The 142198-nt window shown below is 43.5% G+C and overlaps 6 protein-coding genes, 3 long non-coding RNA genes and 4 pseudogenes across 13 annotated transcripts in view; 7 read left to right on the top strand and 6 right to left on the bottom strand.

Annotated features, from left to right (window-relative positions):
- Positions 1-9578: 9578 nt before the first annotated feature.
- Positions 9579-14777, top strand: POU5F1 (POU class 5 homeobox 1). Its single transcript, XM_039851233.1, has 5 exons — positions 9579-10216; positions 12880-12994; positions 13298-13428; positions 13755-13913; positions 14101-14777. The coding sequence occupies exons 1-5, from the start codon at positions 9800-9802 to the stop codon at positions 14365-14367; spliced, it is 1089 nt and encodes a 362-aa protein (XP_039707167.1). The 5' UTR covers positions 9579-9799; the 3' UTR covers positions 14368-14777.
- Positions 14778-15842: 1065 nt separating this feature from the next.
- On the bottom strand, positions 15843-19041 carry TCF19 (transcription factor 19). The gene is made up of 3 exons (XM_039851235.1): positions 18070-19041; positions 16814-17369; positions 15843-16545 (listed from the first exon to the last, which is right to left on the bottom strand). Exons 1-3 carry the CDS (start codon positions 18200-18202, stop codon positions 16434-16436), a joined length of 801 nt encoding a protein of 266 aa, XP_039707169.1. The 5' UTR covers positions 18203-19041; the 3' UTR covers positions 15843-16433.
- Positions 19042-19482: 441 nt separating this feature from the next.
- CCHCR1 (coiled-coil alpha-helical rod protein 1) lies at positions 19483-32084 on the top strand. 5 transcript variants are annotated; one of them, XM_039851230.1, is made up of 18 exons: positions 19483-19625; positions 20591-20723; positions 20802-21015; positions 22280-22583; positions 24564-24727; positions 24832-24967; positions 25138-25248; positions 25434-25583; positions 26104-26214; positions 26319-26425; positions 28553-28665; positions 28841-28886; positions 29016-29152; positions 29281-29469; positions 29551-29652; positions 31089-31240; positions 31350-31518; positions 31769-32084. In XM_039851230.1, the coding sequence occupies exons 2-18, from the start codon at positions 20708-20710 to the stop codon at positions 31879-31881; spliced, it is 2334 nt and encodes a 777-aa protein (XP_039707164.1). In that variant the 5' UTR covers positions 19483-19625; positions 20591-20707; the 3' UTR covers positions 31882-32084. The 5 variants fall into 5 exon arrangements, with proteins under 5 accessions (XP_039707164.1, XP_039707166.1, XP_039707163.1 ...); XM_039851232.1 differs by having other exon boundaries at positions 19513-19625; positions 20657-20723; XM_039851229.1 differs by lacking the exon at positions 19483-19625 and adding an exon at positions 19816-20363 and having other exon boundaries at positions 20657-20723; positions 31392-31518.
- Positions 32085-32209: 125 nt separating this feature from the next.
- PSORS1C2 (psoriasis susceptibility 1 candidate 2) lies at positions 32210-35297 on the top strand. The gene is made up of 3 exons (XM_039851236.1): positions 32210-33610; positions 33880-33981; positions 34645-35297. The coding sequence occupies exons 1-3, from the start codon at positions 33580-33582 to the stop codon at positions 34998-35000; spliced, it is 489 nt and encodes a 162-aa protein (XP_039707170.1). The 5' UTR covers positions 32210-33579; the 3' UTR covers positions 35001-35297.
- An 11877-nt stretch (positions 35298-47174) lies between these two features.
- LOC120593385 (uncharacterized) lies at positions 47175-69569 on the bottom strand. The gene is made up of 3 exons (XR_005650350.1): positions 69326-69569; positions 53391-53505; positions 47175-48757 (listed from the first exon to the last, which is right to left on the bottom strand). It is a non-coding gene; the product is annotated as an uncharacterized LOC120593385 (long non-coding RNA).
- CDSN (corneodesmosin) lies at positions 48656-52293 on the top strand. The gene is made up of 3 exons (XM_039851196.1): positions 48656-48740; positions 50752-50917; positions 51009-52293. The coding sequence occupies exons 1-3, from the start codon at positions 48656-48658 to the stop codon at positions 52291-52293; spliced, it is 1536 nt and encodes a 511-aa protein (XP_039707130.1).
- On the top strand, positions 55611-57115 carry CUNH6orf15 (chromosome unknown C6orf15 homolog). Its single transcript, XM_039851194.1, has 2 exons — positions 55611-55898; positions 56129-57115. Exons 1-2 carry the CDS (start codon positions 55814-55816, stop codon positions 56968-56970), a joined length of 927 nt encoding a protein of 308 aa, XP_039707128.1. The 5' UTR covers positions 55611-55813; the 3' UTR covers positions 56971-57115.
- Positions 67812-99671, top strand: LOC120593386 (uncharacterized). Its single transcript, XR_005650351.1, has 3 exons — positions 67812-68141; positions 98236-98421; positions 99570-99671. It is a non-coding gene; the product is annotated as an uncharacterized LOC120593386 (long non-coding RNA).
- LOC120593413 (uncharacterized) lies at positions 74235-74351 on the bottom strand (annotated as a pseudogene).
- A 6501-nt stretch (positions 99672-106172) lies between the features above and the next one.
- On the top strand, positions 106173-107832 carry LOC120593373 (thymidylate synthase-like; annotated as a pseudogene).
- A 186-nt stretch (positions 107833-108018) lies between these two features.
- LOC120593420 (uncharacterized) lies at positions 108019-108137 on the bottom strand (annotated as a pseudogene).
- Positions 108138-121199: 13062 nt separating this feature from the next.
- Positions 121200-121318, bottom strand: LOC120593416 (uncharacterized; annotated as a pseudogene).
- A 16955-nt stretch (positions 121319-138273) lies between these two features.
- LOC120593388 (uncharacterized) overlaps positions 138274-142198 on the bottom strand; it is a 6865-nt gene continuing 2940 nt past the window's right edge. Inside the window, exon 2 of the long non-coding RNA XR_005650352.1 lies at positions 138274-141177. This is a non-coding gene — a long non-coding RNA (uncharacterized LOC120593388). The remainder of the gene's footprint in view (positions 141178-142198) is intronic.

Below are 142198 nucleotides of genomic sequence, written 5' to 3'. Positions count from 1 at the left end.
CCTAAAACAAAATGACAAAAAAAAAAAACAAAACACAACCATAATTAGGAGTAAAGCGACTATCAGGCAAATAGAAGCAGAGGAGTGCAACCCTTAATAAGAACAGGACTTAAACAATAAGAAGAGAATTACTATAGCAAGATAGTAATAAACATTCAGCATACACAGGGACAACACAATGAATTAAAAGGAGATGATGCAAAGATTCACATTCGCGAAAGGGAATGGAGATAAGGCACATGCAGAAAAATGGATGACTGTATATATATAACTATCCTTTTCATATTTGTAAAGTTAACCACATACCAAAGATTCAGAACTGAAGTATGTAATATAAAACAAGAAGAAACAGAGGCAAAATCCACAAAAGCCAACCAAAATAAAGAAAACAGAAACACAAGGACAAGGAAGCAATGGAAACACTGAGCTACCATAAAGCAAAAGACAAAATGGCCATTAGAAGACCTCATATATCAATAATCACCCTAAATGTTTATGGACTGAACTCACTAAAAAAAAAGGCACAGAGTTGCAGAATGGATCTAAAAACAAAACCCAACCATATGCTGCCTCCAGGAGACACATCTCAGTTCCAAAGACAAATATAAACTCAAAGTGAAAGGGTGGAAAGTGATATTTCAAGTAAATGACATTCAGAGAAAAGCAGGAGTAGTGGTACTAATATCAGATGAAATAGACTTCAAAATCAAAAAGGTAAAGAAAGATACTGAGAGACACTATAATGTTAAAGGGAATCATGCATTGAGAGACAAAACTTATTAATATCTATGCACCTAATCAAGGAGCCCCGAAATATGTAAAGGAATTACTAACAGAACTAAAGGGAGAAACAGACCAAACATATCATAGTATGAGACCTAAATACCCCACTGTTGGATATGGACAGATCATCCAAACAGAAAATTGATAAGGAAATAACATCCTTAAATGACACATTAGACCAACTGGACATAATTGACATTTGCAGAGCCTTCCATCCCAAAACACTTGTTTATAAATTCTTCCCTAGTGCACATGGAACATTCACAAGGACTATCCACATACTGAGACAAAGAGGTAGCCTCAGCAAATATAAGAGGTTTGAAATCATACCAACCATATTCGCTGATAATAATACTTTGAAACTAGAGATTGACTGTAAAAAGAAAGAAGGAAGAACCACAAATACATGGAGATTAAACAACATACTACTGAAGAATAACTGAGTCAGAGAAGAAATAAAGAGAGAGATCGAGAAATACATAGAAACTAATGATAATGAGAGTACAACATATCAAAACTTTTGGGACACAGCAAAAGCGGTCATAGGAGGAAAGTTCATATCATTACAAGTCTATCTCCAAAACCAAGAAGAAGCCCAAATAAACAATCTAATGCTTCATCTTAAAAAAACTAGAAAAGGAAGAACAAATGAAGCCTAAAGTCAGCAGAAGGGAAGAAATCATCAAAATTAGAGCAGAAATAAATGATATTGAAAACAAACAAACAAACAAACAAATGAAAACAATAGAAAATATAAATGCAACAAAGAGCTGGTTCTTTGAGAAGGTTAATAAAATTGACACCCCATGGCTAGACTTACTAAAGAAAAAAGAGAAAGGACACAAATAAACAAAATCAAGGATGAAAGAAGGGAAATTACTACAGACACCACAGAAATACAAAGGATCATACAAGAATACTCTGAAAAAGTATATAACACCAAATTTAATAACCTAGAAGAAATAGACCAGTACTTAGAAAAATATAACCTTCCCTGATTGAATCAAGAAAAACTGGAAAATCTATATAGACCAATCAGCAGTATGGATATTGAAACAATCATCAAAAGCCTACCAAAAAGTAAAAGTCCAGGACCAGATGGCTTCACCAGTGAATTCTACCAAATAATCCAAAAAGATTTAATACATATTCTCCTCAGACTTTCCCAAAGAATTGAAGAGAAGACAATACTTTCCAATTCATTTTATGAGGCCAATATTATCCTGAGACCAAAACTCGGTAAAGGTAACACACACACAAAAGAAAACTATAGACCAATAGCTCTCATTAATACAGATTCAAAAATCCTAAATAAGATACTATCAAACAATATATAACATATTAAAAAAATTATACCCCACGATCAAGTGAGCTTCATCCCAGAGGCACGGGGATGGTTCAACATATGCAAATCGATTAATGTGATACACCACATAAACGAATTAAAAAATAAGAATCATATGATCATATCAATAGATGCAGAAAAAGCCTTCAACAAGATACAGCACCCATTTATGATCAAAACACTTAACAAAATTGGTATAGAAGGAAAGTATCTTAACATAATGAAGGCCATCTATGACAAACCCTCAGCCAATATTATACTTAATAGTGATAAACTAAAAACCTTCTCTCTATGATCAGGAACAAGACAAGGCTGTCCACTATAAACACTGTTATTTAATATAACATTGGAGGTCCTAGCAAGTGCAGTCAGACAAGAGAAAGATATAAAAGTCATCCAAATAGAAACGAAGAAGTCGAACTGTCACTATTCGCGGATGACATGATTTTCTATGTAGAAAACCCTAAAGACACCAGAAGAACACTACTAGAAACAATAAGCAAATAAAGTAAAGTTTCTGGATACAAAATCAACATTCAAAAATCCATAGTGTTCCTATACTCTAATAACAAAGTGTCAGAAAAAGAAGTGGAAAAAATAATTCCTCTTGCAATTGCAACAAAAAGAATAAAATATCTAGGAATAAATCTAACAAAATATGTGAAGGACCTATATGATGAAAACTACAAGACCCTATTAAGAGAAATCAAAGAAGATACAAAGAAATGGAAAGATATTCTGTGTTCTGGGATTGGAAGAATCAACATAGTTAAAATGACCATATTACCTAAAGCATTACACTGATTTAATGTAATCTCCGTCAAAATCCCATCGGCATTTCTTAAAGAAATAGAATAAAAAATCATCAGATTTGTATGGAAGCACTAAAGATCCCAAATTGCCAAAGCCATCCTGAGAAAAAAGAATGAGCCTGGAGGTATCACTCTGCCTAACTTCAAATTATACTACAAAGTGACAGTAAACAAAACGGCATGACATTGGCAGCAAAACAGACACACGGACCAGTGGAACAGAATTGAGAGTTCATAAGTATACCCATGTTTATGTGGGCAAATATTTTTTGACAAAGGAGCCAAAAACATACAGTGGAAAAAAGAAAGCCTCTTCAGTAAATCGTGATGGGAAAACTGGAAAGCCGCCTGAAAAGAATGAAACTAGACTGTTGTCTATCACCACATACAAAAATTAACTCGAAATGGATTAAGGATCTAAATATAAGATCAGAAACCATAAATTGCATAGAAGAAAACACAGGAACTAAACTCAAGGATCTTGGATTTAAACAGGATTTTATGAATTTGACCTCAAAGGCAAGGGAAGTAAAAGCAAAAATAAATGATTGGGACTACATCAAATAAGCTTTTGCACAGCAAAAGAAACTGTCAACAAAGTAAAGAGACAACCATCCGAATGGGAGACGATGTTTGTGAGTAACGCCTCCGATAGGGCCTAATATCCAAAATATACAAAGAATTCATACAGCTCAATAACAACAAAAAATAAATGATCCAATCAAAAAATGGGCAGAGGACCTGAACAGACACTTCTCCCTAAAGGACATACAAATGGCCAACAAATATATGAAAAGATGCTCAGCATCACTAGCTATTAGGAAATGCAAATCAAAACCACAATGAAATATCATCTCACCCCTGTTAGAATAGCTATAATCAACAGGACAAGTAATAACAAATGTTGGAGAGGATGTGGAGGAAAAATAAGCCTTATACACTGCTGGTGGGACTGCAAATTGGTACAGGCACTATGGAAAACAATATAGAGGTTCCTCAAAAAACTAAGAATTGATCTACCATATGATCCAGCAATCTACTTGGGTATTTACTCCAAAGACTTGAAAATATATATTCAAAATATATTTGCATACCGATGTTCATAGCAGCATCATTCACAGTGGCCAGCATATGGATGCAACCAAAGTGTCCTACGATAGATGATTGAATAAAGAAGCTGTGGTACAAATATACAATAGAATATTACTCAGTTGTAAGAGAGATTTGCCATTTGCAACAATATGGATGGACCTTGAGATAATCATGCTAAGAGAGATAAGCAAGACAGAAAAAGTTGAAAACCAGATGATATCGCTTATATATGGGATTTAAACCTAAAACCAACAAACAAACTGGACAAACAAACAGAGGCACATGGACATTGACAATAGACTAATGTTTACTAGAGGGGAGGGGAAAGGGGGGAGGTAGTTGGGGTAAAAGCAGTCAAATATGTGGTTATAGAAAGAAATCTAAGAGCAGTGAACACACAATGTAATATATATGCCCACTGTTGAATTGCATACTTGAAACTCGCTGGATTTCAAGTAACCAATGTCACCATATTAAAAAAAAAAAAAAAAAAAAGTATACAGGGTAAATTCTTAAGGATAGACCATATGTTGGAGCACAAAACTAGCCACAAAAGATTTTAAAAGCTTGAAATCATACCACGACAATATGAAACTGGAAATTAACTACAAGAATAAAGCTGGAAAAACCACAAACTTTTGGAGATTAAACAACATGCTACTGGACAACTATGGGGTCAAAGAAGAAATAAAAGAAGAGATCACAAGTTACATAGAGACAAATGAAATTGAAAACGTGACTTGACAAAATTTTGGGATGCAGCAAAAGCGATACTAAGAGAAAAGTTAATAGTTTTACAGGCTTCTCTCAAGAAACAAACAAAATCGCAAATAAACAATCTAACATTACACCTTAAATAAATAGAAGAAGAGAACAAATGAAGCCCAAAGTCAGTAGAAGAAATAAAATAATAAAAATCAGAAAAAATAAATAAAATAGAGAACAGAAAGACAATAGAAAACTTAATGAAAAAAAGAGCTGGTTCTTTGTTCTTTTCAGATAAACAAAATTAACAAACCTCTGTCTATATTCACTAAGGAGAAAAGAGAGAAGGCTCAAATAAATAAAATTAGAACTGCTCAAAATTTTAGAGCTGGAAGTAACCTTAAAGATCATTTGGTGTCCCTCTCTCTAGGAGGCTGAGGCCGCAGAGTGGAGGTTTGGAGAGAAACAGGGAACGCGAAAGAGAAGGGAGTGTTAGTATTTCTATTCCTCTCTAGCTTTGGCCTGGGTTGGCTCCTTTCCAACACACACACATACACACACGCACACAGACACACGCACACCTGGTTTTCATGAGAAATTTTACCTCTTGAAGTATGTTTCTTATAAGCTTCTAAGCACTGAAAACCAAATCAAAACTGGTTTTGCAATCTACTCATATGTATCTTGAACAAACGTGAGGGGAAAACCTGTCAGATTTCCCAAGAAGGCTGCTTGGAGGTAGGAGATGGGGAAGGGGGCGTGCAGGAATGCCTGTGCCAGCATCTCACTGAGTCCCTCCTCTCCCATCCCTCCAACACCAATTTCTCTTTACAGGTGTGCAGAGAAAATTCATGTCAAGTTAGCGGTGAGGGCAGGTAGGATGGTGTATGGGAATGGGGCAGCAATTTTATGTCTGGGCTGGAAGGAAATTTAGAGTTCATTTAGTCCAGTTCCTCTTAGGCGAGGAAACTGAGGCACAGAGGGGAGGTATGCCAGCTGAAGAGTGAGAGGCAGAGCTAGAATCCTGCTCTACAGACCCTTGATTTATTCCCAACTGCTTCTCCCCTTCTCCTTGCCTCCCCACCCTCACCTCTTTCCTCTGTCTCCTCACAGACTACAACCTGAGAGCTGACTTCACTGTTTGTGGTAGAATGTCTTGATTGGGGAAAAGAAGACTTCAGTTTGCAGGCCTCAACTGTTAAGAAGAAGGGGACTGGTTTACAATGAGCAGTGGAATATTTGTAAATTAAGATAAAGGTAGATAATCACCAAAAGTGGGCAAAGCCTTGTTGACCAAAATTAAATTTAGACTATAATAAGGAGTAAAAAAAAAAGCATTTATTTGAGAAAAAGAGCTGCAGCTATGAGACACATATTTAGACAACAACCTAAATTGTGCTCTACCAAGACAAAGGGGAGGTCACCTTTTGTAGAGAATTTTCCTGCCCACAGTTCCCATTTTGGTCTATTTTCTGTAAATGAGTTTTCCAAACTGGACAGTTCCAATTGGTCTAAATCATGCAGTTTTGATTGGTCAGTGTAGCTGCAAATGAGGATATAATTCATGCAGTTCTGATTGGAGAGGGCATGTCTCAGTCCATTGGTCAAAAGATGAAACAAGGGTTTCCCTACAGTGGTGTGGAAGCTGAGTTCTGTCTGTGGTTATTTTTGGTACACAGAATACATGAAAAGCCTCTGTCAGCAGATGGCCGCTGGGCTCTTAATATTCATAAAATTTGGGCCCTCAGTTGACCATGAGGAGTCCATTACAGAGGATAAATTTCTTCTTGGGGTTCACATCACATGAATTTTCTTCAGGTTCACAGCCTGAACCCTTCTTTCTTCAGTCCTCCATTCTTTCCCTTTCTTCTACTTTAAGATTGACAGAACTCAGATATCAAAATAAGTGGTTTACTACCCTGGACTAGAGCAAGTCTTTGTTAGTCCCCATATGAGCCTTTCAGCTGGTTTTCCCAACCAAACAATACCCCCCTGCTCCAGCGAGGGGATGGCTGGGCTGACAGCAGCAAGGCTACTATTAAACCTCTTTGCAGCCATGCAGCCAGCCACACCAAGAGAGTGGTGACCTCAGCTGTTCTCCCTGATATCTGGGCAGACCTATGCAACCAGTATGTACTTGTATTTGTCTCTGCGAAGGGCCTTGATACATCACTATAATAAAGTATAGGCGGAGGGTTTGTGAGCTCAGTCCTATGTTGGGTTTTGGGATTTGAGGTTTTTTAGTGATCCTCTAAGACCAAAAGAGTAGAGGAGAGCCCGCTCCCAGTCTCCTCCAAGCCAAGCAACATTAGGCCAGGACAGCAGGAGCCCACCGGGCAGAAGTGAAGCCACCTATCCAGCAGGCCTAACAGAAGGGTGGGGAGGGGAAAGGGAGCACATCTCAGCCTAGGTCAGCCCAGAGCATCCTTGGAGCGCCAACTAGGACTCCAGACAAATTTAACTTGCCATTAAGGTCTGGGTCATGAGCCAGCCCAGGACCCAGAGACCCGCCCCTCCTCTGGCTCTCTCTTATGAATGGGCCTCTTCCCAGGCCAGAAACATACCTCCTAGAGCAACTGCAGATTGTAATCTAAAAAATAAGAGGGTAGTGTTGAGTGGGGAAACTGGGGAAGGTGTTTGAGGAGCCACTGGGAAGACGGGCAGCAGAAGCTCTCTGGAATGGCATGGAGAGAGGGCTTTCTGGGAGCCCAGAGGGTGGTGAGCTGAGGAGCCTTGGTGTGGAGGATTTCAGTCCTTGCCCTGCCCCTCCCCCTCCTCAGGGAGGCTGACTCCTTGGCAGACAGCAGATAGATGCATGACAAAGGTGCCGTGATGGCTCTATCTGGGGGGTTGGGGAGATGGCTGGGGAGGAGCCCCTCCTGTTCCAAAGCAGTTTCCCCACCCCCACCAGGCCCCTTAATCTATCTACCTTTGAGTAGTTAGTGGCTTAGAGGTGAATACAGCCCCAGCCCCACTTCCCTGAAGCTCTTCCAACAGACTTTAGGAAAGTATTGAAATGCATGAATACAGTTAGTTGTCCAAAAAGTGCATACAGATGGACACAGCAACCGGGGCTGTGAGATAGAGACTCAAAGAAAAAAAAAACAGGCTCAAAAGCCTCATCGATGTCAAATTATAATGTACACCTGAAAATTATATAACTATTAACCAATGTTACCCCGATACACTTAATAAAAAAAAAAGCCTCATCAGCACAGAGGCGAAGACAGCTGGCCAATCAGGAGGGCCCCCACCGGGACACCCAGCTCCTCAGAAGGCAGACACTGAGCCACTGACCCCAGGAACAACTCTGGACAGGGCCGAGAGGAAGAGATGCCTTGAGTTGGCAGAGGTCAGTGCCCAGGCTTAGGATTCTGGCCTTCCAAGCTACAGGAAGCTCCCCACCTAATTCACCCCGGGGCCTCCATTTAGGGCAAGTTTTGTGAGCAGACAGACAAACACCATCCCTCCCTCGCAGACAGGCACTCTGAAGACTATTCTCTTGCAAACAGCATCAAGAACAAGGCCAGCAGTGTGAGCCCTCAGGACACTCAGGACAGGCCTCAAAAAGTAGACCCTGACGGAAAGCTTAGGGCAGGCTTCCTGCATCCCCTCAAATCTTCACCTTTGAATCTTTCCATCAGCCCACCCCACTCAAACAAAGTGCATCCCAGAGCCTTAAGGGCTGGGGGATGGGGTGGTTGTGAGGCTGGATGCCTGAGTACTCCAGAGGAAGAGGGGCAGGATACCTAGGTCCCAACGGGGTGGGGCTCCGTCTGAGGCTCAGAGGCTCAGTCTTTGAGGAGGATTTAAGGTTGGTTCCTGGAGCTCTTTTAGCCACTCTGAGGGGGATTCTATGTGAGGGGATCGGGACTAGGGGGTTGGGGGTCAGGAAGCTGTCCCCGGGGGAGCCATCCAGGCCCATTCAAGGGTTGAGCACTTGTTTAAAGTTTGAGCTGCCCCCTCTGGGGACCTGGATTGTCCAGCCAAGGCCGTTGTCCGGCCTCCTTCCCCCAGTCCCTCCCAAGCCTCTTTGAACCTGAAGTCAGATATTTTTTCTTCCCCCCTCCCTCCTTGGTTTTCCCCACCCAGGGCCTAGGGCTGGAGGCTTGGGCCGGGGCGGTGGGGGAGGGAGAATAGTCAACTAAGTACTAAATATTCCGGTTCCTGAATGGGGGCAGCTAGGAACCTGACATGTGAGTCCCATAGTGGGGACCCCGAGGCGGGGGGGAGGGGGGGTGTCTGATCCATCTGTTCAGACAAAAGTTGGGGGACTTGGGCCCAGTCAGGTCAGAGCCTGGCCCCTAGAAGAGAAGTGTGTGTATGTGTGAGTGTGTGTCGGCGGGGTGGTCAATCCCTGAGTCTGGTAGGTAAGTGGACTCTGGAGCGGAAGCCTTGAGATATGGGAGGCCTTGTCTGGCAATTTGACCCTGGAAATGGGGTAAAAATTTATCAGTTTGGGCAGATGGGCACCAGGCATTCGCAGCTTTGGGGTAACGGAATCTGGCCAGTAATCTGGATGAATGCCTGGGTTCCTGGATTGGGGGCCGGGGAAGACAGCAGGGGTGGTAATGGGAATTTGAGGGTAGCCATTCCTAGCAGTAGCTGGCACAAACACAATAAATGTTTGAGGAGCTGAGAGGGTGCCGAAGTCTTTGGAGATGCGTCAAAAATCTGGGCTCCTGAAGAACCTGGAGGTTTCAAGGGGTTCCAGACAGCTCCGAGGTGTGCAGAGCCCGAGGGAGGGCCCGGCAGCCCGGCTGAGAGTTGGAAGAGAAGGTCTGCGTGGGGTCCTGCACCGAGGGCCTTGGGGATGGGGCCTGGAGAGGCGCAAAATTGGGGCTCCCTGGCATTCACCTTCCACGAACACCACCGCCACCAGCAGGCAAACACACTTCGCCTCAGTTTCTCCCGCCCCCATCGTCCTCTCCTCCCCCCATCCAGGGGGCGGGGCCAGAGGTCAAGGCTAGTGGGTGGGATTGGGGAGGGAGAGAGGTGTTGAGCAGTGCCTTGGCGAGCCCTCCTTTTACCAGGCCCCCGGCTTGGGGTGCCGTGCTTCCCCATGGCGGGACACCTGGCTTCCGACTTTGCCTTTTCGCCCCCACCAGGCGGTGGAGGCGATGGGCCAGGAGGGCCGGAGCCGGGCTGGGTTGACCCTCGGACCTGGCTGAGCTTCCAGGGCCCTCCCGGCGGATCAGGAATCGGGCCAGGGCTTGGCCCCAGTGCCGAGGTGTGGGGGATTCCCCCGTGTCCCCCGCCATATGAGTTCTGCGGGGGAATGGCCTACTGTGGACCTCAAGTTGGAGTGGGGCTGCTGCCCCCAGGCAGCCTGGAGACCCCTCAGCCCGAGAGCGAGGCGGGAGCCGGAGTGGAGAGCAACTCTAAGGGGACCTCGCCTGAGCCCTGCGCTGCCCCGCCTGGGGCCGTGAAGCTGGACAAGGAGAAGTTGGAGCAAAACCCTGAGGAGGAGGCGAGTGAGGTGCAGTGGGGCTGGGGAAGTGGCCGGGCGGCCAGAGAGGGGAAGTGGTGGCCTGCAGCTGCCTAGGCCTGAAACCCTAGAGCGGAGTGGGCATGGAGGGGTGTGTGGCCACCGCAAGCTCCTGAGAGGGAGAGCAAGAGCACGGTGGGAAGTGGAGACCAGAATTCCGGGAGAACCGCAAGGGGTGGCCTCGGGGAGTCAGAAGCAACCCAGGCAGGCCTTGCCTCCCACCCCAGCCTGCCCTTGTCAAGTAGGTCCCTTCCATTTCCTAGGCTTGACCAGAGTCGGGTCACTCAATTTATTACCAGTCCGCAGCAGACCCAGCTTGGGGTTTGAGCCTCTTCTCCCACCCTGAGCCCTTCTTTATAATTTGATCTTTATCAGACCCAAGATCTAGGCCTTAAGCGTGGCTTGAGGGTAAAAACAGTGCTTATCCTGGGGTTATTGTTCCTGAAATTCGAGGGTGTGACTGGTTGCTGATTGAAGCTCCTGTTTAGGCTGTATGTAAACGTGTAGAGTGGGTTTACCTCCCGTCCAAGTTTAGGTCTTGTCTTCCCTTGACCTCTGCCTCTGAGCCAGTGAGTCACCATTATGCAGAGTGCACACCCTGGTACCCTCTTGTTAGGGAGTCGGAAGTACCAAGTTCAGCTGTAATTCCATGAGTTGTGAACAAGGAGAAAAACGTGGAAGAATTCATTTCCAGGCCATTCCCCATATGTAGGGTTTGCTGAGGAATTGAAGACTTCCATGTCCAGCCCTGCTGGGGACTATTAAGGATGTATCTTCCAGGCCACAGAAGAGACAAGTGTAAGCAATTAGAGATCAAGTACTAAGCCTTTAGGCCTCACAGAAGGAAGGAGGTGTGAGTGGTTTCAGCCGACCTAGTAGACCTAGACTCTTTGCAGGAGGCGACTGCTGAGCCTTGAATAATAATGGCTGCCAATTGTGGTCCATTTCCTAAGTGCCTGGCTGTGTGTGCTCAGTTTCTACATCATTATCTCATTAACTGTCACAAAATCTTATGGTGAGGTATTCTTAGCCTATTTCATGGGTCTTAACTGTTAAATGATAAAGCTAAGATTTGAACTGGGGTTTACCTTATTTCAAATCCCCAAAATAGAATTTGGAAAAACTGTGATGGGACAGCTGAGGACATTTATAGATTTGAAACATTGGCTGAGCAGAAGTTGGGAATGGAAGTTAGCCTATTTGAATTTCATGTGATTGGGCACCCTTGAAATACTTTAAGCCTTCGAGGACCTCACAAGGGACTAGCTACTCTTCTGGTTCCCTTGGCCACTGGCCTTCACTGAAATGCCCCAGGGCTCAGTCCATCAACCTCTGCTCTGTCCACCTTTCCTTCCTCTCATCCACCCTCAAGGCTCAAGTACTTTGGAGACTTGACTGCCTCATTTTCTGTCTTCTGCTGAGATGTCTTCCTGATCATCCATCCATCACGCAGTAAGTAGCTCAAGGCCCAGACCAGTCATCCTCATTCTTGCTCATCTTTATCCACACCTTTAGAAACACTGCTATCTTAACGTTGGAAATACACCCTAAATCAATACTTAACTATCACCCTGGTCCCAGTTACTACCATCTATTCCTGGATAACTGCAGTTGCCTCCCTAGCTATACCCTCATTTCCTCCTTAGTCTGTTTGTCACCTTGTCAACTGGAATGAACACTTGAAATGTGAGAGTCCAATCGTTTCACTCACTGCAGCATCTACAGGAACTGCCCTGCTTGCCCGTCTCATCTCAGCTTCTCTCCTCTTCCATTGCCTCTGTCCATTCGCCCAGCTCCTTACTGCTACCAGGCCTGCCCACCTCAGGGTCTTTTCACTTGCCTCTTTTCCTTTGCTCAAACTTCACTTTCTTCATTTTATTTAAGATTGTCAACTTCCCCATAATATCCTATCCTGCTGTACTCTGTAATTCTCTACCCTGTTTGAGCTTTCTCATGGCACTTCTAACTTACTGGATAATAATCTGTCTCTCCACTTTAGGATGGAAACTCCATGAGGCCAGGGCTTCTTGTCTACTTCGTATAGCTGCTGGCTTATAGAAGGTGTACAATAAATTTGTTGAATTAATCAGAATACTTCTATATTGCAAACAGATTGGGAAAATAAGGGATAATCAGATTTATAAAAAATTGAGCACCAACTGTATACAAAGCTCTTTATGTATACAAAGCTCTTATGACACCTATAACTTTTTGTCGTGTGTTTGCGTACATGCATGCCGTGTCATAGTCTGTGGGACCCTAGAAACAAGCTGGGAGAATATACTGAAATGAGAAGCAGAGAGACATGGTGCTCTTTATTTCTCTAGGGCTAATATCCTAGTCAGAAAGCTTTTGTATTAAATGAGCTAATAGGTAGGAGCTCCCTTCCTAACCTGACAGGTGTTCTCATCGAGGCCAGGGCCTGTCTTTCTAGTTAGCGTGTGTGGTGCTCTGCAGCTACTGGATGTGTTGCTTTCTGGTGTGAATGACATTTGTAGATAGTTGTCGCTAGATGTTAGGTAGGTAGCCTGGATGCAGAGATACTCCCACTGACCACTCCTTGGGCCCAGGTGAGACGGGGAGAGGGGTGGTCGACATTTGGTGTGTTTGTGTTCTTTCTTACATGTCCTCTGCTTTTTTAAATGCTGTCCCAGGACATGAAAGCTCTACAGAAGGACCTCGAGCAATTTGCCAAGCTCCTGAAGCAGAAGAGGATCACTCTGGGATATACCCAGGCCGATGTGGGGCTCACCCTCGGGGTTCTCTTTGGTGGGTGCCTCTCAGCATGTTCTAACCCACAGAAACCAAAGGATCACATCTCCCCTGGAAGGAAAATTCCTGAACTTGGACCTTTCCTCCCTACCGAGGGAGTGAGAAGAGGGTGTTTCAGGGGCAGGCTCTACTTTCACCCATGAATTGGGTAGAGAGAGAGGGAGAAAAATAACTTGGGCCTTGAACTTCCTGTGGGAAGAAGTGGGATCCTGGTGTGGGACTTTGTGAGGGCAGGAAGAGGTGGCAATGCCTAGGTTTTGGGCCTGCTGCCTCACGATGCTACTCTTTCAACCTCCTCAGGGAAGGTGTTCAGCCAAACGACCATCTGCCGCTTTGAGGCTCTGCAGCTCAGTTTGAAGAACATGTGTAAGCTGCGGCCCCTGCTGCAGAAGTGGGTGGAGGAAGCTGACAACAACGAGAATCTACAGGAGGTGAGGGTGGGTGGGTGCACAGGGACCTCCTATGACTCAGCCTAACTTCCATGGCTTCCACCCTGGCTGACAGCTCTCCTTGCAGCAGTAGTTCTCAATGGATGGAGGGTAATTCCTCAGTGCTGCCGGGACAAGGTTCAGGCCACCGGTCTAAACCTACCCTTGCAGAATTCTTTTTTTTTTTTAATACCATCAGGCTCTGGTAACACATCGATTCTCAATGCCTTTTAGCAATTTGCTCACGTGACTGACCTATGATGCTATTGCTCAGCGGGCTTGAAACTTGCCCTCCCACCTCCCTTGTCACCCCTTCCTCACCTGACCAGATATGCAAAGCGGAGACCCTGGTGCAGGCCCGGAAGAGAAAGCGAACAAGCATCGAAAACCGCGTGCGGGGCAACCTGGAGAGCATGTTCCTGCAGTGCCCGAAGCCCACCTTGCAGCAGATCGGCCACATCGCCCAACAGCTTGGGCTTGAGAAGGATGTGAGTGCCTGACCCTGTGTGCTCCATGTCCTCCTCCCCAGTCCTCATCCTGCTCGTACTAGCTCTGGCTCCTGCCCTTCAACCAGTCTGGATCTGTTGATTTTGGGCCAAATGACTAAGCAAAGCCAGACCCACCTGGAATTTATGAGCGAATGTCACTCTTTTCCCTTGTGTTCTCCACTCTCAGGTGGTCCGAGTATGGTTCTGCAACCGTCGCCAGAAGGGCAAACGATCAAGCAGTGACTATTCTCAACGAGAGGATTTTGAGGCTTCTGGGCCTCCTTTCTCAGGGGGACCAGTATCCTTTCCTCTGGCACCAGGGCCCCATTTTGGTACCCCAGGCTACGCGGGCCCTCACTTCACTACGCTGTACTCCTCGGTCCCATTCCCTGAGGGTGAAACCTTTCCCTCTGTGTCTGTCACCTCTCTGGGCTCTCCCATGCATTCAAACTGAAGTGCCTGCCCTTCCCAGAAAAGGGGAGAGCTAGGGAGAGAGGAGCCTGAGGATTGTACCACGGCTTTGGGATTAAGTTCTTCATCGCTAAAGAATTGGGAACACAAAGGGTGTGGGGGCAGGGAGTTTGGGGAAACTGGTTGGAGGGAAGCTCAATGATGCTCTTGATTTTAATGCCCACATCACTCATCACTTTGATCTTAAATAAAGAAGCCTGGGACACAGTAGGTGGATACTTTTGTCTTTGGTTTATCCTCTTCTATTTACTGAAGAAGACATGGGGATACTCAATAGTAGATATTAACAACTGTCAGACCCAAAATCACCCTGAAGCCAAAGTGCTTAACCTGCTTAGAGTCACACAATGCAGAGGAAGAGCTGGGACTAGAACCTAAGTTTATTTGTGGAGGCCCTTAAAGATGTGAGCTAGTTCTTAGGAGTTCATGACATGGGATCCTGAGGAATTTGAGCTGAATGCCTTATTTTCACCTACAGATCTGCTTACTGTGTAGCTCATTCCCTACTAGGAGCTGGCTTTTTGCTTTCCCCACCCTACCCTGGAAGTCCAGTGGTGTTATGCTAAGAAATGAAGTCTTTACTTATTTCTTCTGCATATCACCCCAGCCAGAAACTCTACCCTTGTGCTTTCTTGAAACCAGGGTCCATTTGGTCTCCCTTTAAGGTTTCTGCCTACTCTGTGTGAGTGACTCAACAGACCCTTCACACTTGTCCTGGATCTGATGCTACCACATTGGCGTCCTTGCTCTAGAGCTGTTTCCTCAATGTGGAAAAACTTGGGTTGGTAAATTTAGATAGGAGTAGAAAGAGGGGATGGATTTCTAGGTTGCAATAGACTGTGAAGATGAGGCTTTCCTAATAAGAACTACAGAAACGCTGCTTTGACAGTATCTTGGATTGGTATGAGGCTCACAGAAAACAACCAATGGGTTAGGTTGATCCACACTGGACCAGGTCAGCATCTGCTTTAGCTGGTTTACCAGGCTTTCTCTTCCCTGGCAGTACAGGCACGCCTTGTTTTATTGCACTTCACAGGTATTGCATTGTTTTACAAATGGGAGGCAAGACCTTCCACCAGTAAAAAGATTACAGCTCACTTTATTGAGGTGATCTGGAACTGAACTGCAACATCTGAGGTATGCCTGTACCGGTGAAATTTGTAAAAGTTCTGCCAGCTACATGATACTGACCAAATCTCAATTACCTTATTTTAATGGCAGTAGATCTGTTTTCTTTAAACTAGAAACCTTAATTACCTGGATTCCTTTTTTCCCATTTCCCACATCCAGCTCATCCTATATATTTGCACTTTTTCAGTGAACAGGTTTGTTTTTCTCTGCCTTTTTCACTCACCTCCCCTTCCCCTAAGGATTCACAATTTCCAAACATTTCTATATCCATTCTCCCAAGAATTGGAAAGCGAAGAATATTGGACCCACAAAAAGAATAACTAGCAGTGAATGAAGCTGCTTGTACTTTATTTGAAAATGAAAGCGAACCTCTGAAAAGCCATGATACAAATATGGTCAGTGGTGGGACATCCACAATGTAAGGAAGTCTGGGGACTGTGCTCTAGGTTTGCCCAAGAATGCCTTAGGTGATACCATCCAAGAACCTCAAGAACTCACTCGTTCAGGTCCGGAGCTTACATCTTCCCAGGCATGGTCTCTGCAATTGATGAGTGCTCTCATCACAGACATTCTAGTGTCCTTAACAGCTAACAGTGGGAATTTTCAGTTCATTGGCAACTTCCTGAAGGCAGCATTATCTTTAGCAGGAAACCATCTCTTCTGTTACCTTGGCCATGAGGACCTGAATCCATAGCAATGGACTGTAGTCATTCCCTCCTGAGCAGGCAAGGGGGTTATTTCTTAGGGCTCACTGGCATTCCACTGTGTCCACTCATAGCTTGGAGGTGCCACTCATCCCTTGGTGGAGGGCCTTAGGTCTGGATGCCCACATGACACCTTGCACACTGGAAGTCAGCCTCCCTAGCAGCCTGGATGCTGCAGACAACACAGGCCACATGGAACCAGACGTTACAACCATCACGCTGTCTCTTCTTGGGGAAGGCAGCAACAAGAGGCTGCACAGGGCTCCCTGCCCCCAACTGCACGGGGGTTGCTCACTGTGTACTTCAGAGGATGCCCATGATGGTTTCTGAAGAAAGCGACACAAAAACCAGGGTCACTGGAAACCTGTAAGAGAAGGCTAGAACTCCCCTGGATGACAACATGGAGGACCTAGATACTCACTAAACTAATGGTAAACCTGGTTAATAGAGTTAACCCAGGTCTTGCCATTCCAATATCTGTGCTCTGTCCACCTCTCCTCTCCAACCCCTGAGTAGAGGGCCACCTCCCAACCCAAGGCTCTAAAAAGGAATCAAAAAGCAGTGAAATGTTGAGACAAGGATCTCTCCACTTACCCACTAGGTGTCAGTGGGGTTTTCTCTACACGGAGTTTCTTCCTGGGCTCTCTCTGGACTGGTGAGCTCTCAGGAGCCTCTCTCTCATCATCCAATTCTGCCAACACTCGGTGAGCCGATTTCCTCCTATTTCTTGGGGGTGGGGCAGAAGGCGTGGTGTCCACCTCCTCAGGGGGAGTGGGAGCAGGCAGGCTCTGTGGCCCACCCCTAGTCCGGGAGAAGGTGAGAGGCTGAGGCTGGAGCTTGCTGAGGCTGCCAATGGAGTTGAGGATCAACGTGGCTTTTGGAGCAGGGGACAGGGTGCTGAGGGGGCGCTGTGGAGCCCCCTTGGGGGGCAGCATGGGCCAGAAACCAGCCCTGGTTCCCTCTTCTCCCCTAGACCGTGGGATGGTAATGGCAGCAAAATCTTGAGGTTTGACATGGACTTGCTGAAACATGAAGTAAAACTCTGAGGGGCTGCTTCCTGGGGGCCCTTCAGGGCCAAAGGTCAGAAGGTCATCATCACTCAACTCCAGCCTGTGACCCCTTGGGAGTCGAACATTATTGACCAAAGTACCTGTTGATGGTGGAGCACCAGACAGATAACAGAGAATGACAAAGTTAACCTCTTTGTGCCTCATTTTCCTTGTCTAAAATGGGGATGTTAATGCTCATTTACATTCAATGCATTTAAAACAGCGCCTGGTTCAGTAGTCAGCATTAAAGGAATATTGGCTACTATAGTTATTTAATCCTCACAACACTCTCCAAACAGACCTTACAAAGTCTCCCATTTTACTAAGTCCCAGAAAAAGTGAACTGACAGGCCTGAGGTTTCACCTGGTGCCAGTGGCAAAACTCAGATGTGAGCCCAGGCCTTCTGAGGCTGGCTGTGACCTCCAACTCAGGGAGTAAGACACATGCCCATATCACTGAAACATAATTCAACATCCTAAATGCCCTAAGACAGGAACAAAGTACCTCAGCAAATCTGGAAACTGAGATGAATCTGAGCTTGGCTCCTAAATGGCCCCAGAACATCACTGTGATATTTCCCTGATGATGCCCCAGGCCCTGGATCTACATCCCATCCCCATATGAGCTAAACCAGGACCATTAAGAGTCAGCCCTGCAGAGAGCTTCTGAAACTGCAAACTTTGGGTGGGAAGACAAGAGGTCTGGAGTACAACCGTCCATCTAATCTGATAGTTTGTGGGGCAGGCAGGGTTCCTGAGGAGCCCCTTAATCATTCCAACCTAGAACTGTCCACTGCTCACCTTGGTTGCTATGGTCCTCCAGGCTTACCCTCCAGTCATCACCCCGGAGCTCAAGGTGAAGCTCTGCGTGGACTCCAGAGATTAGGCCAGGCTCCTGTTGGGGCCGCGGGGCCACATCACATAGGTCAGCCATGAGGCCCAAGGATAGATATAGCCAGCCCCGCTTGGGAGATGGACTGTGTAGAGGTCACCGCCCCTGCTGCATCCTGTGCACAGCAGCTGAGAGCAGGGCAGCATGGGCACTGACCCCTCTGCACCACCTCTTCCACTTCAGGAATCCATCACCTTTCCCACTCCTGAGCCAAGCACCGTGGCTTAAGTTCTCTTTTCGTCTGATGCAAACTTGAGCTATGCTTTGTGCAATTTTGACTTCGAGCACACTTCCTGAGCCGTGTAAATTCAGAGTGCAAGGATCCTAGGCATGCGAGGCAAAACTGGCCATCAAGCAGCTTTGAACTGAAAAATTCTGGGAAGATCACAGTACAGTGCAAAAACGAACATGGCCTATGGAATCTTAGATGAAATGGATCCTCAGCCTGCAAAATACTCAGGGATCCTTCAGTATGTGCAAGGCAATATACATTAGGCAGCTTCTGGAGAAGTGCAAACTGTAGCTGTGTGTATTGGGGGGGGGTCTTACTTTTGTGCAATACTAACTTGTCACACCTCAATATAATTTGGAAAAAAAGAAGCTTCTTCCTGTCAGACCTGCTTATCCACATAGAGTAGGCAGACCTCCTGCTCTTCCGCGCCTTGCTCTTCTGGCCAGTCTCTCGCTCGTAGTTAGCTTGAACCCCAGTGGGAAGTGACTCCACTGTCACCCTCCAAAAAGGCAGTGCAAACAGGCCCCCCTGAGTTCTCCAACAAAGCAGATCTAAATTCCAGCTTCTCCGGGGGGGATAAAACCAGAAAAAAAGACCTCCCCTAGATCCTGCAAACCTAGCCTTTTCCCTCCCCGCCCCAGCCCAGTTTCAGATCTACCGCGCGGTGCAGTCTCGGAGTGGTCTCCTCTCGCGGTAGTGCCAGCCTGTGCGGCGTCCCGGGACCCCTCGGGATGGGCCTGGCCTGATGCTCCCGTGGTTATTTGACAGCTAAGAAGTCGGACCAGGAGAGGCGCGGCCTCCGCGCACGTAGAGCGCCGACCCCGCCCCCGGAATGCCGAGGGCTGAATTTCGCGCCAGAGAGCCCAAACCCCTCCGTACCGTTCCTGATTGGCCAGCTCCTTGTGTCCTTTTCCTTTCCGTTGGGCAGGGCGCTGTCAGGACCCCAGATGTCCCGCCTACCACTTTTTCTGATTAGTCCACAAGTTTTCCCGGGTTCCCGGAGTTGGGAGGAGCCGCCAGGGCGCGGAGTTGCCCCGACTCCGTAATTGAGACTGGCTTTAGACACTACTGCGCCTGCGTGCACCTCTTCCCCGCCTTTTTCCTGGGTGAAACCCAGTTTTAGAGTGACCCGCCAATGGGCCCGCTCTGCGCAGGCGTGGTCAGGGGCGTAGGCCGGCCCGGGAGCGAGGTGTAGGGGGTGTGGCCTAAGGGCAAAGGGGGTTCTCGCGCAAGGTGAGGGGATATTCGGGAAGAGTCGGTTGGGGGCGGGAAAGGGTTTAGAGGGTTCGAGGGTGGTTCAGGGTTCATAGGAAGAGGGGTTCAGGGACCTTGTAAAAAAGGAGTAGCAGATGAGGGTGGTCGAACAGCCCAGAGCTCAGGGTCTAGCAGGGTGAGGACGCTCTGGTGTCGGGGGAGGGGAGGATCAGGGGAGGCTGTTGAGAGTGAGAGTGAGGGAGCAGAGTAATCCCTTCAGTATATAAGCAGATTAGGATATAGGGAGGGAGGGGGATAGGAATCCCAGATTGCAGGAAAAGTACATGAATTTGGGTGGGAGACCTTGAAGAGTCCTCTCTATTCTCTGGGACTCTGGTGGAGAGGAATGTGGGTAACAGGAATGGAAGCTAAGGGGATAGTAGAGAAACTGAGAGAAAGTTGCTGGAAGGGTTTGGGTGAGATGTCAGGAAGCTGGCTTTTCTGTCAAGGGATCTAGGCTGCCTGGATTCCCAAGGGCCTTGAGGAGGCATCCTGCCCTACATGTGGCCGCATTCATCAGGGGCCAGTCCTTGGGCCAACACTTTAACAGGGAAGGACCCGGGAGTCCTGTCTTGGTGGCGTCTGGATGGGCTTCCCCAAGGCCTTGCTGAGCCATGGAGAGAACTCTGGAGATTGGGCTCCCCGCCCCTGCACTGCACATCTCTTTTCTCACCTCCGACCTGGAATGACAGAGACTGTAGGAACTTAAAGAGGACGGTAAAGGCACTGTCCAGACCCTAAAAGTTTGAGTAAAGCCTAAGAGCTCCCTCTCAGCCTTCTCAAATTCTCACCATCTCATGGTTATTTGCCGTAGTTCAATCAGGAACCAGGTTGGGTCAAACAAGTGATGTTCGGATATTCCTACTTCTTTTAGGAAGTAGGAAAAGAACTTAGGGTCCGGTGGACCTGGCTGTTATTTAAGGATTATGACTTTGTTATTTTAGGGGCTTTCTCTTTGGAAAGTGGCTTGAAAATTGAATTGGAGTGCCCTTGTTTCTCCTATTGTCCAGGGGAACATAGATGGCTGGACACAGAATCTAGAGACTTCAAATAATGTGGAGATGTTTCGACCTTCAGGTCAGTGGGACCAGGCACAGGGACTGGTGATTGTCTCTCCCTGAGAAACTGACCATTTTTGTACTTGCGATTCCTCAGGTGCCTCTGGGCTCATTCCTCCATCCCACTTCCAAGCTCGGCCCCTTCCAACCGTGCCAAGAATGGCTCCCACCTGGGTCTCAGACATTCCTCTGGTCCAAACCCTGGCCCATCAAGATGTCTCAGAGAGGCGGCCAGACAACCAGAGATCTCAAGCGATCATGTGGGAACAGGATCTTTCTGGCAACGGACAGGAGCCAGGGTGGAGAGGCAGGTAGGCGTTCACTGTCACTGTTTTCTCAGGCTTGCTTGTCAGTGACCTCTTTACTGAAATAGGTTCCTTGCCCTATTTCAGACCTTAGTTCCATAATTTGTTCATTTTTCCATGAACAATTATTGGTGCATACAATGCACAAATAATAATAAGGCAGTGTGCTAGACACTAGGGATAGAGATAACAAAAATGAATTGGAGAGATCCTGATATCAAGGAGTTTAAAATCCTAAGGGAAGAGACAGATTGACCAACAGCTGATCATAATAAGCATGGTATTAAGGCAAGATGAAGAAATTCAGACTAGGACTGTGTACTATGCTTGTCTGGATTCGTTCTGACAGAGTACATGCTGTTGGAGCTGGCTGTGCTATTTGTTGATGTGTTGTCTGTAAAAACTTTTATTCTTAATGTCTCGTGTGTCTTCCCAAATGTTCTGTATTGTCATTTTGCCATTGTGCTCTCAAGTGGGATTGGAAATGGATCTACCTTGCACCCCATCAAAGAGGAAGGAGCATGATGACGAAGGAGGAGCACTGGAGTGGGTGTGAGGAGATGGAGATTCTCTTCTTAGTTAGGCTACCTGCTAAGGGTCCTTTCGCCAGTCACTTAATTTCTCTAGGCTACAGTTCACTGCTTTAAAAAAATTCTGTGGTTCTAGGCCTCAGTGAGGGAGCTGTGCCAACAACTGTTATAAGCTGCTTTAAACTTATTTTGATGCCAATAGACTGTTCTCTAAAGGTCAGGACTATGTAATTTATTGATGTGCTGCCCTCTCACTACTCATACAGTATACCTAACACTCAATAAATGCTTTTAACCAACACCTGGCCTCGCCATATTGATAATGGAAGCCATGAGCTCTCTTTCTCTATATCTCCCTCAAACTTTTCCTTGCCCTTGAATCAGAATTCAGAAGTCTCTGCATGTACTTCCAACCTCTTCAATTCAATGTGTGGCCTTATGATGTGCGCATTTGATGTTTAAGACATCTACCTATACATGTAGCTCTCTCTAGACAACCATGTCCCTCCCATGATCTCAGCTAGCTTTTAGGTCCCATGAGCCCAGACACTGGACCCAATAGGCTTAGTAGGGCCTCAATGAATGATGATGGTGATGGAAATGCAGAGATCTCATGGTCCAACTTTGTCTCCCCATCTCCCTACCTGGGAGCAGAGGGATCTCTTCTGTCTGCACATATGCCCATGGTCACCATCCCAGCCCCAGAGACAAGCCCCCCCTTTGCTAACCTGTCTTTGAAGGTCCATGGAGCTGCAGGGGTCACAGGCCCTGAGCCAGCAGGCTGAGTTGATCTCTCGGCAGCTGCAAGAGCTGCGGCGGCTTGAGGAGGAGGTCCGGGCCCTGAGGGAGACCTCGCTGCAGCAGAAGATGAGGCTGGAGGCCCAGGCCATGGAGCTGGAGGCCCTGGCACGGGCGGAGAAGGCCGGCCGAACTGAGGCTGAGGGCCTGCGTGCCGCCTTGGCCGGGGCCGAGGTTGTCCGGAAGAACTTGGAAGAGGGGAGCCAGCGGGAGCTGGAGGAGGTTCAGAGACTGCACCAGGAGCAGGTGAATCGGGGCATGGGAAGGGCTTAGCTTCACAGTGGGTGAAGCAGAGAGCAGGTATCGAAGAAAAGGCCCCATGAGCAGCGGAGTGATGAGAAGATGTTTGGTGAAGGTGAAAAAACAGATGACCTGGAAAGAGGGAGACCTTGGGTGTTTTGGTCTTATTCAGATTGCAGTCATTCCCAGGATTCGGGTGACCACCTACCACCTGAAGCCCTTTTCTCCTTTCCAGTAGGAAGTAGTTTGTCTTCCTACTTTAGTTCAGGTACCCAATTCATCTGGGAGCGCTGGGGGTGGGGGGTGACAGGAGGATGGTAGGAATGGGGTCCTAAGATGGACTGGGAAGGGGAGATTGTTCAGTCGGTAAGCATTTATCAGTCTGCCATCCCTGAGACAAGGGTGAGCACATCAGCCTGAGTTCCTGGCCCTTGTGAGTGAAGCTGATAACCTTTTTGGGGGACACACACGTTTATGCTTAATTTAATCTTAATTAGTTAGTTGCAATTGGGAGAAGTGCCATGAAGGATAAGGGAGCCCTAACCTGGTAGGGGTGTTAAGGAAGGCCACCCTAATCAGTCAACATGTTAAGAAAAGGTACCATAAAGATATTGGAAGAAAACCTGAGTGAATTCATTTGTAACCTTGGAATGGGGAAGATCTTTACATATGAATCAAAATCCAGAGCCATTAAAGAAAAGATTGGTACATTGACTTTATAATACTAAACTTAGGAATGACAAAGTAAAAGTAAAATTAAAGGACAGATGATAAACTAAGGAAAAATATTTGCAGCTTGTATCACAGGAGGAGGCTAATATCCCTAGTATATAATGTGTGTCTGGAAATTGATAAGGGAAAGACGACAATCCAGTCAGAAAATGGACAAAAGAGATCGTTCAAAGAAAAATATAAATGGCCTTAAGATTCATGAAAGATTCTTAAAGATAAATAGACATTTGTGCTGAATAGAGGTTGGCTGGTGAGGAGGCAATAGGAGTTGGTGTGACACCGGGCAGCAGGTGCGACAGGAGGAGGCCGGAGGGGCTTGAGTGTAGGAGATGAGAGGGGGCTCTGGATGGTGGTGCGGCAAGGCCTCAGGGCCCATTCAGAACTTCATCTTAAGAGCAACGAGCAACTAGTCAAAGGTTTTAAACAGGAAAATGACATGATGAGATTGGCATTTTATGTCTCAAAAGACCAGTTTTGTGATATATGTCCAAAAAGATCACTCTGACTATGGTATAGAAATAGGGCCAAAAAGGGCAGACCAGAAATGAGGGCAGTGATTTCTCTCCATCACCATCTATTCCATGACTCCTTCAGAGTCCCTGACACCGTTATCACTGTCGAGGTACAGTGAGAAAAAGACAAGATTCCCACCTTTCTGGAGCTTCCTTTCAAATGAGATGTGCAGACAGTAAGATCATCTCAGATAATAATCAGTGCTGGAAGGACAGAGCATGGTGGGTAAGGATTGGAGGGTCCAGGGAGGCCTTCCTGAGGAGGTGACCTGTATCCACCCCGCCCCTTCCCCTGCCTCCTACCTGAATCTGAGGAGCTGGGGAATTGGGAGAGCAATAGGAGATGGGCTCAGAGAAGGGGGCAGAAGCCAAGGTACAGCAGGCTTCACAAGCTGAGGGAAGAAGCTGGGTTCTGCTGAGAATTCCACTGCAGGTTTTTAAAGACTGGTCAGAAAATAGTTGCTGTTGTCCAGGCCAGATATGAGGGTAGCTTACCTCAGGTTGGTGATTGTGGAGGTGAAGAGAAGTGAAGATAAGATTTGCGGGGAGATCTGACCGGAACTGTTGATGAATTGGAGAGTGATGGGGGAGTAAGGCCCCAGGGACTGTCTCCATTTGCCATTCACAGTTGGGTTGTCTAAAGTCCCAGAAAGTGGGAGGAGACAAGGGCAAAGCAGTGAGATTTGGAAAGCCCAGATGTGGGAGTGACCCGGCCCCTGCTGAGCCCTGTCTCTCTCTGCAGCTCTCCTCCTTGACACAGGCTCACCAGGAGGCTCTTTCCAGTTTGTCCAATAAAGCTGAGGGTTTGGAGAAGTCTCTGAATAGTCTGGAAACCAGGAGGGCAGGGGAAGCCAAAGAGCTGGCTGTGGCCCAGAGGGAGGTTGAGTTGCTGCAGAAGCAGCTGAGGTACGTGGGGAGTGGGGGGCCCATGGGGAGCCCAGCAGTTGGTGGGTGGGGTGGATCTCTGGATTGCCCTGCTAATGGCTACCCTATTCCCACCCTAAACCTAGCAAAACCCAAGAAGAGTTAGAGGTTCAGGTGACCTTGGCTGAGAATCTAAAGAGATATGTGGGGGAACAAGTACCTCCCGAGGTCCATAGCCAGACGTGGGAGTTGGAGCAACAGGAGCTTCTAGAAACTGTGCAGGTGAGAAAGTGCAGGGTACATCTTTATGGGAGTTGGAGGTGGGGTGGGAGGGCTCAAGGCTCAGGTCCTGGGAGAGAAGAGCCCCCTGGAGAAGAGCACAGTCCCCAGTAGAGAAGGCAGTGCTGTTGAGGGTTCAGACAAGCCACTCTCCCTCCCTTTCCCCCTGGCAGCACTTGCAGGAGGACCGGGACGGCTTGCACACGACAGCAGAGCTGCTGCAGGTGCGCGTGCAGAGCCTCACACACATCCTCTCCATGCAGGAGGAGGAGCTGGCCAGGAAGGTAGGCCCCTGTGGGTGGAGGGGTTGGCATGCTGCCAGACCCTGCTGAGATTTCCCCGCCTCCACCCCCCTGCAACACCTCTTTTTGTTGTGTCTCCTGTTGCTTGGGCAGGACAGAGAAAAACCAAGATGCTACCCCCTTCCTCTGTCCCCCAGAAGCCCACACTGTCATCCTCCTCTCTGCAGGTTCAACCTTCAGATTCCCTGGAGCCTGAGTTCACCAGGAAGTGCCAGTCCCTGCTGAAATGCTGGCGGGAGAAGGTGTTTGCCCTCATGGTGCAGTTAAAGGCCCAGGAGCTAGAGCACAGAGCATGTGTGGAGCAGCTGAAGGGACAGGTCATTTGTCCCTCTTGCCATATTCTTTCCCCCAACTTGCTCCTTACGTAAGGGATTGCATTCAACAAATATTACTGAATGGCTACCACATGCTGGGAACACAGCCCTGAACAAGGACAAGTACCTGCTCTCAGGAGCTTAGGTTCTGGAGCAGATAGACCCACAACAGGCAATCAGACAATTAGATAATGTCAGGTAATCATGTGTGCTGTGAAGAAAAAGGTGGACTAGATGATCATGTGACTGAGAAAGACTGGCGGGGGATCAGCCTTAGGATGGTCAGGGACGGCCTTTCTGAGGAGGTGGCATGTCCAGGGCCTTGTGTGGGTCACAGGGAGTTTCCTCAGGGTCTGGGCACATCGAGCAGGCTTCTGGAAGGAAACCTTGGGCTTCATTTTCAGGAACCCAAGCTGCTTGTTTCCCTGCCTGGTGTTCTTTAGAGACCTCTGCATCTGCCCCTTCATTCCCAGTGCGCCCCGTACAACTTTAGTGCACTGCCCTGCCTCCTCTCTTCTCCCAGGTGGCAGAGCTCCAGGAAAGAACTGCCACCCAGAGCCAGGAGCAGGCTATCCTGCAGCGCTCCCTGGAGGACAAAGCCGCAGAGGTAGAGGTGGAGCGGATGGGCGCCAAGGTCAGTGTCTGAGACAGGCAGAGGTTAAGGGAAGACTGAGAAACCCCAGGTCTGTGGGTCAGGGCCCCAGGGAAGGAACTTTTTTCTTTATGGCATCCTTCCAGGCCCTGCAGTTGGAGCTGAGCCGTGCCCAGGAGGGTGGGCGCCGGCGGCAGCAGCAGACAGCCATGGCTGAGGAGCAGCTGAAGCTTGTGGCCAATGCTGTCAGCAGGTATCTGGATGAGGGTGGGGTGGAATAGTATTTCTGCTTCCTCAGCCTCCTAGACACCTTGGAGTTTAAGAGCCTCGGGCAAGAGGGGCTGGAAAGCTGGCCACTGGAGGATGCAGAACTAGAGGCATTTAGCACTGTAAGAGTTCCTGTGTTTGTTTTTCCTGGGGCACCTCCCTCCAGGTCACACCGGGGCCACTTGTTATGATTCCCACTGCATGTTTGGCTGGAGGTTTGGCTGAAGGTGAGGCAGTGCTTACTGCCATGGTTTGGTCCAGTAACAGCTTGAGCTAAATAGAGCATCTGGGAATATCCCCACCTTCAGTTGTTCGAAGAAGGGGAGTGGAGATACTTGGTCTTTTCTTTCTCTCTTTAAAATTTTACAGACATGCCTGGTTAGTCAGAAAAAAAATCGTCTATTTTAAAACTGTACACTTTACTGGCTTACAGATATTTCATCTAAAACATAAGAGTTTCTTTCTTAATCAATTGCAAGCCTGTGTTTCTCATACTATCTTCCTAGGTGTTTCCTTCCCAACTCCTTATATAACCTTTAGAAAGACCTGTAAAGAGAAACACAAGCTTCTTTGTGTTGGGAATCATCCCTCCTCAGCCTTGGACATTGGGGTACCTGGTCTATGAAGAGCTTTTAGCACAGTGCTGGGCTTGTCACCTGCTCTCTATAAAATGTTTACTATTACACGAGGTTCTTCTTGATGGATCAGATAACAATTTGGGGGTTAACAAAATTGTGACACAGGACAGATTCTTGCCCATCTTCTTCTGTTGGATTTGTACCTTGGGGACTAATTTAACTTTAAAAAATGATGAAAGATTGCAAACACATGTGGAATTAGAGAGGCTGGTTATGATAACCACTGCCGAACTTCAATCCATTGCACATGACCCTACCTCCAAGAGAACAGAAGGATAGCTGTGGAGAGGGTTTTACGTTGGTCACAGGACCTCACTGAAATGGTTCTTGCTAATGAATTATTGCCAAAAAGTCCACAAGGCATGAGACAACGCAAGCTTGATCTATTGCCAGGTTTGTTAGTCTCTAGATGGCTTGGAGACCTTATCAGAAAATGACTTTAATAAGAGCCACAGAAGGTGTTGGAAGCAACCATCCAAATAATTTTCAGGTAAAAGCGGTCTCTGCCTTGCTGCTGGGACGCAACCTCCAGCCTTTGTCATCTGCTTGTTTCGTACAGACTTGGACTCCCCAGGGAAGTTCGAGCCTGGCCCCTAGATGCTGCCTCGGCCCTCCCCCGGGGGCCTGTTCAGCCTTCTCAGCTTTTGTGAACCACATTGGTCCTGTTTGGGGCACAGCCAGCCGATAAAGCACATGCACCTGGCCTTCATTGTCAGAAGGGATAACTTTGATCTCTGATGCATAATAGCAATCAAAAAACAGGTTGTGAGAAAAAAGCTTCGAAGCTTGCTTGAAAAAATACACAGTTATTTAATGCCATCTTTGGGTAAGGGCCCTTTAGAAAACTGATGGAAGCTATGGGCTTTGTTCCTTAGAAAAATGCTCATGAGTTCACACACCCTGAACATTGCACATGTGCCAGATTCTCAAAACCTGGAGAGGCATCCAGGGGCCTACAGGTGGAAAAGTCTAAATCAGCTAGAGATTAGCCAGCCTATGGACACTCGTTTTAGCCCCCGTAGAATCGTTTTTACTCAACCCTTTACTGCTTTATGGCATCTGGGTCCAGATAAGGTATGGCCCCACGAACCTCATTATTGTTTCTACTGCAGGGCTGTTATTGAAGACACTGAGTGCCAGGGCCCAGATGAGAAGCTTACCGTAGGTTTTGGGACCAGGAATAGCTGTGCTTTTCTTAAGAGCAACTGGGTCATTTTATCTGGCAATCACTAAAGGGCTTAAGCCCTCAGGTTTTCTTTTTTTATTGGCCTAGGAGCCCAGGCACAACTGGCAGAGCATAGAGTTGGGGTGCCTATCCTTGGCTTCAGCTTCTCTTTTCCCAGCTCTGATTTGCCTTGCCTGTTTTCCCCATGTTCACAGCAGTACAGGATAGAGGGAGTTGTCCTTAAAGGCACATCAAGTCCTTTTGGGAATGAGGTGGGGTTGAAGGGTCATTGACCTTGTACCTTCTCCAGCTTTCAGACCTGGCTCCAGAGCACCATGGCTGAGGTGGAGCGGGCTGCAGCCCGGCTGCCCAGCCTCAGCAGCCGAGCTAGCTATGCCGTCCGCAAGGTCCACACCATTCGGGGTGGGTAGTGCGACTGTCAGATGTGCCCTGCCCCTGCCCTGCAAGCTCTCTCATCCTGTATCCCTCCTCCCGCCTTCTCACCAGTTCATGCATCTCTTTTTCTTTTACTACCCCATCTCCCCTTTCTTCCAACCCACACTCGTCAATCCTTTCCTCTCTGCCTTTTCCCACCCAGGTCTGATGGCTCGAAAACTGACCCTTGCTCAGCTGCGCCAGGAGAGGTGAAGTTTGGGGCACAGGGATGGTGGTGGGGCTGCTGGGACCCAAAACAGTAGGACTGAGGCGGGATGGGGCTTGGGGGACAGGCAGCTGGGGAATTTCCCTGACTCTATTTCTCTTCCCTGTCTCAGCTGCCCCCCACCCCCACCAACCATGGATGTGAACCTTGAGTTGGAGCAGCTGCGGGAAGAACGGAATCGCCTGGATGCAGAATTGCAGCTGAGTGCCCGCCTCATCCAGCAGGAGGTGGGCCGCGCCCGGGAACAAGGTACACCTGGTCCTGGGGTCACTGAGCTGGTGCAGGGGCCAGAGTCAGGTGCATTGAGATAGCCAAGAAGAGGGAAGAGCTGGAGTCTAGAGCATGGAGAGGCCCGCGTGAGCACTACCCCTTCCTAGGGGAGGCGGAGCGGCAACAGCTGAGTGAGGTCACCCAGCAGCTGGAGCAGGAGCTACAGCGAACCCAGGAGTCCCTGGCCAGTGTGGGGCTGCAGCTGGAAGCGGCTCGCCAGGGTCAGCAGGAGAGCACAGAGGAGGCTGCCAGTCTGCGGCAGGAGCTGACCCAGCAGCAGGAGATCTATGGGCAAGGTGTGCAGCATACCTGTGGAGGGTGGGGAGGGACCACAAACCAAGGCTCCCCAACACACCCCATCTGTACCTTCACTCCAGCTCTGCAAGAGAAGGTGGCCGAAGTGGAAACCCGGCTGCGTGAACAGCTCTTGGAAACAGAAAAGAGACTAAATGAGGCTCGGAGGGAGCACGCCAAGGCCGGTGAGGTTTGCCGGGGGTAGACGTGGGCTTCTAGGGAGGAGAAAGTGTGGAGACATAAGATTATTTTGAAAACTTTTTGTAAAGCTTTCTTTGAAGTATGCAGGTAATGAAATTATCAGGGAATGGCACAGTTGAATTCTCAGGTAGTGAACATACCCATGTAGCCAACACCCAGATCAAGGTGATGCAGGACGGGACTGATCCCCCCCAAGAGGGGATTCAAGTCCTGTACTGACTTATATATTGACTGCGTGCAGGAAAGAATTCAAGCACTCATCAGAGTTAGAGACGAAAGGAAAGTTTATTAAAGAAGGAATAACGTTTCATAGAGCGTGGTCGCCTCTCAGAGACAATGAGAGGGACAGAGAATGAGAGAGACCCCAAGTGTTTGGGGAGTTCAATTTATTTGTCATTCTTAGTTTCTATGAATTACAATTTAAAGACTTTGTTTACCTGTTTTTCTTTCGTGATATGGGTATGCAGCGTTGAAAGGTATGGGTATGCAATGTTAAAGGTGTAGGTATGCAAAGTTAAAGGCAAGCTAGCAATTTGTTCTATAGGTTCCCTATGATCAGGCCTTTGGGAATGAATGGTTGGGTTTGTGTAGGATACGACTTTCTTAAAGACTTTGTTTTCCTTTCATGGTCTGGGTAAATGGTTTGTTAGCAATCCCAATAGGAATCTTTCTTTGTTCTGTAAGATTCCCATGGTCTGGCAGCACATTGCAGGCTCTGAATACAACTAACTTGATTTAATATTTAGTTCTCATGCCTCTTCCCTATATTAAAGTGACCAGCCCAAGAGCCCGCTGAGCCTTTCCCAGTCACTCCCTCCACAAAGGCAACCAACATCTGACGTCTCCCACCAATGATTATTCCCATCTTTTTACTAGGAAAAATTTTAAACACCTAGACAAGTTAAAAGAATCATACGATGGATACTCATGTCTTCTCAAACTCAGTGAAGCACTTATTAACCTTTTGCCATGTTTGCTGTCTATTTCTGTATACACACACACTGATACATGCATTTTGGGAGAATTATTTAAATTACAAACATGATTGTTGATCTGCATCTCCTATAAAGAGGAAAGTTTCCTGTATAATGTCAATACTATTGTCACACTTTAAGAAAATGGACATTAATTGTACACAATAGAGTATCCATCCAGTCTGTATCCAGATTTTCCCTAAGAGACTCCAGGAAGGTTTGGGTGTGGGGAACGTATTTTGGATGCACAGATTCATAGGCTCCTAGAATATCAGCCATCTCTCCCATGGTACAGAAGAGACAGAGTCACAGAGTATAAGTGGCTTCCCTGAGTCACAGAGCTGGGGACCCAGCGTTCTTGCCCATCATTCCAACCCTGTTTTCATAGTGCCTTGCTGCCTCTGGGCTGCTCCACACCTGTCCCCTCTGTCCTGGCTTCTCCACAGTGGTCTCCCTGCACCAGATCCAGCGCAAAGCCACCCGGGAAAAGGAGCGGAACCAGGAGCTAAGGCGCCTACAGGATGAGGCCCAGAAGGAAGAGGGGTTGCGGCTGACCCAGCGCCTGCAGGAGCTAGAGAGGGACAAGAACCTCATGCTTGTAGGGGAAGGCAGAGAAGGGCCTTTGGGCTGATGGGGGAGTAGAGGTGTGGAAGGAGGAGTGGGAGGCTCTGCCTGGGCTAGGTGGCGTTTAACCCTCTCCTTCCCAGGCCACCTTGCAGCAGGAGGGTCTCCTCTTCCGTTACAAGCAGCAGCGACTGTTGGCAGTTCTTCCTTCCCTCCTGGATAAGGGGAAATCTGTTGAGTCCAGCCCCAGGCCTTCAGGGTCTTCAGCACCTTTACCTCCAGCAGCAGCACTCTCCAGGGAGTCCATAAAAGGTAATGGTCTGAGTAGGAAGGAGCAGAAGAAGGGTGGGGTGTGGGCTTCAGGAACCTCTGTCCCAGACACTCTTGAGTGCATGAGCATTGTTCTCTGTGACCCTTGGAGGCCCTCAGCCTCTTTTATCCATGCCAGCCTTGCACCAGAGAACCTCCTCCCTCATAACCCTCCCATCCTATGACAGCCCTGTTCCTCTGCAGGACAGCCTTCTCTTGTCTGGCTCCTATCCATTGGGGTCTTTTTTCCCAGGATCCCTCTCTGTCCTGCTCGATGACCTGCAGGGTCTGAGTGAGGCCATTTCCAAAGAGGAAGCTATTTCTCAAGGAGACAATCCAAACTCTCCTGCTCCCACCTGCCATTGAGCAGCTGGGAGCTTGGAGCAGCCGGGAGCTTGGAGCAGCCGGGAGCTCAAGGGGGACCCAGGAGGGCCAGGAAGATTGTGGAGAAGTGGGGTGGGGTTTGGGGATACCAGCCCAGCCCTCTTCCTCATCCACGTGCCCTGGGAGACACTATCCACCAAGATGTCTGTGAATTCTGTGGTTTAATAAAGATGGTGACAGTAGGAGCTATTGTTTAAACATGTTGTCTCTGGGAATACAAGGGACTTTTCCTTGCAGCCGCCTCTCCAGGAAATGCGAGCAGTCCCACACACAGCTCTTTCTCTAGATGGTATTTTTGTCAAAACCCCTTTCCTAGGCTGCTTGGGGGAGTTTTTTGAGAAGCTCCAGGTTTTCTTTATTCTCTACTTCTGTTTTAAAACTCTTTTGGAAAATGATTAATGCCGGGAGTGAGGAAGATAAAACATTCACTCATTCAAAAGGAATCTCAGAGCCAGGCAGTGTCCTAGATCCAGGGCCACAGTGGGGGCTTGACGGGCAGGTCCTTGCTACTAGGTGCTTACATTCTAGTGGGAGACTAAGACGTTGGACAAGTACTAGAATGAACAAACGAGCATTTCAAACATGTGCCATGAAGAGAGTAAACAAGAACGGTGTGATAGAAACTGACTCTTTGGGCCATGGCATCATCAGATGAGGGGACAGGAAAGGCCTCTCTGAGGAGGGGTGATTGTGCTGAGACCTAAGTAGAGTGGAGCAAGCTGTGCAACCACTGGAAGAGGTGTTCCTTGCAGGGGTGGGCAAGGGCAGAGGCCAGGAGGGGGAGTGAGGGCAGGTGCTGGGGAGTGGTGTGCGATGGCAAGACAGGACTTATTCTGAGTCAGTAGAAAGCTCTCAGAGTACTTTTCAAACAGGGAAGTAGCCACACAATTCGATTTGCATTTTTAAGAGACATGTTGGCTGGCTATGGAGGACTGGATGTTGGTGTGGGGCTGGATGAAGAGACCGATTAAGGGGGTATGGGGGAGGCTGGGAGAGATGGTGCTCCAGTATGGGGCGTGGACTGGTTTGGCTGCTTCTAGGTGAGCCACAGAGGGACAGTGGTGTCCCTTACTGCTGGTGAGAGACCAGGTGGGGAACGACTTGGGGAGGAAGTGAGTTCTGTTTTGGACATTACTTCTGAGAGGTTCATTAGACCTGCAGACAGAGGAGTCCTTTTTAAGGGAATGTTCTAGCAGAATCCCTGAGAGAGACAAGATTGAGACTGAGACCTAAAAGATGAAGGGAGGAAGAAGGTGGACAGTACAGAGTTGGAGCCAAGGACCAGGAGAGGGAGCCAGAGGGGCAGGAGGAAGAATCCAGAGGGAGGAGGGATAGGCTGGGATGACTGTGGAGCTGAGGCAGCCTCTTTCTGAGCCTCTTGGCCATGACTGATGGAACCAGTTCTGAGGTGGGGAGAAGGAATCAGGATGTTCTCATATTTCCTTACCTGTAGTCACCCCAAGTGATTCCTAGATGAAATTCCTCGGATGTCACTGTTTGGGAGGTCCCCTGTATGCTTGAAGAAGGCACATACTGGAGAGGCCAGTGGAAGTTCTGAGCCCCAAGGGGGAGGGCTCAAAGAGACCAACTCCCCCTGCTTCCCAAGTGTCCTGCCCCCAGCCCTGTAATTACCCCCATGCCTGATTGCTCCCATTCCTTGGCTTCCAGTGGCTTCAAGGAATGAAAAGCGGAAGTTCATGTGATTATGGAGGTGTGCATTGATTGCTGCAGGGTGTGTATGAGGACAAGGGTGGGGTGACCAAAGTCTAGGTCATTGACAGAGCCAGGTTGGCCGCGTCCTGAGCTGGGGGACTAAAATAAGGGACGCCAACCTCAGAGGTTACACATCAGACATGGCCTTCCAAACAGGTTAGGCTAGTTAAGTTCTGATGGGATTCCTTGTGTCACTGGGCTGGCCCCTCCCCAGAGATTGGCCTCCTCCTTTCCTTCCTCCCCTATAAAGCTTCTTGGGGTTCCCAGGCACCCAGACTCAGGCCACACCTAACTTTGGGGGCCAGGAGACATCCATTATGCTCAACTGGAAGCTACTGGGGATCCTGGTCCTTTGCCTGTATGACAGAGGTGAGCTGGGAGTAGAGGTCAGGAGTACAATTTTGGGTAATGGGGATGGTCAGGATGAGACGAGAGTGACCACTAAGAAGGAATGGGATGAATTGGATGCATAGAGATAGAGGAGATTCTGGGAATTCACAAGAGGTCGGGAAGACACATGTAGCTCTGAATAAATGTTTTGCTGGTTGGGGTGTAGCTCACTGTGGAATTCAGATGTGCTGAGCTGAGACCCATGTTGAGAGTGGTGGTCATTGTAGAGATGGGGGCTGGGTGCCGCATGAGGCCAAGGTGTAGACCATTTGGGGGCTGCAGATCAGCATAGGGGCCATGCCGGCAGGTGCCGCATGAGGCCAAGGTGTAGACCATTTGGGGGCTGCAGATCAGCATAGGGGCCATGCCGGCAGGGCGTCCCAACCAGGGTTGGATAGACCTTATTTGGGGTGGTCTGTCAATTTAAAGCTCAAGTTAATCGTTCAGGACAGGTTTTATGTCATTTTAAGATCACTTCGGTAGTGATCTTGTGTAGAGAGCTCTTTGAGAGTTACTTCTAAGGTCTGTTTGTGGGATCAGCTCAGGCAGATCCCAGACAGGCTGTGCCTCCTGGGTCTGTAGCTGGGCGGTGGCTGGATCTGGCCCTTACCACCTCTTACCTTTCTCCTTCCTTCTCTATAGGTATCTCAGGCAGTGGAGACCACCCCCTTCCCCCACCCACAGATGCCAGAGAGGGGGAGGGCTCCCCAACATTGCCTCAGGGTCCCCCAATCCCTGGTGAACCCTGGCCTGGGGCACCTCCTCTCTTTGAGGACCCTCCACCTCCAGGCCCCATTCGTCCCTGGAGAGACCTGCCTGAATCTGGAGTCTGGCCTCCTGAGCCTCCTAGAACTGATCCCCCTCAACCTCCCCGGCCTGACGATCCCTGGCCAGCAGGACCCCAGCCTCCGGAAAACCCCTGGCCACCTGCCCCCGAGGTGGACCATGGGCCTCAGGAGGAGCCTGACCTAGATCCCCCCCAGGGAGAGCACAGATAACCATATCTCCCAGAGGCATCTGGGTCTCCAGGCAGAGTGCACCCAAGCCCATCTCTACCTTCTGATTACTCTTGAATTCGTCCCGGTTTAGCCTAACTTCTTAATTTCCTTCCTCATTCCAGTCCTCTCCCCTCTACTTGCCTCCCACCTTCTCTTCCCTACCTTGTACTCCTGGGGCCCCAGCTGGCTGCCCTGTGGTCTCTGCTGCCTCCTGGTGGCGAACGGCTGGGAATTATCAGAAGACCGTGATGGTTCTTCCATGAAATGGAAAAATAAAAATCATGTTTTCCTAATTTTGAAGTTAGGCTGTTTCTTTGCCAATTATTAGATCTTTGAATATTCAGATGCCTTCCTCACAGCCACACACCTACAGAGACCTGGAAGTAATTGAGCTCCTGGCTTGCCCATATGCATCAAGATGTGGAGCTCAGCCACAGGGGGTTGGAAATGTAACTGTTAGAGTTATAAGGATGTTTAGACCCATGTTTTTCACATTCTGGGACCCCTATTTTGAAGAATGAGAAGCCAAGTTAAGTCATTAATTTATAGTGTGCACACCCCTGGCAAAACATGGAAATGTTCCCAGGGGCGTGTGCGCAGGACCAAGTTTTAAGGGGACCAGTTTCTATTAATATATGTGCCTCTTCCTAAAATGAGTCTGCCTGACAGCTGTGTCCTACTCCACGCCCGCCTCCAGCAATAAGCCACCCTTCTCCCACTGGGCAGATGAAGGTGAGCTCTCTCGCCCACCCAAACCCCGACCAGGGTGCTCTTCCTGGAGCCATCAAACGAAAGTCAATGGGAAATAGAAATAGCCCTTTCCATCTCATTGAGAGATACCTTTTTAATAAAAGTTTTCTTTTTAATCATTGTCAGTATTTGAAGTTTTGATCGATTGTGTCTTGTAATGATTGTTATTATAAACCCACTGAAGAATAACTGTTTTTGAACACTTAGAGTCTTATGGTCACAGAAAATAAATTTAAATTTATGTACATATTTTTGTTACAGAGATATACAATAAAAGACTTTCCAAAAATACAATAAAATACAAAAAAAAGATACAATGAAAAAAGTTTTTTATTGAGATAAAACTGTAGGGTAAGTGGAATGGAAAAAGGAAGTAAAAAAATGAAGTAAATTTGCTAACTGGTTTAAGGGCTTGGTCACTTATTAAAAGGGTGTTAGGAAAGTGCTACGGTATATTCCATTTGCTACATTTAAAAGAGTGATGTGACATTCGATATGTAATTACAATTCCCTGGAGAGTATACCCTTTGCAATATTTATGGTTAAAAATGTTAGCTGTTGACTTAAAAATGTGTGAGGGGTACATAGTTTTTCAACCGTCTTTGAGGGAGTATTTGAGCAGGAAAGTTCAAAAGGCAGGAGCCCAGAGATCCCTGTGGCCTAATGTCAACCGAGTGGCTGGCCAGGGTGGGGGTTGAAGAAGGGATAAAAGAAATTGAAGGTTTGTAACTTTAAAATTCCTTCCTAGGTCTCATTTTGTTTACGTGGTAACTTCCATCAAAACCTAGGTGACCAGTTTGGGGGGGAAAAGCCCGAAATTTAGAGTTTAGAAATAATCTTAGAACACAAGAATAGGCCCCAAAGTGGTAGTTCACCATTCATTCATTCATTCATTCATTTATTCATTCATTATCGTATACCCTTAATATGTCCATCAATGCCTGGTGCCATGGGAGAATGTAAAGAATAAAATCATACAGTTCCCACTTTCAGGAAGCTGAAGATTAAGCCCAGAGACAGGATTTACATGCAAAGGTAAATAACAATGACACATAGTAAAAGATGCATGTAACTAAATGATTGCATGAGGAAGCACCAGAGTAGCCTCTGCAGTCAACGCCATGAGTTCCGAAGAGAGTCAAGGGAGCTGTTAATAGTCAGGGAAGGCTCCCAGGAGGAGAACTCAGCGGGAAGGGCAGCCTGCGAGGCTGGAGCACCGGCCAGGATGCGGCGGAGTCGGACCTGGCCTCACAAGGCAGCTCTCAGGCACAGAGGCTTCAGGGGGAGGGAATGTTCAGTCACCTCCTGACCAGCCCCGCCTTCGTGTGCCTCGGCTATCACCGGCCTCTGCTCTGAGTGTGTGTGCTGTTTCCACCTGCCTGGAATGGCCTTCCTTTCCCCAACCAGTCGTATTTCTCTTCGGCGACGCCTGTCCACGCGCCGCTCCCCATCCCTGCCCCGCGTCGCCGCGACGTTCCGAGTGCAGCTGTGCGTGGAACTGATTCATTCCTGGCTGTCCTTCCCTCCTAGGCCTCAGCCTCTTGGGGGCAGGGACTGTTCTGCATATTTCTTTTCCGACTCCACCATTTTGGTGCTTGCTGAGTCCCATGTACCGTCACTCCCCGCAGCTCGCCTCTGCCGGCTGCTGGCACTTTACCAGGTGCAGGGAGTACTGGAAGTGCCTGGAAATGTGTCTCCCCTACACGCCCCTCATGCCCTCGCCCCCACCCCAACCCTAAATGGTCTGACAAATATGGGGGTATCAATACCTTAGTTCTCTGAGCCCAGGTTTCCCCCTATGAGACTTTACTTGGTCTCCTTCCCTTTTAGGTCTACCTCTGCCACACTTTCCTCACTTTTTGATAATCCCTTTTACTTGAATCTTTGTCCCAGAATCTTCTTCTGGTGAATTCAATCTAAGGCAAAATATTGTTTGCTACAATAAGACACAGAATATAGGTCACTACAAACTATTGCAGCTACTTTTTACTAAGCATGTGCTGTCTGGTCCCTGTTGTCAAATTTTCTACAGCTTAAATTCTCACTTTAATTCTGCACAATAGCCCTATAGTTATCACCATTTTGGAGAAGAAACAGAGGCCAAGAGAGGTATAGTCATGCAAGGTCACCCAGGGATTTGAACTCAGGTCTGTCCTATGTCAATGTCTCTAATTTTAACCACTGCATTTTCCCATCTCTTTATTCATCTGTGCAACCCTGACACAAAATACAGTGCCTAGGCCTTCATGGACATGTTGTATTACTCAGGGTTCTCCAGAGAAACAGAACTAATAAAATATAACAATGGAGATTCGTTATAGGAATCAGCTCTTAAGATTATGGAGCCTGAGAAGTCTCCCAGTCTGCTGTCTGCCATCTGCAAGCTGAAGACCCAGAAAAGCCAGTGCGGTAATTCAGTCTGAATCTGAAGGCCTGAGAACCAGGGGAGCAAATGGTATAGGTCCCAGTCCATGTGGAAAGGCCGGGAGTGTTGAAGTCCATGCGTAGAAGATGGATGTCCCAGCTCAGAGAGCAAATTTGCTCTTCCTCCATCATCCCATTCTATTCAACCCTCAAAGATTAGATGAGGCTCATCAGCATTGGTGAGGGTGGATCTTCTTTACCCAGTCTAACAATTCAAATGCTAATCTCTTCCAGAAACACTCTTACGGACACACCCAGAAACAATGTTTTACCAGCTCTCTGGGTATCCCTTAGCCCAGTCAAGTTGACACAGAAAATTAACAGTCATGTATGTGATGAACGGCTGAGTTTATTAACGAATGGTGAGTTTGGGCAGCAGAGAGTAGATTGAAATGGTTAGAGTAAAGGGTTTGTAACCTGGAGAAGATAGAGATATTGTTAGACAGGTAAGGTTGGGGGGAAATTAAGGGAGGTCTAGGTACCAGGCTCAGGAGCAAATACCTGAAAGTCTTTCTCTTCTGGTAGAACTGTGCCCAGCGGTGGGGAGGAACACATACGGATCTGTGTATACTGTGGCGAGGAAATGTGGAATGGAAAGTGTCAGCGTAAGAAACGTAAATTTTTATGAGTTCATTTGAGCCGAACATGACATATGCTGGGAACAAGATCTCGAATGCTCCTGAGAATAACAGTTTGCAGTTTCTTTTATGCATTTGGAACTAAGGAGGGAACATAAATGTTAGGTTTGCCGAAGGAGGAACGCACAAGGCCAAAGAGGTTGAGCAAGGTTTATTGTAGTAGAGTGACAGACCGGCTGAGCCCCGACTACAAGGGTACCTGAAACTTATATGGGGCTTGAGGCAGGCCTTTTGGTGGGAATATTTTGGGCGGGTAAATTGGCTGAGAAGGGAGGAAAGCTCAGTGAAGTGGGAGGTAAGCATGTAGCGTTGCCAACCCGGATGCAAGGTCCAGTTCCTACACAATGATAAGGGAGAAGTTAGGTTTCCACAGTATGGGGGTAGGGATAGGGCCCTCTTGGACCTAAGAGTAAGGAAGATTATATGAATGTGGCAGAAAGCAAGGCAGTATTGGGTTAGAGATTAGTTAAGATTATGTTCTCTCAAGGGTAGTTTCACCTTCAAGCGGTATTATTTCTGGCATTTCAAAAGTGTGCTTACCTAGATGTACAAGGGCTTGCTTAAAAACCTGTCACTAAAGAAGTTATAGGCCTGGGGCATGACTACCCACCATGACCTGCCCACTTAGGAATTTATGATTTATTACAGTGCCCCTTTTTTGTCCACAAAGGAAAAAAGGAAGTCTGGACCCCTCAAAATGACCCACAGCAACCTCCCAAGCCAGTGACATGGAGTTCATTGGGAATAGAAAGAGAGAAAAAAAATCTTAAAGGAACTGAGTCCCTGATGTGGCCCAGGAAAGGATTTAGGGCTCTTACTATGATACTTAATTTCCACAGTGTTATGTTGGTTTCCATGTCTTTCTCCCCCTTGTAAAGTATGAGCTTCTTGAGGGCAGGACTGAACCCTATCTGTCTTTGTATGCCTTACTTCTCTCCTTGTGCCTGGCCCAGAAACTTTTCAGTAGAGCAAATTACTAGCCCCATTTCACAGATGAGGAAACTACTGCTGAGAGAGGTCATCACCTGTCCAAGACATAACACAAGTGCCAAAGTCAAGACTGGGTGATGAACTGCTTAGCTCCAAACCAATTCTTCCCATTTTGACACAGCAGGCGAGTGAGTGGGAAAGAGAAGGGGGACGCATGAGGTAATTGGAGATTTTAATACATATTAATAGGCAGCAGATTGGCACCCAGAGACATGCTGGGGAGGAGACTGAGTGAGACTGGGTGGCATGGAGTATTAACACAGGGGAACCCATTGTGCCAACTTATCCATTCAGATTAGACAATGCTGATTCTTCCCCATCTGCCTTGGCTGACCTCACCGAGGAGTGAATGCAGTAGGGACACAGTTGCATCTTATGTCAACATGGAGTCATAGAATTAAATAATAGAATAGGATCACAGATTCAGAGAACAATAACTCAGTACCTTGGACATGTCAGGTAGTCAAATGCTTAGCTCATGAAAGAAAAGAAACTTGAATGAGTATCATGGTGTAACATAATTATGGAAGAAGAGTTACCATAACCGCACAATAACTTCACTTCTTTAGCATTCATTTTGCTTTAATCCAAGCTATCTTTGTTTAGCCTTATAAAACTAAAACTCATCTGCATTCTTTCCACCAGATCCTCGTACATATACTGTATGTCCACTCCTTTTAACCATTAAGCCCTTGGGACATTAGATTCTGGTCAGCACCAAACTCACTTAAGAATAAAGCTTCAGGTCTATCAACCATGACCAAGACACAATAACCAAACCTCAAACTAGAAAAAGGTCTTAGTCAAACAAAGATAACCCCTTGTCCTCAGTTATGTTTCAACTCCAGACTCATGAAAGAGGAATGGCCACACAGACTGCATTCCCTGGAAACTGAACAGAAATGCCATGACCGACATCAGGACCTGAAGCCATGATCAATTGCTCCCTGCCTTAGCCTCGACCAGTCAGTAGAGCCCCCAGCCCCAATTTCCATAGTAACCATGATTAATGATTTTTTCTTTATATAACTTGGATTTTTTCTTTATATAATCAGGAAGCCAGGTTTTTGAGAGCAATAGCTCACCTGTGTCTCCAGGTTTGGCACCAACTTCTTAAATAAACCTTTACTTTCTTTGATGCAGACTCCTGCTTGCATCTTATTTTGGTTTGAGTGCATGCAGGCAAGTGGACCCTTTTAAGTCCACAGTAACATTACCTTGAGAAAGCATCAGGCACAGCTGTCAGCCTCTGGGCAGTGAACAATGTTTTTGGACTAGACAGAAGTGATGATTGTCTGCTGTTTTAAGATCTCCAGGCAGGGAAACTCCAAACCACTCCTGTGTCCATCCATTTGCCCATATGACAGTCATTTATTAAGCATCTACCATGTGGGGTGCTAGGCAAAGGTGACAGTCCCAGGTGGCAGTTTCAGTCCTCCCTGCCCTCAAGGAGCTCTGTGTCTAGGGAGGAAACAAACATGTAAATCATGGCAATAAAATGTGATAAAAGTTGAATTAGTGAGGGACACACCCAGAGGTAGGAGCCAAGGAGGGAAGTCCTAACTCCTCTGCCAATTGCATATTGCAAATTCATTTGACCAAAGACTTGCTTTGGTATAAACCTAATCTCTCTTACTTTAAATTTCCTCCCTCTAATCTTTAAGTGTCTACCAGGTGCCTGGCACTGGCTCAGAAAACTTGTTGAATTAAACCAAATCCACCTCCTAAGTTTTCTTCCTCCTAATATTGTTAAGTATATCATCCCTTAGCTCTCTCTCCCTTTTGCAACGTAATCTCAACTCCTATGATGGGAGCAGACAGGATAGCATAATGATGAGAGCATCAAACTGTGATCCAAGTCTTGTCCCTACTCTGCTATGTTTTTCTCTATATAACATTGGGATGTGACTTTAGGGGATTTCTTTAAATCATCTCTAAATTCGCACGCAAAGCTGAGAGCCTGAGTTTCTCATGTGTTCCATGCTCTACCACCAGAGGGCGGCCTAAGGGACTCCTTAGGGTGTCTCTCCTTGCTCTTTGCCTCTAACATGCTCCTTCAGGCTCTTCCAATGCTCTTTAGTCACCAAGGTGACCGCTCTAAGGTGAGTCAGGCACTGGAGGAGAGGTGAGGCAAGCTCCAGGGCCCTCAGGAAAATTTAGGCACAGGCTGCTTGGCCAAATGGTCCACACATTGGTTATTTATTCTTTCTCTTGTTGTTTATTGCGTTCCTTCCACGAGCCACGCCATACTCTAGGGCTGTGGATACAGCACTGAGTCACAGAGAGGAGGGCACACCCTCACGGGGCTTACCTCCTAGTGGGGGAAGTGACGACAAAAAGATGCATACGGGATGTATGTAATATGATGCCATGTCCTGATGAGTGTTATGAAGAAAAATAAGTCAGGAGAAGGAAATAGAGAGTGATGGTCCATGGGAGGTGGGGGAGCGGTGCAATTTTAAATAGGAAAGTTGCTCTGTGATGACAGGCAACAAGAACCGAATAAAATGAGGGAGTAAGCCAGGCCATGGGACTATCCAGGGCGAAGAGGAAACCAGCTTGGTACAGGGTATAGAGGAGGGCATCAGGATTCCAGGCAAAGCCCCACTGGGAGTAGACATTGTCCTAACCCCTTGAACTGGTGTCTGCAGTTGCAAAGGACAGATAATAATTTTTGTCTCCCAGGGTTATTGAGAGACTCAAGATAAGTCCCACATGTACAGATGTTTGTGATGAGCTGATTGTGACACACTGACAGAGTCAGTTTCACTCTCAGGTTCTAGTCCTGGGGTCCAAGAGAACAGAGGTGTGGGATGCCAGCCTCTCCAATAGGATTCTGTGTTTTCTGGTCACCTCTGTGTCAAAGACACATTGGGGAATAGAAGGTCCCGGCCAGTGAGGAGCTCAGCCAGAGGGCTCAGACAGGCCAGAAAGAAAGAAGATGAGCCCATGGCAATCCCCTCCCCAGAAGTTCTGAGGGCCACATCCGGCTGAGGAGGCCCTCCTGGTACAGGTCCTTCCAGCCTCCCTTGAGAGAACATCCAGACTGTGTCTGGCCTCCCTCTCTCCTTCTCCTGCTCAGTCCTCGTCCTCTGGATTGGGGAGGAAGCCAGGTCCCTAATTCTGGGTGACCAATAACAATAAAAAGCATTAATAGCCCCATGGAAAGAATGACTAATAGTTGAGCATAACGAGCAGACAATGAGCGCTGGTTTCTCTGGCACTCTGTCCACAGAACAGAGAAGAGGAAAAATATTATTGTTACTCTGAGAGCTAATCATGGCCTCTATATTCACCTCCTCACAAGACAAGAGGGCTGATGGCCAAATCAGATGTGACTTAAACAGAGCAATGCAGTCTTAGGCCCAGGGAGCATGACTATCACTCAGCTGACTCCCTGTTGCTTACAAGGGAGAATAAAGGAGCAAATGGCCTGGTGGGCAGAGGCCCCACCCTTCAAATTCTTTCTCTTTAGGATTTACTGCCTGAAGATGCCCCTGGTTCTGATCCCAGTTCTTACTCCCAAGTCCCATCTGCAGTGCCCCGGGACCTTTGGAGGCTGCCAGCAGGGCTACTAAGAGAGTGAGGACCGGACATGGGAAGAGCACAAATGGAGGCTAACCAGGCCAAGCTCTAGGAGGTCTGTCCTAGAGGAGAGACCGACCGATGGACCAGGGAGCTGAGTGGAGAAGAAGGGAGGGTAGAGCTGAGTACAGACCACACCACCAAATATTTTTTGAGAGAGGGGGACGAGATATGGATTGCTTCCCAGAGTAGTGATTCTCTGCTAAGGGTAACACATTATGCGGGGGTGGGATTCCCTAACAGAATCGCCCAAGGTCCTTAAAGTACGCAGCACTGCCAACCCCACCCCCAGCACTAGGGGGAAAATTGCCCCATTAACTGCTTGTTAATGGAAGTGTGCTGCATCCCTCAGATCATCCCATGGAGATCATCTTGTGGAGAGAAGAGTGGCTCAGGGGAGATAGTCGCCCATGAGCAATGAGGGCAGGATAGACAGACCCACAAGAGAGCACGGGTGAGTGGCTCTGTGTCAGAGCCAAGTTCATCTGCCTGTTGCCCCTACCCAGCTAGACTGAGAGCTCCTGGAGGCCAGGCCTTGGCCATCAGTGTATCCCACCCGACACCTACAGTGGGCTTTGCATGCAGTAAGTGAGGTTGGGAGGAAAAGAGGACATGGAAACCAGAGAGGAAGATGTGCTCCAGGATAATGCAGACAGGGGAAGGGTGGCCTGGGCACATTCATTCATTCTTTTGTTCCAAAAAACTACCAAGTGCCTCCTGTGGCTAAGTGCTTGGAATTCAGTGAACGGCCATACATTTTGTCAACTAACATGGACCCCCCCACCCCCCACTCCCCCAGTTCAGGGCCAATGGTTTCTGTCACATTTTGAGGTCATGTGGGGGCTCTGTCAATAATGTGCTACAAGAGTCTATTTGAGAAGAGAGGGCAAAGGAGTCAGGCCAGACAGGGAGTGGATCCTGCCCTTGATCATCTGCATAAGGAAGAAACCACAGAGGCAGGTAGAGAGGGAGAGACTAAAATGGATGAGTTTAGCCCATTTATATGAGTTTAGCCCACGCCTGGGCTAAAGAGGGTCCACCCAGCATACAAATTCGTCCTCTCCTTCTGTGTTCTTGGTCATGAGAGGGACCAGGTGGAGAGTGCAGATGACTTAGGCCACCCATCCCCACTACAGGAAAAACAGCTCAGAGGGCAGACCCTCCTGGGAGTGGGTCAGGAGCATCAGCTTCCCATGTGAGGGAGGGAACAGTGATTGTAGGAGAGATGAGTCAGAAGGAGAGGAAAATGCGTTCATCTGCGCAGAGCAGAGAGAGGTGCACAGGAGGGAGGAGCCCACAGGTCCTGAAGCCCAGAGTGGCTCTGGTGGCCTCTCCACCTCTCCCCACCACAAATAAGCTCCTCTTTCAGACGTGTTCTCTTCCTACTTTTGTCACTCCTTTTTTTCTCTCTCAAGCCTACACCTTAGGTCTACCAAGGACCCTTGTATGGAATTTCCGGAATTTCTAGAATTTCTGTCCTGATTTTTAGGCCCATGGACGAAATGCAGAGGAGAAAGCTTGAGTGGGAGGGACAGCATGTGCTGTTGACTTTCTCACTTAGGACTTCTTAATTTTCAAGACTTTGATGACAAATGAGGAATTTTGCACACATTTTTAAGGGTTTGAAAAACCTTTGAAGTCTGTCCATGGACCACTGCCATTAATCATGGCGTGGTGTCAGCTGTGAAGAGGAGTGGAACCTGCGTGGGCTCTGGAGTCCAATAGGCTCGGGTTTGAGTCCTTTCCAAACTCTTTTGCTCGTTATCAGTTTGTTCAAGCAAATAATTTAAACTCAGTTTTCTCATCTATGAAATAGGGAAGAAAAACACTTACCCTGTAGGGTCATAAAGGTTAAACCACAGAGCAGAACACCTGTGGAGTACCTGGGTGATATCTGGCCCTCAGTGGGCAATCAGGAAGTGGTAGTTCTATCCTCGTAAGCGTCTCTCTGGCCATCCTTTTCTCCCATTCAGAGCCCTCAGTTCCCTGGGCAGTACTCTGTTTCCCCTCTAGCCTGGTGTTCAGACCACCTACAGTGCTGGCCCTAACAGCCATTCCATTACTCCACCCACCGTTTCTCTGTGTGTGTGCTTCCCAAGCCAACCCTAACCAGGTGCTCCTCCTAAAAACACTTTCAGTGCCACCAGGGTCCTGAGTCTCAGCTGCCTGTTCCCTGTTTTTTTCATTTTTCAAGGCCCAGGGAAAGTCCTGCTACCTCCTGGAAGCCAGAAGCCTGGCCTTCTCTCCATATCAGCCTTCTCTCCATGCTGTGTGCTCCCAGTTGGACTGCAGCTCCTCGAGAGACAATTCATCTTCTTCCTTGCTGCAACTTCCAAAGCAGGACCGTGCACGCTGATCCAGTGCTTAGTGCTGGATGCTGGATGCAGTACAGCAGTCTGGATGGCGTGGAGTGGACTTGCCTTGCCTTCTTCATGAATAAGGGCAGGGACCCTGATATCTTGCCTATGGAAAGCACATGCTTTAAGTTTGTTTTTTTCTGTCAGGGGTGGATACCCCTGCCACCCACACTCTCTCACCAGTTGATGGATTGGGACAGGCACTTGCTGGTGGGGTGATGTGTACTCTGTCACTGGGAAATGCAGCAGACTCCCCCATACCACCTGCAGTCCTTGGCTAACTGGTGAGCAGCCAGAAGGTGGTCTGGCCTGGGTGGGCACTCAGGCAGTGTCCCTGCTCTGCCTTCCTGGGCCCCATTAGCTTCAGATTTTAGCTGTCTGAGCTGAGAGAGGGTTAATGATGAGCATCATGGACACAGCAGAGTAAAAAACATGGAGCAGGTGGTTGGATGGAGTGGAAAGAGGTAGACAGAGTGGACAAGAGGACAGCAGTTGGGGGTGGGAGGTGGGAATGTGGCTGCACACCAGGTTGCTTGGGTGGCTGGAAATCTGACCAGCAGCCCAGAGAGACCCACAAAGTGTGCCTCCACCAGTGCTGGCTGTCCTGGCCAAGGTCTGACGGAACTGGGAGGAATGGGAGGAAGAAAACAAGGTGAACTTTGCCACCTCTGTGCTAGAAAGGAACAGGCCCCACTGTTCCTTCCCATCTCTCTACCCACAAGGCTCCTCGCTCCTCTCTTCTCTCAGCCACTCCCCTTCCTGCTCCCAGCACCCCCTCCCTCCTACTCTCCTCTACCTGGAGATAAGCCAGTGGGGTCTGAGAGTCTAGGAAGGGATGTGGCCAGGAGGGGCACCGAGGAAGGGGCAAATTAGTTTTTAATAGCACACCTATGTGCACAGTGTGTCTGCTGCTCTGAAGGGGGCAGGTGGGGCAGAGGAGACTTGACTAGGTCAGCTGGTCTGGATACTGTGGACAAAGAACCTGGGGCTGTAGGATGAGCCCAATCTACTTGCTTTCCCCCAGTGGAGGACACAGACAGGACGCTGCAGCTCCACTTGCGGAATGCTTGCACCAGGAGCGCTGCGCCCCTCGTCTCATTTAATTTTTCTGATAATTTCCCATTTGATCGTCACAAAAACCCACAAGGTGTGATTTGAAATATCCCCATTTGACAGGTGAGGACATTGATAGTCTGAAAAGTTTAATGAGCTGCCCAAAGCTGGGAGGTTAGCTGTGACTTGAACCAGGTCCTCTGATTCTAAAGCCAGTGTTCCCTGCCCCACCCCGCATTCTGCATCAACCCTCTTCAATGGGTACTGTTCTATCACTTCCTCTCGCCATAGCTCCCAAGGCCCCTTTTCCTTTCCACTCCTATTTTGAGTGATCGCAAAAAGTCAAGGGCTAGACTAGATGGTAGTTGCTAGTAGCATGTGGTTATTCACATTTAAATTTAATAAAATTAAATATTTAGTTTCTCTGGTTGGTTATACAAGCCCCATTCCAAATACTTAGTAGCCACATGTGGCTAGTGGCTACCTAGCACAGACAGAGAACATTTCCATCATCGCAAAAAGTCCCACGGGCAGTACTGGGTTGAAGTGAGAGGCAGGCAGGGATGGGGAGAATGGGAGAGACCAGGCTAGGGCTCCAGGGGAGCCTCATGAGGTGACTTCGGAGTATGGAAATGAGAGTCTGGGTGAGGGTAGCAGGGCGAAGTCTGGGTGGGCGTGGGGGAGCAGGAGAGAGCAGCTTGACCTGAGTCCCAGGCACCTCCCTCCGATACTGATACTCCCAGCAATACCAGTGAGTAATTAGTTGGCTGGGGTGGGGCCAGGGCCAAAACAGGAGGGAGGGGAATGCGAAGGAGAAGGAACCTCCCCCTCTTAGCAGATCCTAGGCTCTGGTCCTCCAGTCCTGCCTTTTATCCTTCAGAGACCCTGGACTCTAGGCCCTCCTTCACTCTCCCCAGATACAAGCTAGGTGCTTCCTGTTTGCTCATCCAGGTGCAAGAGCTAACTAATGGGCGGCAGGGCCACCACCTCCCCAATTATCCTTATTATGCTCTGGCTCACCCACTGGAGTCAGGATCACCATCTGGGGGGAAGGGCTGTGAGTGGCTTGTGAGTAACAGAAGCCCAGCTGTGACAGTGGTCCCCAGCCCAAGCCTCTCCCCAGGCTGAGGCTCTGGCACCCAGCCCCTAAAGGGCCCCAGAAGGGAGAAGTCAAGGAGCTGTGTTTTGGAAGGCAGAGTCTTGGTTTCTGAGCAGAAATAGCTCACTCATTGATGGAACACTTGATAGGTGTGTGGCAGGCATGGTACTTGGGCAGTGACAACAGGGGCCACAGGGCGTGGGGTGCAGATCTTTACATATGGAAGAGAATGATGGATCCCAAGGGAAGCTGCACATTCATGGATGGGAACCTGGCAGGGTTAACCAGGTGTTGGGGGTGGGGAGCCAGAACTGGTACTCAGGTGCGGAGGGCAAAGTCGAAATGCCAGTATCTGTCTGCAAGTGGAGGGAGCATGAGGAGTTGGACAGGCTAATGCAGGGAAGGCAAGAGAGTGAAGGAACCAGGTGTCTGGGCCCATGGTGAGAGTGGCCGCCTCAGAGTGGGTGGCCACCATCGGGGCAGAATGCCTGGTTCGGGTTAGGCAACAAAGAGCCAGGGGCAGGCCAGTCAGGGCCTGGAGCCACGGGTGCCCAGCACTGCAGCCACCTCTGCTGCTGAGTAGGCAGATGCCTCTACTGATTACTTCAGTTCCTCCCAGCCACACCAACCTCCCCCTGGGCACCTGCCCTCCGCCTCTCCTCCCCTCCCCACAGTGACTCCTGCCCAGAGAATGTCCAGCCCTGCCATAAAGACCCAGGTGTCCACCACCTGCCCTCAGTCAGAAGGCCGCAGTCCAAGATGGGCTCCTCGAGGGCACCCCGAATGGGGCATGTGGGAGGGCGAAGGATGATGGCACTGCTGCTGGCTGGTCTCCTCCTGCCAGGTAGGAGGCTGGTGGGCCTGGGAGGAGGGAGGGCAGGAGAGGTGGGAGAAAAGGGATGTGAATACTAGGTCAGGGAAGGCTGGAGGGATTGGGGCTGGGAGGGAAGCCACTGTGCTATAGAGTCCAGGAGAGGATCCAGTAAGGGGGTGGGAGTGGGGGGCTCTGGAATCTGACATTGGTGTCTGCGGGCTGCTCCTTAACTGCTTTGTCACCCAGGCAAGTTACTTAAACTCTCTGAGCCTCAGTTTCTGACACTTTAAAATAAGGTTAAGAATAACACCTAACTCCAGTCTCTCTATGTCTCAAATAATGTATGTGACAGTGCTTTGGAAATTCTAGAAGGTTATATAAAAGTTGGTTGTTGTTATTTGAGTTCTAGAAGATGAAGACTGAATATTTAATAGCCATAATAACTACTATTTATAGAGCCCTTTTTATGTGCCAGACACTGTTCTCGTACGTTAAATACATTAGCACATTTGATCATTAGAACTGTAAGAGGGATTTGCTAGTCTCACTCTGCCCATGAAGATGCTGAGGCTCGAAGAGGTAGGAAACTGGTCAGGAGCACCAATCCAGAAGCAGTAAAGCCGGATCCAAACCCCAGGCTGGGCTGTTGACTGGATATTCACAGCAACTTTGCCCATGGCCCTGAGAGGGTAGAGCAGGCTGCGTGGTGTTGGGGAGCAGAGGAGGAGAGCGAGGCACAGGACAATTAGTGCAGGAAGGCAGGGTGTGGGAAGAGTTGGGGTGTGGGGGGCGCAGAGAATTTCTTTTTGTCGGGGGACATCACAAATTGTGGACAGCTGGTTGTGGGTGGAAGGTTCAAGGAGGAGTGGCAGTAATAAATCATGTCTAATGCTTTGTTTTTTCAAAGCCCCTTCCACATAATCAATCACATTTAGTGCGCACAGTAATGCCGTGAGGAAGAAAGACCATGGCCTCTTTGAATGTATAAACTAAAGCTCAGAGAGGTTTCATAGCTTGTAGTATGCGGCTCTGTCTATGCCACTTAGGACCAGAAGGAGTTGAGGGGGCAGTGGAGGAGGAATGAAGGTAGGTGAGCCGGGGGTTAGGAGTTAGGCTAAGGTTAGGCTAAGGAAAGAGGTAGTTCTGCATCCAGGGGGGATATACGAGCAGGAGCAACGTGGCGGAGGTGTGGTGGGGTGGGCAGACAGGTGCTCGCATGATGGCTGGGCAGAGAGAGAGAAAGCTGATCATGGTCATGAGCCTTGCATAAGCATTTCATTCTGGTGTCCTTGGGCTGGGCCAGGAGAGAAGGGTGGATCAGGGTGCGGTGACCCATCATGCTGTACCAGCAGGTTCTGAAGCAACAGTGTGTGCCCCCACATTCTAGCCCTAACCTAGCTTTCCTGCATGGACAGCACTGAGATGGGAACAGAATTTCCATCCTTCACCCAGGCCTGACCTCTCACGAGGAAGCTGGTGACTGAATCATAGTCCTCAAGTGTCTTGTCCTCTACTTCAGTCCCTCTGCCACTGGCTTTCTCTTTCCTCAGTGTCTCTTTTGCTATTTGTCTTTCCTTTCTCAGTCCCTGATTGTTTTCTATTGTGTCTTCTCTGTCATTTGGCCCTACGGTCTCACATGAGGTTTCTTCCTTGGGGATCTATTTCCCACCTCTCAGAGTATCAGTCTCCCCCCTCGCTGTCTTTTTGAGGTCATTCTTATAGACCATTTATCCTGCCTCTCTCCCTCCCTCTTGTCTTTCTTCCAGACCTCTCACTTTGAAGTCTCATTTTCTTTTCTGGTATATGTTTGCCGGCTCCTGCCCCGCACTCGCCACCTCTTCCCAAAACAACGAACTACCCTTATTCTGCCATCTCACTTTCCTTTAGAGACAACAACCAGTCTCCCTCCCTTTTCCACCTCCAACTCTCTCTGAGCTCCTCTCAGGAGAAACCAGAGTGGCAGGTAACTGAGATGGGTCCGAAAGGTGAGGGAGAAAGCCAAGTCTCTCGGGTTCTTACTAACCATGACTTTCCTCCCCAGGGACCTTGGCAAAGAGCATCGGGACCTTCTCAGACCCTTGTAAGGACCCCACACGTATCACCTCCCCCAATGACCCCTGTCTCGTGGGGAAGGGTGACTCCAGTAGCTTCAGTAGCCACAGTGGCTCCAGCAGTTCCAGCAGTTCCGTTTCCAGTTCCAGTAACCAGCTTGTCCTGGCTCAGAGTGGTGGCTCCGGCAGTGGCTCCAGCAGACAGCTCCAGTAGTGGCTCCAGTGGTGGCTCCAGTAGTGGCTCCAGTGGTGGCTCCAGCAGTGGCTCCAGCAGCGGCTCCAGCGGATCCAGTGTTGCCCAGGGTGGTTCCTCGGGATCTTTGTTATTTAAACCAGGAACCGGGTATTCCCAGATCAGCCACTCTTCTGGGTCTGGCTCTGGTCTGCTCAGTGCATCCAGCTCCTCCCAGTCGGGCAGCAGCTCCCACTCGGGGTCCGGCCCAGCTCTACCAACCAATGATGGTTCTTCCCGCTTCGTAATAAGCTCTTCGCAGTCTGGAGGAGGCTCAAGCTCTTCTGTCTCCCAAACTTCCTGGATGTCCAGCAGTGGTGGCCAAAGGGTCAACTCTAACTTACATCCCTGTAGTTCTGACATCCCCGACTCTCCTTGCAGTGGGGGGCCTATCGTCTCACACTCTGGTTCCTACATCTCCAACTCTCACTCTGTGTCAGGGGGTCAAAGGCCAGTGGTGGTGGTGGTGGAGCAGCATGGCTCTGGTGGCCCCGGAGTGGTTCAAGGTGCCCCCTGTAACAATGGTGGCCTTTCAGGCAAGCCCTGCCCCCCCATCACCTCTGTAGACAAATCCTATGGTGGCTATGAGGTAGTGGGTGGCTCCTCGGACAGTTATCTAGTTCCAGGCATGACCTACAGTGGGGGCAAAATCTACCCTGTGGGATACTTCACCAAAGATAACCCTGTCAAAGGCTCTCCAGGGGTGCCCTCGTTTGCAGCTGGGCCCCCCATCTCTGAGGGCAAATACTTCTCCAGCAATCCCATCATCCCCAGCCACAGCTCTTCCAGTTCCAACATCTACCAGTCGGGAGCTTCTTCAGCCATCGTGTTCCAGCCAGTGGGCTCTGGTGGGGTTCAGCTCTGTGGAGTTGGCTCTAAGGGGCCCTGTTCCCACTCTGGTTCTGGCATCCACAGCAGTTCTAGTGTTTCTAGCAGCTCTGGTTCATCCTACCATCCCTGTGGCAGTGTTTCCCAAGGGCCCTGCTCCCCACCAGGCACTGGCTCTTTCAGCGGCAGCTCCAGCTCTCAATCAAGCGGCAAAATCATTCTTCAGCCCTGTGGCAGCAAGTCCAGCTCTTCTGGTCACCCTTGCATTTCTGTGTCTTCCTCAACGTTGAGTGGAGGTCCTGATGGCTCTCCACACCCTGATCCCTCAGCTGGTGCCAAGCCCTGTGGCAGTTCTGGAAAGATGCCCTGCCGCTCCATCCGGGACATCCTGGCTGGAGTGAAGCCTCTGGGGCCCCAGTTGGCTGACCCTGAAGTTTTCCTACCCCACGGAGAGTTACTTGACAGTCCATAAGTCAGCTTAATGTGCATGTGCTAGTAAACACACACACACACACACACACACACACACACACACACACACACACACACACCTCCTAGTTGGGAGAAGTCCAGGATGCCAGACTCCTCCCTTCCAAGAGAGCTGCTCTACTTCCTCCATTGCCCAGTGTGGCAGACTCTCCTTTATCACATCTTCTTTCTTCATCTCTCCAAATTGCGGGCTCCAAATCCCTTTTCTCATTCTCTCCGACTGCTTAGATTCCCATCCTACTGTAGCACCCTCCCTGCCAGACAACCACTCCCTAAAGTTTCCTCTGCCATTTCTTTGAGATAGTATAGCCCATTGGATAACCCTTCCCATTCAAATTCTTGACTGGGAAACCCCTGAAATGTCCCAGAGATGCTCTGATGCTTGGACAAGTCATCCTCTTCTCTATTTTGTTGACATATAAAGAACAATCTAAACCGTTATCTGAAAACAATAACCACTTTTCGCTCTGCCATCTGGTCAAGCAACATGATATGCCAGTGGATTCTCACACTCCCCACTCCATACCCATCGTCCACTATGGAGCTCACCACACATTCTGTGAGTTCCCAACACTCTTCCTGGCTTCTCAAGGTCTCCATCTCTGTCCCCCTTCCTGGATGCCACTTCCCTCAATGCTCAGATGCTTCTCTGTGTGAGGGAGATGCCAGGGCATCCGAGGAAACTGGAGCAGACATCTCAATAAACTGTGTGAACTAGTGGTTGACTTTTTGCCTTCTTAGAGTCCTAAGTCTCCTCTTAGGACCTGGATGGTGCTCCCCTATGCCTCTAGAGGTCCCATGTCCCCCATTTTCATTCATAAGTTAGTTGGCCCAGTATTTTTCCTATACCTTACAGCTCCTCCCACAAAGAAAGAAAACTAAAACTGAAAGAAAGAAATAAATATTTGTTGAACTGAAAGTAGAGGTAGCCTAATCTCCCAGATCCCTTCTCCCACTCCTCTCTCTCATTGTTCCAGGAAATGCATTCTCTCTCCCCTCCCCATTCACCTGGATCCTCCCTATTCCCTATAGAGTCCTAATTATTTTCTCTCCCTCCCCACCCAAACTCTTTCTCCTCACCTTCTAGATGCCATCCTCTCTGGGAGTCCTGAGTTTTGATTTCCTGGGTTTCTGGGACACCTGGACCTGATTCCTGGTGACCAAGTAGGAGCTCAGGCGGGGATTGTTCTGGGAACTGGGGGTGGAGAAAGTAAAAGATAGCGAGGATGAGAGCCAAGCATTGTGACTCACCGGCCTACATAAAAATGTCCCAGGCAATGGAAGAACAGAGCCAATAGTGTCTCTTCCTCCTCTGCATTCTGCTGCCTCTGCTGCAGTTCTAGAGTGAGAGCTGTGGGAGGTGAGAGAATAGAGAACTAGAGTGCAGAAGGGGAGGTGGCCTCTATGGGAGAAAAAGAGAGAAAGTGAAGAGGGTGGTTAGGACCATATGACTACGTCCTGGAGACAGGCCAGGGAGACACTGAGGTCCAGGAAATTCTTACATCCCAAGGAGGGGAAAGTGGGCATGCTTATTGCTACAGGAAGGGCCTCACCTCAAAGCACAGGCCACCTCTTAGAACCTCTGCTTGGCTGCAAAAGAATTCACCCTATCCTAAAATTGAAACCATTTCTTCCTATTGGGAGAGTGTCAGCTGGTCCCAAATTTAGGACTACTGTTGAAATTCCAAGTCCCGAACTAGCATAAATGCGTTACATTGCTCAGAAATGATCTGGGACAGCTGACCCAATCTGCATGGTTGACTGAAGTTGGAGGAAGGCTCTAGAACGGTCTTGTTTCTGTCATCACTGTTCTGTCACCCTTAGTCTGGCATCTGGCCCCTGGACTGCAGCCAATGACAGGAATCAAGGCCTTCGGAGGCTGCAGGAGGGGTACAGCCTCTGAAGTGGGGATTTCTCTAGTCTCTGGTGTGGTCCAGGTCAAAAGGTTTTGCAAAACTGGTGGATATCGCCCCAAAAGGCTGTTGCCCTCTACCCACTGGTCAGTTCTGGAGAGGAGCTCTTCATTCTTCCAGTAGCTAGCCAGCAGGAGCTGGGATGAGGACAGAATCGTAAAATTTAACAGCTGCTATTTAGACTTCATGAAACCAGGGAAGCCTAGTCTGGGTGTGTCCTGGAGGCATCAGAGAACGAAGGGATTTAAACACTTTTTGTTGTAAAAATTTCAAGTGTACTTAAGAGTGGACAAATAGTTAATGAATACTTATGCTCCCGTCACCTAGTCTTAACAATGATCAACTCACGGTCATTTGACAACAGCATTCAAATGCCCTCTACTATTAGTTAAAAACAACTGCTGGCTTGCACTTCTCTCTCTGTCTCTGTCTCTCTGTCTCTCCCTGTCTCTCTCTGTCTCTCTCTCTCGCTCTCTCTCTCACTCTCTCTCTCGCTCTCTCTCTCTCTGTATTTCTTATATTCCATGGACGGATCAGACCATCTGTGGTAGGAAGAATGATGCCCCGCCCCCAACGTTGTTCACATCCTAATCCCTGGAAACTGTAAATATATTAGGTAACCTAGCAAAGGGAAATTAAGGTCGCAGCTGGAATTAAGATTGTTAGTCAACTGACCTTAAAATAAACAGATTATCCTGGATTATTTGGGTGGATCCAATGTAATCATAAGGATCTTTAAAAGTGGAAGAGGAAGAGGAAGAGGAGATGAGAGTGATGCAATGTGAGAAGATCCTGCTGCTTCTGTCTTTGAACATGGAGAAAAAGACCATGAGCGAAGGATCTCACATGGCTTCTAGGAACTGGAAAACGTGAGCAAATGGATTCTCTCCTAGAGCCTCCAGAAAGGAACCTAACCCTGCTGACGCCTTGATTTAAACATGGTGAGACCTATGCCAGAATTCCAATCTTCAGAATTATAAGATAATACATTTGTGTTCTTGTAAGTCACTAAGTTTGCGGTTATTTGGTACAGCAGCAATGGGAAGTCACTACACCACCATCTCTTAAGGATGGTGACGAAGTCTGTTTCTATAAATACAGGTCTCATCTAAGACAACCCCTCAAATGGGAGCCACTTCTGTACCCCAAAACCTTCTGCGGGTTGGAGTCAAGACAAAGGAGCTATATGGATGCATGAGAAAGGGTTGCTGGGAGAGAATGATCTGGATCCTAGAGAGAAAAAGAGATCCAAGTGTATTGTGAGAAGGCAATGAAGAGATTGGGAAACGAAGGGTAAAGGTCGCATGTGCTTGGTGCAGCGAGCCGGGTAAGAATAGGGCTGGCAACTAGTGATGAGCTCTGAGCCAGGGCACCTGGGTCAGGAAGGGGTGGGGAGCTTGAGGAAAGGAGCCAGGGCGGGAACACTCAGCTTCCCTGGGATATTCAAATGACACCTGTTGCCACAGACCACATCAGGAATGAGGATGGAATGTAGAGATTTATTGTCTCCACAACCACTGACCCAGCCTGTTTCTGCTGTCCCCGCCCCACTAACAGGATAAAAGGCTGGCTGTCTTGAGGCCAAGGGAGATGCTAGAGCTGAGTAAGATGGAGGGCTGTGTGGTGGGGAGCTGGGCTCCTCTGGGCTTGCTCCTGGTCTGCCTTCATCTTTCAGGTATAGAGGCTGTGCTGGCCCTTGGGCAGGAGGGAACTGGGGGTCCTGGGGAACTGGAATTAAGGGAAGGGGTAAAAGCAGAACAGCGCACCCTTAGGTTCCTAGGGGAAGAAAGAGTGGGTTTTGGAGACGTAAAAGGACTCAAAGCAAAGGGAATCAGGAAATCAGTGAAGGAGGGCTTTCCTTAAGTCCTCTTTGCCTGGAGTATCCTTCTCTTCCCTTTCCCTAAGGCCTCTTTGCCCGGAGCATCGGTGTAGTGGAAAAGAAAATTCCCCAAGACTTGAGGACCAACTTGCCTCTTCTTCGACAACCTTCCTTGACTGGCCTCTCCAACTCCAAACATCCTCAGTCCAAACCAGACTCTAGGGCTAATGATTTAGCAAGGGTTCTTCTGAAGCCCAATGCTTCTCCATCAGACGGCTCTCAACCAGCAGGAGGTTCTGGGGTTCAGAGATGGCCCCCTTCTTGGGGGCTGCCCTCCATGGATTCCTGGCCCTCTGAAGATCCTTGGCAGATGGTGGCTGCTGCGATGGAGGATCAGATGGAAGAAGTGCCGCCCGAAGAACTGTCTTTGCCTTCTAGTGTTGTTGCCCTCCCCCTGGGAGGTGGGTCCTCCGCACATTCTGCAGGCCCCTCGCCTGAGGCTTCACTCCTCCACCAGGATGCTGAGTCTAGGCAGCTACCCCGTTCCAATGTGCAGAGAGCCCAAGGAGAAATCATTGCCCAAAACCCACATTGGTCTCTCATCAAGAGGATTCAACAGCCACTTCTGCCAGGTCACCCCTGGGGGACCTTGAGTCCCAGCGTGTCCTGGGGAGGTGGAGGTCCTGGAACTGGATGGGGAACAAGGCCTATGCCACACCCTGTGGGAATCTGGGGTATCAATAATCAATACCCAAGTTCTAGCTGGGGGAATGTTAATCGGTATCCAGATTCCAGCTGGGGGAATATCCATCTACATCCAGGCATTAATAATCAGTTTCCTCTCCGAGTTCTCTATCCTCCTGGCTCTTCTTGGAACATGCCAGCTGACTTCCCCAATCCTCAAAACCCTGGGTCGCAGTGGGGTTAGGAGAATGACAGAAGGGGAAACCCCAAATTGGAAGTGAAAGAAGGGAGTCCTGCTCCTACTCCTTGCAGTGTGAGCTAAATCAAGATTTAATCAGCATAGTTTGTAGCACCACCTCCCCTACTACCCCATAATGATTGCCAATAAACACAAGCAGTTATTGAATCTGCTCCTTCGCAATGTCTTTTCTTCTGGGTACAAACTGAAGCAAGTTTTGTCCATCCCCATTTTCTAGCCGTCTCCAAGTCTCTCTAAAGACCTTCAGATGCTCTCTTGTTGTCCCTATCCTTAGCAAAATATCAAACCCCAGGCATTTGGTGGTGGAGCCTCATGATCTCACCTGGCCAGGTGGGAGAGCTGGTTCCAGAATTGTCCTAAAATCTGACAAAGAAAAGAGGGGCAAGAGGATTAACTGAGATGGCACATGTCAGCACCGAGCTGACCGAGAAGGGAAAGTTTCGGTGGTGAGACCCCCAGTTGGAAGAATGCATGAGGGGCTGACATGAGAATGAAATGGCAGGCATCGCCTTTATTGCAGAGAGCACACTTCTATTGTGGGGGACCGCATGGGCTCCACATATATCAGAGTACAATAGTGGCATTCCGCCACACGTGTTATGTAATAAGCTGAATGTTTACATATGTTCGGTACAGGAGCCCTACTACATTAATGTAACATTCTAAATCTGGGGTCCTATCCCTAGCTATGAGCCTGGATTGTGATTGGGACCCGCCAGGCCTGGGGCCCACAGCACCTGTGGCAGGATTGAAGGATGAGATCCAGGAAGTTGGTACCGGGGCCAAGAGGAGGACGAGTACCCTTTGATTCACAGAGAAACAGAGAGTCAGAGAAAATCATTTTGTCTATGTTTATCTTTTCTTCCCCAGGAAGTCAATCTTCTTGGAAGCCAAGGGTGTGCTGATCTCCTCCCTTCCATGCATCACTTGGCACATTGTGCCCCAAAGAACCACACACTTTGAACATTTGCTAAATAAATAGCAAACCTTAATAAAGGAAGAAAGTAAAGGGAAAAGGAAAGGGAGAGAAAAACCTTGAGCCAACAATACCACCTATGGCTGCATTTGATGTTTTTATTCCCCAGTGATGGCACTTCTTTTGGTCACTCTATTTCTCTACCCTCCCTTTGATTTTCCCAGGAACCTGGCATTTTTGTACAGATGCTGGAGTGAGGTGGAGGAGGGGAGTCATTCTAAGAAGGCATAGAGGGAAGTTAGCCAGCTGGGGATGATGGGGTTTCCAGAGGGCATATGTCTTTTCCTGCGTCGTGTGTGTATTTCACTGGTCCAGATGTATGTACCCTCTGTACAGCCTGGGGATCTCCCCTGGTCCTGGGAATTGGAAAGGTTGTTGGGGAGGAGGTGGAAGGAAGATAAACACCAGAACTGGAGAGATGCGGAGCTACTTGCCTGAGCGGGAGGTGGGTGTTCTCAGAGAAAATTCCCCTGCCCCAGTGTCTGCCATCATACTCCATCCTGCACCAAGAATTCCTCCTCGGGACACTTTCCTATCAACAACCACTCCTGCTTCTCTACCACCTCAACCTCCTCCCCCAATTTCTTCCCATCTTAGACTCAGGGTTTCTCCCTGTCCTGGTTCTGTGGTTTTGCCTTCAACACCTGTCTCTTCTCTCAGGCTTGTGGTCTCATTTCTCTCTATCCCTCTTTCTGGTTGCCCCAATCCCCAGTACAACAAGGACAGGGACTTTGTTTTGTTCACTGCTGCACCCTCAAAACCATGGACACTGTCTGGACCAAGATCGGCACTCAGCAAACAGAGCGAAGCCCCACCCCCACCACCTCTCTCAGGTTCCTCTGCTTTCTCTCTTCTTTCACCTTATTCGCAAGCCACAGGGCTGCACCACAGACTCTAATCTGTACTTTTGTGTGACCTTCCCACAGCCTAACTGACATTTTTTTACGAACAGCCCAGAGCCCTTCTCAGCTCATAAAATGCTCTGTACATTCCATCATTTAACCCTCACTACCATCCCTGAGGAAGGCGTTTAAGATAAAGAAACTGAGGCTCAAAGGGATCGAGCAATTTACACAAAGTTACATAGCTAACAAGTGACAGAGTCAATGACTCAAATCTAATTTTTGTCATTATCTGTCCAGGGAGGGTTCTAGTACAATTCGCAATTAACAAAAACTCATCTGACTTTTATTGAGTACCACTATGTGCCAGACTCTGGATGAGGTGCTTGCACACACACCCTTGCAGCTAATCCCCACAACAAACACATTAGATGGATACTGCTGGGCCCACCGTACATGTGGAGATACTGGGGCCCAGAGAGGGCAGCGAGCTAAGGCTTGCACAGAGGTAACACTGAGCTGAAGGAGTCTGTGCTGATGGAGGGTCCCAGAGTAGCTGTGGTCAGCCCTGTCAGAGGCCTGTGCCTTAAGGTAGGTTGTTAAAAATATATTCCTGATGGATTAGTAACCTGTGACATAATAGAGGTCCTAAGGTTTGTGGTGCAAGTGGTGGCTGGTGTATTGAGTTTTTTGTATTTGTTAGTGGTTAATTGGTGGGAGTGGTGGCTGGAGTCACAGGAGTCATGTCTCCTCTCCTAGGAGAGAGGGAAGGAGCTGCAGCAGAAAGAGCACTCGTCTAGCAGCCAGAATACAGAGGTTCCCCTTCTGTGTGCTCATGCAGCCTTCTCTGCTGTGTCAATTTAGGCGAGTCATTTACCTCTGTGAACCTTAGTTTTCTTATCTGTCATATGGGATGAAAGTAGTGTCCAGTCTCTCTCACAGGGTAGTCAGGAAATTTGATTAAGATAATGATAAAGTGCATTAGAGACTGAAAAACTCCGAGCAATTATAACAGATTGATTATAATGCAGTACGTTGTCCCTGAGGCAGTGCTGATGGGACCACACAAAACAAAAGTTCTCAGCCCCACAGCAGGAAGCTGGTCTGTTGGGGTGGCCGTAGTCAATGGTTGAAGTTGGTGTGATGCTTCCCACTGGAACTCACACTCAAGAGAATTATTCCAAGATCAAGAAGGAAGAGCTGGCTTCTCATTTAAGTATTTTATTCCTCAAACTGTGTTTGCTCAGATGTTTTTCTCTTACACACTCTTGGATGATAATAATAATAGCTTCCTTTATCATATATTCACCATGAGCAAAATGTGTTACAAGGTTATTTCAATTCTCACAACAGTTCTAGGATGTACTCATTCTTATTATTTTCATTTTATAGGTGAAGAAACTGAGGCTCAGCAAGGTTAGGTAACTTGCCCAAAGTCACACAGGCAGTAAGAGGTGGAGCTTGGCTCTGGTACCATTTGGAAACTGCAAGCATGGTGGGCAAACTGCCCAGAGCAGGTGAAGGTGAGATTCTTCAGCCCTGACAGCTTACACACCACCTGGAGTCCTCCCTCCAACAAGCGCATTTGCGCCCACCTTTTCATGTCACCTGAAGACCAGCAGTCAGGCTTCGGTTTTATCTCTCTCTCTGGACCAAAGGCCTACCTCTTTTGTTCCTTTAATCATTAAATTGAAAGGATGTCCCTGTTGTCAGCATTCTGCTGTCACTGTCAGGGAACTAGTAAGACACCCAGGAGACAGTCACCTTTACTAACCCATATTGTCACATATGTGAGTGACTACACAAGCCCTGAGGAATATCGGTCACACACCAGGGTTTCTAGTTCTATCCATGTATAAAAAATCCTGGTCACGGAGGCCTGTACCATCCAGGGTGGGGATAGTAGGAGGAGAATAGGAGTTTCAGGTCTTGGAGACGTGGTTATGGCTGAGGTAGGAATGAACATTTTTGTACTCTCAGTAGCAGTGGCTGTCCTAGGGGTTATTGTTGGCCCCACAGAGATTAATGGGGCGGGGGGGATATGGTTTATCTCAAGGTGGTAGTAAAGCTGGTGCGATAGTTGTTTTTTCTAAAGGAGTGGCTAGGCTGATGTGAATTAATTTTCAGTCTGAGATGGTCTCTGGCTACACAAGCCCCACTGTGGGAAGGTGGTAGAAACAGTTGTGGAATTTTTTCAACACCATTCAGTCCTTCCTGGCCTCAGGATGGCAGTTATGACTGATGGAGTGGAAGCTGTTTTCTTTAGCACCTTTCCCACTGTCCCTCTGTCTCCCTTCTCCGTATCCTTTTTCTGTGCTCAAACTGCCCCCCAGCTACCCAGGACCACCCATCCGTGTTCTCCCCTGGCTGGGCCTGACTGCCTGTCTCCTGCGCTGGACTTTTCCCCTTGCCTCACCCCATCAGAACCCTCCTGTACCCCACTGATTCAAGGCTCTCTGTTCGCTGTGACATTTTAATATTCTGGATTCAGAAGAACTAACTGTTAGTGATTAACAGGGCGAAGGTGATGAGCTTAGAAAGATAAAACCAATCCACTGTGTTAGTGGACCCTTAACTATCTGTCCCCAGCACTCAGGTGCTCCTTTCCTGGGACATACTGCCATTATCTAAAAAACTTTAAGGCATTTCTGTCTAATGTAAATATTGTTACCTTTATGAGTTTCTAAAACAACATTTAAGCATTAAACCACATTCCTCTATTTACACACTACTTACACAACTACTACATAAAAACTTATGGACTTAATAGACTAAATTTGTTCAAACATTAAATATTGTTCACACTGAAACTAATTTAAGCATTTAATTAAAATCTTCAGTCTGATATATAAGATTCTCTTTAATGTCTTAAACCCTCTAAGAAACAAATGCAAGAGTTGTTATAATGATTACAAAACTGATTACTGCCACTAAAAATCAGCTACAAAAGGCTAGTACTGTGGATATAAACTCATATTTTTTTTCATTCTCCTTCTTTATCCTTTTCTATTCCTGGCTTACCTTTCCAGGATGATAGTATTTTCTATTTTTATACCATCCTGAGATTTCAGTAATCTCAGGAATTACATTTTGACCACTTGAGTCTTGGCTGGACATGAGCCTGGTTGGACAATTCATGGCTCAAGCCTGTGCTGCTAGTCACCAGCACGAGCTGCCACTCTGTCTCCATCTTCTCCTCTGCCTCCTGCCCTCCTTCCTTTCTCTCTTGACCAGTATTGCATAACACATTTTTTTCTCTCATTATGGTAAACTGACTTGACCTATTAGTGTTGTGAATCTTATTCGAGCCTTGTTTGTATTTTTTTTATTATAATTAGTAGGACAATCTAGATAATCTAAGAGATGAGGAATTATGTTGACTTTGTTAGCTCTCTTTTTTAATGATCTTTTGGTTAATTTATTGCCTTGGTACCTACTTCTGAAATCACCTTCTCTCTCATTATTGTCCCTGACATCAGCCCTTGTCAGGCATTTTTATTTCTGCTAAAGTTCATTCTTACGGTGGGGCTACTTGGCTCTCTCGCCATTCCCTGTGTTTTTCTTTTCTGCTTCCACAGATGAAAGTGAGTAGATGAAAGGAACCTATCTCTGCTTTATAAACAGACACATAATTGACAGAAGATACAAAATGAACAATTCTCTTTTATTAAAATCAATTTTTTAAAACTCCATTCTTTTTTATTACAGCCATCTTTTGTGTACTTTAACTTTTATCTTTTGAGTATCGTAATGATCTCATGGCTTTCTACAGCCTCAATTTACTTTGATAACTATAATTATCATTCCTCCCCCTCATCCTCTTCTCAGTTGTCTCAAGTCGAACAATGGAGCACCTTTAAGTTGGCTCCTTTGTCCTGTTCAATAATTTCCTTGACATTCTTGAAGCATCCTTGCTTTCTGGCAACACGGAACATTCAAGCCCTGTCCTAATTCTTTCCCTAAGATATGAAATCGACTATCATCCAAAACTCACATTTTATGGATAGTATTGGAAACCAGGCGAAGTGCTGGGGGTCCACATGAGAGCTGGTGGTAAAAATGCTACCTTCTCTGTTGGCCGGTTGTAAGATAGTCGATTTACATTGAGGTTGTTAGTTTAACGTGATATATTCATTGTATCCTACTTTTATTAGAGTGTGTGTGTCAGTAACCATGAAGAATTTTTACATCACCAAGAGACCAGGGGAACATACCTGGACCGGGTCGTGTGGGAAAATGAAGTGAAGGCACATGTGGAGGCTAATATAGGTGTGGAGAAGGTTGGAATTAGGCAACATTCAGGTAAGGTGAAATCAGGATTGGGGGCCAGTTCATTCTAAAGAGTTTGAAGTCATTAGATTGGGATAAGTTGAAGTGCTCAGTGAATTTCCACCTAGCACTCTCACCTGGCTAGGGCCTATTTGAGCTACAGTCATTTAAGGTGAGACCATGTTCAACCCTGTTACAGGGTTTGAATTGTGCTCCCCTCTCCCCCCCCAAAGATGTGTTTAGGTCCTAATTCCCAGTACCTAAGAACGTGACCTTATCTGGAGACAGGTTCTTTATAGAAGTAATCAAATTAAAATGAGGTCAGTAGGGTGGGTCCTATCCAATATGACTGGTGTCCTTATAAAGAGGGGAAAATTTGGACACAGACACTCGCAGAGGGAAGATGATATAAAGACACAAGGATAACATCATCTACAAGCCAAAGAACACCTGAGGCTACCAGAAGCAAGGAGAGAGGCTTGGAATAGATTCTCTTTCATGGCCCTCAGAAGGAGCCAACCCTGCTGACACCTTGAGTTCAGACTTCTAATTCCAGAATTGTGCGACAAATTCCTGTTGTTTAAGCCACCCAGTTTGTGGTACTTTTTCAATGGCAGCCCGAGCAAACTGATACAAACACTTTAACATATACCCCCTTTGCCTGACACCTCTCCAAGATCACCTGAGTTCTTACTAGTCACCTGCGACTAAGTGTAATTGATTCTAAGATACTTTCTTGAGAGCAGGTTACATGATCCACTCATTTAGCTATTAATCCTTGCATACCTACTATGTCCAGTAGGTATGGCTGCAGTGGGGAACATGGTTCATGTGGTCCCTCCTCTTCCCTTCTGGAACTCTCAGGCTGATGGCAGAGAAAGACACAGTCACATGTTTATACAAAGAATACTGGATTTAAAACAGTAAAGTGCTAGAGAGGAGGGCAGTCCTGTGTGTAAGTGTGTGTGTGATGGGCTTGGGGGACGGTGGTGGGGGCCAGGCACCTTCTGGCAGAAGGAGCACCTGTGTGAAGCCCTGGGGGTGGAGCTTGGAGCATCTGCAGAACCACGGGAGCCTGAGGATCACGGAGAGGGGTCCAGGGGAGGTGCTGGAGCAGATCCTATGGGGCCTCATAGGCTCTCCTAGAAATTTTGGGTTTTATCTATATCTGAAGAACCATGGGAATTCAGAGTTTGAGGCAGGGGAGTAATATATTTACCTTTTAAACAATTTCTCTGGGTGAAAGAATCAAAGGGGAGTGGGTGTGGATGAGCTAAGAGGTAGATTCTGATGATCTGGGAGTTTCAATAATGTGAGAAATGGGTGCAGAAAAGAGTTGTTAAGTGCACAGAGAGCAAGTCGAGGTGCTTGGTGTTGACTGGCCCTGACTCCAGGCAGGCAGGAGAGGAAATGACTCCTCAGATAGTTCTGCAGGGTTGGCGCAATGTGCACTTTCTGTAGAGGGAGGTGCTTTTCTTTAATGATTACATTTGTTTCCTGTTTATGCCTTTCTTTCTCACATGGGGATCCTCATGGCCTCCTGCCTCCATGGTTACAGCAATCTCCTAATTGGCCTCATACCATAGGTTTTGTCTCCTCCAGCCCATCCTAAAGTCAGCTTGAGCTGGGCGTGGGGGTAAGATGAGGAGTTACTGTTTAATGAGTATAGAATTTCAGAGTTACAAAGTGAAAAGAGGGATGGGGATGGATGTAGGTAATGGTTGCACAGCAGTGTGCATTTAATATTACTGAACTGTACACTTAAAAATGGTTAAGATGGTAAATTTTATATTATGTATATTTTAATACAAAGAAGAAAAAGTTGGTTCCAATCAGAGCATTCTCCTGCTCATATATTGGTGGTTGCAGAACCTGGAGCTTGCACTGAAGGTCATTTATATGTGGCCAAGGGCCCTTCTGGAGTTTGGCTTCCTTTGCTCCTCACCCTCACCCCTGGGTCCTGCTCTGTGTCAGGGCAGGCCCCACTGATAGAACTCAGAGAATGTCTGCAGAACCAAGGGATGAATGCAGGCATGCACCAGGACCCCTGCCCAGCCCACCTGCCCTGTGCCCACCTCTTGAGTCTTTGAGCTCTTGGCCATTGTTAACATAAGAAACATCCAAACCTGTGGAGTTTTTTTTGTTTGTTTGTTTGTTTTTTTAGTTTATTTGAGCCAAACTAAGGACAATTGCCAGGAAGCAAAATCTCAATGGATTGAGAAAATGCTCCAGAGGATGGCAGTTTTGCAACTTATTTTATACATTAGACTCAAAGGAGAAGAGGTAAGGAAGGTTAGATGAAATCCATTGGTGATAGATTAAGGGGGCAGGAGAAAGCAAAGCTGGGAAATTTCTGGGGCTGGATAAAAAGTAAATGGAGAGACACATATTTCTTTTACATTGGTGGGTACAGGTAGTTAATAATTAACATTTGTAACACATAGAGATGGTATTTGGGGACAAGATAACAATGTGGAGTTCTGTCGTCTTACACTCTGGTGCAGTGGGTATGCCCTGCGGTGTCCGGGGGTGGGGATGGTGAGGGGAAGGAGATTGCCCCGACATTCCAAGGGCACGTTATCTTAGAGGCAAAAAAGATAATAGACAGGTTCACTTATGATAACAATTGATCTTTGTCAAGGAAGCTACAGGCCTGGAATATGACTACCCACCATGACCCACTTTTAGTTAGGAATTTTTATGTTCGCATCATCCTATGCAGTTAATTTCAGTCTCTGAGCTGGTAGGGCCTGCCATGGTGCAGGCTCATTCCTGTTATCCACCCACCTCCTCTTTCTCGGGCTATTCAATGGCCCATTCAGCCACTGGAGATTCCAGTTCCAGAAGATTTTAACAAAACTGGGGAGTCTTGGGAGCTTACAGTAAGGGAGACAAGAGGAGGAAAGAAGTGAATGTATTTTTGGTTTAGGGGAAAGACTAAGGATACCAATAATTGTTCGATGTTAAATAAAAATATAACTTTAAATAGCTTTCTTAAAAATGTAAGGGTAACCACGAATTCCACTAGAACTTGAAAGTCCATGTTTAAACTACTGAAAAGGCTGAAACAACACAGTAAACAATCCTTTCAATGAAAATCAGGAAAGAAAAAAATGATACCTAGAAAGAATAAAATAATATAGACACACAGCTTGATCTCTTTTTTAAAAAGTATATTCATGAAGAAAGTTACATCAGGATGTTGCTCAGTGGTTACTCCCTGGGGGGTGGAAGCTTTTCAAGTTTTCACTTTGTAACCACAGGCACAGGCATCGTTTGAACCTTTTCAAGGAATACTAGGTTTACGATGAAAACAAAGAAAGAAAATAATGACATTCATCTGCAAATGACTTCTTCCTTATTCCAGAAATCTTTCCTGACCCCTCACTGAACTCCCATGCCCTGTGCCTTTCTTGTGACATTGAATAATTATTCAATTATTAGTAACTACTGTGACTAATGGGCCAGGCACTAAGCTCTCTAAGCCTTCGTTTCCTTATCTGTAAGACAGGGATAGTCAGAGTTCCCACATGATGGGATTGTTGAGATCACTCAATGAAATCATTGCATGTTAAATGCTGAGCATGATGTCTGGCACAATAAGAACACAATAAACTTTTGCTACTGTTACTGTTATTACAATTTAATTTCAAACAACCCTCCAAAGTAAGCTATCAATATTATAAATGATGAAAATAAAGCTCAGAGAGGTTTAGTAACTTGCCTAAAGTCACACAGCTAGTAAAGGGCTTCCTGGGAAGTTAGATGGAAGTTAATCACCCATGAGCAAAAATTGTGGTGAATTTGCACACAGTGAATGAGAGGGAGAGAATTGAAGATGATACTAAGGAAATTCGGGAGTAATCAAGTCCAATCAAAGGGTAACCCTGAAAGCATGCCTGAATGGACAATAGAATTAAAGAAGAAAAAATGGAATCCATGGTACTGGGCCCTATCTGAAGAAAGAACGTGGCTGCAGAAGGCGGTGGTTTTTATGGGGCCTAGGAAAGGAGGGCGCAGGAGATTAGAATTGTGTGCTATTTTGTCATCACTCCCTGTGGGGAGATTGGCCTGTTTTGGCCATCCCTATTTTTTCTGTTGTAATCTGCTTTTAATCAGCAGCCCCAAATGGCTGCAATGTCAAGTATTATAACATTGAGCTCACAGTCATGCTCTACCTATCAAAAGATGAGTGGAGAGAGGAACTTCTTGTGTCAGTTTGATGGAAGAATATGATTTTAATGATTACACTAGAATCTCCCTGGATTAAGCCAGAGCAACAGCATGGGCACATGGATTGCATTGCTCTGAATGATTCTACCTGAACACAGTGCCACCCCTGTCACAGGGACACTGGATGAAATGAATGAATCCTATGAAACGTATGTTTATGTTAAGGATGTGGCTGAGATGTTGTTCACTTGTCACACTACTTCCAGTCCATGGGCACCAGAGGAAAACTGCCTCCTGGCCTCAGGAAAAGGAGGAGTTGTACTTCTCCTGAACTCTGGTCTCTTTTTACTTTGGGAATACTTGGAGCCAAGTAATGACTGTGTTTCCTTCTTTGAATTGGCTGCTGGAGAGCTCAGTTCTCCAAAAGCCGTGGTCTTCCTGGCATGGTTTTACTAACCTCACTTTTGGTTTTATCTGATTTTGCTAACTCTTCATTTTCCCTCATAATTTTTTACCGTGTTAAGCTATTTTAGATTATGTTTAAAACAAGGCTGATATAAATGAATACGTTTTATTCCAGGACTGGATTCTACTGTGACCTGCATGAAATGTTCCCAAAACATCCACCTATCTCTAATTTCTTGGTTACTAAGTAACAGTATGACTGGCAGCAGGCCTTCCATTCCAGGAATCCTGCTGCTAGGAGGTGGGTACCCTGAAGAGTGGGGCAAGAGTACTCCACTTCAAGAGCTAAATGGTCCCTAAACCAGAGACCCAGCAATATCTTATCTGTCCCATTTTCCTTTCTGGGAGTGAGGATTGTTCCAGAGCTCAGAAGGGAGCTTCCCGGGCCAAGTACATAGTGCAGCTTACACCCTTGCTTCATTTTACATGAGGTAAGCTGATTTGTAATGCTTTCCAGGAGAACAAGAGAAAAAGGAACAAGCACTAAGGAGAGACTGAGAGTACTAGATGGTTTATTGTATGAGCACATTTAATTCTGTCAACAGTAGCTGTTGGGGGGGGGGGGCAGTTAGAGAAGCTCTTTTAGTTTATTTGAAAATGGAGATAATAATATTGCTTCCCTCCTTGAATGGATTAAATGAGACCGTTCATGTAAATCATTTAGCACAGCTGTTCCAACTATTGCCACTTCTATTACTGCCAAGGTTATACCTATTAATTATCCTCAGTTTTGAGGTAGTAGATGACATATTTTAAATAGGGGAAGTGGGGAAAACCCGCTCCTGCCCGCATGCACTCTTCCACAAGAGGGCAGGCTGAAGCAGGAGATGCGTGAAGGAGCCTGCCCTTTCCGTAGCTTTGTGAACAGGAAAAAGCGCCAACAGTGGAGAAAGGAGGCAAACGTTTACGCTCCGATTGAATGTTTATGAGCCCCAGAGCTCTAAATGTACTAGCCAAGGCTCCATCTCCTTCTCCTCCTCCCTCTGCTCCTGAAGTCACTGTCCAGCTGAAGTTGTCTTGTGATCGTAGCGTCTTTCCACACAATGACTCTGAAATCCACCCGCTACTATCCTTTCTTCTCCCCATACTCTTCGAGACTTAAGGACTGGATCTCCTGCACCCTCCGATTGCTTCCGCTGGGATAAATAAACGAGAGGCAGCAAAGCGAAACCCCTCTAGGGCAGCTCAGATCGCTCCACTTCTATAGAGCCTTAGATCCCAAACCCCGTTTGGTTTTCACCATGACGACTCTGGCAGTGACCACGGCCTGGAGTCCTTCGCCCCTCCCCTCGCAGACGCACGTGCGCAGTCTCCATGGGGGTGCGGTTGGCGGGGCCCACCGTGCAGCCTCACAGCAGAACCTTCTGGTAATGGGACAGGGCGCGCGGGGAGGGCGCACGGCCGCTCCCAGGCGCAAGACCCGGCACATTGAGAACTGTATAAAATCAGCATTGGGGAACTGGTTGAGCGCGGACTGGCATCAAGCAGTGTCTGCTGGCCTCCCTGTATCCTGGATTCAGACCTCTTGAGTCACAGCTCATCATCCCCGCTCCCTCCCCCTCCCCGCCTTAAGTGACTCCCGTCTCCAAAGCCCAAGTTAGAGCTTCTTTTCTACCTGAAATCTTGCTGTCCTCCCATCTCTAGAGAGACTTGCGGGACTGTGCGGGGCTCCCCTGACGAAAGGGCCTGGCAGCCGTCCCCAGCACTGGACGCTTGTTGTCTAGATGTCGCTTCTGCTTCCCTCGAGGGCCGCCTCTTGTCACGTGTTTCTCTTACTTGTCCTCCTCCTCTCTCCCACGCCCTTCTCCCTTCCTTTGCGTCTTCTCTTTCCTCGCTCCTGTCTCTTCTGCTTTTATCCTCCCCACCCCACCACCCCTCTCCCTTTCTTTATATTTTCACCTGGGGTGTTTTAGCTGTGCTGGCCCCCGCCCTAGGGACTTTTTTCCTGTGGCAGCTTCTCAGAGGGCATTTTTTTTGGTAACATTACAGGTGAGGCTGTAATGCTGATAATAGTGCACTACTCTCAGCTTGTCGCTTGGAGAGTTCTACCCAGGGGCCCCCACAGCGAACAGCGAGCACCGGCCTGGGGAGACAAAAGCTTGTGAGTTCCTGTTCTCTGTGCCCATCTTAAAGAGAATAGTGTATTTCTTTAGAAGGGACTTCATCTATGATTACTCTCAGGGCCTAGAAAATACTATTTCCTCTATTTTAATGAGGTTTTCACCACCTAAATCTGATTGCATTAGGAAATCCATTTACTTGACAAATGTCTCTCAGTAAAAAACCATCTGTACCACCTACACTGGCCCTTTATCGCCTTCTTGCTGAGGGCACTTGTCCCTGGATTATCCTTTGACATCAGTTCTGCTCTTGACAGTGAGTCTGCAGGAACTTTGCCATTTTTGCCTCTCCAGTGATTGATTCTCAGCTCTTCAAAACCAAACTAGCCCGGAAAACTGCAGATCTTTGCATCACAAAAACTGGCTGGGATTGGACACAAAGCATCTCCTCTTCAAGGGATGGCCCTTTGAAAACTGTGAAACTTTTGTTAGTCATGACAGATGGAAAGAGGTTTTTGGGGTACCAACCTATTTAAGTACCAAATCTCAATGCACTGAGAACAAAATGCATTGATTTTTTTTTGTAACAGACTATAGTACACAAGATTTTACCATTAAAATAACGAAAGGGCGTATGCAACATCTCCGTACCATTTTTGCAATTTTTTTGTGAATCTATAATTATTTCAAAACAAAAAAGATGGGGGGGAGAAGAAGAGGATGAGAAAGGACATTAAAAAATATGTCCTGAAAAATAAATTTAAAAAATAAATATCTTTAATAAAAAATTGAGGACATTTCAGGAAAAGGGACTCTATTTCTGAAGTTTTGGCCCAACTCTATTGTGGCTGCTTTCCTTAGTGAACTAGATTAGTGAAACGGTGTGATGACAATGACTCTTTACCTAGACAAGAGGCAGGAATGTGTAGTAGCCTACTTCAGTCTCCCCTGTCACGTGTCCCAAGAGTCCTTCACCTTTCCGCATCCAAAGAGGGCAAAGTATCTTTCACCAGCAAAAGGAGGCTCTGAGTAATTCCCATAGCACCAGGCTTAAAGAGGAATTTTACTTGGAATGTCTGCCGCACATACCTTTCTCAGAACCCCAGCAGGGCCCCTGAAGCTGGTGGGTGGCTAAGGGAAGATTTTAGGGTTTAGGATCTTGGTTATGTCCTCTCTGAAGACTTGACCAACATCTGGCATGGTCTGGAAGATGAAATCAAGGTGGGGGTACACAGAGCCTTGGGAATTGGAGAGCTGGGTCACTTGAGAGTCTGAAACCTCAAGAGCAGCTGTCTTCTTTTGGGCACGAGCTAAAGTTGAGAGAGACTGGAAATACATTAAATTTCCTTGGTTCCCAAGAGCACAGGCTTGTTTGCAGACAGCAGCTCCTTTGGCATGAGGCTAAGGAAGCCTTGGGTTTCTGCAGCGGTTTGAGAGGAGAAAACAGCAGACAGAGTGGTGGACAACATGGGACCCTGAAATGTACTTGAGTGTCTGCTGGAAATATGAGGTGCCATGTTTACAAGAAAGTGTCAGGATACCAATTTCAGGATACCACAGTAAAGGAATAAATGAAGATAATCTGCAAAAACTGAGAGGCTTATAAATTTATTAGAGGTGTACCTATTATATACTTGTAAATTTTCCACAATGTAGGAATGTTTCAGATGCCACCTTTATAGGAACAACACAGTCTACATGAATGGCAGAGCTTTTTTTTTTAAACAACAACAACAACCCAGTGTATGTCTTAGCGCTTTATTATATGTTATCTCCCAAATGAGTTTTTGCTTATTTGAGTATTTTAATTTTTACCAAACTTATACATGTATGTCATTTTATAAGGCAAAAAAGTTGTACAAGACATTAAAAAAGATGTGATCCCTTGTACCACATTTTCCAATCTCTAATTCTCTCCTCCCAGATGAAAATATTTCAATGCTCACTTGGTTTTTATTTTTCTATTTTTTAATAACAAGTTGTATCAGTCCGGGTTCAGTGCAGGAAATAGGGATTACTCTAGATATATTAAACAGGAACGGATTTTACAAAGGGTATCAGGAGCTTTTGAAATCATTAAAGGGCCTGAAGGAGCAGGTTCTCAGCTGAGCTTTATGGAATGATAGCCAGAACAATATATCTCTACTAGGTTTTCCTTTGATGGCTTTTCTGTAAATTTATTACTAATTTGTCACTAAGTTCTCCTTCAAGAGTATAGTCTCCCCCTACATTCAAATGCATGAAAATTAATTTTATATTTTTCTTGGACATATCCTCTGTAGCCAGGTAAAGAAACTCTTTATTCCTGAGGTTTTGGCCTCAAACTTCAGTTTCAGTCTGAACCTGTTGATCCCTAGGTCTCCTGTAAAGCTGCTTCTTGGGATGTCCCAGCATCATCCTCAGATTTCCATTCACCTCACTCTTTGGAGGATCCCTTGAAATTTCTTCATGTGACCCCTACTTTGGCAGGACACATACTCCAGTAACTCCTGAAGAAAGTGGCAGGAGAGAAGGTTTTGAGACTTTGTAAAACAAGTTTTTATTTTACTGTATATAACTGTAAATTTCCTTGGTCCCTAAGAGCACAGAATCTGATTCTTTGATTAATAATTTTGCTGAAGATAGGATTCTAAGTTGTAAAATTTATATCTAAATTTTGAAAGCATTGCTCCATTATCTTCTGGTTTCCAGTGTTACTGTTGAAAAATCCTAAACCATCTGAGTCTTGATCTTTTTTATGTGATCTACTTTTTCCCTTTAAACAATTTAAGAAATTTTTTCTTTGTCCCTAATATTTTTAAAATTCATTTTAACATACCCTGGACTTCATTCATTTTGCTAGCACTCAGTGGTCCCTCTTGATTGGAATCTTTTTTTCTAAATAATTTTTTTCAATTACAGTTGACATACAATATTATATTAGTTTCAGGTGTACAACATAGTGATTAGAAATTTATATAACTTACAAAGTGATCACCCTGATAAGTCTAGTAGCCATCTGACACCATACATATTTACTACAATATTATTGACTATTTTTCTTGTGCTATACATTTCTGTGACTATTTTGTAACTACCGCTTTGTACTTCCTAATCCCTTCTCCCTTTACCCCACCCCCTCAGCTCGCCTCACATCTGGCAACCATCAAAATGTTCTCTGTATCTATGAGTTTGTTTCTCTTTTGTTTGTTTATTTTGCTTTTTAGATTCTACATGTAAGTGAAATCATATAGCATTTGTCTTTCTCTGTCTGACTTACTCCACTCAGTACAATACCCTCTAGGTCCATCTATATTGTTGCAAATGGCAAGATTTTGTTCTTTTTTATGGCTGAGTAATATTCCATTATATATATGTACCACCTCTTCTTTATCCATTTATCTATTGATGGACACCCAGATTGCCTCCATATCTTGGCTATTGTAGATAACGCTGCAATAAACATCTGTATTCAAACGTCCCTTTGTGGTAGCATTTTGAGTTTCTTCAAATAAATGCTCAAGTGGGATTACTGTGTCCTTAGTCTTTTGTTATAGCCTTTGTTTTAAAGTCTATTTTGTCTAGTATAGGTATTGCTGCCCCAACTTTTTTTGTTGTTTGTTTATTTCCATTTTTATGAAACATCTTTCATCCTTTTACTTTCAGTCTGTGTGTGTCTTTCAATCTGAAGTGAGTCTCTTGTAGGCAGCATATGTAAGGGTTTTGTTTTCTTATACATTCAGCCACCCTATCTTTCGATTGAAGCATTTAATCCATTTACATTTGAAATAATTACTGATAGATATTTAGCTATTGCCATTTTATTATTCATACTTTTAATTTTTTTCTTATTCTTCTTAAAGAAGTCCCTCTAGTATTTCTCATAATATTGGTTTGATGGTGATGAACTAACTCTTTCAGCTCTTTCTTGTCTGGGAAGCTTTTTATCTGTCTTTTGATTCTAAATGATAGCTTTGCTACATACAGTAGTCTTGGTTATAGCACCTTGCTTTTCATCCTTTTGAATATTTCATGCTGATCCCTTCTGGTCTGCAAAGTTTCTGTTGAGAAAGAAGCTGATAGTCTTATGGGAGCTTTCTTATAGGTAGCTAACTGCTTTTCTCTTGCTGCTTTTAAGATTCTCTGATTGTCTTTAACCTTTGGTGTGGGCCTCTTTGCATTCATTTTGTTGGGGGCTTTCTGTACTTCCTGGGCTTATATGTCTGTTTCCTTCACCAGGTGAGGGAAATTTTCTGTCTGTTTCTTTCTTTCTTTCTTTCTTTCTTTCTTTCTTTCTTTCTTTCTTTCTTTTTCTTTCTTCTTTCTTTTTCTTTCTTTCTTTTCTTTTTTTCTTTTCCTTTTCCCTTCCTTCCTTCCTTCCTTCCTTCCTTCCTTCCTTTCTTTTTTTGGCGAGGCAACCATAGGTTAACCTCACAGATTACAAGGACCTCATCAGTTTACAATCCCTTATTTTTTTATTTTTTATGCCTACAACACCTGGTCTTCCCAGGTGGTCTCCCATCCAAGTACTAACCAGGCCCAACCCTGCTTAGCTTCCAATATCTGACGGATCGGGCTTGTTCAGGTAGCATGGCCGTAGACTGTCATTATTTCTTTAAATAGGTTTTCAATTCCTTGCTCTCCCTCTCTCTCTCTTCTTCTTCTGGTACCCCTATGATGTGGATGTTGATATGCTTGATGTTGTCCAAGCAGCCCCTTAAACCACCCTCATTTTTATGGATCCTTTTTCTTGTTGCTGTTGTGATTGGGTGTTTTCTGCTATTTTATCTTTTAAATCCCTGATTCAATCCTCTGCTTTATCTAATCTACTGTTGATTTCCTTTAATGTCCCTTTAATGTATTCTTTATTTCAGTTATTGTGGTCTTAATTTCTGACTGATTCCTTTTTATGGTTTCTATCTCCATTTTTATGGGTTTTTTTTAATCTCTTTGATAAAGTTCTCACTAAGTTCATCCACTCTTCCCTTAAGTTCATCAAGCATCTTTATAATCAGTGTTTTGAACTTTGCATCTAGCAAATTGCTTGTCTCCATTTTGTTTAGTTATTTTTCTAGAGCTTTGTTCTGTTCTTTTGTTTGGGACATGATTCTTTGTCTTCCCATTTTGGCTGCCTACTTGTGTTTGTTTCTATGTAGTAGGTAGGGATGCTATGTCTCCTGGTCTCAGTAGAGTGGCCTTATGTCGTAAGTGTCCTATGGGGCCCAGTGGTGTAGTCTCCCTGGTCACCCTAGCCAGATGTGTCCCTTATATGGGTTGTATGTGCCCTCCTGTTGTAGTTGAGCCTTGGTTGCTGTTTGCTTGTCAGTGGGAGGGATTGACCCTCAGGCTAATTGGTTGTGAGGACTGGCTGGTGAGGGGCTGACCTTATGGAGCAAGATTCACTTTAGCTGGACTCTGGTGCCCATCCAGGCTGCCCTTTGGGTGTGTTGTCCTAAGATGCAGCCACGGGTAGTGCTCTGGCTTGGTCAGAAGCCAGTCACGGGACTTGCTGGCTCCAGGGCCTCCTGGGAGGAGCTTTGTCACAGGCCAAGTTCAGTCACAACTTTACCTTGCATGGGGCCACCTGGCAAGAATCACCAACCAAGCTGAATGAGATGGCCACCACCCACACCGGACTTGGAAGTGCCTTGAGAGGCCCAGACATGAACTGAGTACTCGTCTTGGGGCTGTTCAGCAAGAGGTATGGGGCACACCAAGGCCAGATGCTGCTTGTTTGGGTTTTGTTAACCATTGAGAGATTTTAGGAAAGTCTGCAGCATGAACCAAGACAGGCCATTTGTATGGAAAATCCACTGGAAGTGACTTGGGTGGGGCTGCAAGTTGGGCAAGGTGTCTCAAGGAATCACCAGGGTGGGGAGACCTGTGTTAATCAGGATGGCGGAGGCTCAGATAAGACTCCTGCCTGTGTTTGCACACAGGGAGGCGGGAGGGCTCGACAAAGAGTCAATGGATTCTGCCAGCACTTCTGTCTGGAGAAAGCTGTCCCTCCAGTCCTCTCCCTAAAGCCAGAAAATTCAGTTTCTCCCTGTATGTCTCTGGCACCTTTCAAGCAGCTGCTCCAGTGCTGGAGCTGAGCTAGTGAGTCCATCAGTGAGTAAGGCCCCTTAAGAGGAACAACTATGACTCCTGCAGCCCTCCTTCTCATTCAGTACAATCTCTGCTAGTTTTTCATAGCCAGAAGTTTTGGGGACTTCTCTTCCCAACACCGGAGCTCTGGGTTGGGGAGCCTGGTGTAGGGCTGGGACCACTTTCTCCTTTAGGGGGACCTCTACAGTCAATTTGGAATCTTATATCTCTCAGTTCTGGGAAATTTTCTTGATTTACCTCTTTGATAATTTCCTCCCACCTTTCTGTATATATAGAAAATAGACTTTCATATATTTTCTATCCCATCTCTTTAATCTTTGTTTCTTTTTAAAAGAGTTTATCAACTTTAAATTCTAACACTTCTATGGAAATTTTTGCTTTTGAAATAATAGTTTAAATTAGAAATGAGTATTTTTAGTTCTATAAATGTTCATTTTTATAACCTCTTGTTCTTTTTTTAAGGAGACAATGTCTTCTCTTATTTTTATGAAAATATTTGTTGCATTGGGTTTTATTATTTGGTTTATTGCATTGTCTCGATTTCTTCTAATTTTTTTTTTTTAAACTTGAGAGACATTTATTTACTTTCCTACATCATTGATATATAACTAAATCTTATATATCTTTTCAGGAAAATATAGCACTATTTTTTTTGATGCACTAATAAGCTGTGCCAAAGCAATTTTTATTTTTTCATCTTATTTTATTTTTAATCAATCAATCAATTAATTAATTAATTAATGTATTTTTTTATGGTGACATTGGTTAACAAAATCCAATAAGTTTTAGCTGTATATTTTAACAGTAAGGCTTATATATATTGAAACATAGCACTATTGAGTGACTATTCCATCCGATGGAGAACTTCAAATTTCGTTACAGCGTTGAATTCCTGGGTTTTGTCCCACAAGCCCTCTTTGAAATGACCTGATTTCTTCTAAGTTTCTTAAATCTTTCATGTAAGTGGCTTTCGTCAAACGGTAACTGCTGGTTATCATTGCATTGCCTCTCAACTGAAAATCCACCCTCTTACCTAAGTGTGATAACGGAGCATTTCTCCTTTGCAGCCAGCACTAACTTAGGTTTTGTCAGTAGAGGGCGCTGGAGGGACATGGCAGAAGAAAGAGACTTTTTCTGGTTTGAATGAACCAAGGTTTTTGATTCTTGTGGCTCCTGCTGCACAGACCATCTATGTAAGGGGGTGGAGATTCATCCACTGGGCTCTGCCTTGGCTGCGTGCTGAGTGTATGCAGTTGCTCGGAGAGCTGGACTGCATGCTCCAGGCCTTGTATGTAGTGAGTGGGCTCTGGATGCCAGACTCCCTCAGTGCCTCCAGTTCACTCCAGAAAAGTGTTTCCTGTGAGCCCAGGACTGTGGAGAGGCTTTGTCCAGGGGCATACCAGTGAAGTAACCTGCCATGCAGTGGGCATGACCACACCCTCTCCAATGAGGTCTGGTCGGGTGGGGATGCTCCGCCTTGGTAAGCTCCCAAGGGCTTTAGGTTCTCTTCACATCTTCATAGTTACTCCTCCTAACAGTCAATCACTCTTTATAGTAAACTCTCCCTGCTCAAATTACGGCTTGGCTTCTGTCTCCTGGTTAGAACTTGACTGATACAGCATCCTTGATTATAAGCTGTTTGGAACTCCACATGTGTGAGTGAGCTTTTTCATTCGAGCTCCACTGTCGTGCAATTGGGCTGGACTGTTTCTTCAGACGACCCTTGTATTCAGAGTCCAGTCAGGTGAAAGAAAAACTCCATATATTTCAACAGATCATTTTATATAAAGAATGATTATCCACGTATTGAGATCTAAACAGGCAAAAAGGAACACTGAGGTACCACAGAGGCAAAAAGTACAGGAACCAGCTACCTGTCTAAAGGCTGGGGCAATAAGGGATGAAGTCGAGATGATTAAAGAGCAGAATCTTGGAGACTGGGCCCCACGGAGCTAGAACTCAGACCTGTGAGGGGCCTGGTGGTGTGTTGGTATCTCTGAGATGGTGTAGCAAGGCTGGTGCTAGCAGCATGGAAGAACTGAACTTTACGACCAATGGCTGCTACTGGAATCAAGAAGCAACTGTTATTGCTGTGGTGATGCTGGTAGGATTGGGAAGCACACGTGAAGGAATAAGTCCCTTCTTTCTCCTCCAGCCCTGAAGTCTCCTTCTAGGCTTAATAGGAAGCCAGCTGAAAGGGAGAGAATAGAATGGTGGGTTTGAAGCCAAGTAACAACCAGCACAACCTCCCTGCTGCTGGTGTTTGTATGCTTTTTCTTGGTCTGGTCATCTCTCCAGAGGAGATTACACTATTATCTTCTGAGGGCAAGTCTGGCTGCCAGAGTTCTCAGAACTAACTGGGGGAAGAAGACCAAGAGACCTAGACATTTTGTATGTAGACTTTTACTTACTTAATCCTAATTTCATTATAGTTTCCCAGACCTCCCCAACATGGTTCAACTCTCCAGCAAGTAAACCACCTATTAGGGTGGAATATAGGGGTCACTCTGCTATATGAGTGAGTTAGGGGATCTGGGGCTCTAATGGCTTCCTGTACAGACTTTCAACTTCTTTTCCCAGACCTTCTTGCACCCCTGCAATCAGAAGTACTCAGTGTCTTCATTCCTTAGGATTTCTGGGGTTCTGCTTTGTGAAATCAGCCTGCTTCTGGGATTCTCCCGCAGTTATCGTACCTTTAATTTTCTCTTACCTGCTAAGATATTTGTCCATTTACTCTCCAGATCCTGATTTATTCATTTATCTATTTATTTAGATTATATCATTTCTTGGTTTTGTTTTTGTTTTTGTTTTTGTTTTTTTTTGTCTTCCTTGTAGGTTCTTGTCAAACCCCCCATACACAAACAACTAAAAATGTGTTTATTTCAATTGATGGCAGTTCTTGTCCTTTAAAAAAACTTTTACCATATTTGGTGGGACTTCTGATGGGAACAGAAACAAATATGTGTGTTCAATCGGCCGTATTAAGCCAGGAGACCCAGTTGATTTTGCAGTGTAGTCATGGTGGACTCTGGCTACCTAGCATGGATCAACTGGTGCCATGTAGAAGTAAATGCCATAATGTCTTTCTTTTTATTTCCCCTTTATCTTTTCTGGCTGGCACTCCACCTGGTGGCACTTGGGTCCCTGCTTCAGTGTGTGACTCAATGCATTTCCAACAACGTCCTTTCCTACATAGACAATACAGCCAGGAACTTTGCAAGATACGTCATCCTCTGGAAAGATCTGGGGATGAGAGATTACAGATTTTATTTTATCTTTGTTGGTCTCTAATAATGGGAAGCAAAGCAGAGCCTAAATAAATAGGGCAATTTCCATTCCTTGCTATTGATGCTCATAAAATACTTGTGTTTTTATATTGCTGCAAAAAGTGAGGACTGCAGAAAGAGTATGTGGGTGGATCTGACAGTAATCTTTAGAACTATAAAAGAGACTCTTTTGTTGAGTAACATCCCTTTTTATTAAAAAATAAAATGGAGTTTGGAATCTTAAGGAATACTATAAACAAAGTATAAAAAAATAAAAATAACCTCTAACCCCGATCCATAGAGATAGACATTGCTAACATTTTGGTATTTTCCCTTCTATTTTTTTGAATGCACATATGATCTTTCTACTTAACTTTATGTTATAAACAGTATCTTACCTTAGAAATTATTCATAAAATAATTTTAAATTGCTGCTTAATACATGCTATACTACTTCTGTTGGACTCGTGAACTGTTTCACTATTAGAAGTAATGCTACCATAAACATCCCTGTGCATCAAGGAAGTTGTCTCTTGGTACATATTATCATAACCCCACTAATATTATATGAAAGTGCCTTGCTTCACCACACCTTCACAAGGACTGAATCAGTTCCTTTATTCAGAAAATATCTAATTTCATTTTAAACCACTATCTCAACAATTCAAAAATTAAATAGACAAGATGCATGGAACTGTGGTAGAGCATAAGTGGGCTGCTCATATGGTTCCTGATTAACTTTAACCAGGAAGGATTTTAAGAGATGAATGGTCCCGATAACTAAATAAGATAAATAGCCACCATATTAATTATTACAGGAATTAAAATAATTGTCTTTGGCAGATATTTTCAACAATTAATTTGGTATATGCAAGTAAGTATAGAGAAAATTAATTGTATACATTTTGCAAGGTTCTTTGTGAAATCTGTTTTTCCCAGAGGATTTACTGAGTAACTTCTGAGTTTTTTCTGTGTCTATATCAGGTGACTGGTAGTACCTGCTTTAATTTAGTTTTTCAAAATGACAATATTAGTTCCACTGTAAGCAACATGAGGTTAGGGGCCAGGTCTGTCTTGCTGTAATAATGCTTCATGATGTGGCTGGTTCATTGCTGGCTCATGTGTCAAAGCAATCCCAAAACAGTTTTCTGAATGATGATCTGGCTCTGGCATCTCTATATTGGCAACTCAGAGCATCTCTGTGCAGAGGCTGTGTCACCTTTCATCCAGGAGGGATTGAAGGCTGAGGGCCTCAGTTTCCTTGGGCAGAATAGGCCTGTGGCCTGCCCAACTGAGTTCTTAAGAAAAGGTAACTCATCTCAGTCAGCTACAGGAAATATACAACCAAAATGCCCCCAACTAGGATTTTTACTACATGGCTCCTTTCAATAATCTAAGGAGATAAAAGATATTTTATTTATTTGTTTGTTTGTTTGTTTTGATAAAAGATATTTTAGAGATGATTCTATGAGGGACATGCAGTGCTCTCGCCTCTGAGTTCTCTAAATTGTCCCTAGATCACAGACATCTCTGTATTTGTACTACTTTTTTTTAACCGTTCCTGGAATCTTCCACTGAGTTGTGGTTTATGCTTTGCCCTTTTCTTTGTTTAGATTTGCTGTGACGAACAAGCACAAGAAATCAGTTATTGAATTTGCTACAGAAAATTTGCTGAGGACTTTTAGCTTTACATTACCCCGTGCCCCTTATTAAAAACATTATATGAGAAATTTATTTTAGAATTTACTGCCAGGAAAAGTTCTATTTGCTTTCTTTTGCTCATATGGACTATAGACTACTCATGTTTCTCTTTTTACTGGTTGCTAAAAAGCTTAAAACACAACTTTTTCAAGTGCCCTCAATATTATTATTCCTAAGCTTTGGAGTATTTCTATTCTCTTTTGCCTTGGTTTCTATATTTTTAAATTTCTATGTATACTTATTATTTCATTAAATGTAGTTTTGTTATAAGCCATTCCAAATAATTTGTAGAAAGAGATGGAGGTCTAAATAAATGTACATTAAAAGTTGTCCTGTTTAACAAACTCTCAGGGGAGGTCAGACATGTACACATATGCTGGCCACAGCCTTCACAGTGCCTGTTCCACACACACCCGTGTGAAGAGCACAGGGCCAGGTGGCCAGCCGTATTTTGGCCCACACACCCCTGCGTCCCCTTGTCACCACTGATTGGTCCAGAGATGGACATCTGATTTGCAGTCAGCCAATTAATAAGTTGGCTGGTGACCAGTGATGTGGCACCACACTGAAAGTTGAGTGGAACCCACCAGATTCTTTCTATCAGGAGTTCATACTAAGTAATAGAAATATAAAAAAGTGGCTGGTAGTAGAAAGAGAATTTTGAAAGCAGTGTAATATGGTGGATAAGTGTTTGGGATTTGAGATCAAGTAAGCCTAGGTTTAAATTATGGTTTTATAATTTGCTAAATGTGTAACTCTGGACAAATTATTTGACCATCCTGTACCTCATTTTCTCAAAGAGGAATCACAGTACTTTCTTGAGAGAATTGTAAGGATTCCATGTACTTTTTTGCTATCACTGGCACTAGATGATAGTGATGATGATGGTAATGATGGTGCTGGTGATGATGGTAATTAATATGAAATGGTGATGAGGCAGTGGATGACGACGTGGACGACAATGATGATGATGACGATGATGATGATGATGATGATGATGATGAAGATGATTAGTTCTGAGGCTGGAAGGGAAGCAAAGTTCAGAAGTTAGGAAGTAGAAAGAGAATTGTTTGATAAGTCAATAGTAGCAGAAAAAAGTAGTGGACATAGAAGAGAATAGCCAGGTCACTATGATGGCTGACATATGAAAACCAAGTTTCAAGAGTCAGACAATACTTTGGGCATCTTTATTTTCTCCCCTGAATATTGTTCCAAAAATTAGTTTCTTACATGTTTGGCAGAGTTTAAGTTCTTTATTGCAACATAGTATTACAGTTAATGTCATTGCATCCTTCGCTTTAAATATTTATGTATTAAGTAGTTGACATTATTCTAAAGTAAAATTTTAATTGTGTCTTAACGGCAGCATTTTCACCTTAGAAATTATTTTTAAACTTATATTGAAAATCGAAGCAAGATAGATTTAGTTTATTGAAATTTCATCCATCTATAGGAATTTACCAAAAATAAGTAAAGCAGATATACTAACATTACATTTAACAACAGGTAAAAAGGGATGATAAAAAATGAGCAATAAATTAAAATTTAAAGTAATTGCAGAAAATATTAGAGGAAATAAAACAAAGCACTGCTAATATTTTTTTTGCCTATTTACTTTTTATTGTTACAGTGTACAGTTCGATGAGTTTTTTTCATACAATAATAAATTAGTTTCAGTTGTACAGCATAGTGATTAGAGATCTATATAACTCACAAAGTAATCACCCCACTAAAATCAAATACCCCTCTTCCCACTTAAATATTTTTACATTGATGACTATTTTCCTTATGCTACACTTTATATCTCCATGACTATTTTATATCTTTCCATTTGTACTTCTTCATCCTTTTGCCCTTTTTCGTCGTCCCCCAACCCATCCCATCTAGTAGCCCTCAAAATGTTCTCTCTATCTATGAATTTGTTCCTTTTTTTGGTTGTTGATGTTTACTTTGTTCTTTAGATTACACATGTATGTGAAATCGTGTGATATTTGTCTTTCTCTATCTGACTTACTTCATTCAGCGCAATACCCTCTAGGTCCATCAAGGCAATATCTTTTTCCATCCCCTTCCTTTTAGTCTGTGTGTGTCTTTTAATTTGAAATGAGTCTCTTGTAAACTGCACATGTAGAGGTTTTGTTTTCTTATCCATTCTTATCCACTCTATCTTTTGGTTGGAGCACTTAATTATTTTCCATTTGTGTACATTTATTCCATTTGGTAGTAGAAAAAGAATTTTGAAAGCAGTGTAATATGGTGGATAAGTGTTTGGGATTTGAGATTTGTTGATAGGAATGTAGTTATTACCATTCTTTGTTCATGTTTTTGATACATGGTTTTAAAGACAACAATTCCTGTAATACTGTATGGTATTGATAAATTCCTATAGCTTATTTTAGTTTGGGAAGCTCATTATCTGTCATTTGACTCTAAATGGTAGCTTTGCTGTATAAAGTATTCGTGGTTGTAGATACTGGGTTTTCAGCACTTTGAATATTTTGTGCCAAGCCTTTCTGTACTGCAAAATTTCTTATGAGAAATCAGCTGCCAGTCTTATGGGTGCTTCCTTGTAGGTGACTAATTTCTTTTCCCTTGTTGCTTTTAAGATTCTCTCTTTGTATTTAATCTTTGGCATTTTAATTACGATGCGTCTTGGTGTAGGCTTCTCTGGGTTCATATTTTGGGGGACTCTCTGAGTTTTCTGGGGTTGTATGTCTATTTTCTTGAACAGGTGAGGGAAGTTTTCCATCATTATTTTTTCAAGTAGCTCTTCAATATCTTGTTTTCCTTCAGGTACCCCTATGACATGGATATTTTTACATTTAATAGTGTCCCATGGGCTCTTTAAATCATTATTATAGTCTTGGCTTCTTTTTTCTTGCCATTCTGACTGAGTGTCCTTGCTTCCCCATCCTCTATATTGGTGGGTCGATCTTTATTCACTCTGTTTATTCCCTCTAATATACTCTTCATCTCAGCTAATGTATTCTTCATTTCTGACTGGTTCCCTTTTATAATTTCCATTTTAATTTTTATGTTTTGAGTCTCTTTCTTAAAGTTCTCACTGAGTTCCTCTACATTTCTCCCAAGTTTATTGGGCATGTTTATAACCAGTGTTTTGAACTCTGCATCTGTTAGATTACTTGACTCCATTATTTCTGAATCTCTGTTCTGTTCTCTCATATGGTTTCTGCTTCTTTGTCTTCCCGTTTTGTCTGCCTTTCTGTGTCTATTTCTATGTACTAAGCAAAGCTCTTAAGTCTCCTGATCTTTGTGTAGTAGGTGTCTAGTAGCACAGTCCTGAGAGGGGTTCAGCTACAGACCAACTTTAGCCCAAGCCTGTACCCCTCTGGGGCCACCTGTTAAGATTCAGCAAGCAAAGAGGAATGGAGATAAGGCACACACAGAAGAAAATGGACAACTGTATTTACATAAAAAAACTATTCTCTACGTATATGTAATGGTAACAACACACCAAAGATTCAGAACTGAAGTATATAACATAAAACAAGAAGAACCAGAGAGAAAACCCCACAACACCCAACCAAAATTTAAAAAACAAAAAAGACATACAAGGACAAGGAAGCAATGGAAACACCAGACTACCAAAAAGCAAAACATAAAATGGTTATAGGAAAACCTCATATTTCAATAATCATCCTAAATGTAAATGGACTGAACTCAACCATAAAAAGGCACAGAGTTTCAGATTGGATCAAAAAACAAAACCCAACCATATGCTGCCTCCAAAAGACACATCTCAGTTCCAAAGACAAATATAGACTCAAAGTGAAAGAGTGGAAAATGATATTTCAAACATGTGGCATCCAGAGAAAAGTGGGAGTAGAGGTACTAATATTGGATGAAATAGACTTCAAAATAAAAAAGGTAAAGAAAGATACTGACGGACACTTCATAATGGTATAGGGAATCATACATCAAGAAGACAGAACACTTATTAATATCTATGTTCCCAATCAGGGAGCCCTGAAATATATAAAGCAATTACTAACAGAACTAAAGGGAGAAACAGACCAACACATTATCATAGTAGGGACTTAACTACCCCACTGTTGGATATGGACAGATCATCCAAACAGAAAATCAATAAGGAAATAACATTCTTAAATGACACATTAAACCAACTGGACATAATTGACGTTTATAGAACCTTTCATCCCAAAACAGCTGCTTATACATTCTTCTCTAGTACACACAGAACACTCCCAAGGATCGACCACATACTAGGACACAGAGATAGCCTCAACAAATATAAGAAGATTGAAATCATACCAACCATATTCTCTGATCATAATGCTTTGAAGCTGGAGATCAAATGTAGAAAGAAAGTGGGAAGAACCACAAATATATGAGGATTAAACAACATGCTACTGAAGAATGACTGAGTCAGAGAAGAAATAAAAAGAAAGGTCAAAAGATGCATGGAAACAAATGATAATCATAGTACAACATATCAAAACTTTTGGGACACGACAAAAGTGGTAATAAGAAGAGAAAGTTCATATCATTACAGGCCTATCTCAAAAAACAAGAACAAGCCCAAATAACATAACACTTCATCTTAAAAATAATAGAAAACAAAGAACAAATGAAGCCTAAAGTCAGCAAAAGGACAGAAGTAATCAAAATTAGAACAGAAGTAAATGAAATTGAAACAAAAAAAATAGAAAAATAAATGGAACAAAGAGTTGGTTCTTTGAGAAGATTAATAAAATTGACAAACCCCTGGCTAGGCTCACTCAAGAAAAAAGAGAAAGGACACAAATAAACAAAATCAGGGATGAAAGAGGGGAAATTACAGTAGACACTGCAGAAATACAAAGGATCATACAAGAATATTCTGAAAAAGTATATAACACCAAATTTAATAACCTAGAAGAAATAGACAAGTACTTAGAGAAATACAACCTTCCTAGATTAAATCAAGAAGAACTGAAAAACCTAAATGGACTGATTAGCAGTATTGAAATTGAAAAATTATCAAAAAACCTATTAAAAAGTAAAAGTCCAGGACCAGATGGCTTCACCAGTAAATTCTACCAAACATGCAAAGAAGATTAATGACCTATTATCCTCAAACTCTTCCAAAAAATTGAAGAGGAGGCAATACTTTCCAACTCATTTTATAAGGCCAATATTACTCCGATACCAAAACCTGGTAAAGATAACACAAAAAAAGAAAACTACAGACCGATATCTCTCATGAACACAGAAGCAAAAATCCTAAATAAGATACTAGTGAACCGAATACAGCAACATGTTAAAAAGATTATACACCCACATTAAGGGGGCTTCATCCTAAAGGCACAAGGATAGTTCAACATATGCAAATTGATTAATGTGATACACCACATAAAGAAATTTAAAAATAAGTATCATATGATCATATCAAGAGATGCAGAAAAAGCCTTTGACAAGGTACAGCATTCATTTATAATTAAATCACTTAACAAAATTTATATAGAAGGAAAGTAACTTAACATAATAAAGGCCATGTATGACAAACCCTCAGTCAACATTAGACTAAATGATGAAAAACTAAAAACCTTCTCTCTAAGATCAGGAACAAGACAAGGCTGTCCACTATCGTCATCGTTATTCAATATAATATTGGAGGTCTTAGCAAGTGCAATCAGACAAGAGAAAGATATAAAAGGCAACCAGATAAGAAACGAAGAAGTCAAACTGTCACTATTCACGGATGACATGATTCCCTATATAGAAAATCCTAAAGACTCCACAAGAACCTACCAGAAACAATAAGCAAATAGAGTAAAGTTTCTGGATACAAAATCAACATTCAAAAATCCATAGCATTTCTATATTCTAATATGAAGTGTCAGAAAAAGTAGTAAAAAAAAATAATTCCTTTTGCAATTGCAACAAAAAGAACAAAGTACCTAGGAATAAATCTAACGAAACATGTGAAGGACCTATATAATGAAAACTATAAGACCCTATTAAAAGAAATTGAAGAAGATACAAAGAAATGGAAAGATATTTCATGATCTGGGATTGGAAGAATCAACATAGTTAAAATGACCATATTACCTAAAGCATTATACAGATTTAATGCAATCCCCATCAAAATCCCAAAGGCATTTTTTAAAGAAATAGAACAAAAAATCATCAGATTTGTATGGAAGCACAAAAGACCTCTAATTGCCAAAGCTATCCTGAGAAAAAAGATCAAGGCCGGAGACCTCACTCTGCCAGACTTCAAATTATACCACAAGTGACAGTAATCAAAATGTCATGGCATTGGCAGAAAAACAGACACACAGACCAGTGAAACAGAATCGAGTCCAGAAATAAACCCATGTTTATATGGGCAAATAATTTTTGACAAAAGAGTTAAAAACATACAGTGGAGAAAGGAAAGCTTCTTCAATAAATGGTGCAAAAGAATGAAACTAAACTGTTGTCTATCACTACACACCAAAATTAACTCAAAATGGATTAAGGACCTGAATATAAGACCTGAAACAATAAAATGCATAGAAGAAAACAGAGGAACTAAACTTACGGACCTTGGACTCAAAGAGGATTTTATGAATTTGATCTCAAAGGCAAGGGAAGTAAAAGCTAAAATCAATGAGTGGGACTACATCAAACTAAAAAGCTTCTGCTCAGCAAAAGAAACCGTCAACAAGGTAAAGAGACAACCATCTGAATGGGAAAATATATTTGCAAACAATGCCTGTGATAATGGCCTAATATCCAAAATATACAAAGAACTCATACAACACAATAACAACAAAAAAACAAACGATCCAATCAAAAATGGGTAGAGGACCTGAACAGACACTTCTCCCTACAGGAAATACAAGTGGCCAATAAACATATGAAAAGATGCTCATCATCACTAGCTATTATCAAAACCACAATGAGATACCATCTCACACCTTTTAGAATAGCAGTTATTGACAGGACAAATAATAAGGAATGCTGGAGAGTTTGCGGAGAAAAAGGAACCCTCATGCACTGCTTGTGAGACTGAAAATTGGTACAGCCACTATGGAAAACAGTATGGAGGGTCCTCAAAAAACTAAGAATTGATCTACCATGTGATCCAGCAATCCCTCTACTGTGTATTTACCCCAAAGACTTGAAAACTCATATCCGAAAAGATATCTGCACACTGATTTTTATAGCAACATTTTTTAAGGTAGCCAAGACATGGAAGTAACCGAAGTGTCCTACGATAGATGATTGGCTAAAGAAGCTGTGGTACATATATACAATAGAATATTACTCAGCCATAAGAAGAGATGAAACACTGCCATTTGCAACAACATGGATGGACCTTGAGATAATCATGCCAAGTGAAATAAGCCAGAAAGAAAAAGTTGAAAACCACATGATATCACTTATATATGGGATATAAACCTAAAAGCAACAAACAAACTGGACAAACAAACAGAGACTCATGGACATGAACAATAGGCTAGTGGTTACCAGAGGGTAGCGGGGGAAGGGGGAGGAAGGACGTAGATGGGGTAAAGTGGGTCAAAATGTAGTGACAGAAAGAAATCTAACTGTTTGAGGGGAACAAAGACAACAAAAAAGATTCAGCAAGCAATCCCCAGATGCTGGGCTTATAGTTGCCTCAAGAAGCCACACCAGAAACTGTGGTCAGTGCCACCAGTGTGAGTCTTGGAGTTGGCTCAGCAAGGAGCACCTGACTCATGGAGGACACACCTGGATGTGGCTTGGGTGGTACTGTGAGTTGGGGAAGGTGGAGTTTCAGAGAATCCTCTGGGCGGGGCAACCTCTGTTATCCAGTTTGATGAAGTCTCAGCTGTGGTGGCACTGAGTCTGCACACTCGGAGGAGGGTGGGCTCAATAGAGAAACAATGAATACTGCCAGCACTTCTGCCCAGGAGGAAGCCTCACCTCCGGCCCTCTCTCTGACTATTCAGTGTCCCCCTATAAGTCCCTAGTGACCACCATGCAGTCATCCCAGCGCTGGTGCTCAGAGAGAGCTGGTCTGTCAGTGGGAAAGTTTGCTTGTGGACAGGCCTCTTTTAAGAGGCGTCTGCAGCTGCCGCAGCCTCTGTCCTACTCAGCCACTGGGGACCAGGCAACCGCACTTCTTTGCCCTCTCCTACTTCCAACCATTGCAGGGTGAGTTCTTATTTCTTTTCCTAGTTGTAGGGCTTCTGTTCATCTAGACCCCAGGCTACTCTGTTTGCTGTTTGCTCCGTGTTTCTGTCTCAATTTTGAGATGGTCTCAAGGGGATGAACGAAGCTTCTATCATCTACGCCATTTTGCCCGGTTCCCAGCACTGCTAATAACTTTTAGGCAATTTCAACAGAGGCAGGAAAATCTTATCGAGTTCATTTTTGCAGAAAACTGGAACACGATCTTCCTCCGCTCACCCGCAGCTACTCCTCTCAGGAAGGTGCTGCTCAGGAATCAGCTTATTTATCCTGGGGCTGAACGTGATACTGTTAGGCAAGTTGTTGCTTGTTCCTTCTCTCTTTCCTAAAATCCTGCTTTCTAAAACTCTAAAGATTGTCTCCTACAGGAGGTAACACTGGAAGTTCTTAATTAAGAAAAGAGTTTCCCATGCTTGAGGGAGAGTCAAAAAGGAGTAGGACCTGGTTGCTGACCTCTAACAGTCTGACATTTAGCAGAGGGAGACCCATTCTGGACACAGGTAACAAAGATAGAAGCCAGAGACAAGAAGAGCCATGGGCGCTGTGCAAAGGGACATTGGGAGCTTCGGGAAAAACACCCAGTGCCTGAGACTCGGCCTCTCCAAGGAAGCTGTGTTTTCAAATGTGTTTACAGTCCTTTTTCCATCATAAAAGTAAGTTGTTTTTATTATACGTATTTTGGAAGACACGTGTAGAAAGTAAGTTAGAGAATATTAAACCCTTGCTCAGTGTGATAATTTTATGTATCAAATTGACTAGGCCATGGTACCCAGATATTTGGTCAAACATTATTCTAGATGTTTTTGTGAAGGTCTATCTTAGATGAGATTAGCACTTAAATCAGTAGATTTTGAGTAAAGCAGATTATCCGCCATAATGTGGATGGGCTTCATCCAGTCATTTGAAGGCCCTCATAGACAAAGACCTACTTCTCTGGAAAGAGAGAATTCCGCCTCCAGACTCCTTCCAGACTTGAACTGCAACATCAGCTTTTTCCTTTGTCTCCAGCTTGCCAGCCTGCCCTGTAAATCTTGGACTTCCCAGCCTCTAAATAATGGCATGAGCCAGTTCCTTAAAATCAATTTGTCTCTATGTATGTATCTAGGTATTCATTCATATATCTAGATATATGTATATATAGACACATATATAGATAGATAAATCTCCGATTGGTTCTTTTTGTCTAGAGAACATGAATACAATCATGGTTCTATTTTTTTTTTTAAAAATCGATTTTATAGTTTTTTCTTTATGGCTAGGTTTTTGCATTTTTGGGGGGAGGTATAATGTTACTGTCACCGATTGCATGTTAAAGTCCTTTCTTTTTAAAAGCTTATTGTTATGACGTTATTGTTTTCCTTGTTAACACAGTTTTAATAAATATCACTTAAGTGTCTCCACAATGGTGTATGAAGTACATAGGCCATAATTTATAGCTTTTCCTGTTGAGTGTTTATACTGCTTCCAATATTTTATTAAGATAATAAATTGTAATGAACCTTTTTTATTTATAAAACTTTTTCCGCTATTGAGAATTGGATAGATTCCCAGAAGTGAGATCACTGCATCTAAGGGAAAATAGCACCAGCTAGACCTAGGCTGCTATCAAGACCTGCTGGGAAGGAGGCCATGCCTAGGGAGGGCTAAGAGTGGGCACAGACTCCTCCTTCAGCTCCTGCTGCTGCCCCCAGGCTCACATTTAATAAGGCTTTCCTAAAGAGTTAGGGATCAAGAAAGAGAAGTACAGAAACACTTAGAAATCACAGGCCCAAGTTCCTCCCTACACGGGTTCTCCTGCTGGATGCTTCTCTGCCTCGCCTCGACCATGCTCTGAGTTTCAGGGGCCAGTTTACCTCCCCACAACTGGGGTACCCTTGAGTGTGCTTTCCCAACCCAAAACACCAGCCCAAAACTCTATACCTTTTCTGGTCCAAACAGGAGAAGATGTTTTCTCCCTCAATCCAGATTTGGGCCCACCTCCCAGGATCTGCCTTCTTCAGGCCTGAGCCACAGCTGAAGGAGATACATCCCAGCCCCATATGACTTGTGACTTCAGTGCCTTATGCCCATGACAGTGCTGACCAATAGAAATAGAATGAGAGTTACATGTGCTCTAAAATTTTCTAATAGTCACACTAAAAAGATAAAAAGCAACAGGTAAAGTTAATTTTAATAATATATTTTATTTAACTCAGTGTATCCAAGATAATATGTCCAAAATGTAATAAATATAAAAATTTTTAGTGAAATTTGTTTTGAACTAAGTCTTTGAAGTCTGCTGAATTTTGTACACTTCAGAGGCCACCTGAATTTGCATGGTCCCTTTCAGTGCTTGTTGCTATGCTTGGCTAATGGCTGCCATATGGGACAGCATAGAACTATGACCTTTAGTGAGGGAACTCTAGCAATATGTGTTTGTCCTGGATTATACATTTCTCAAAAATAAGTTATTTAGTTTTGAATGACAGACTTTGTTGAATGTCTACGGATCAGTCTATGATGAACTGCATCAGGCCAGGTCAGGCTACAGCCTGAAGGGATAGTCAGACCTGCACATATTTCTAGTCATGTTTGGGGTCCTGATTCCAAGCTCCCAAGGCTGGTTGCTTGATTAAGCACACATGCGTGCACGTGCACACACACAGACAACTGGTGTGTGGAACACGCATGACTTGAAGGATAAGATCACACAGCAACTCTGTTTCATTTTCCCACTGTCTTCTTATCTTGCTCAGTGAAAGCATTTTCCCTGCTCCAAGATGAAAACATGAACAACATTAAAGTTTTTCTGATCTCAATTAGGTGATAAAAGTCCTATGGTTATTTTACATTACCAAATACAATGTCAACTCAGAAATTTGATGTCTAGTTCCAAAGTTAAATCTTCTTTAGTGTTTTCCCAGGGTGGGAAGATGGGGGAATGTGGACACAATTCCTCTTTTCTCTACTTTATGTATCTGTTCCCCTCTTCCTATCCTGCTGATCATGGTTTCTGACCCTTCAAGGTTAGTAGAATGGGGAAGAGTTAGAGACCGTGAAGGGCAGGAGAGTTCTTGCCTGGCACGATGGTATGAGGGCTTTGCACTCTCTGGGACTGGCAGGTGCTCAAAGTTGATTCCTCTGTGTTTCCATGGTTCTTTGGAGACCCCTTGTTCCCCATAGCCATTGCTGGAGACCACTCAACTGCAGTTCCCTGTTGCAATTGAAGCCTTCCTTCCATTGTTCCTTTCTTCCATGGCCTGGGGAATGCAGCAATGGCTTCGGCTCGCACCGGCAAGTGGCCATATCGAACAGGCCCATCCACACTGGCTCTCTCTCTAGCATGGCCCACACCCTAGCCCAATGGAAACACTTACATAGTTTTGCCCTGAAAAACTGGGAGAAACCTGTTCCCTGCCCAGCCTCCTCTCTACACCCCAACCTCAGACAGATAACCAGCCTGTCTTCTATAGCTGCGTTTGACAGGCAAGGTTCAGATATCAGCCCACTGCAGGCTGTCCACTAGGGAACAAGCAGCTCTATACTGGACAATAGGAAAAAGATCTGATGTTATTCTGGATTAGACATTTATATACACAAAATGATACTGCTTAACACCTGAAGGTGATAAGAAAAACAAACTTTCTTGATTCAGGAGCAGGAAAGATAGACCCATTGGTGGCCATGGACACTGTTTTCACAGTTGTTTTGCCATTTTGACTGTCATTGCATATAGTTTGAAAGACTATGCTATGAGAAAAACATAGCTGTTTTTTGATTTAATGGTGATCTAGGCGGGACAGACAATAATATCACCCACTTAATAAATGGATAAACTAAGGCAGAGAGGTGCAGAACAGGTCTTCTTACTTCTGGCATCTGTTTTCTTTTCTGGTGTCTGTTTTCACTCTGTAACTCATCCACAATCAAAACTTACTGACTCACAGAATGTTAGTGTAGCAAAGATCATCAGAAATCCTACGGTTACTAGAACAAAAGCCCACAAAGGCAGGACAGCCGCTCACCACACTCTCCTCAGTGCTGAAGTTAATGCCTGTCCCAGCCTTGGCACTTAATAAATGTCTGTAGAATGAACAAATGGATGAATGAATCAATAGCGTAGCTGTTTATAAATGAGGAAACAAAGCTCCAGGAATGTTAAGCAACTCACCAAAAGTTACTTATCATGTTTTATAGATTACAAGGCATAATATTTTGAACATTTAACATCTCTCAAATGTGGATACTCTTACAATTAATGGTATGTCATAATGTAATCGCCTGTGGTTTTTTCTTAATGGTGCATGAAATAATGACATGTTAGCCAGCAAATGGAGTCTTAGATTCAATGAAAAATGGTAGCTGTTTCTGGACATATGCTTTTCTTCATGCCAACAAGTGCAAGATGAAGAGGAAGCTGGGGTGTGAGATTGGTTATAAGGTGTAATGCAAGCCGACTTCTCCTGAGGCACTCAGAAGAGACCAGTTTCCAAGAGAGGGACTCATCTCTGAGAGGGTCACTACCCAGTGATTGCCACTGGAGGGCGCATCAAGACATTTCATCAGGAAGACACAGGAGTCCAGAACCCTATCTTTTGTCTAGGCCATTTGTTGCCATAGATACTGTTTCCATTGTTTCCTTGATGTTCCCCGCCCCCACCCCCTTGGGGTCGTTACACCTTACCCACACAGCTCCCCCTCCTCAAGATCTGTTTTCACATGCTGAATATATATTCTAATTAATCTTCACCCATGCCAATTTAACAACTTCGCCATAAACAAATTTTCCTAATGGCCAATTTTTATCAAGTGTGACATTTGTAGTATTTATTCGGCTGTACTAATGAATTCTGCTTTTTAAAATATTTTCAGGCTCCGAGATCCAGTATCCAATACAGCATTAGATCTCAGCTCCATTCACAAATAGAGTATCAACCGCAAGCTGTGAATACTAATCAAAAGGAGAAAGAATGGGTCTGTGTGGTCTCAGTGTGAGAGAAAATGCCTCTGCTCAATGGTGCTCCTGTCGCTTGCCTTGCCCACTGCCCTGTATGGTTATATTGATGATGGTAAATGGCATTGCTGAAAGCTCTGTGAATTTTTTAAGGCTCCCAAGGAGGTTGCGAACATCGAGGTATTTCACAACTTTTGCACCTACATGACAGCAACATCCATTAGCTTCTTCCAGGCACACTGAAGGCAGAAGCCAGTTATGTGGTTCTCCACTGTGTCCTCAGAGTCACACACAGTGACTGGCATATGTCTTCAGAAAATACCTGATGATGGTTAAATGAATCATCACACAACCATTTCTGTGTGTAGAGTGAAGATGCTGAAAAATTCTCCTGGGTGGAGAAAATCACAAATACCTTTAAGCTGCCTTGATTCAGCACAGCTGCCTCAAAAGCTCTGGGTGGGGTCTTGAGCTAAAAATAGAGTGACTCTGCCTGTGTCCAGTCATCAAATTCTTTTGAGGGTGGGGCCTGAGGTGCTGAAAATATTTTAAAAAGCAGAACACATTTGTCAAGACAAATATATGACATAAATGTCAAAACTGGAAATGCATTTCCTACCACCCATAGTACACACAAAGGTGGTTTGATTTGGTTCTGTGTGTCTGCAAATCGTTTTTGGACTAGAGATTCGCCTGGAATGGGAACTGCATCTGGTTTCTCTTGCTAGGCCTAAAACCTAAAACAAATTAAAGGCAAGATCCAGGGGCCTTTCATCACAAGCTTAGAGAAGACTGAAAGCTGAAGGTTTTCACACCGTGAAGGATCTTTGTGTGGAGGGTGCTGAGCAGTTGTTCATCACTTGAGATTCAGCTCTCATGAGGTAAAAAGTGAATGATCCTGAAGCCAGAAGAACTGAGTTTAATGTCACCTCCTCCTGCCCCACTCTGCCACTTACTAGTCATGTAATTTGGGGCAATTAATTTAACTTCTTGGAGCTTCAGTCTGCATTTCTAAGATGGAATGATTCACCTACCTCATAGAGCTCATGTGAAGATCCAAAGAGATCACATACATGAAAGGAGCATAGAATGCCCATAAATATGTCAGAAAGCCCAGGTCAATTACCTCTCTCTTGGGAAGCTTTCCTGGGTCTACATGGCTGAGAGAGTCCCCTCCTTTCAGCTCCATCCCATTAGAGCACTTAGCACATCACACTGTAATCGCTGGTTTTCTTGTCTCAAGGGCAAGGATGATGTCTTACTTCTGTTATTCTGCCATCCTTGTTCTCAAAAGAATTCTCAGCACATAGTAGACACTCATTAAAGGAATTTTTATTTCTTTGCATAGTAGGACACATCTCCATTTTAGACTCCATTTAAACTATAATATAATGTGCATCTTCGGATCAGTGAAACACCATGATTATCAAATGCCTACTCTGTTTCATGTATTGCCCTCAAGACCCTTACACTCAAGGAACTCACATTCTAGTAGGAAGAGATAAACGGTGAACACATAAATTAAAACATAAATAAAGATAAGGTCAGCTGGTGATGAGCTCCATATAGGAAATAAATATGGTAATATATGGAGACTAAAGAGACAGGTTTTAGATAAATCACAGGAAAGGTCATAACTAGATTTGAAAAATAACTATGTTTACTAAGGTACTGAATAATGTCTCCATGGGGAAAATGTTGAATCACCTCGCCAGACATTCTTATTTGCGAAGATGGTGACTAGTACAGCATGTACCTTCACAGATATTTTTGTGAGAGATGACACACCCAGTCAGAAATCCTGTTCAGGCACAATTTTGTAAGGAGTGTGCTTGCCCAGTCTTCTCATTTTGCAGTCTTAGCACATGCTGGGTTTGTGCATTGCAACAGCATGTGCCAGCTAGGGTCACCTAGATCTTCTACTGCTCTTTGACAAACTTGAAGAAATCCTTTAAACACCATATTTCATGTAGAAAAAAGGAGAATTAGTTGAGTGGAGCTGGACTTGTATGATGGAATGAGCTATATACACTCACTAAAAGGATGACATATGTAGGTATGTGTAACAAATTACAAGCATCATAATGAGAATCAATATAATATGATTTTAGAGTCAACTTCCAAGTCTTATAGTTCAAGATCCCGGGAGTAGTTAGGGAGGTATCTTCCCTATTCTTTAAGGCTTAATTTTTTTTTCTTCTGGATGATTCTACAGCACCTTTGCCTTGTTCTTTTGTACCGTCAATGCTGTCATGAGACCAGATTCTGGCCATGCATCTCTCTGTGGGTCATCAAATGCAGAAACCATGCTCTCCTTCCCAGCTGTTCCTTACAGTGGTAGGCACATTCTGGAGAGATGAGGGAGGCTGACTCAGCAAAGCCCCTGTGCCTTTGGCAGAACTACTGGCCCAAAGAGACATGGGCATTTTGGGATAATTAGTATGGGCCAAGGCATAAGCATATCCTTTATGCCTCTATCCTATGTACAGCACAGTCTTTGGAGAGAAGCAAAAAAGGATTGAGATTGAATTTTCCTCTAGTCTGTCAGGAGCAGAAATTGTTTCAATTTAAAAAAATTAAAAGTTCTGATATTTCTTGCACGCTGAAGTTTCTAAGCTGAGAGCCATATGAGTTATGCTGCTTATAGAGATTTCATAGTCTCTACAATTGCTCAAAATTATCCTTGAGGCACAGAAACACCACTACACAGACTTCCTCAGCTATAACTTGTAACTCTAGTTATACTTATTGCTATTGCACAAGCCTAGCATGTGCCGAGACTGCAAAGGTGCTGCCCCCTAAAGGCTGATTCTGGAATTCCTTCTACTTGCCGTTGTCCTTTAGTGACTGCCCCGCCCTCAACTCCTGAACTGCCAGGAGAGAGTTTTATAGAGACCGATCTACTTTTCTTGACTGTATGTTAATCAAGAGACTCTTTTCTGTTACTCTGCTTTCTTGCAATAAACATATTCTTGCTCATACAGTATCTTGAATCAAATTCTTTCCTTGCCATCTGTTGCCTCAATGGGAGGTTATTTTGTTATTATTCTTCCACTCCCCACTATGTGTAGGTCCCATGTTCTTAAACTCTTAGCACTAGAAAGGACCTACTACAGTGATTCTCCAAATGGAGTCTGTGGATGTGTACTCAGTAGTCCATCACGTCCATATATTTTAAAAACATGTTACATCAGTTAGTATCTTATTTGGCTGGAACTATAGAAGGCTGCCTAACTGACATTGCTTGTCTCATATGCTACTGGGGACCCAGGTGATTTATTTCCTCTGTTCCACTCTCAGAGTGATGATCTTTACCTCCCTGCTTATCTCCTCGTGGTCTCAACTTAGCTTGCTACACCTACAGGTCTCATATCTACTACATTCCAGACAGGAAGAAGAGTGAAAGGTGAAGGGATAAAGAGCTTTCTTCTGGTGAGCCTCTGTCTTTTCATTTCAGAAGGGATACCATCTCCAGAGGCTTCCGCCTCCATCCATTGATGGGAGCTATATCCCATCAATACCCCCAGCTGCAAGGGAGATTGGGAAATTGGGGGTTTTCAGCTGGGCATATTGCCATCCCACACAAAACTTGAATTGTCCAAGTAGGAAAGAGGGGGAGAATGGATTTTGGATCGTAACTAGCTGTTTTGCCATATGTGTTTTCTTTAGATGATAACCTTTAAAATTCCCATAATATAAGCATTTTCTGGATCTGATTGATGACCAATATAAAACCAACATAAAACCAATAGAAATAGTCTATAAAATGGTTACAGACTAATAAGAATAGAACAAGGCCTGTCTTAAAACTTAAACTTATCTTTGCCTTAAGTGACTGCCAAATAATCTCGCAGTTCACTGAGAGACTGAAGGTCTTCAGATAGTTTGTACAGGGAAAATCCATGAAAAAAGGGGGACATCATGTGGTAAAAGAGATTTGCTTAACTGTGCTGTAGCAATTAGTACCATATTGATGCTAGGAGTAAAGAATTCTTCAATAAAAAAATATAATTCATCACATAAAATTACTGCTGTTATTTCTAACCATTGGAGTGGTAGAGCTATAAGCATAAGGAGTTTATACTTCATTTTCTGGTTTACACATATCGAAATAACATCATAATAATAATTTAAGCCAACACTGGGAGTTCTCAAAAAATTTTTATTTAAAAGAGTTTATTTTGAGAAATGCTGGTATTTCTCAAAAACAAATGAGTAATAAATAATTATTTATTAAATAAGTATTACTGGAACTAATAATAATACTTATTTAATCCCATTCTTTTGATGCCAGAGAGCTCTACAGGGCAAGAGTTCAAAGAGGGATCTCGATCTGGAGCTCCAGTGACCAAGTTTTTGTCTTATGCCAAGAGAAAAATTCAAGGACATGACAAACAGCAAGCAGGAAAGCTCAAGTTTTATTAAGGTTTATTAAAATGAAAGTACACACTTAAGAGAGAAGTGCCAGCAAACTCAGAAAGTAAGTTGCCCACCCCCCTCCCCCACCATTACTGGCTTTGTTTTCTTGAGGGTTGGGGGGTACAGACAGGGCCTGGAGATGTGGTACTTGCAATACAGGTAATATTATAATGACATTGTGAGTTTAAAGCTGAGCAAAGGACAGAGGGAAAGACTCTGGAGCCTTGTCCTGGAGGGGAGTGTATGTCCCAAGGCCATCTATCCAGCCTCTCAGTCTTCGCTTGTTTTAACACTGAAGTCTCACTCTTGCAGTCAAAACTGGAAGAGGGCAGAATAAGGGACAAAGGAGAAATTCCAGAGCCACAGGGAGAGGGCTGAGTAAGGGACTAAGGAAAAATTCTGGAGCCGTATCCTGCAGAGGAAATGGGTGTCCCTAGGTTAACTATCCTGCCTCACTTTCATTTTAAAGATTAAAAGAGAGCTTCCGAGAAGTTAAGCGACTTGAGAAGTTAAGTGTTACCCAACTAGCTGGTGATGAATCTCTGAGTCTTTGTATCTTCCAGGTGTCCCAGTACACTGGTAGGCCAAACAGGTCACTGGTTATATCATTAAAGTATACCTGTCCGTCTGGAACACTATCTTGTAAGCAATTTGAGTCTTTTTAAAAAAACAAACAAACAAAAAACACACACAAAAAAACCCATAGAAAATACCAAAAATTGTAGTGCTCTAAAACAAACAAATAAAATAAGAATAGACTGTTGTTGTTGGGGGTGGTGGTGGTTCTTATTCTCTATATCTGTAGGAGTAATTTGGGTCTTATTCAACTTATAGTAACAATACTTAGATAACAATAGATTTTATGCAAATTTTGGAAGCACAGACCTAAACTGGGTTCTAATATTTTAATTTATTATTCTGTATTTCCGATTCTGTTACCAAACTCGGGTCTGGTTGCTTGCACCTCATAAGCCAATAAACGAGAGACATGGTTTTGATGGAAGGAAAGCAGGTTTATTCAAGAGTCAGCACCCTGAGAAGACCTTGGACTGCTGTCACCAAGGCCGTCTTACTTCAGTAAAGGCAGGGGTTATTACAGGGAGTGGGCTGAGTAAGGGACAAGGGAGAAATTCCAGGGCTGCCACCTGGAGGGGTGGGGGTGGCCAAAGTAATCTGTCTTGTCTTCTCAGCGCTGGCTTTTTTTTTCAGGCTGGACCCTCAGAGGCAAAATAAGGAGAGGAACAAGAAGTCCGTGAGTTCTTCTTTTTGGGTGCAAGTCAGTGAAAACTGTCCTTCGAAGCATGCTCTGATAAATGACCGGGAGCAGTTACGTGAGATCTGCCCTTCGAAGCATGCTCTGATATATGACCTGGAGCAGTCACGTGAGGTCTGCGAACAAAGTCAGCTTCCTTTGAAATCTGTTCCTAGAATTCTCAATCAAGCAAGTTGTTTATCTACAAGTTACACATTAGTTAACAAGGCATTTTTATGTACATAAAAATGAGAATGAGATTGGAAGGACAAAATATGATTACAATGATAAAACTACAACAATCGTGGTTACAATCTCCACTATCATTCCTCATTTCCATTTCTATAGAAGTTTTGTTGATCTACTTGTAGACTCTCGTGGGACAATAATTTATAACTTGCAGTGAGACATGGTGTTTAGTTCCTCCAGTTGCTTTCTAGCTGTCAAAGCCTGTTAGTTATATTTATTATAATTATTTTAAACATTCCGTAAGAGAGTAATATTAACACAAATACAATTAAGCTTAACTTTACAATTCCTCCTAGGACAGGTTTTATTCTTGATTGCATCCATGTCTTGGAATGAAGGAGTAGACATACAAAGTTGGAAGAGTAAGGGTAGAAAAAGTAAGTGAATTACAATGGTATTATAGTAGATAAAGTCTGCTTGAATCAGAGGAAAAAGCTATATTAAAGAAAAAAGTTTGTGTGTGGTTATAATTCCAGTTACAATTCTGCACCATAATACAATAATTCCATTATCAAATGGTGGTGATGATGCAGATAATAGCAGCTAAGAGACCTACCAATAATCAACTACCTTCAAATATCTTCACTCTTCGCTTTCTGTCCTGAACTGCTCACGGAGCTGTTACATTTGATACTCTGGCCTTGTCTGTGGTCTTAGCCATCTTAAGCATCATTTATAGGTCTTTTCATGAAAGAAATTCCTCCTTCTATGACTCACAGAGGAAGAGATGTTATTCTGGTCAGAGATCAGATCAGGACTTTATGTCCCTCATTTCACATCACGATTGAGATGAGACTGTTATTATTCACTCGGTGGCCTGTCCCCACAGTAGGTGCTCAATAGATACTTATTGTATGACCAGTTAGCTACATCCTGTAGACATGATCCTTGGGAGGACTTGGGTGTGACACTCTTGAGAGACTAGAAAGCTTTATCTTTTAGGTACTCAGGCTAGGATGAGCAGACAGAAAGGCAAAAAGTGTTTGGTCCATGGTAGACACTTAATAATTATTTTGTTAAATGAATAGATTTAGATGTGTGACTTAGACACAAATAGATAATCATTTGCTTTATTTCTTAGATTAGACTTATTGAATATCTCTTATATATGAGTTGTATGTATCCACCCCAAATAGTTTTCATGACTAAACCTAATAGATAGGTAAAGGCAATTTTTCTGAGGAAGTAACCATGGCTAGACAGAATTAGGAGACACTCGGAGCATGCAGGCATCCTGCTGAGTGCCCCTGACATGCTTATTCCCAGGACCAGCTGCCTTCCTCATCCTACGATCCCAGGGCTCCTGACTGGGGGTGGGGAGTGGAAGCCTGAGGACACACATCACACTTCATGGTCCTGCAGAGGCTGATGGGAGTCTGATTTGCTTGAAAACCAACTGTAGTCACTGCTGGGATCCTCTTTTGGTGTACTCCAATCCATGACATGTGGATAGATTTCATGGATGCAGGAAATGATTTTTTTCTAGGGAGGAGGAGAATGGTTTGGTTTTAAGATTTGGTTCCTCTCTTAAGCCTGGTGGTTTATAATTTATCAAGACCTATCCAGCTCATCTCTATGATTCCTTCCTATGGCACCATTTTCTTCAGATTCTAACATATTCCACTTGATGTATGTAATCTACAAAAATGTCAAAGTCATGTAGGAAAAATAAAAATGTTTTGACAAGTGGAATTAGGGAGAGGGTTGGAAATATATTTTTAAAACTTTTATGGTTAAATATTTAAAAGTTAAAAATTTAGCTAGTTTGGGAATACAAACTTTTCTCTTATTCCCTGTACTGAGGCTTTTGAACTATCTCTTGTCTTTAGCTTCTACAAAATGTTAAGACAATGCCCTTACTAGTGACCATTCAGAGCCAGCACCTAGAGGCCTGTTTTGAGAGGAGGAAAGTATCCACCAGCCTGGAGCAAGAATGTCTGACTTTTCATTCATTGTGACCCACATGATCAGAAATCCACTTATTTGTGATTACGGTGAAGTCGAGAAGGTCCTCCCTCTACTGAACATGACTTGTGTGTGTTGAGTACATAGGAGGCTTTCATGGCTATTTTCTTCTTGTTGGCCATTCTTCAGAATGCTCTAGTTCAAGGTGTGACTTTGGTGAAATTTAACATGAACACCTCAACCAAATAATGCATTACTTTTGGCTTGCTCTCACACCACAAACTGATCCCAAGCTGAGGGTTTGCCTCATTGGGCAGAATTCAGTACACGGTGGCATTGATGACTGACAAGAAGTAAAGAGGCTTTAATGACTTGCATGAGCTGGCTAATCATGTAAGCTGCCACTTGCTAAGATTCCAACTTACATTTAATCCCTAGGTCAGGATGGCCAGAAAGGACCAGCCCTTCTCCATCAAGCAGAGGCCAGAAGTTGAAGGCTTGGATTTTAGATAAAAAATCAGCCACAAGAAGCCACAGGGCTGGCACAAAGTTTTTTTTATCTGCTCTTGCAATGGGGCCCCTCAGAGACAGAAAAATACCCAGAGCTACCCTTTAAGAGCTATTACCAATCATCTCTCCAGTATAGAGCAGCCATGCTCTTAAAAACCTACCCAACCCTGGCTTTTGAAAATCTTTTGCAGAATTCTAGAATGGGTCATAATTAATACAAAATAATGTCATCTCTGACATGAATGGACCATCCAAAATGTTCACATTTCCTCCTCTCCTCTTACTACCAAATTCCTTGTTTTATTATGAAAAATTCCAATTTTTAACCTGTCTTTACCTAATGGTTTATGCCATGATGTAGCTCTCACCATGTCTTCTTATACTTGTGTTTTTATGTTCCTCTGTCTGCTTTATCTCTCTCCATACTCTTTCTTTTCCATTTTTCTCTCCTTCCTCTGTCTCGTACATCTTTCTCTCTGCCTCAGTTTTGTCCTCACTTTTTATGCTACTTGCTCCTTTCCTTTCTCTCCAACTCAGTCTCTTTATATGTCTTTGCAAAGCTCTATGTAGGTTCCTTGCCTGGGAACTTTTCATGCCACAACTCCCCATGTCCACTTCATCCTCCTCAGATGCCCTCATTCCCATAATATTCTTCACATTCCTGGGCCAAATACTCACCACAATGAAGCCAAGTCCAACAAAGAGTGCCCCAGGGAGATGAGGATGATTCTGATGGGTGTCAGAAGCCCAGTGGGCTTCACTGCAGGTACTAAATCTCTTCCCTCTGGACGAGTGTCTAAATGTTTAGTGGTATAATCTTCTGTTCTCCTCAGGTCTTCAGTGGTGTGGTTTTGGGTTGTCCCTGGGTCTGCAGTGGTATGGACCTCGGTGGTCCCTAGATTTGTAGTATCACCATTCTTGGTGGTCCTCGGGTCATCAATGATATAGTTTTCTTTTGTTTCCAAGTCTTTAGGGCCGGTTACTGGGTCTTTAGTGTAAAGATTTTGGTTTGTCCCTACCCCAAAATAATCTCTGTTAATGTGGATCATTGATGGCCTGTCATCATCTGCTTTTCCTTAACTATCCTTCCCTTTCAAATGACATGTCTCCCCATGTAATGTGGTTAAAATTTATTTGAGTTAAGGATACTCTGGTATTTTAGATTTAATTCTAATTTAATATTGGATTTAATATTCTACATGAAGCCCCTTGTACTGCAACATGGACTATTCAGAGCTAAGCTATGTCCTTAGAGGGTTTGCCCATCCAGTCTTTGGTTCTGTCCTTTGCAGGTTTGTCTTTTTGTGGAATAGTAACCCTGGCTCCTTCTCCATCTCACTTGCCCCTTGTTGGTATTGCAGCAATTTGGATATTCTGACTCCATGTTTGCACATGTCTCCTCTCATCCAGTTATGCTTGGAGCTCTGGTAAACAAATGAGGCAGGCGCTATGATTCATATTAGATTAAATTCAGGTCATGGCTTGGTATATGATTTAGATGAGCCAGTTCGTGGATCAGATCTGGGCTGATGTGGCAAGATTGGAGGCAGGGAAGATTCTGGGTGATTGGAGTAGGAGGAGTCGTGGGCTGTGGGTATGCTCTGGTTGGGGTGACAGCAGCACTGAGTTGGGCACAAGAAGAAAGAAAAGATGAATCCTCTCTACCTCCCACCACCTCCACCTGCAAGGCTATCAGGATGGGAGTATTTATTCTTATGAATAAACTCAGCCCACATGGCATATGTTTTGGAGTTTCAGGTCTGACCAAAACAATTCCTCCCCGACCTGCTGCTGATTTCCTAAATTCCTCTAATAAGACTCAAATCATTCAACTGTCAAGGAGAATTGAAATGCAGAAACTTAAAGTTTTAATATGTGGTGACGGTAGGAGACTTTGGGTGGCAAGCACACAATTCAATATATAAATGATGTATTATAGAATTGTACACTTGAAACTTACATAAGGTTATTAACCAATGTCATCCCAATATATTTAATTAAAAAAGTAGAGCATTTGCTAAAAGAGGATGTGAGAAAGATAAGGAACAGGACCTGGGAACCCTGCTTCCCTGTGACAGGGAATTGGAAGCAGACAGCAGGGTCCAGAGCTTCCCCAGGTTCACTCACTTATTCAAGACCTTGGCTCAAGACTTGCCCTGCTATGTCCCAGGGGATTCCTTCTCTAGGGCTCCTGATCCTCATCTCTCCACGCCCTGGGAAACCTTTGCATCTTTCTCTCCAAAATCAACTCACCCAGTTCCAAACACCTGGTTAGAGGAGCAGCAGCAGGAGGAGAGATGTGGCAAAGCATTTTCATCTTTTCATCTCAAGAGAATCCACATGGACTGGAAGCCAGGATGCTTTTCCTCCTACCTTCTCTCCACTTTTGCTATCTTTCCCACAGTGGTTGTAGGGTTTACATGTGCTGCTGCCAGGGAATGCAGGACTCTTGAGTCTTCCTGCATGGAGAAGCAGCCTGCTCCATGGCTCTCTGTCAGTCAAAGACAGAGGCCTGATACAGAGGAGTGGCAGGGTAGAAGAGAGCTGTCACAGGTGTAAGAAGGGATCTTGGCTCTGGTCCAGAGTCAGAGTTGAGCAGTAACAGGGGATCAAGCTTGTCATCGTGGGTGGCATCACTTTCTAATGCAGAGCCCTAAATAAAGAGCGTTCTCCATATGAGCTCTCAGTGCTCAGACAGGGGCTTAGACTTCCTTTTCTGCAAGTGGGCACATGCCAGGCCTGCTTGGGGAAAGAGTACATGGAGAGAGGAGGGCTAGATGTCAGGGGGCACAGAGTACCTTGGTGCTTAACAGAAAGGAATGTCATAGATGAGCCATATTAACATCCAATCTCTCTGCCTTAAGACAGCCCCTCTTCTTTCTCCCATCCCCCAAATCCTTTTCATGGCTCATCTCCAGTGCTCAGATTTACCTCCTTACTCCTACTGCAAGGGCCTTTACCTGCTGAGCTTTCCTCGGTAACTAGATGAAACCAGTTCACCTCCAAAGGTCCTATCACGCCTGGAATGAGAATGCTCATATTCCTTCCTTTTTTAACACCTATCCTTGCCTTATTCAACATTGTTCACAAAATTATAGCTGGTTCTTGTTTTCATTCACAGGTAGAAGTATCCTGCTATTTGTGGGGCTCTCTATTTTCCAGTATCCTCTTAACCTGAAGAGGGCTCAGGAATCACAGGAGACTCTGGACCATGTTCTTTTCTGGTAGCCGATTCCCTGAAAGTCAATTTAATGACTATCCAGTTTACCAAATTTAATTGAATATTTCAACTACTAGTTTTATTTGAATGTATTACATATTTTCAAGCAGAATATTATTTAGATGTATTTTTAAAGTACTTCTGTATTTTATATAACCAATGAATATATTTTAAAAGACTGTAGTAAGCAGAAGATATTTTAAGTAAAAAGGTATAATTTGCATATAGCAAAATTCACTTTTTTTCAGGTACAGGTCTTTGAGGACTTTTCTGTTTTGTTTTGTTTTAAAACCTAAAACTTTTTATTTTGAGATAATTTTAGATTTACAGAAGATTTACAAAAATAGTACACTTTTCATATATTCCTTATGTCAACGTTTACATAGCACAATTATATTAATAGAAACCAAGAAATTATATAATTTATAAAACTATAGAAACTAAGAAATGAACATTGTTATAATCCTATTAACTAAACTACAGAATTAATTCAGGCTTCACATGTGTTTTCATTAACGTTGTTTCTCTGTTCCAGGATCCAATCCAGGATCTCATGTGGTGGCATTTACTCTTCAGGCCTCCTTAGTCCCCTCCAATCTGGGACAGTTCCTTTTTCTTTGATTTTCAAGATGTTGACACTTTTGAAGAGTACTGGTCAGATAGACATCATACAGAATGTCCCACAACCTTGGTTTGTCTGATTTCTTATCATTAATTTGATTTCTTACAATGATATTGGGGTCGAATTATTGAGAAGGACACCACAGAGATGAGGCACCCTTCTCAGTCCATAGTACCCTGGAGCTCATGACAACAACATGACTTATTACTGGGGATGTTACCCTTCATCCCTCTGCTAAGATGGTGTCTGACAGGATTCTCCTCTGTGTAGTTACTATTTTTCCCTTTGAAATTACTATGTCTTTAGGGGGAGATATTTTGAGACTATGCAAATATCCATTTTTTCTTAAACTTTCACCCACTAATTTTGGCATCTGTTGGTGCATCTTGCCTGCAGCAGTTATTACTGTGGGATTGTAATGGTGTCCCTCGTTCCTTCCATATTTCTTAATTGGAATTCTTCTGTAGGAAAATGTCATACCTTCTCCCCAGTTTATTTATTCAGATATTTATTGTGCTCCGTGAGTTATGACCCAATACTGTCACTATTTATTTTGTTGCTCCAACTTTGGGCATTGGGAGCTCTTTAAGATTGACTCCAGTGCCTTTTCGATATCTTCCACCCCGTTTTCACAGAAGAGGCAGAGTCGCCGAAGGGACAGTGGGGGAAAAAGAGGTGCTTCGAAGGGGGCCCGCTGCCCTCCCACGGTTGTCCTGGTCGCCGCAGCCGCGCCTGCTCCATGTCCGCCTCGGGTTCCTAGATGCCACGCCTGCTGCCGCGGTCTCCCGCCTCGCGGGAGCAGGAGCCGAGCGCCTTGTCGCCGCCCCACGGGGAGCTACAGTACCTGGGGCAGATTGAGCATATCCTCAGCTGCGGCTTTGGAAAGGATGACCACCGGGCACCGGGACCCTGTCGGTGTTCCACAAGCAGGTGCACTGCAGCCTGAGAGATGAATTTCCTCTGCTGACACCCAAACGTGTATCCTGGAAGGGTGTTTTGGAGGAGTTGCTGTGGTTTATCGAGGAATACACAAATGCTAAAGAACTGTCGTCCAAAGAAGTGAGATTCTGGGATGCCAATGAGTCCTACGACTTCCTGGAAGGCCTGGGATTCTCCTGCAGAAAAGAAGGGGACTTAGGCCTAATTAATGGCTTTCAGTGGAGGCATTTTGGGGCAGAATACAAAGATATAGATTCAGGTTATTCAGGTCAAGGAGTAGACCAACTGCAAAAGGTGATTGACATGTTTGAAACCAACCGTGATGACAGAAGAATCATCCTGAGCGCTTAGAATCAGAAAGGTCATCCTTTCACAGCCCTAGTTTGGTGCCATGCCCTTTGCCAGTTCTACACGTGAACCAGAGGCCAGCAGACCTGGGCCTGGGAGCACCCTTCAACATCGCCAGCTACTCCCTGCCCTCCTACATGATCACACACATCATGGGCCGGAAGCCAGGTGACTTTGTACATACTTTAGGAGATGCACACATTTATCTGAATGACACTGAACCACTGAAAATGCAGTTTCAGCGAGAACCAAGGCCTTTCCAAAAGATCAAAAGCCTTGGAAAAGTTGAGACAATCGATGGCTTCAAGGCTGAAGACTTTCAGATTGAAGGGTATAATCCTCACCAACTATTAAAATGGAAATAGCCTTTTAGAATGTTTTTAAAGTTGTTTGAAGGATGCTATCAGTCATTACGGGTTGGATTGGATGCTCAGGTGAAAGTTCCTTTTGCTCTAAATAAAGAAGGAACTAGGTCAAAAATCTGTTGGTGACCTATCAGTTATTCATTAACTCTTTAAATTTAATTTTTGTTTTTTAGGCGAGGCAACCTTTGGTCGAGCTCACAGATTGCAAGGACCTTGTCAGCTTACAATCCTTTATTTTTTATTTGTTACGCCTACAGCACCTGGTCTTCTTAGGTGGTCTCCTATCCAAGTACTAACCAGGCCCAACCCTGCTTAGCTTCCAAGATCAGGCAGGATCAGGTTTGTTCAGGGTGGCATGGCCATAGACAAAATTTTTAATTTTTCAGTTAAAGTTGATATTTAATATTGTTTTATGTCAGTTTCAGGTGTGCAGGGTAGTTATTAGACTTCTACACAAGCTGTGAAGTCATCCCCCCAATTAGTCTGGTACCCACCTGGCGCTATACAATATAATTGACTATATTCCCTATGATGGACTATTTTGTATCCTGTAGCCTCTAAAAGAGCTTTCTAAAGGTCCTGCCTCTCCAGCCACCCATTTCTCTTCATCAGCTTCAATCTTGTAAACACAACTTGCTGATTTCCCTTTGAGGAACTTTAAAAGCTTTATGGCCTCAGTCACTTTTTTTCAGAGGTAGCCTTTTCCACCCTGAAAGATTTTCTCTCCAGCCGCTTTCCCCCAGCTTCCTTTCCTCCCAGGTGAAGTTTGATGTTTACCCTCCAGCCTTGTTGTCCCGACCTTCTTGTTTTGACAATACAAGTCCAGACACTGGAAGGCTGTTCTGTATTGATCCTGCTCTGGTTTCAAGCCTCTACAAGCTGCATGGGGCTCATCAGTCTTGGGCACCCTGATGAGGATGCCACAAAACAAGAGCTTGCAAAGTTGGCCCCAGCCTCTGCCTGGTGGGGCTTTACTTTTTCATTTTTGGTAAAAACATATTAATCTCCTAAATTTATTTTCTTTCAGCCTAGCATTTAATACCCAGAATCACCTGACATTCTAGCCCTGCCTCCCACTAACCAACCCTCTTTATGAATCTTAAGGTCGATATGCTTGGGATCTTCATGCCTCTTCACATTTTGGTTCTTTTTATTAAGAATTTTTCATCTATTTATGTATTAGTTGGTTGAGGTATACTTCAGTTCTTTTGCTTACCTTTTCAAACCTTCCACCCATTGCAATCCTATTCATTCCACAAATGTCACCTCTGGCGAGGAGTCTTCCCTGATTTTCCTGATTAGTACTAGTCACTCCTTCTGGTCTCCGTGGCTCTTTATATGGAAGTGATTACCCCTTGCCCGGGTATTGCGTGCATGCTCTTCTATCCCATCAGATGCTGGGTTCCTTCTCCTGTGGACAAGGTCTGTACCATGTTTGCGTGTCTCCAGCACAAAAAGGCCTTTCACATCTGCCATCTTGACCGGTCTTCATTAACTCTTAAGGTTGTCGCCATTGGCAAATATAACTGTACTGGTTTTCTTAGTAATAAAGAGTTTGTTTAACTCTGAGGATGTATAAAAATGCTGAGATTATGAATATAGTCAGGAGAGTAAAAATTCATATACTCCTAACAAAAACATGTACATGCATTTCAATCCCATGTTTTTATGAAGATTAGTAAATTTCAAGGATTAGATGAGCTATTCCCCAAATATGAGTGAACTGAATAGCGTCAGTCATAATGCTAATGCATAGTTGGTGTGGTTACAAACATGTAAAGTTACATTTGTTTTATATGTTGCTATAATAAAGAAGTGTTCTGCATTAATTTAAAAAAAAAGTACTTTCTTACATTCAGGCAAAACAAGGTGTTCTATGCTCATTTTGTATTCTCTTTGCCCAGGCCCTGGTTTCAACCACTTCTCCACATAGTTTTTTATCGTTGTCGTTTTGCTTTGTTTTTTGTTTTAATTAGGGAATAGTATTTAGAAACTAAGATCAGGGCATTAGGTATTCTCATTGTTAATGGAGTATTGCTGCTTCTTGTCCCTCACAGAAATTAGAGCTAGAAAATATAGGTATGTATACTAACTCATGGGTAAACACATATCTGTATTTCTGAATTATCTATCTGCATACATATTAAACACAAGCATGAGTTTATTTTAATATTTGGGGTTCCTCCAAGATTAACATAAGGTTTATTCTAGCCTCTCCCCTTTCTTTATTTGTAATTTCTCTGACATGGTTTACCAGTATCTACAATATTTCTACTTGTTTATTTAACCCTAGTAAACACATAGTGGTTTCAGAATCATTCATCTACACCCATATGTGAGAAAAAAATTTACCAGTTAAGAGTATAGTGTTTATGCACAGTTCTTTATGTCTTTAGTCTTAAAGTCAAAACACTATGTTTCAGAGTTACTTAGATAAGTTCATTCTTTCCCATCCTCTTCAGTGTGGTTATATGATTCATTCTTCAGAGTTTGCATTCCACCTCTCCCTAACATCCTAGTTGATTTGCTAAATTTCCAAACAATAGAATTCACTTTCTGTAGCATATAGGTCTAAGGGTGTTGATAAATGATGGAGTCATGTATTCATCACACCGAATCATTTTGTCACACCCTACCTCCCCTGGACCTATGCCGTTACTTTATAGTTGATTCTTCCCTCAACTTCCAGATCCTGGAAAAACAGATCTGGTTTCTGTCCTTAATTTTACTATTTTCAGAATGTCCTATGAATAAATAATATAGTCTATAGTTTTATTATTTTGACTATAATCTATACATTATTCATAGATAATACTGTAATTACTCATCAGTCAGAAGTAAACTATTTTGCATACATTCTTGAATATAGTCTTTCTTATGAACATTTTTATAAATAAATATATTTTTCTTAAGTATGTTCTTGACTAGAAAACATGACTTCAGTCCCCTCTGCCTGTCTCCCAGTCTAGCTGCAGCAAGAGGGAGACATTGATTATTATGGAAAAGAAATAAGAAAATTCAAAGAATTAGTCATTCAGTGAATTAATTTTAAGAAATTGCCTAGAGCTATTAGGCAATAACCACCTTAAAATAGGACTTTTACTAAAAGTCACCATGGATTTTGGAGATGGGGATTTTTAAAGTGCTAGGCATAAACCTCTTGAAATCGCTTTCTTCCTAACTCCATCTCCATGCTTTGTGGTTTCGCTTTTGTCTCTTTGTTCTATTGTTGGGGCATTACAGCCGCTTCTGGGTTTCAACCCTCCCTGGATCCCAGCTTCTATTTTCTACTCATGAAGGTGATCGGAGTGTTCTTGCTTGGAAAAAAAATGTCCCTCAACACCTTAAAATGATCTGTTGGCTTCTTGTTGTCACAGGATCAGATCACCCCCCTTTGATGTGGCATCTAAAGCCACACAGTTAACCGGCTAGCTTCATCTTCTTGTGCTGTCCTATCCAGTCTCACAACTTCTTTGAGCACTCACTGGCTATGCCTTGTCCTGCACAAGATGTTGCTTTTCCCCTTCTCCTTGTAAATGCCTGCTCACTTTTTATAATTCAAATCAAGTCTTCTTCAATGAGTCAGCCTCTCCTCCGTTTGGTTAAGTTATTTGTTTCCTCCTGGGGTACTTTAGTTTCTAGTGCTTAATGCATTTGCCCAAATTGACCTGTCTACAAATCATCTCCTTTACCAAACTGTTACCACCACATTCATCTCCCCAGCTGATCAGGACCTGGTGCCAAGCAGGTGCTCAGTAAATATGGTGAATGAATGAAAAAAAGAAATGAGTAAGAAATGTGATCATTATTTTAAGATAAAGGACTGGGGACTCTTAAAACTGAAGATGAGATAACCGATAGACTAGTTACTGCCCTCAAAGATAAAACTATTATATAATAAAGAAAAAACAAAAAATGACATAGGTTGTTTTAGGTTAAATTTATAAACAGTGATATGTACAGATCTTAAGTATTCAGTTAGATGAGTTTTTTCCCCCCAGCTTTATTGAAATATAATAGACAATTAGTTGCTCGTATTTACATTGTACAATTCAATGAGTTTTTTTCAATTATAGTTGTCATTCAATAATATATTAGTTTCAGTTGTACAACATAGTGATTAGAGATCTCTATAACTCACAAACTGATCACCCCACTAAATCTAGTACATCTCTTCCCCCTTACATATTTATTACATTATTAACTATTTTCTTTATGCTGTACTTTATATCTCCATGTCTATTTTGTAAGTATTCGTTTGTACTTCTTAATCACTTTTCTCTTTTTCGTCATCCCCCCAAACACTTCCCATCTAGTAGCCCTAAAAATATTCTCTGTATCCATGAGTTTATTTCCACTTTTGTTGTTGTTGTTAATTTTCTTCTTTAGATTCCACATATATGTAAAATAAAGTGATATTTGTCTTTCTCTGTCTAACTTATTTCATTGAGCACAATACCCTCTAGGTCCATCAAGGCAATATCTTTTTCCATCACCTTCCTTTTTGTCTGTGTGTGTCTTTTAATCTGAAGTGAGTCTCTTGCAGGCAGCAGGTATAGGGGTCTCGTTTCCTTATCTATTCAGCCACTCTATCTTTTGGTTAGGTACTTGTTGATAGGAATGTAGTTATTACCATTCTTTATTCCTGTTTTTGATACATGATTTTTCTTCTTAAAGAAGTCTCTCCAATGTTTCCCGTAATACAGGCTTGGTGTTAATAAATTCCTTTAGCTTATTTTTGCCTGAGAAGCTCTTTATCTGTCCTTTGACTCTAAATGATAGCTTTGCTGGATAAAGTATTCTTGGTTGTAGATCCTGGATTTTTACCACATCGAATATTTCATGATGAGCCCTTCTGTGCTGCATAGTTTCTTATGAGAAATCAGCTGCCAGTCTTATGGGTGCTCCCTTGTAGGTAACTAACTGCTTTTCTCTTGCTGCTTTTAAGACTCTCTTTTTATATTTAACCTTTGGCATTTTAATTATGATGTGTCTTGGTGTGGGCCTCTTTGGGTTCTTGGTTTTGAGGATTCTCTGAGCTTCCTGGTGTTGTATGTCTATTTCCTTGAACAGGTGAGGGAAGTTTTCCACCATTATTTCTTCAAGTAGTTTTTCAATGTCTTGTTTTCCTTCAGGAACCCCTATGACATGTATATTTTTACATTTAATACTGTCCCATGGGCTACTTAAATTATTATTATAGTCTTGGCTTCTTTTTTCTTGTCATTCTGAGTATCCTTGACTTCTCAATCCTCTATATTGGTGAGTCAGTTCTTTCCCTTTATCCACTTTGTTGATTCCCTCTGATATATTCTTCATCTCAGATAATGTGTTCTTCATTTCTGACTGGTTCCCTTTAATAATTTCCATTTCTATTTTTAGGTTTTGTATCTCTTTGTTAAAATTCTCACTGAATTCATCTACACTTTTCTTAAGTTCATTGACCCTCTTTATAACCAGTGTTTTGAACTCTGCATCTGTTAGATGGCTTGACTTCATTATTCCTGGATCCCTGTTCTGTTCTCTAATATGGTTTCTGCTTCTTTATCTTCCCATTTTGGCTGCCATTCTGTGTCTGTTTCTATGTACTAAGCAAAGCTCCTAAGTCTCCCAGTCTTATTAGTGTGGATTTGTGAAGTAGGTGTCCAGTGGCACAGTCCTGAGAGGGGTTCAGCTGCAGGACAAGTTTAGCCCCAACCTGTGCCTCTCTGGAGTCACCTGTTAAGATTCAGCAAACAATCCAGAGACACTGTGCTTAGTTGCCTCAAGAAACCATACCAGAAATTGAGGTCAGCTTCCACCAGTGGGAGTCTTGGAGTTGGCTCAGCAAGGAGCACCAGACTCACCAAAGACACACCTGGATGTGGCTTGGGTGGGGCTGCAATTGGGAAAGGCAGAGTTTCAGGGAATCCTCTGGGCGGAGCAACCTCCGTTATCCAGTTTGATGACATCTCAGCTACGGTGGGTGCGCTGCATCTGCACACTGAGAGGGGAGAAGGCTCAACAGAGGAACAATGGATACTGACAGCACTTCTGCCTGGAAGAGAGCTTAGCCTCCAGCCCTCACTCCGACAACTCAGTGTCCCTATGTAAGTTCCTGGTGCCCCCGAAGCAGCCGACCTGGCTCTGGTGCTCAGAGTGAACAGGTCCGTCATTGCGAAAATATGCTTGTGGACAAGGCCTCTTCAAGAGGCATCTACAGCTGCTGGCTACCACAGCCACAGCCTCTGTCTCACTCAGCTGCTCCGACCAGGCAGCCTCATGTCCTCGCTCTGTCCTACCCTATACAGCAAGATAGTAATGAACGTGCAGCATACATAGGGACATATTGAGACAACAATGACTGAAAAGGGGAGGATTCAAAGATCCAAATTCGCAGAGAAAAATGGAGATAAGGCATGCGCAAAAGAAAATGGATGATTGTATATATATAACTATCCTTTTCATATTTATAATGATAACCACACAGAGAAGATTCAGAACTGAAGTATATAATATAAAACAAGAAGAACCAGAGGGAAAACCCACAAAACCCAAACGAAATAAAGAAAACAAAATCACAAGGATAAGGAAGCAATGGAAACACTGAGCTACCAGAAAGCAAAAGATAAAATGGCTATAAGAAGACATCATATTTCAATAATCACCCTAAATGTAAGTAAACTGAACTCACCAATAAAAAGGCACAGAGTCACAGAATGGATCAAAAAACAAAACCCAACCATATGCTGTATCCAAAAGACACATCTCAGTTCCAAAGACAAATATAAACTCAAAGTGAAAGGGTGGAAAATGATATTTCAAGCAAATGGCATTCAGAGAAAAGTGGAGTAGCAGTACTAATATCGGATGAAATAGACTTCAAAATAAAAAAGGTAAAGAAAGATACTGAGGGACACTGGATAATGATAAAGGGAATCATACACAAGAAGACAGGACACTTACTAATATCTATGTTCCCAATCAGGGAGCCCTGAAATATATAAAGTAATGATTAAAGAACTAAAGGGAGAAACAGACCAAAACACTATCATAGTAGGAGACTTAAATATCCCACTGTTGGATATGGACAGATCATCCAAACAGAAAATCAATAAGGAGATAACATCCTTAAATGACACATTAGACTAACTAGGCATAATTGACATTTACAGAGCCTTCAATCCCAAAACAGCTGCTTATACATTCTTCTCTAGTGCACATAGAACATTCTCAAGAATCAACCACATACTGGGACACAGAGATAGCCTCAACAAATATAAAAGGGTTGAAATTATACCGACCATATTCTCTGATCGTAATACTTTGAAACTAGAGATCAATTGCAAAAAGAAAGCAGGAAGAACCACAAATACATGGAGATTAAACAACATGCTACTGAAGAATAACTGGTTCAGAGAAGAAATAAAAAGGAGAGATCAAGAGATACATAGAAACAAATGATAGTGCTAGTACAACATATCAAAACTTTTAGGACATGACAAAAGCTGTCATAAAAGGAAAGTTCATATCATTATAGGCCTATCTCCAAAAACAAAAACAAGCCCAAATAAACAACCTAACGCTTCATCTTAAAAAACTAGAAAAGGAAGAACAAATGAAGCTTAAAGTCAACAGGACAGAAATAATCAAAATTAGAGCAAAAATAAATGAAATTGAAAACAAACAAAAAAAATAGAAAAATTAATGTAACAAAGAGCTGGTTCTCTGAGAAGGTTAATAAAATTGACAAACCCCTGGCTAGACTCACTAAAGAAAAAAGAGGAAGGACACAAATAAACAAAATCAAGGATAAAAGAGGGGGAAATTACAACTGGTATTGCAGAAATACAAAAGATCATACAAGAATACTATGAAAAATTACATAACACCAAATTTAATAACCTAGAAGAAATGGACCAGTACTTAGAGAAGTACAACCTTCCTAGATTGAATCAAGAAGATCTGGAAAATCTAAATAGACTGATCAGCAGTATGGAAATTGAAACGATCATCAAAAACCTACCAAAAAGTAAAAGTTCAGGACCAGATGACTTCACCAGTGAATTCTACCAAACATTCAAATAAGATTTAATACCTATTCTTCCCAAACTCTTCCAAAAAATTGAAGAGAAGGCAATACTTCCCAACTCATTTTATGAGGCCAATATTACCTTGATACCAAAACCTGTTAAAGATAACACACAAAAAGAAAACTACAGACCAATATCTCTCATGAACACAGATGCAAAAATCCTAAATAAGATACTAGTGAACCTAATACAGCAACATATTAAAAAGATTATACACCATGATCGAGTAGGCTTCATCCCAAAGGCACAGGGATGGTTCAACATACACAAATCGATTAATGAGATACACCACATAAACAAATTAAAAAATAAGAATTATATGATCATATCAATAGATGCGGAAAAACCCTTCGACAAGATACGGCGCTTATTCATGATCAAAACGTTTACAAAATCAATATAGAATGAAAGTACCTTAACATAATAAAGGCCATATATGACAAACCGTCAGCCAACATTATACTTAGTGGTGAAAAATTAAAACCCTTCCCTCAAGATCAGGAACAAAGCAAGGCTGTCCTCTATCGCCACTGTTATTAAATATGACATTCGAGGTACTAGCAGGTGCAATCAAGCAACAGAAAGATATAAAAGGCATCCAAATAGGAAACAAACAAGTCAAACTGTCACTATTCACAGATGACATGATTCTCTATATAGTAAATCCTAGACTCCACAAGAACACTACTAGAAACAATAAGCAAATACAGTAAAGTTTCTGGATACAAAATCACCGTTCAAAAATCCATAGTATTCCTATACTCTAATAATGAAGTGTCAGAAAAAGTAGTAAAAAAAAAAAATTCCTTTTGCAATTGCAACAAAAAGAACAAAGTACATAGGAATAAATCTAACGAAACATGTGAAGGACCTATATAATGAAAACTACAAGACCCTATTAAAAGAAATTGAAGAAGATACAAAGAAATGGAAAGATATTCCATGTTCTGGGATTGGAAGAATCAACATAGTTAAAATGACCATATTACCTAGAGCATTATACAGATTTAATGCAATCCCCATCAAAATCCCAAAGGCATTTTTTAAAGAAATAGAACAAAAAATCATCAGATTTGTAAGGAAGCACAAAAGACCTCTAGTTGCCAAAGCCATTCTGAGAAAAAAGAATAAGGCTGGAGATATCTCTCTGCCCAACTTCAAATTATACTACAAAGCTACAGTAATCAAAACGTCATGGTATTGGCAGCAAAACAGATACACAGACCAGTGGAACAGAAATGAGAGTCCAGACAAATTGAAACCCATATCTATATAGGCAAATAATTTTTGACAAAAAGGCCAAAAACCTACAGTGGAAAAAGGAAAGCCTCTTCAATAAATGGTGCTGGGAAAATTGGAAGGCCACCTGCAAAAGAATGAAATTAAACTGTTGTCCATCACCACACACCAAAATTAACTCAAAATGGATTAAGGACCTGAATAGAAGACCTCAAACAATAAAATGCATAGGAAAAAAACATAGCAACTAAACTCATGGACCTTGGAATTAAAGAGGATTTTATGAATTTGACCTCAAAGGCAAGGGAAGTAAAAGCTAAAATCAATGAATGAATGGGCCTACATCAAACTAAAAAGTTTCTGCTCAGCAAAAAAAAATCATCGACAAGGTAAAGAGACAACCATCTGAATGGGAAAATATATTTGCAAGCAATGCCTCCGATAAAGGCCTAATATCCAAAATATACAAAGAACTCATACAACTCAATAACAACAACAACAACAAAAAAACGATCCAATCAAAAATGGACAGAGGACCTGAACAGACACTTCTCCCCAGAGGACATACAAATGGCCAACAAATATTTGAAAAGATACTCAACATTGCCAGCTATTAGGGAAATGCAAATCTAAACCACAATGAGATACCATCTCACACCTGTTAGAATAGCTATAATCAAGAGGACAAGTAATAACAAGTGCTGGAGAGGAAGCAGAAAAAAAGGAACTTTTATGCACTGCTGGTGAGACTGCAAATTGGTACAGCCACTATGGAAAATAGTATGGAGTTTCTTCAAAAAACTAAGAATTGATCTACCATATAATCCAGCAATCCTTCTACCAGATATTTACCCCAAAGACTTGAAAACCCATATCTGAAAAGATATTTGCACACCGATGTTCATAGCAACATCGTTCACAGTGGCCAGGATATGGAAGCAACTGAAGTGTCCTATGATAGATGATTGGCTAAAGAAGCTGTGATACATATGTACAATAGAATATTACTCAGCCATAAGAAGAGATGAAACACTGCCATTTGTGACAACATGGATGGACCTTGAGATAATCATGCTAAGGGAAATAAGCCAGACAGAAAACATTGAAAATCACATGATATCACTTATATGTGGGATATAAACCTAAAAGCAAGAAATAAATAGGAAAAACAAACAGAGACTCATGGACACGGACTATAGACTAGTGGTTATCAGAGGGAAGGGGGTGGGGGAGGTGGGGGGAGGTAGACAGTTAAAGAGGGTCAAGTATAAGGGGTAGGGGAGGGTGAAGTGGATAAAATGTATCAAATATATGGTAACTGAAGGAAACTAGACTTTGAGTGGTAAATATACAGATGTCAAATTATAATGTACACCTGAAAATTATATAATTGTATTAACCAATGTTATCCCAATAAACTTAATTTAAAAAAATCATACAGCATGATCAATTTGGATTTATTCCTGGGATGCAAGGTTGGTTCAATAACCTCAAATCAATTAATGTGATAACAATTATCACATTAACAAATTGAAAGACAAAAACCATATGATCATATCAACAGATGCAGAAAAAGCATTTGACAAAATCCAGCACCCATTTATGATAAAAACTCTCAGTAAAGTGAGAATAACTGGAACATACTTCAACATAATAAAGGCCATATATGACAAACCCACAGCTAATATCATACTCAATGGGGAAAGGCTAAAAGCATTTTCCTTGAGATCAGGAACAAAACGAGGATGCCCAGTTTCACCACTCCTCTTCAACATTGTATTAAAAGTCTTAGCCACAGCAATGAGACAAGAGAAATAAAAAGCATTAGAATTAGAAAGGAAGAAGAAAAACTCTCATTTTTTTTTTTGCCAATGACATGATACTATATAGAAAGATCCCTAAAGATTCCACCAAAAAATTGTTAGAACTGATCAATGAATTCAGTAAAGTAGCAGATTACAAAATAAAGATTCAGAAGTCAGTGGCATTTTTATACACCAATGATGAACTTTCAGAAAGAGAAATTAATAAAACAATCCCATTTACAATTGCATTGAAAGCTATAAAATACCTGTGAATCAAATTAACCAAGGAGGTAAAAGACTTGTTCTCAGAAAATTATAAGTCGTTGGAAAAAGAAATTAAAGAAGATGCAAATAAATGCAAGCATATACCGTGTTCATGGGTAGGAAGAATCAACATCATTAAAATAGCCATCCTACCCAAAGCAATCTATAGATTCAATGCAATGGCATTTTTCAGAAAACTAGAACAAATAATCCTAAAATTTATATGGAGCCATAAAAAAACCTGAATAGCCACGGCAATCTTGAGAAAGAAGAACAAAGTTGGAGGTGTCACTCTACCTGATATCAAACTATACCACAAGACTACCGTAATTAAAACAGCATGGTACTGGCATCAAAACAGATACATTGATCAATGGAACAGAATAGAGAGCCCAGAAATAAATCCATGCCTATATGCTCACTTAATATATGACAAAGGAGGTAAGAATATACAACGGAGCAAAGACAGTTGAGAAATTGTATAGATACATGCAAAAACATAAAAGAAGCTGGACCACCTTCTTACACCACATACAAGAATAAATTCAAAATGGATTAAAGACTTAAATGTAAGAGCAAAAACCATAAAACTTCTAGAAGAAAACATAAGCAGTAAACTCTCTGATATTACTAACTTTCAGATATAGCTCCTCGGGCAAGGGAAACAAAAGAAAAAATATACAAATGGGACTACATCAAACTAAAAAGTTTTTGTACAGCAAAAGAAACCATCAAAACAAAAGACAACCAATTGTTTGGGAGAAAATATTTGCTAATGATGCCGATAAGGGGTTAATATCCAAAGTATATAAAGAACTTACACAACTCAATAACAATAAAAAATCCAGTTAAAAAATGGGCGAAAGACCTGAACAGATACTTCTCCAAAAAGGAAACACAGATGGCTAACAGAAATATGAAAAGATGCTCAAGGTCACTAATCATCAGAGGAATGCAAATTAAAACCACAATGAGATATCATCTCACACCTGTCAGAATGGCTATCATCAGTAAATCAAAAAACAACAAGTATTGGCAAGGATGTGGAGAAAAGGGAACCCTCATACATTGTTGGTGGGATTGCAACATTTATTTATTTTGTTCATTTATTTTGTCTTTTAGATTCCTCATATAAGCCACTATGGAAAATAGTCTGGAGGTTTCTCAAAAAATTAAAAACGAATATATCTTTTAACCCAGCAATTGCACTTCTGGGTATTTATTCAAAGAAAACCAAAACAATAATTCATAAAGATTTATGCACCCGAATATTCATTGCAGCATAATTTACAATAGCCAAGATATGGAAGCAAACTAAATGCCCATCAACAGACCGTTGGATAAAGAAATTATGGTTCATATATACAATGGAATACTCCTCAGCCATTAAAAAAATGAAATCTTACCATTTGCAATGACATGGATGGACCAGAGGTTCTTATGCTGAGTGAAATAAATCAGACAGAGAAAGATAAAGACCATATGATTTCACTTATATGTTGACTCTAAGGAACAAAAAAAAACCAAACTAATCAAAAACAGACTCACAAATATAGTGGACAATTTGGTGATGGACAGAGGGGAGAGGGTTTAGGGGGCTGGGAGAAAGCGGGGAAGGGTTAAAGAAATACAAATTAGTTGGAAAGCACGGCATAGGGAATGCAGTTAGCATTAATATATTGGTTAGGTGGAAAACCAGAGGAGAGAAGGAGCAATTAGGGGGATCATTTTATAAATTATATATGTCTAACCAATGTACTGTGTACTCGACACTAATTTTTTTAAAAAAAAGAATTTAAAAAAGGGAATGAGGATTCCAGTTCTTCTACATCCTTGCCAGTACTTGATATCATCAGTCATTTAAATTCTAGTCATTGTGGTGTGTATGTAGTGGCATCTCATTGTGGTTTTAATTTTTTTAAATATTTTTTTTTAGGTGAAGCAACCCTTGGTTGACCTCACAGACTGAAAGGACCTTGTCAGCTTACATCCCTTCTTCTTCTTCTTCTTCTTCTTCTTATTATTATTATTATTATTATTATTATTTTATGCCTGCAGCATCTGGTCTTCCTAGGTGGTTTCCTATCCAAGTACTAACCAGGCCCGACCTTGCTTAGCTTCCGAGATCAGACAGGATCAGGCTTGTTCAGTGTGGCATGGCCGTAGATTGTGGTTTTAATTTTTTGTTTCCCTGATAAACAATAATATTTAGCACCTTTTAAAATGTTCGTTGATCATTTTGATATTCTCCTTTAACTATTTATCAAATCTCTTGCCCATTTTTAAATTGCATTATCTCTTATTGATTTGTAGTTCTTTCTATATTCTGGATATGAGTCCTTTGTCAGATATGTATATTGCAATATCTGACCCTGTCTTTGGTTTTTCATTCTCTTAAAAATATCTTCTGATACTGAACTTTAGTGAAGTTCGAATCATCAAACTTTTCTTTTCTGGTTAGTACTTTTTGTGTCTTGCTTAAATATCTTTACCTACCTCGAGGTTCTCCTCATATGATTTTTTGGTGATTAAATGATGATGTATTTAAAGGCTCCTAGGACAGAACTTGATACATAAAAAGCACTCAAAAAAATTACAGGGAAAACTGAAAGAGCATGTAAAGTAGAGAAACAGAAGGAAAAAGATGAAGTTGAAGGCCAAAGGGGGAAAAATAATGTAAACAGAGGAGAAACAGAAAGAAGGTATTTAAAGAAAATCATGTCTCTTATTAAAACAAAATCTAGAACTTAGAATATGTTTTGCACTGGAAGAAGAATCTCCAAGGAGTGAGGGAGGACTATGCAATTCCATATTCTATGTGGAATGGCTACCCTATAACCTCCCATTGCATCTCTGCTCTTTGGTCATTTTTTTTAGTTTGTATCTTGTTTTGTTTGTTCATTTATTTTGTTTTTTTGGATTCCTCATATAAGTGAAATCATATGGTATTTGTCTTTCTCTGCCTGACTTATTTCACTTAGCATAATATCCTCTAGCTCACTGGTCTTGATCTTTCTTCGAATACATGTTTTTCTTATTATGATTTAAAATTTTATTTACATTTTTTCCTGTTTTTCTTATAATTCCTGTTGCTAAGCTCACATTTGAAGAATAATATAGAATATAAATCAGTGGTGTCCTGGAACTAGGTCATACAATCTTGCAAGAGTCTCTATATCTTCCCAACTCTGAATTCACTTAAGTCATGTTGATAGCTTAAAATATATTGTGGTGGTAGTATTTACACCACTGAAATTGGAAAATACTACAAATCACATCTTTTTTCCTCTGAGAACTGGTTTTAAAACAATGACCAGTATACCACCAGTAAAAGTGGGTAAACAATTGAAAAACACAATGCAGTCAAAAAGGGTTAGTATAACATAGTCCATTTACTAGGATTCTTTATTTCAGAGTTCTCGGCCTACCTCTGTGGATAGGCTGCAAAATAAAGACCCTTCCTCCAGGAATTAATTCCTAAATTACTTGATAATTTTTTGTTCAAAGTCAATAGATAATAAGAACTAACATTAATTGATATTTAAACAAGACACAGGTAGAGTGCTTATGAGCACCAGAAATATGTTTGATGTAAGACAATCCAAAACCTGTGCTTCGGAAGGCTGAACATTGTTGTTTCCTGTTTTATGTTTATTTCACTATCCTTCTCTCTCAGATTTGGTGAAATGTTTTGATGATTCTAGTTTATCAGCTGAGCTGTGGAGAACCAAGACCAGACCCTTCATCTCTATCTGTACAAAAGACCAGAAAGGAAGAAGTACTCAAGAATACATAGCACTAAAATTTGTGATGGAAATAAGTGAACAGTCTGAGGGCCTAAGATGCCTCAGTCCTTGGAGATTCTTCTTCCAGTGCAAAGAATATTCTAACTTCTAGATTTTGTTTTAATAAGAGACATGATTTTCTTTAAATACCTTCTTTCTGTTTCTCCCCCCATTTACATTATTTTATTTTCCTTTGACCCATAACTTCATCTTTTCATTTTTCTTTTTCTACTTTACTTCAAACACATGCTCTGACTCAGTCATTCTCCCTGGTCTTTGCAACATGATAAGTGATTCTATTCTTCCTAGTGAAGGAACCTATTCTCCTCTCTATTTCTGGGATACTCAGAGCACTCTTAACATAAATTCTACTCTCATTCATCCTCTACCTTCTTGGCAAGCTCCTCTATTCACTTATCTTTATACTCACCAGGCAAAAACTCAGTCCCACTAACAGCCCAACTGACCAAGGCTGCAAATGTACACTTGATTTAGTCACATGTGTTGGCATGTGGCTCTCACTAAATACGGTATGCCCGTGGGGACTGGCCCTGTTTTATGAAAGTTGGTGCTGGTTCCAGGAGAAGAGGTCAGTTGAAGGGCAGATCGCTTCTTGTTGGTCCTGGTACCTGGGATGATCTAACACAATCGTGGTGATTAACAAAGTCGAGGTGAGTGTGCTCAGAACAGATCTGGGACAGAGGTGGTAGACGATGTTCCCATAGTGAATGGAGCTGGGCCAGAGGAATTCGGGGCTATTACAGGGATGGTTTTGTTGGTAGCAATGGTTACAGACTCCATTCCAGTGGTGATAGAGATGCGGGAAGTTGGTCTGCTTCCAGTGGTCCTGGTGCCTAGGAAAAAGGTCACACAATATGCTGAATTTGTAAGGGGGATAATTAAAAGGAAGAGAGGTATATTTAGAGCAGAAAGGTTGAATCTAACACACCAATGGCAGTGGTGGTTGGAGGAGAGATATTGTGGTGGGAGGGATAGTAGAAAGGGATTCACCAGAGGCCATGGTCCCCAGAATAGAGGTGAGTGTCTTAGAGAAGAGAAGGTAGAATATATCCAGTGGTGATCGTGGAGGCAGAAGATTAAAGAAGTGTGACCATGATTCATGCAGAAGCAGAGGATCTATTCGATCTCAGAAGTTGTCACCCGAATAGATAAAAGTGCTAAGATCTGATACTCTCGTGATGTAGTCACTGGGTGGAAGGGGAGTCTGGAAGAAGAGAAGATTGAATCAGATTTACTCATGGGTGAGGCAGTGGCCATGGCTGGGGGCAGAGGTGACATGATCTAACACAATCGTGGTGATTAACAAAATCGAGGTGAGTGTGCTCAGAACAGATCTGGAAGAACCTGACCCACGTGGAGGAGGCTGGCCCCAGGGTCAAGAGAGCGTGGACTCAGAACAAGGTGAAAGGATCTAATACAGCAGAGGCAGTGGAGGTGGTGGCTTCCGCAGCAATGCTTGTCTTTAGATCGGAAGTGGTTACACTGATACAAGAACGGTGTCAGTCGCTGGAATAGCTGAGAGGCTCAGAACCGAGTGTACAGATCATATCCAACACAAGCGCTGATGGCAAGTGCAGAGGTGGTTTTATTCAAAGCAAGTGCCAGAGTAGGAAAATATCATTTTGGTCTAAGACTAGAACAAAGGTTGGCAAACTTTTTTGTAAAGGGTCAGATTAAATTTGCTAAGCTATTTGGGTCACACGGTCTCTGTCACAACTGTGCAAAATAACTGTAAAGTGGCTATAGACACAAATGCATAGGTGTGACTGTGTTCCAACAACACTGTATTTGGAAAAATAGATAACAAGTGAGACTTAGCTCACGAAAAGTAGTTTGCAATCCTTGGACCAGGGCTCAAGACATCGAAGATGCAGTGGTGTCACAGGTGTCACAGGTGAAATAGAGCTGATTCTACTTGGCACAGAAGTGAGAGTATCTGACAAACTGAAATGGCTGTCAACAGAGTTGAGGTGAGTTTGCTGTAGGTGGAAGTGATGGGTTATCATTAACTCATGGTAGGGAGATATTTGCAAAGGCGTGTTTCTGATTGGGAAAGAAATAATGGACACTAAACAAAAGGAGGTAAGGCTAGAGTAGAAATAATTAAAACTGAAGAAGAGGGAATGAATTATAGCTAATATGTGGTGAGTTGACAAGAGTCTGGAGTATAAATGATAGAAACGGGTGAAAAGGTGGTGGTTGTCACTGGAGTTGAATGTGCATGCTTAGAGGAGATGTGGCAGGTATTACTTGAACAACTATGTTGGTGATGGATTGAGTAGAAAAGTCAGTGGCCTTGGTGGATCCCAAGGTGGTGAAAGAGTCTGTGAGAGGTACAAGGACATTGGTGGAGACCGCTGTGGCCTCAGAGGTGGAGGTAGAGGCCAAGAGGTGTGATGAGGTCAAAGTGAAGGCTGTGGTGACCTCCGGGGCTATGGTGGGCCCAGAAGGTGAGGTGGAAGCCTCAGTGTCCCCAGAAGCTGTGGAGGAGAATATGGTGGGCACAGATGCTGAGAAGGAGCCCGTGGGGTTCTTAGAGGTTGTGTTGAGACCATTGGGATAGTAAGGGTCTTAGAAACTGTGGTGTTGTTTGTAGCGGCCACAGAAAAAGTTGAAAAGTCTATGGAGAGCTGAGAGGTTGGTGAGGAGGCTGTGGTGAACTTGATGGTATCAGAGCCTGTACGGGAGGCCGTGGTGGTCACAGATATTGTTGTGAATGGCATGGTGGACTCAGAGGCTGTGGGGGAGACCATGCTGCTAACAGACTCTGAAGTGACCTCAGAAGCTGGACTGTAGGCCATGCTGGTCTCAGATCTTGCAGTGGAAGCATTGGTGGTATCCGAGCGCGTGGTGGACAAAGACTCTGCAGTCCTCTCAGAGACTGTGGTCAAGGCTGTTGTGGGCACAGACACTGTTGTGGGGGCAGTAGGCGTCTCATAGTCTGTGGTGAAAGACATGGAGAGGTCAGAGCCTACGGTGGTCTCAGAGACCATAGTGTACACTGTGGTGGTTTCAGAAGGTGTTTTGATAGAGATGTGGTACTGTTAGAAGCTGTGGAGAAGTGCACAGCAGCCTCAGAGGTTGAGGTGGAAACCTTGGTGGGCACAGACTCTACAGTGGTCCCTGAGGCTGCGATAGAAGCCCTGGTGGTCTCAGAGCTTATGGTGGTGTCATTGGTAAATACGGTGGTGGGCACAGATGTTATCATGGAGGATGTGCTGCTATCAGAGGCCCTAGAGGAGGCTGTGACGGTCTCGGTGGGCATAGTGGTGGCTGTGTGGGGCACAGACCCTGCAGAGGTTTCAGTGGACACTGTAGTGGTATCAGAGGCTGCATTCGCAGCTCTCGTGGTCTGAGTTGGTGATAGAGGCCATGGTGGTCTCTGGCAATGCTGTGTTCTTAGAGTCAGTGGTGGAGGCTGTTGTGGACACAGTTGTTATTACAGAGGACGTGGTGGTCTCAGATACTATGGTGGGTCCCAAAGCAGAGTTAGAGATCCAAGTGGAGGTTGCTGTGGGCACAGATGTTCTGTGGATGTTGTGGTGCTTTCATAGACTGTGGTGAGGCCAGAATGGGAACAGGCATTGTCTAGGAGCCTGTAGGAGTCTCAAAGACTGAGCTCGAAGCAGTAGTGGGTGCAGATGTGTTTGTCTCCATTGACATTGTGGTGGCTGTGAGGGCATCTGCTCAGCAGTTTTCACAGAGGCTTCGGTGGAGACTATAATTGTCTGAGAGACTGTGGTGGTGACTGTGGTGGATACAGATGTTTTGGTAGAGGATGTGGTAGTCTCTGAGGCTGTGGTGAAGGCCATAGTGGATTCCAAGGCTGAAGAGGAAGCCACAGTCAACTCAGGACCTCTGGTGCTTTCAGAGTCTGTGATGGAGTTTGTGATGGGCACAGAAACTTTAATAGTAAGCAAAATTAGCTCAGATGTTGAGGTAGTGGCTGTGGTGGATTCAGAGTCAATTGTGTAAATGAAGTGCGTACAGGTGTTATGGGGGTAGATGTGGTGGGCATAAATGCCGTGGTTATCTCACAGGCATTACAGTAGTTGTGGAGGACTCAGAATGTCCAGGTGTCACAAAGGTTTTGGTGAAATCTTTCAATGTCTCAGAGGCTATAGTAGATGTCATGATGGTCTCAGAAGTTGTGGGGGAAGCTATGGTTGTATCAGAGGTTATGGTAGAGGTCATGGTGGTCACAGATGTCGTGGTAGAGAGTGTGGTGACTTTAGAGGTTGTGGTGATGGTTGTAGTCATTTCGAAGCCTGTGGAGGTCTCAAAGTCTGTGATAAGGCTTATGGTGGGCACAGAAGTTATCATGAAGAAAGTGGTGGGCACAGAAACTGTAATAGTGAGCAAGGTCAACTCAAATATTGTAGTAAAGGCTGTGGTGGATCAGAAGCCATGATGTAGGCTATAGTAGGCACAGATGTTATGGTGGTAGGTGTGGGGGGTACAGATGCTGTGGTGGTCTCAGCAGGCATTGCAGTAGTTGTGGAGGGCACAGACTGTCCAGGTATCCCAGAGGCTTTAGTGGAAACTGTCATTGTCTCAGAGGCTGTAATGGAGGCCAGAGTGTCCTCAGAGTGTCAACTGAAGGCTCTAGTGGTCTTGGCAATGGTGGCAAAATGTAGTGTTCTTAGGGCCTAAGGTAGAGTCTGTGATGGACACAGACATAATGGAAGATGTGTTGATTTCAGAAACTATGGTAGAGACTAGAGTAGAAACTGTCATGGTCAGAGACACTGTGGTGGAGGACTCAGAGTCTATGGTAGAGGCTAACAGTACCACATCTCTCTCAGAGTTTATGGTGGAGGTTGTGGTTGGCACAGATGTTGTCATGGGGGCCATGATGGTCTCAGAGACTGTAATGGAGCTATGGTGGGCACAGGTCCTGTGGTGGAGATCAAGGCGATCTCAGAGACTGTGATGAAGCCCATTGTTGATATAGACTCTGCAGCGGTTCCTGAGGCTGTGAAGGAAACTGTAGTGGGCATAGATGTTATCATGGAGGCCTTGGAGCTTTTAGAGATTATGCTGAATAATTTGGTGTGCACAGATGCTGTGATAATCTCAATGAGCATTGTGGTGGCTGTGGATGGCACAGACATTGCCGTTGTCCCAGAGACTTTAGTGGACACTATAATTGTCTTAAATTCTTCAGTGGCTGTGGTAAAAGCCATGATTGGTCCAGGGAGTTGTCATTTTTCTTATTTTCTGTGCTCAGAAAGACCATGACACTTATTGTGCCAGTCATGATTGGAGTTTGTAGGGATGCTTGGGGTTTCACTGGAATATTCATAAAAATTTTGTAATCAAATATAACAGTATTTTCCATCTCTCTTTTAATTTTCCTCTTCAATATCAGTTTCTGCTTTTTATGGATTATAAAAATCAGCATTATTCTTTCTATTAGATGTGCCCTATACTTCTTTATAGTCCTAGATAGCTTATTATTAAAATATGTATATTCTTTCTTTATATGGATATGTTTTCTCTCTTCCTCTGTGACTCTGTGTTTTATTCCCACCTTATTAGAGTCATTTTTTAAAAAAATTAGTTCAAGTAATCATACTGTTTTTGATTCTCTATTTTGCTCTCAGAACAATGATTTTGTCTTGCACAATACTATTCTTATCAAATTTTAAAATGTAGTCCAACACACACAAAAAACTGTATTTATACATTTTCAAGATGGCAGAGTGGGTAAATGCTGTGTTCACCTCCTCCTATAACCACATCAAAAATGTAAATAAATTATACAACAGCTATCATTGAGAACCACCTGGAGACTAGCTGAACAGAAATCCTATAACTAAGGATATAAAGAGGAAGCCACGACAAGACCAGTAGGCGAGGCCAAGACACAGAACAGGCAGGTCCTACACCCACAGTGTGGCAGTTAAGAATCAGAAGGGATATCTCAGCTATAAAGATCTCCCCCGAGGAGTGAGAGGTCCTAGCCCCACAGTGGGCTTCCAGTCTTAGACACCAGTGCTGAGGAGTCCCCATAACACCTGGCTGTGAAAACCAGCAAGGGTCAGATCTGAGTAATACAAAGGGCTGCTGGAGTCCCAGGTGTTCCTCTTGAGGGGCTGTGCAGGGACTTGCTACTCAGACTCACTCTCTCTGGGCTCCCATGCAAGGGTGGCAGCTCAAAGAGTATCAGGGACATACAAGAAGGAACTGAACTGGCTAGCTTCAGGGCAAAGGATGGAGGGACAGAGGTCAGGGCAGCTTTCTCTGGGGATAGAAGTGCTGACAGATGCCACTGTTCCTTTGTTGAACATTTCCCCCACCCAGCTAGCCTAGCACAGGTAGGTGCCAAATCTGATCTCTTTATTAACCTGGCTAACATGGTTCACCCCACCCTGGTGGTTCTCTGAGAACCCACCCCACCCACTTCACACTCTCGGCCCAAACCACTTCCAGTGGCTTTTCCACACAAACAACCTGCCTCAGCTAGCACTGTGGTCTTTCCTAAAATCTCCAAAGGTCCACAAACCCCAAACAAGCAGCAACTGGCCTCAGTGTACACTGTACCTCTTGCTAAGTGACCCATCTCAACTTCCATTGTGACTCTGATCAAGTGGCCCCAAGCCTGGCATAAATGGCAACCAGTGCTGGCCTGGAACATAGCTTCAACTAAGTGGCCACAAACCAGGCACAAGAGGTAGCCGGCCTCAGTTCACATTGTGGTGCCCACCAAAGAGTCCCAAGCCCAACACTAGTAGCAGTTGGCCTCAGTTCACAGCATAGTTTCTCTCAAATGGCTTTATGCCCAGCACAAGTGGCAACCAACCACAGATCACTTTGTAGCTCCTACTAAGAAACCCCAAGCTGGGCACAATTTGTGGCTGACTTTGAACAGCACCGGAGCCCCTCCCAAGAGCCTCCAAAACAAAACTACCTGGTGGCCAGCTTCAGACCACACAAGAGCACCACCCAGTTAGCTCCACATACAACAGACCTAAAAGGCAGACTCAGTTGGCACCAGAGCCCCACTAAAATAACTTCTGTTTTGGGGGTCAGTCCCTGCACAGCAGCTTATGTGCTATAGCCACAGCCAGCCCTCATAGCCTGGAAGCCTGAGGGTCAATTCCACACATAGCAATCAAGGCTCAACTACAACATGAGGGCACACACAACCCACACAAAGAACATTCCTGGAGTACCCAGCTCAGGTGACTAGGGAGACTGTGCCACTAGGCACCACTGGAATACCTTCTAAATAAGGCAACCCTGTCAAGACTGAGAGACATAGCAGATATAACTAATATATAAAAACAAACACAGGGAGGCAGTCAAAATGAGGAGAAAAAGAAATACACCCCAAATGAAAAAACAGAAATAAATTCCAGAAAATGAACTAAATGAGACAAGCAATCTATCAGATACAAAGTTCAAAACACTGACTTTAAGAATGCTTAATAAACTTATGGGAAGTATAGATGAACTCAGTGAGAAACTTAACAAAGAGATATTAACCATTAAAAAGAACCAATCAGAAATGAAGAATACATTGGAGGGAATCAACAGCAGATTAGATAAACCAGAGGATTAAATCAGTGAACCAAGAGACAAAGTAGCAGAAAATACCCAATCAGAACAGCAAAAAATAAATAAAAGAATTTTTTTAAATGAAGATACTTTAAGAAACCTTTGGAACAACATCAAGCATACCAACATTTGCATAAGGGATACTAGAAGGAGAAGAGAGAGAGCAAGGAACTGAAAACCACTGAACCTGATGAAGGAAATAGACATGCAATCCAATAAGCATTGAGAATCCCAAACAAGATGAACTCAAAGAGGCTCACACCAAGACACACCAAAACTAAAATGCCAAAGGCTAAACACAAAGAGATAATCTTAAAAATGCCAGAGAAAAGCAGTTAGTTACATACAAGGGATCTCCCATAAGACTGTCAGATGATTTTTCAACAGAAACTTTGCAAGCCAGAGAAAGTGACACAAAATATTCAAAACAAAGACCTGCGACAAAGATTACCTGGCAAAGCAATCATTTAGATTCAAAGGAGAGATAAAGAGTTTCCCAGACTAAATTAAACATAGACATATATGAAGCACACAGTGACCACAATAACAAAAATCTGCAAGAAATATACAATAAATAAAAAGAAAAGAATCCAAACATGACACTAATGAAAGTCATCAACATCCAAGAGGAGAAAGCAAGAAAATAAGGAAAGAACAGAGAAGAACTACAAAAACAATCATAAAACAATTAATAAAGTGGCAATAATTACATATCTATTAATAATTACTTTAAATGGAAATGGACTAAATCTTCCAATCAAAAACATATGCCGCCTATAGGAGACCCACTTCAGATCAGAAGACCCACACAGACTGAAAGTAAAGAGATGGATAAATCTATTTTATGCAAATGGAAACAAAAAAAAGTTGGAGTAGCAATACCTATATAAGACAAAAGAGACTTTAAAACAAAGACTGCAATAGGAGACAAAAAAAAGAACATTTTATGATGATAAAGGGATCAATCCAACAAGAGGATATAACTCTCATAACCATTAATGCACCCAACGGAGGAGCACCAAAATATATAAAGCAAATATTGACAGACATAAAAGAAGAGATTGACAGTAATAAACAAAATTGATAAATCTTTTATTAGACACATCAAGAAAAAGGATAGAGAACCCAAATACTTAAAATAAGAAATGAAAGATGAGAAGAGACATCGAAGAAATACAAAGGATTATCAGGAAATACTGTGAACAGTTATTTACCAAGAAATTGTAAAACCTGAAAAAATGGGTAAATTTCTAGAAATATATAATCTTCCAAGGCTGAATCAGAAAAAAAATCTGAACAGACCAATAACTACTAACTAAATCAAATCGATAATCAAATACCTCTCCACAAACGAAAGCCCTGCATGAGATGGCTTTACGGGTGAATTTTACCAAACATCCAAAGAATTAATACCTATCCTTCAAAAACTATTTCAAAAAACTGAAGAAGAGGGAAAGTTCCTGAACTCATTTTACAAGGCCAACCTGATACCAAAACCAGATAGACACTACAAAAAAAGAAAAATAAAACAAACAAAAAAATAGACCAATATCCCTGATGAATATAGATGCAAAAATCCTCAACAAAATAGAAACTGAATTCAGCTATATATTAAAAAATGATCATACACCATGACCAATATGATTAAGTGAAATTTATTCCTAGAATGTAAGATTGGTTCAATATCTCAAAATAAATTTATTTGATACACCACATAAACAAAATTAAAGACAAAAAATATATAATAATATCAATAGATGCAGAAAGAGCATTTGACAAAATAATATTCATTTATGATTTTAAAAAAACTCTCAGCAGGTCCCTCTCAGTGCCTTTACACTGTCTCTCTCACTGTCTCTCTCACTGTCCCTCTCACTCTCTGCCTCTGAGAGGAGACCACACTCTGTCTGTAAAGTGTTATCCCTTTTCTAATAAACTTTCCTTTTGACTCTGAAAAAAACAACTCTCAGCAAAGTGGGAATAGAGGGAACATAATTTAACATAATAAAAGCCATATATGATAAACCACAGTTAATATCACACTCAAGAATGAAAAAGCTAAAAGCTTTTTCTTCAAGATCAGGAACACAACAAAAATGTCCACTTTCACCACTTTTATTCAGCATAGTATTGGAAGTCCCATCCACAGCAATCAGGCAAGACAATGAAATAAAATACATCCAGATTTGAAAAGAAGTAATACTGTCATTATTTGCATTATTTATATGATACCACATGTAAAGAACCCTAAAGAATCCACCCCAAAACTGTTAAAACTAGTGAATGAATTTAGTAAAGTAGCAGGATACAAACTTAGTATTCAGAAGTGGGTTGCATTTTTATACGTCAATAACTATCAGGAAGAGAAATTAAGAAAACAATCCCACTTACAATTGCATCAAAAAGAATAAAGTAGCTAGAAATAAATTTAACCAAGGAGGTGAAAGACCTGTACTAGGAAAACTGTAAGACATTGAAGAAAAAATTATAGAAGATACAAATATATGGAAGGATATAGTATGCTCATGGATAGAAAGAATTAACATCTTTAAAATGTCCATAGTAACCAAAGCAATCTACAGATTCAGTGCAATCTCTATCAAAATACCAATGGCATTTTTCACAGAACTAAAAAAAATAATTCTAAAATTTATATGAAATCATAAAAGACCCTAAATAACCATGGCAATTTTGAGCAAGAACAAAGTTGGAGGTATCACACTACCTGATATCAAACTATACACAAGGCTATAATAATCAAAACACTGTGGTACTTAAATAAAAACAGACACATAGATCAATGGAACAGAATTGAAAGCCCAGAAACAAACCCATGCCTTTATGGTCATTTAACCTATGACAAAAAAAGCAAAAATAAATGGGGTAAAGACAGTCTCTTCAATATGTAGTTTGGGGAAAACTGTACAGATACATGCAAAAAAATGAAGCCAACCTCCTTCTTACACCATATACAAAAAAAAAATCAAAATGAATTAAAGACATGAATGTAAGACCTGAAACCACAAAACTCCTAGAAGAAAACATAGGCAGTAAATTCTTTAACATTACTCTTAGAATATTTTTTGGAAACATCTCCACAGGCAAGGGAAACCAAAGAAAAAAAACTAAACGAATGGGACTACATCAAACTAAAGAGTTTTTACACAACGAAAAAAAACCAACAAAATGAAAACACAACATACTGAATGGGAGAAGATACATGCCACAAGGGGTTAATATCCAAAATATGTAAGGAACTCATGCAACTTAACATAAAAAAAATCTGAAAAATGGGCAGAGGACCTGAATAGACATTTCTGTAAAGAGGACATACAGATGGCCAATAAACAGATGAAAAGATGCTGAACGCCACTAATTATCAGGGAATTGCAAATTAAAACCACAATGAAATATCATCTCACACCTATCAGAATGACTGTGTCATCAACAAATCAACAAACGAGTTTGGCCAAGATGTGGAGAAAAGGAAACCCTTATGCACTGTAGATGAGATTGCAAATTGGTGCAGCCACTAAGGGAAACAGTATGCAGGTTCCTCAAAAAATTGGAACTACAATATGATCCTGCAGTTCCACTTCTGGGTATTTATCTAAAGAAATCCAAAACAGTAACTTAAAAAGATACATGCATCCCTATGTTCATTGCAGCATTATACAATTGCCAAAATATGAAAGCAACCAAAGCGTCCATCATTAAATAAATGGATGAAGAAGAAATGGCACATATATACAATGGAATATTACTCAGTCATAGAAAAGAATGAAATTTTGTCATTTGTGACAACATGGGTGGACCTAGAAGGTATTATGCTAAGTGAAATAAGTCAAACAGTGAAAAACAAATGCCATATAATTTCACTTATATGTGGAATCTGAAAAACCAAAATAAAAGAACAAACAAAACAAAAACTCATTGATCCGGAAAACAAATTGTTGGTTGCCAAATGAGAAGACGTTAGAGGGATGGGTGAAAAAAGTGAAGAGATTAAGATTTGCAAATTGCCAGTTATGAAAACAGTCCTGGGGATGTAAATTACAGCATAGAGAATATAGTCAATAATATTGTAATAACTATGTATGGTGTCAGATGGGCACCAGACTTATAATAACTATGTTGTACACCTGAAACCAATATAAAAATTAAAGATAGAAAGTAATAAAATAAAAATAAATGTTTTCAGAGGTTTTATTCAAAACCTGAGAACAACTCAATAGTCTTATAACTGGTGAATCAGTAAGCACACTGTGATGTATCCATACAATGGAAGACTACTCAGCAACAAAAAGGAAATACTGATGTAAACAATAACATAAATGACTCTCAGATGCATTTTGCAGTGTGAAAGATGGTTAATAATGTTGGAATGAATATGGGGGGAGGGGTGATAGATTTGGTGGGATGAGCGCTTTGAGAGTTGCGTGGATCTCTGATCAATATGCTGTACAGCTTAGGGTAGTGTGTTGTGTACCAATTATATTTGAAAAAAATCTCATTGAATTGTACAATGTAAATGCAGGCAACTAGTTGCCTATTATATTTCAATAAAGACAGGAAAATAAATAAATAAAAATCATTTGAGGCCAGAGGAGATAGTGGGAATGGATTAGGGGTAAATTTGCAAGTTTAGGATGATATTACTTTAATATATAATCAATACTATTTACTCATCCACCTATTCAGAAGTGTTGAGTTCTTAAAATATTTCTTGTATTTTGCTAAATTCTGAGCATATCACTGTCAACAGATAAAACATGTAATGAATATAAATACACATTACATTATATGCTGTTAAAGATAACTTTAGATATTATAGCCAGGAAAGGTCTCTCTGAGGAGATGATATATGAGCCAAGATCTGAAGGATAAGAAGGCAGCCATCTGAAAAGCCAGGAGAAGGATGTCACAAAATGATGGCACAAGTGAAATACTGAGTTGTTAATGAGCTTGATGTGATCAAAGAATAAATAGGAGAACAAATTGACTGAAATATAATTATTGAAGAAGAAAACAGACTTAAGAGGGAGGAATAAGAAACGAGCTTAGAAGATCACTTGTAGACCACAATAAAGAGGTTAAGTTTCATTTAAAATACAACAATGAGCCATTGTAATAACATAATCTGATTACTTTTTCTTAATATGTTTTTATTTTGAAAAAGTCACAAATTCTTTTGTAGTAAGTACACAAGAATTTTTTTCCCCTGAACCAGTTGGGATTTATTTGGTAATCTGCTATCTGATCATTATTTAATACTGTGTACTCATACACAACCATAATACAACCATTAAAATCAGAAAATTCACACTAATATATTACTGCCATCTAATCCTCATACCTCCTTAAAGTTTTGTCAGTTGTCCCAATAATGTCTCATAGCTAACTGATCCAAATCAGAAACACGAGTTGCTATTAGTTGTCATGTCTCTAGTCGTTTTCAATCTAGAGCAGTTCTTCATCTTTCTTTGACTTTCATGACCTTGACATTTTCGAAAATAACAGGCCAGTTATTTTCTAGAATGTCCCTCAAATTGGCTTTATATGATGTTTCTTCATGATTAGGTTTATATTATTAGCCTTTGGCAGGAATATCACTGAAGTGTTATAGTATTCTTCTCTTTGCAAACTATCAAGTAGCAGATAATATCATTATGTCCCATCACTGAAGATGTTCATTAGGATTACTTGATGAAGGTGTTGTAGCCAGTCTGGTTTTTCCTCCTTTGTGTTTAATAAGTCTTTTGTTGAGATTAACCACTTAATAATTATGAATTTTCCTTCCTGATTCCTAATAATATCCCTCCCTCTTAAGTCTGTTTTGTCTGATATTAAAATAGTTACTTAATCTTTTTTTGATTGGTGTTAGCTCAGCTAACATATTGTATAACCATCTTTTTCATCCTTTGATTTTTAGCCTATTTGTATAATTATAATTAAAATGCATTTTTTTGTGGGCTACATTTAATTGAGGCTTCCTTTTTTCAGCCAATGTGATCATCTCTGCCTTTTAATTGGAGTGTTTGGACCTCTTATGTTTAGTGTCATTACCAATATGGTTGGGTTCAAATCTATCATCTTGTTGTTTCCTACTTATTCCATCTGTTTTTATTCCATCTGTTCTTTCCTCCTTGTTTCCTGCTTTCTCCTGGATTAAGTATTTTTTATTCCATTTTATTTCCACTATTGGTTTATTTGACAACCCTCTTATTTTTATATGTGTGTTTGTCATTTCTCTAGGGTTTACAATATACATTTTTAATATATCACAATGTACCTACCTCCCAGTAATATTATACCTCTTCACATAGAGCATAAGAATCTTAAAATATATTTCCATTTCCCCCTTCTGTTCTTTGTGCCACTGTAGTTATGCATTTTATGTCTACATATGTATAACCCCATTATTTATTGTTATTATTTGTTAACAGTATATAATCTTTTAAAGAGATTTCAAATGAGAAAGTCTTTTATTTTTATCCACATATTACCATTTCCAGCATACTTTATTCTTTTGCATAGATCCAAATTTCTTTCTGAAGAACTTTCTTTTACATGTCTTACAGTGCTTATCTGTAAGAGATAGTCTTCCAGCTTTTGTTTGTCTAAAAAACCCTTTACTACATCTTAATTTTGGACAGATATTTTTACTTTGTATATTTCTAGATTGATAAGACTTTTTTTTCTTTCAGGATTTTAATGATATTGCTTCATTAATTTGTTGTTTGCATTGTTTATCATTAGAAGTCTGCTATCATTCTTGTCTTTGTTACTGCCTATATAATGTGTATTTTCTTCTCCAACTGCTTTTAATATTTCCTGTTTAGTGTTGACTTTTAGCAATTGGATTGTGTTGGACCTTGGTATGAGTTTTAAATGTTTATTTTGCATGATATTCATTGAGTTCTTGGGATCTGTGGGTTTATAGTGTTCATCAAATTTGAAATTTTTTCAGCCATTTTTTCAACATTTTTTTTCTTTTCTGGAACTCCAATTACACATATGGTAGACTTCTTGATGTCGTTCCACAGATATTCCCATGATATTCTTTCATTTATTTTCAGCTCCCTCATAACTTCTCACCCTCATAAGGCTGTCAATCCATGGAAACACTTTCTTATATCCTGCTCTGGGCCAATATCTCCCCTCCTCTCTACCATTAATATCTGCTTTGTTCTGCCCAACCTAATGACTTTAGGACTTAATTGTTTGGGAAGAGAAGATAAAGATAAAGGGAAGACAAACTGATTTATGTTTTTAAAAGATCACACTCAGCCTGCTGTGTGGAAAATGGATATATGAGGGCAAGAGTAGAAACAGAAAAGTTGGCAGGGGAGATAAAGTTAAGTGGATGAATACAAGATATGCCTGGAAATTTAAAAGGTAGACTGAATAGGATGTGTTAAAAGACTGCTGATGTGGTTGACAGGGAAAGAGAGAAGTCAAGGTCAACTCTTAGATTTGGAGTTTGAGCAAAGAGTTAGATATTGGTTATATTTACTCAGATGGATAAGAAAGGAAATAGAGGTTGAAAATATTAAACATTTTGAGTTTCATATGCCTATTAGATATTCAAGAGACTGTGTCTGGTTGGCAGTTAGATCTCGGTTGAGAGATCAAAACAATGAAAATAAAGTTGTAAGTCATGTAAATATAGATTGTATTAAAGTCATGAGACTGACTAAGGTCATTTGTCAGGGGAGAGAATAGCTGGAGAAGAGGGGTCTGGACCAAGGAGCCACAGGCAGATACGACATAGCTTTATTCAGGCATAACAAAACACAGCAAAGCACAGGCACAGCTCCAGCTAGCCCCAGCCTCACAGGCAGGGCTGTTCTGATAACTAGGTGCATAATAGTGGCTTAAGGCCAGGTACTATAATCAATCACAATCTGTAGGTTGTATAGGATGCTGTATCTAAGGTTACATAGGACGCTATATCTAAGGTCACCTGGGATGCTGTAGCTAAGGCCACCTGGGATGCTATAGCTAAGGCCACCTGGGATGTTGTAGCTAAGGCTGCCCGGGAACCGCACAGCTTGCTGGGAGGGAGCCTGACTGCATCCATTTTGTTTGTCAGTCTCCTCATCCAACACTCCACCCCTTCAGAGTTCCTCCTTTATCTAGCCATGGATTTTGTTGATAGCCATAACAATAGAGTGGACCCTTGTACACACATCCCACAGCAACAATATTGGGAGCAACGGCATGTCACCAAGACACAGGCCCCTACCCCAAGGACAGCAAGGACCCATTGCCATGTCGAGGAGAGGTTGGCCTACCACTCCTTTAAGGGGTCACCAGTTAGTTGTTGGATGGCCTATATCTCTTGGTTCAGCCCTCCTAAGGCTTGGGTGATATTTTTCTTGTAGTCTGGGATATATACGCAGCATTGGGTGTGGAGGATCACACAGGTTCCTCCTTGAGCTATGGTTAGGGTGTCTAAGGCCATCCAGATATGCAGCATCACCTTTTTTATTTGGTCCACTTCATCAGTGAGCAGACTCCAGGTGGTACAAGTCTGATTCAGAGCCCGAGCTGTGTGGGTGGCCAAAGTAGTGACTTGTGTTTTAACTACAACATTACCTGCAGCAGACAAGACAATGGCCAAGGGATAAAACCACCACGGTGTCCGCACCACCCAGAGATTACCAGGAGGTAAGGGGAAAGTGGGAACCAGCTCCTGATGTTTTCAATCCCGTCCACCAGTGTGTGGGGGAAGTAACAACTGTTATATTGGCACACAACGGCTGAGGCACCCAATCCAGAGGGCAGGTACCATTTGGCGTCTCAATACAATAGGGGACCATTCCCTTTATTTTGATTCCCTCACTCATTAACTAGTTCCACCCAGTGTACACAGAGTACCCCAGTCACGGCTGGCTGTGGTTGTTTCGATTCCACATCATGCTGTCCACTTGTCGTTGAGCAGTTGGAGACGTTGGCGACTGTGACGTAGGTGTGTGCTCAATCCACCATGGTATTGGCACATACCTGCCTAGGAGTGGAAGGAGAGAGAAGAGAGCAGAACCAGGAGAGGTAAATCTCTCCCTGTTGGCAAAATACTTTTTATCCTTGGAGAGCACAGTAGCCGCCCAGGTCTCTTCCTTTGTTTCTGCACCTGGCTGGGACACATGACATAGTACCAGAGAGCTCATTATAGGCCAGAGTGAGAGAACAAATGTGCCCTTTAGAATGCTCTCAGGTTGTTCATTTCCAAAAGTTCCCAGGTACTTGATAGTCACTTGTAGTGGCCAGCTGGCCGTCACCCAAGGTGTGACTGTCAAGTTGGCCGACAGCCTTTTACCCAGGGAGCAATAAGACCAAGCCACCGACAGTATGGGGCTTGTATCTTCCATGGCCAAGACCACTGTCTTGTCTCCCCTGCTCACAGGCAGGTAGAGGCAGGCAGCGAAATATTGCCATTCAATCCATGCTCAGGTTTTAACAATACTTCAGATGTGGTAATCTGTAATTGGATGGGTGCTGCAACCCAGTGCTGCAGAGCTTCTACTGAGGCCAGTCCTCCAGGTTGAGGTTTCTCATTCAGACTCCTTATCATTCCCATAACCGGGTGGCCCATGCCCTCAAACCCAGTGGGACAGTAGAGACCCACAAGTGTCTCTTCAACAACCCATTATAACTTTCAATCATTCCTTCAGGCTAGGTATTATAAGGACTATGCAAGTGCCAGTGGATATCCATCCATTTGGCTCAGGTTTGGACTTCATGTCGTACAAAATGGGTGTCCGTACCATTTTCAATGACTAGGGGCCAACCATAAAAGTCACACAAGCGTGTTGACGCTTTAATAGTGTATCTCTAGTCAATGGCCACACCAGGCCAGGCAAAAAGCTGGAACAACCAGTAGCAGTCTCAACCACAGTGAGTACACACACTGCACCCTGGGCCTTTGGCAACAGCCTAATGTAATCCACTTGCCATCACGTCAGAGGGATGTGTCCTCTGGGCACTTGACCAAACTCCTGTTGACATCATCGGGGGTTCAGGATGTCCCATGCACAGATGGGGCACTGTTCACAAGCATCTTGTACCTGAGCCCATGTAATTGGTATGTCCCATAGTTTTCTCACAGGCCACATGGCCTTAGCCCCCACATGTTGCAACCGTTGGTACAACCAGTGGGCTACATCTGTGGCTAGGAACCCTTCTAGCCACCTCACTTTGGCTAGAGCATCCGCTTCAATAGGTACTCGCTCCAAGCATTGCCAGAGACCCAGCCATAGCCTTCCTGGGTCATGTGTACATCCAATTCAAATGGCTGTCCAGGATCAATGACTCTCAGAGCCTGCGTCTACTGGACAGCTCTTTTGGTTCTCAAAAAGGCCTTTTCTACCCGTTCGGTCCAATCCTATGTAACTCTCTTTTTTACTAAGGTGTAAAGGGCATGGGCCATTTGTGCCAAATGGGGTATGAAGGCCCTCTGATACTCCAGCAAGCTCACATATCTCTGTAGTTCTGGATTTTATTAATCACTGCTTCAAGAATAGCTTATGTCTTACCCGACCAGATAACACCCAAGAATTTGGCAGATAAGTCAGGACCCTGTATCTTGGCATTGTTCATGGCCCAGCCACATGTTTTCAAGTGTTGCACCAGCACTGGGGCGGCTTCCTCTAAATCTGGAAGGGAAGCAAAGGTTAACATGATATCATCAACATAATGGAACAACACAACAGTCAGCGGACAACACCATTCAGCCAAGTCCTTTGCTACCAAACCATGACAGATGGTTGGGCTATGCAGGTATCCCTGAGGCAGCACCAGGAATTCCATTGTCATCCTTCCCATGTGAAGACAAATTGCTCTTGACCGCTAGGAGCCAAGTCAATGCAGAAAAAGGTGTTAGCCAAGTCCAGTACATAGTGGTGTGTTCCCAGTACTGTTAATCTGTCCATGAGTTCATGGATGGAGGGCACTGCAGCATGCAGTGGTGGAGTTACTTTGTTCAGCTCACAATAGTCAACAGTCATTCTCCAAGTGCCATCAGGCTTCCAGACAGGCCACACAGGGCATTGAAAGGGCTGTGTGTAGGGCGTACTATCTGTGCTTTTTCTAATTCCTGAATAGTAGCTCTGATCTCTGCATGGCCTCCCCGCAGGCGATATTGCTTCACATTCACCACCCTCCGTGGGGGCGGCACTTCTTGCGGGGAGGGTGGGGGGGAGGGGTTGTCCAGTGTGTCCACACACCACAGCTTTTACCATTCGCACCCTCAGGCAAAACTTTCCTGCTGATGTCTGCAAGCGCAAGCCTTGCAAAATGTCCTCCCCTAGGATGTATTCTGGGACTGGGGACACATATTCCTTGTAGGGGCGTGGAGGCAACTGCCCAGTCCCTAGGGGATAGTCACAGCTTTTGTCTTTATGGTTTTTATGGTCTTGCCTTCATAGCCATCAATGTACACTGCTGGCCCTGGGAATCTCTCTGGGTTGCCGTGTGTCAAGCTGCAGTCAGCTCCAGTGTCTACCAATGCTAGCATGCATTGGACATTTTGAGGGGACCAGTGGATTGCAAGTTCTACATGTGGCCTCTGGTCCCCGCCCATCCCTTCCAAATGGGCACCTTGGCCTTCTCCTTAGTCATACAGGGAGAGCACGTCTGGGACTGTCAGGAAGTCTTTCAGAGCCACCAGCCGGGCTC

This window comes from Pteropus medius, unplaced genomic scaffold, assembly GCF_902729225.1.
Source record: "Pteropus medius unplaced genomic scaffold, Ma_sr-lr_union100, whole genome shotgun sequence".
NCBI classification, from domain to species: domain Eukaryota; kingdom Metazoa; phylum Chordata; class Mammalia; order Chiroptera; family Pteropodidae; genus Pteropus; species Pteropus medius.
The sequence above is the reverse complement of the archived record's forward strand: the minus strand, read 5'-3'. Positions and strand labels throughout refer to the sequence as shown.

Bases quoted from the DNA above. Each gene is read 5' to 3' on its own strand.
- POU5F1 (XM_039851233.1), top strand. From the start codon at position 9,800: ATGGCGGGACACCTGGCTTCCGACTTTGCCTTTTCGCCCCCACCAGGC. The intron at 13,429-13,754 runs GTGAGGGTGGGT...TCACCTGACCAG, and splicing joins ACAACGAGAATCTACAGGAG to ATATGCAAAGCGGAGACCCT. The intron at 13,914-14,100 runs GTGAGTGCCTGA...CTCCACTCTCAG, and splicing joins AGCTTGGGCTTGAGAAGGAT to GTGGTCCGAGTATGGTTCTG.
- TCF19 (XM_039851235.1), bottom strand. From the start codon at position 18,202: ATGGCTGACCTATGTGATGTGGCCCCGCGGCCCCAACAGGAGCCTGGC. The intron at 17,370-18,069 runs GTGAGCAGTGGA...CACCATCAACAG, and splicing joins GGAGGACCATAGCAACCAAG to GTACTTTGGTCAATAATGTT. The intron at 16,546-16,813 runs GTAAGTGGAGAG...CGCTTTCTTCAG, and splicing joins ACCCCACTGACACCTAGTGG to AAACCATCATGGGCATCCTC.
- CCHCR1 (XM_039851228.1), top strand. From the start codon at position 20,148: ATGTGGCCGCATTCATCAGGGGCCAGTCCTTGGGCCAACACTTTAACA. The intron at 28,666-28,840 runs GTGGGTAGTGCG...TTTCCCACCCAG, and splicing joins CAAGGTCCACACCATTCGGG to GTCTGATGGCTCGAAAACTG. The intron at 31,241-31,349 runs GTAGGGGAAGGC...TCTCCTTCCCAG, and splicing joins GGGACAAGAACCTCATGCTT to GCCACCTTGCAGCAGGAGGG.
- PSORS1C2 (XM_039851236.1), top strand. From the start codon at position 33,580: ATGAAAAGCGGAAGTTCATGTGATTATGGAG. The intron at 33,611-33,879 runs GTGTGCATTGAT...TGGGGTTCCCAG, and splicing joins AAGTTCATGTGATTATGGAG to GCACCCAGACTCAGGCCACA. The intron at 33,982-34,644 runs GTGAGCTGGGAG...CCTTCTCTATAG, and splicing joins CCTTTGCCTGTATGACAGAG to GTATCTCAGGCAGTGGAGAC.
- CDSN (XM_039851196.1), top strand. From the start codon at position 48,656: ATGGGCTCCTCGAGGGCACCCCGAATGGGGCATGTGGGAGGGCGAAGG. The intron at 48,741-50,751 runs GTAGGAGGCTGG...TTTCCTCCCCAG, and splicing joins GGCTGGTCTCCTCCTGCCAG to GGACCTTGGCAAAGAGCATC. The intron at 50,918-51,008 runs GCTTGTCCTGGC...TAGTGGCTCCAG, and splicing joins GTTTCCAGTTCCAGTAACCA to TGGTGGCTCCAGCAGTGGCT.
- CUNH6orf15 (XM_039851194.1), top strand. From the start codon at position 55,814: ATGCTAGAGCTGAGTAAGATGGAGGGCTGTGTGGTGGGGAGCTGGGCT. The intron at 55,899-56,128 runs GTATAGAGGCTG...CCTTTCCCTAAG, and splicing joins GGTCTGCCTTCATCTTTCAG to GCCTCTTTGCCCGGAGCATC.